This window comes from Sphaerodactylus townsendi, linkage group LG13, assembly GCF_021028975.2.
Source record: "Sphaerodactylus townsendi isolate TG3544 linkage group LG13, MPM_Stown_v2.3, whole genome shotgun sequence".
In the NCBI taxonomy this organism is placed as follows: domain Eukaryota; kingdom Metazoa; phylum Chordata; class Lepidosauria; order Squamata; family Sphaerodactylidae; genus Sphaerodactylus; species Sphaerodactylus townsendi.
This window is the reverse complement of record NC_059437.1, coordinates 56,977,345-57,095,524: the sequence shown is the minus strand read 5'-3', so window position 1 is coordinate 57,095,524 and position 118,180 is coordinate 56,977,345. Positions and strand designations below refer to the sequence as shown.

At 53.0% G+C, this 118,180-nt stretch overlaps 6 protein-coding genes across 27 annotated transcripts; 3 read left to right on the top strand and 3 right to left on the bottom strand.

The window, feature by feature from the left end:
* Nucleotides 1-6,864: 6,864 nt before the first annotated feature.
* LOC125442517 (sodium-dependent serotonin transporter-like) lies at nucleotides 6,865-23,775 on the top strand. Its single transcript, XM_048513885.1, has 13 exons — nucleotides 6,865-7,057; nucleotides 11,000-11,134; nucleotides 12,159-12,378; nucleotides 12,893-13,031; nucleotides 13,455-13,589; nucleotides 15,675-15,778; nucleotides 16,156-16,217; nucleotides 17,430-17,497; nucleotides 20,635-20,766; nucleotides 21,524-21,568; nucleotides 22,292-22,393; nucleotides 23,126-23,293; nucleotides 23,661-23,775. The coding sequence occupies exons 1-13, from the start codon at nucleotides 6,865-6,867 to the stop codon at nucleotides 23,760-23,762; spliced, it is 1,605 nt and encodes a 534-aa protein (XP_048369842.1). The 3' UTR covers nucleotides 23,763-23,775.
* Nucleotides 23,776-25,796: 2,021 nt separating this feature from the next.
* On the top strand, nucleotides 25,797-30,454 carry LG13H12orf76 (linkage group 13 C12orf76 homolog). The gene is made up of 2 exons (XM_048513884.1): nucleotides 25,797-26,439; nucleotides 28,408-30,454. The coding sequence occupies exons 1-2, from the start codon at nucleotides 25,797-25,799 to the stop codon at nucleotides 28,491-28,493; spliced, it is 729 nt and encodes a 242-aa protein (XP_048369841.1). The 3' UTR covers nucleotides 28,494-30,454.
* A 2,092-nt stretch (nucleotides 30,455-32,546) lies between these two features.
* Nucleotides 32,547-48,697, bottom strand: LOC125443018. Of its 4 annotated transcripts, none has more exons than XM_048514870.1 (4): nucleotides 47,263-48,697; nucleotides 38,159-38,668; nucleotides 36,650-37,042; nucleotides 32,547-33,625 (listed from the first exon to the last, which is right to left on the bottom strand). In XM_048514870.1, the coding sequence occupies exons 1-4, from the start codon at nucleotides 47,294-47,296 to the stop codon at nucleotides 33,390-33,392; spliced, it is 1,173 nt and encodes a 390-aa protein (XP_048370827.1). In that variant the 5' UTR covers nucleotides 47,297-48,697; the 3' UTR covers nucleotides 32,547-33,389. The 4 variants fall into 4 exon arrangements, with proteins under 4 accessions (XP_048370827.1, XP_048370825.1, XP_048370828.1 ...); XM_048514869.1 differs by lacking the exon at nucleotides 47,263-48,697 and adding an exon at nucleotides 34,802-34,890 and having other exon boundaries at nucleotides 33,440-33,625; nucleotides 38,159-39,072; XM_048514868.1 differs by lacking the exon at nucleotides 47,263-48,697 and having other exon boundaries at nucleotides 38,159-39,072.
* Nucleotides 48,698-50,169: 1,472 nt separating this feature from the next.
* ANKRD13A (ankyrin repeat domain 13A) lies at nucleotides 50,170-69,500 on the bottom strand. The gene is given in 15 exon segments (XM_048514866.1): nucleotides 50,170-51,670; nucleotides 52,642-52,709; nucleotides 53,813-53,964; nucleotides 54,634-54,747; nucleotides 55,003-55,160; nucleotides 56,384-56,514; nucleotides 57,184-57,245; nucleotides 57,917-57,998; nucleotides 59,027-59,093; nucleotides 59,293-59,488; nucleotides 59,973-60,116; nucleotides 61,945-61,990; nucleotides 63,428-63,552; nucleotides 64,722-64,854; nucleotides 69,041-69,500. Coding segments are annotated over 15 exon segments (1,902 nt in total). The 5' UTR covers nucleotides 69,266-69,500; the 3' UTR covers nucleotides 50,170-51,471.
* GIT2 (GIT ArfGAP 2) lies at nucleotides 69,482-103,766 on the top strand. Of its 19 annotated transcripts, none has more exons than XR_007246062.1 (23): nucleotides 69,482-69,692; nucleotides 72,407-72,540; nucleotides 75,516-75,628; nucleotides 76,621-76,726; nucleotides 76,913-76,999; nucleotides 77,126-77,256; nucleotides 77,608-77,702; nucleotides 79,903-79,948; nucleotides 80,249-80,254; nucleotides 81,851-81,899; nucleotides 83,087-83,159; nucleotides 84,147-84,244; nucleotides 85,823-85,934; nucleotides 86,806-86,948; nucleotides 87,083-87,232; nucleotides 88,927-89,178; nucleotides 91,973-92,065; nucleotides 93,779-93,861; nucleotides 94,476-94,658; nucleotides 99,876-99,939; nucleotides 100,639-100,728; nucleotides 101,171-102,481; nucleotides 102,626-103,766. XR_007246062.1 is itself a non-coding variant. In XM_048514851.1 (22 exons), exons 1-22 carry the CDS (start codon nucleotides 69,497-69,499, stop codon nucleotides 101,381-101,383), a joined length of 2,472 nt encoding a protein of 823 aa, XP_048370808.1. In that variant the 5' UTR covers nucleotides 69,482-69,496; the 3' UTR covers nucleotides 101,384-103,766. The 19 variants fall into 19 exon arrangements, 17 of the variants coding, with proteins under 17 accessions (XP_048370808.1, XP_048370805.1, XP_048370807.1 ...); XR_007246061.1 differs by having other exon boundaries at nucleotides 101,171-102,509; XM_048514851.1 differs by having other exon boundaries at nucleotides 87,083-87,187; nucleotides 101,171-103,766.
* Nucleotides 103,767-104,721: 955 nt separating this feature from the next.
* Nucleotides 104,722-112,912, bottom strand: LOC125442365 (trichoplein keratin filament binding). Its single transcript, XM_048513660.1, has 13 exons — nucleotides 112,851-112,912; nucleotides 111,829-112,067; nucleotides 111,126-111,336; nucleotides 110,212-110,268; nucleotides 109,922-109,990; nucleotides 109,526-109,699; nucleotides 108,505-108,617; nucleotides 108,046-108,112; nucleotides 107,198-107,370; nucleotides 106,522-106,603; nucleotides 106,209-106,394; nucleotides 105,358-105,501; nucleotides 104,722-105,243 (listed from the first exon to the last, which is right to left on the bottom strand). Exons 2-13 carry the CDS (start codon nucleotides 112,017-112,019, stop codon nucleotides 105,211-105,213), a joined length of 1,500 nt encoding a protein of 499 aa, XP_048369617.1. The 5' UTR covers nucleotides 112,020-112,067; nucleotides 112,851-112,912; the 3' UTR covers nucleotides 104,722-105,210.
* Nucleotides 112,913-118,180: the final 5,268 nt, after the last annotated feature.

Genomic DNA, 118,180 nt, shown 5'->3' with positions numbered 1-118,180 from the left:
AGGTCTCAGGACCCAGGCAGGAGCCTTTCCTTGCTCTGAAGAACTATTTATTTCCCATGGATTTTAATAGCTATTTATGGTCCGCTTTTCTCACTGGGACTGAGGTGGATGGGGGGCGGGGGAGGAAACACCAACAATAGGGCAGGACCTCCGGTCAGCAGTGGGGCAGAGCGAAGAGGGTTGCAGAAATCAGAAACACAAGCATGAACAAGGCAGGTTGGACGATGCAGAAATGGCAAAGCAAGATCATGCAACAGATCACATGTACTGTGTGGTATAGCCCACGGTAGTATAGTCTTGCCCTGGATTAAAGCATCTTCCTGAACCACCCCATTGTAAGAGCGCCCCCAGAACTTCCTGACTGTCAGGGCTGTTGGACAGTGGCATTCACTGCCTCGCGGAGTGCGGGAGTCTCCTTTGGAGGTCTTTAAACAGAGGCTGGATGGCCATCTGTCAGGAGTGCTTGGATTGGGGTGCTGTGGGGTTTCCGGGCTGTATGGCCGTGTTCTAGCAGCATTCTCTCCTGACGTTTCGCCTGCATCTGTGGCTGGCATCTTCAGAGGATCTTCAGAGGATCTGAAGATGCCTCAGCCACAGATGCAGGCGAAACGTCAGGAGAGAATGCTGCTAGAACACGGCCATACAGCCCGGAAACCCCACAGCACCCCAGTGATTCCGGCTGTGAAAGCCTTTGACAATACAGTGCTTTGATTGTGTGTTCCTGCATGGGAAGGGGTTGGACTGGATGACCCTTCTGGCCTCTTCCAACTCTGTGATTCTATGACTCCCTGATTACAGAGCCCCCAGGAATGAGCCAAGTCCCACTCGGTGAGGGAAGAGCCAAGCACTGGTTGGCATCCGGCAGTTTCATTAGTAAGTAATGGACAAGATCTTGTCCATCTGTTGCAATACTGATCATGGGCCAGAGTCTCGATGCTTCAGTGACGTGAAGACCCTCGAAAAAATGTTATCAAACCCCCACTTTGTAATGCCTGCTTCCCATCACCACCACCACCACCACCACCACCCCGCAAGTCGATCCCCTCCAGCCAGGTTGCAAAGCCTGACACTGAAAATAAGTTTCCGGTGTGTACTGCTTCTGCTTTTATGCAATCATGAGAGCGAGGGTGGCATAGCAGTAGTTAAGAGTGTTGGACTAATATTTGGAAGACCTGAGTTCGAATTGCCACTCATACCGTGGAAGCTGGCTGGCTGGCCTTGGACCGGTCATTCTCTGAGCCTGATCTACTTTATGGGGTTGTGGTGGCAATAAAACGGAGGACTGGAGAATGATGTAAATTGGTTTGGGTCCCCACTGGGGAGAAAGGTGGGTAAAAATGAATTAAACCATTCAATAAATAAGTGTCTGTTCATCATTGCACTAGACCGGCATCTGGTAATCGCCTGGCGTTTGTTCAGAACTACCTGGCTGGTTGGCAAGCTCATGTATACCCCAAAGCCAGGAGAAGGGAAGTGGGCTTAAAGGCTTGGGGCAGGATGGGGGGGGGGGCGAAGCTGGTATAGTGGGTGAAGAGTGGTGAACTCTAATCTGGAGAGCCGGGTTTAATGGACCCAGTTCACCAAATAAGAATCCACTGCTCATGTGGAGCAGTGGATTCTTATTTGGTGAACTGGGTTCGTTCCTTCTTATTTGGTGAACTGGGTTCGTTCCCCACTCCTTCGCATGAAGCCAGCTGGGTGACCTTGGCCTACTCCCATTTTTCTCAGCCCCACCTACTTCACAAGGGGTCTGCCGTGGGGAGAGGAAGGGAAAAGGACTTTGTAAGCCACCTTGACACTCCTTACAGGAGAGAAAGGTGGGATAATATACATCCAAACTCTTCTTCTTGAAAAGAACCCAAACCACATCCACGCACCACTGAAAAGGCTGCCAGATGTCCACAGAGAGTTTTGCAATCATTACAATATGAGCAGAGACTCAATCTAACACGGCTGAATTATTAGCACACACAGGAGCAGCCTCGCCATGCTCAAGGGACACAGTACTTCTGTTTCCCTTACAACTGTCCTGTAAAGTAGGCCAGCCCTATGATCCCTCAGAGCTGCAGACGGACTGTGAAGTGCTGGGTACGTCACGCTGAGGTGTGACTTTGTGCAGGAAACTTCCGGGTTTGAGGGCTGTCTGCGTCCTTCTGAAGGCCAGCATGCCCACCAGAGGGAGCTGTGCATTTGGTCACTCTGCACTCCGGTAGCGCACCTGGGTCAGGAGAAGCCCTGCAGGAACGACAGGGAGGGGCGGCTTTCGTGCCGTTGCTGGCTGAAGCTTGGGGGGGTCTTCTGAAATCTCCACTCCTGTCAATCTTCCTGCACCCCTCCAGGCCAATGAACATTGGATCAGCCAAGGCCTGTCGCTTCCCATCACTCTGCAGTTCAGGGCTGACTTCACAGGGCAACTTCTGGACTTTGGAGCAGGAACCAAAAATGGGACCATGCTGCTGCCTCCCTGGGCCTGCTCCCCAGACTGCCAGCCTGCAGCCCAAGAGCGTGACCACCTCCCCACCCCGCCCCGCCCCCACAGTTTCTCCTCTCTCGTTCTCTCAGGCCTGGAGTGAAATGTGGCTGGTGGGCATGGCATTTCCCCATGAAGCTTGGCAAGGGCACAATGTCTGCTTTACACTAGGCTGCAGTGCCAGCTGCAAAAACATCTGTGTGTGCTGGGCAGGGTTAGGGTCCAGAGGGCTGCACAACTCCTGTGCATCAGACAGAGCGCGGTTTAAACAAGGTGGTGCTGCACACAAGGGCAATCGCTGCTGCCACCGAACCACAAGTTGCACTGAAATGGCTCCTTTTCTGAGGGAAGGAGGAGCGTTGGCGTGCTTTGAAAGGTTATACTTAGCCAAACACTAAACTGTTGTGGGGCTGCCAGTCTTTTCACTGACTCTGGCTCCTGCAGCCGTGGCAGCACCTCAGTCCGTACCTGCAAGTGGAAGAACTTATATTTATGCTGGGAAACGCTTCACCTGCTGCTGTTGTGCCAGGCCCAGGAGCAGGTGCCTTTTAATTGTTCAGGTCGGTTGGCAAGCTGTCCATTCTTTCTCTAGTCCCTGCTTTTAGGGCTCCTAGGCTTGACTACTAGACTCTCATCACATGGGACTGCCCTTGAAGACTGCTTCTTCTGTTGCAGAATGCAGATTTCCATTTGATATCTGGTTTAGGGTGGCAGACATGCATCCTGCCTGTTCTGTGGCAGCTGCTCTGGCGCCGCCCACCCCCCGGCCTCAATCCAGGCTCTGGTTCTAGCCGGGGAGGTCCTTTGTGTGCAGGGATCCCTTGTCCTGCAAACAATCCTCAGGCTGTCCCTGCTGGTCTGAGGTTTTTCTCTTTTGCCCGTCCCCACTAGGGTTTTATTCCCATGTTGAAGTTTTCTAGAGGTTGCAACTGAGCCAGATGGAAATCTCCAAGCCTCACAAGGGACTGTCCCCTCTGATACACCGCTGGGTTGCGTGAAGGACAGGCCAAGTGCTAGCTTGGATGGCTTTTCTTTAAAAGTGAGAATTTTTTTTAAAAAAAGATTCCGGGTTCCAGGTTCCGTGTTCCGTGACTGTGTTCCAGTAGCATTTTCTCCTGATGTTTCAATCCTCTGAAGATGCCAGCCACAGACACAGGTGAAATGTCAGGAGAAAATGCTACTGGAACACAGACGTACAACCCAGAAAACCCACAACACCCTAGTGATTCTGGCTGTGGAAGTTTTTGACAATGCAAAGAAAGATCTGTCAGCCCGTGTACCAAGGAAATAACATTTTGGTACCAGATACTCAGGACAGGCAGCAGAGGAAGGCTGTTGTGTGATTGTGTTGTGCTGTGACCAGCAGGAGCTTGCGCAGGAGATTCCTCCTCTCCCTGTCCTGTCATGCCCATCACACACATCTGGAGTCTCTGCATGGGCTGCCAGTTGGTTGCAGAGTTCGGTTCCAGGAGTTTCTTATCACATTTCCAGCCCTTCTGGACCTGACAGCCCCCCAGCTGAAGGGCTCTCTCGCCTGGGAGGAGCCTCCCCCAACTGTCCGAGCAATTTTGCTTCTTCGAAACAAACAAACAATGTCACAAACCCCACCCTTTCTGTTTAGCCCTTTCCAGTGCAGTTGCTCCCCTGAACCTGAAAGGAATGCACCCCACCCTCCTGACTGTTAGGAAGCTCAGTTTCAGGGTGGATGGGACGTACATGGTCCGGTGACCCATTTCAGGTTTTGTTTATTTATTTATTTTTGAGGCTTTTATACTGCCCCATCCCCAAAGAGCTCTGGGCAGTGTACAACAAATAAAAGCAACAATACAGGGTAAGTAAAAACATTAAAAGGCAGCAACAATTAAGCAATAATCATCGGGGGAATGAAAATATAAATGGGGTCCAGCATCTTAATTTTAAGATTCCCTCCCCACCCCCCAAAGGGAGGCATGGTGGCCCCGTGAGATGACAAATGACCCAGATGTCAGGGTCAGACAAGGGCCAAACAGGGAGGGGGGCACCACATCAGCGGCCAGTTCCTCCAAAGACCCGGCGGAACAGCTCCCACACGTCCTTTACAGGCCCCTCGCGGAACTTCGGCCAAAGGTCCCGCAGGGCCCGGACAGCTGGAGGAAGAGCGTTCCACCAGGCTGGGGCCAGAGCCGTAAAGGCCCTGGTCCGCGTGGAGGCCAGCCGCATCATTGAGGGGCCAGGAACCACCAGCAAATTGACCTCAGCTGAACGGAGAGGCCGTGCAGGGACATATGGGGTGATGCGGTCTCCAGCTTTTATGCAGCTTGAGTTAGTGGTTCTGTTGTGCCCTGCATGCCACTTTGGGTCTGTTCAGGAGACAAATGTGCCAGATATCACAGCATTTCTGTTCACCTCCCCTGGTTTGCGTTCCTTTGTTCGTTCCCATCATGCCCTTCTTGGTGATTTCCAGGTCTCTAAGCTCACCTTCCCCTGACTGTTCAACAGCAGGATGCTCGGCCCAGAGTGCCAGGAGGCAACCAGCCAGGCAGCAGGAGAGCCTGACCAAGCACAGCAGACCTGTCCACCATGCATGATGGATCTGGTGCTCACAAGGTCAGAGGTTCTAGCCTGGAGTGCATCTCCTCAAATGTCTGCCCTCCGCTGCTCCCTTGACTGACAACCTCGAGAGCCTGGTCTGCTGAGAAGGACAAGAGCTCTGAACATCAACCTGACGGGGCACAGAAGGGGAGCAAAGAGGCTGATGAAAAGACCTGCAATTCAAGGGGGGGGCAGCAGGAGGGGGGAGGCTTTCTTCCCAAGGATTTGAGTTGCCACATCATGTGCGTGCAGTATGGCCATGCAGATGATGAGAATCACACAGCCAGGCAGCAAAGCAGAGCATCCTAGCGCCAGATCTCAGTGTCACTGGCCAGGGCGTGGTGAGGTTTGGACTCTACTGGGACCCCACTCTGTGGGTCAGAGTCCTGGCTGGCACCACGTCCCCTTTCAGGCCCAACAGAGGCACCGGCCGTCCCCACTCCTGGGGGCAGCAAATTTCTCAAGCCAATGACATGCTGGGACAAGAAGTAGCTTCTTTGGTGACCTGAATGTCTAATATTATGGGAAGAGGGGACAGGTTCCTCTCTGTTCACTTTCTCCACCCCATGAATAATTTTCTAAACTTTTATGTATGCCCCCCTCCCTTATTCTTAACTTAAAGCCCCCAAAGACTGCCAGCCTTCCCGCGCACAGAAGGTGCTCCGACCTGTTCAGCTTCCGGCTCCTGAATTCCCTAATCTTCCCAACAGTGACTCCACAACAAATGCAGCCACTCTGCAGCCCCCCCCCCACCTCCCAACTTCTTCTCAGCCAGCCAGACGCTCCACATAATATGGCTTGTCTGTTGCCCCTCCCTTGCGCTTGAGCCCCACCTCAAGCAACTTCCCTGTTGAATGTGACCCCCAGAACTTCTCTGGCCTGACTCCTTTGCCTGCCCTGCCCAACCTCCCATCCTGGACCCCTCTTCCCCACCCACAGCAGAAAAGGCATCCTTGCCCCCAGGCCCTGAGTGAGAATCTTCCCATCCAAGCTCCTATTGCCCAGGGCCCTTGATCTGCAAACCTGGCACTCCTCAAACCACCCCGCTGCTGCCCCACTGAAGAAGGTCAAGAGGCCAGAGGAGGACGCTTAAAGGTCCACGGGGCCCCCCTCCCGGTGAAGTAAGGGAGGGGCCCACTTGTCCTGGGCAACCATCACAGAAACACACAGCAGTTTCACCAGAGCAGGGAACACTCAGGAAGCCTGAAGCAGCAGCACGCGGGGCCATGTGCTGGCAAGGGGGGCTGCTGGGCTGTCTATTGGCAAGGGGGGCAAACTGCTCCCCCCCCCGCCCTCCTGCAAAATGAACTGGGCTCAGAGCAGAAAGCAGGTCCCTCAGCAGCAACCGAGAGACCCTCCTCTGGCTTAGAGGCTCCTCCGATGGGAACAGGTGACCTTCTCTCTGTAAAGCTCTGCCCCCCCTCCCCCCTCCAGGAAGAAGCCAGAACAGCCCAGCGAATACAGTCTGCCTCCTCTGGGGTCTCCTCTGCCTGCCGAGCTGCCTGCCGCCCCCTTTGGGCAGCCTCCTGAGCAGCAATAAGCTGGGGAGGCCTTTGTGGTCTCTGGAGCCCCAGGCCCACCTCACAACAGCCCTGCAAAGTGTGTGCTGGAGAGGAAAGATCTGCACGCTCACGCACTGAGCCCCCCTCCCCTTCTCTGCCCTCCTCTCGGATCCCAAGGCCAGTCTGCTGGGGGGAGGGCAGTGGCGAGGCTAGTCTTCCTCCCTCCCACCTCCTCCTGGCAGGCCCTCCCCTTCTGGGGTCTACCTCTTTCCCCCCAGCACCTTCCGCTGAAATCCTGCAGGGACTTCCAGGCGAGGGGTGATGGCAGCTCCAGGGGGGCCCCTGCCTGAGTCCGCGGGGACCCCTGCCCCCACCTCGGCGCCCCTGGTGGCTCAGTCACCTGCCCGGGACAGGTGGAGGAGGAAGGTGGATTTCCTTCTGTCGGTGATCGGATTTGCCGTCGATCTGGGCAACGTCTGGCGGTTCCCCTACATCTGCTACCAAAACGGAGGCGGTAAGGACCCCCCCCCCCGAGGCATTTCTGACCCCCTCCCCTCCACCAGCAAATAGATAAAGTTCCCCACGGTTCTCTCTGCAAGATCTTGTCTCTCTCGTCGTGGCTTTGGAGCGCGTGTTCTTAGCAAGCCTCCCGGGTAGGGTGGGGGGGTACCTTCCAAACAGGAATCGGAAAGGAGGTGTGGCACCCCCTCCTTTCCGACCAGGTTTTGCCGCTGACCCCACACCCGCGGGGGCTCCTGGCCAGCTGGGCGTCGCTGGACGGAGGGGCTGCCTCTCCCGAGAGCTGTCCGTGGTGCTGAACTCCTGCCGGTTGGCTGCGGCGCCTGGCAGATGAATCGGGTCTTCTTGTAGCAAGAAAGCCTTTGGGGTCGAGCAACCTGAACCTAGGAAGTCTATGCTGGGATTTATATTTTTTTTTAAATCATGACCCCAAACTGGTTAGTGTTCACAAGGCCACAAGAAGAGACGGTCAGAGAAAGAAAAAGCTGCAGAAAAGTCAGAGAATTCACCTGGGCAACTAAGCCCACACCGGAGTCTGGGGGCACCTTCAAAGTTAACAGCGTCCTTGGAAGCAACTCAGATATTCTCAGCCAAATCCGAGGAAGTGGAAGCGAGAACTTTCCTGCATTTAGTGAGCCAACAGCGATTCTGCAAAGTTGGCTTTGCCCAACAGAGAGGGAGTTAGTGCAGATGTGTCTGGGGTGTCTCCCTGTTGCAAGATGTTCACCTTGCTACCAAAGGGGGCAGGCAATAGTTAACCCCCCCCCACACACACACACTACTTAAAATTTGTAATTATGGGCCAGACCATTGATTCATTTTGCTCCCATAATAATGTCTCACTTCACAGAATTTACCATCAGAACTGTCCCTCGTCTTGCATCAGCCACTACTTTTTGTGTAAGGTTGTCTCAGACTGGGGCACAGAGCGGGTGAGGGGAAGGCACCTTCTGCGGTAGAACTCCCCACCTACCTGGTCTGATTTCAGGATGCAGCTGTGTGCCTTTTGGGTCTAACCACACTTTTTGATTTCGTGGGGGCACTGAATCCTTTGCAGAGAAATGCAGGAGTCTCCCAGTTCAATCCTTCTTTGGAGGTTTTTAAACAGAGGCTGGGTGAACATGTGTTGGGAGTGCTTTGATTGTGTATTCTGGCATGGCAGGGGGGTGGACTTGATGGCCCTGGTGGGTCTCTTCCAACTCTATGATTCTATGATTCTATGATCCCAGCCACACAGTAGACTTGTGCTTGATAGCTGCAGCTAACAGTGCTTCCCCAAACAGGGAAGTGTGTGCACGTGCACACATACACAAATCCCCCATACGTAAAGCAGTTAGTACAACAGACCCATGTGCCCTCAGCACAACACAGAATGTGCCCTCAAACCTCTGAAACAGAAGGGGATTTGCAGAAGACAAATGGTTCTTCCTCATTTCCTGCATTCCCCAAAGTCATCCTGCTTTCCACATTCATCTAAAAGCAACAAGACTGAGCCGTGTGTGTGTGGGGGGGGGGGAGGCAGCCTGACCCTATGCAGGTTTACTCTCCCCCCAATAGGACTTGCTTCTGAGTAAGTGTGCATTGGGTTACAGTCTTATCCCCCCCCCCCTCCTGCTGAGGTCTGAGATGCTGCTGGGGTCTGAACCTGTGGCTTTCCTAACCGCCCAGCCCAACCTTAACTCTATGAAGATGCTTTGATAAATTTGGGGAGAGTGAGGGAATTGGGATGAGGTGCAATGGCCCCCTCGTTGTATGTCATGCTAATTAGATTGTTAATTATGCACATAATTGCACTGGCTGGATGCAAATTCATGCCACTTTCCCTGAGCCAGAAGTCAGGACTGCCAATGGAAGCACACGCCCCACCCCCATCCCCCGCCAAACCCCCTCTGGCCTGCAGTGGAGAGGGCCTTCTCCACATGATCAGGGGTCTTCTGGTTTTCTTGGTAGTCATTTCACAAGTAGGGGCATCGGGGTGCGCCTGCTCCTTCCATAGGTTTGCCTTCTCTCTGCATTTCACAGTTGTGAGGTCAGTTTATTTTCTTCTGCACATGTCTTAAATAATGAGGGTTTTCTAGAGATGGTTCAGTTGTCATCAGTGGCACCCCAGCAACACCCACCTTTTCATTTCTGATGTATATGTATATGTATATACACCGCCCGGAGCCCCTTGGGGATGGGGCGGTATACTAAAACCGAACAAATAAATAAATCTTGCTATCTGGATATCACAGCCACATTTTTTAAAAAGGGCATGAAAATATCAATATATTGACGTAGTGTTTCAGTGATAGTTTAAACTATTCAGTTCCCAGTTTTCATTAAAAAGTCTCTACACCCCCCTCCCTTGTGGAGAGGTACCTTTTTTCCTTTTATCTCTGTAAGGGAAGGCCTACTTTTCTTTTTAAAAATGAAAACTGGGAATGTAGGAAACTTGCTGAAACAATAATTGCAAAATGATATCACTGTATCAATATTTTAGTGCCTTTTAAAAGGAAAAATAAAAAACAACACACACACCCCAGTGGTGACCCCCAACGGACGGTTAACAATGGATAAAATGACAAGGTTGGCGGCGGAGTTATCCGAGGAGGGGCTGGCCCTCCTGTGCTGAACTTTTACATCCCCATTTTGTTGTCCCTCCTTAAGTGTAGCTACTATTAGGAGTACAGGCTATTAGGTGTTGTTAGTGAATTAGTTAGTGTTCTTAGTTAGGGATTGTAGTCTCCTCCTTATGTTAGTAAATGTAGTGTAGGCACTAAGTAATTCAGTAAGGTCATTCCTTGCAGCAGCTATAGGGTAGTCTAGTTTAGGGTAGTTAGTTTGGAAATGTTCATACAGTCTATTCCTGGCTATTTGTTGATTTTGATTATGTATTATCATGAAGTTTGTACTGTTTAGTGTATATTGGTGCATCGTTAACAATGTTGAGAAGTATCCATTAAATTCTATTAGTTTTGCATTGCCACTCTGATACTGTTAAATTATTGATCCATTATATGTATTGATTTATTGTATGTATTGATGTATTTTAAGCTTTAGGTATTGCATGGATTAGTTGTATTTATTGTTAGTACTGCTGTTTATGGTGTTAGAAGTTGTATCACTTGTAATTTAAGTCGCCATCTGAAATGAGGCTATTTAGCAGTATGTATTTATTATTGTTACCATGTGTTTTGCTGTATTGCTAGTATGTATTTTTGCTGGGTTGTGAGCCGCCCCAAGCCCTTCGGGGATAGGGCGGGGTACAAACATAATTGAAATGAAAATATTTTGGGGGAGGGGAGGAAAAGCCATAGTTTGATGATGATGACAATCCAATAATTGAAAAAGGGGGGTTGGGGTGGGGAGTTGACCAAGACATTTTGCACAAGGAAAAAGACAACCAAAACTGGTTGCCAGAAAAGGGCCAGTAGTCTGCAGAGCACAGGTGTCAAACTTGCGGCCCTCCAGATGTTATGGACTACTGTTCCCATCATCCCCTGCCAGCATGATGCTGGTGGGGGATGATGGGAACTGTAGTCCATAACATCTGGAGGGCCACGAGTTTGACGCCTATGCTGTAGAGGGAGCCACGGCCTTCAGTTTGCTCTGAAGAAGGCAGTTAATGCTTGAATGTTTGGGGTGGGGGGCGCTGATTCATAGGACTGCTATAAGTTGGAGGTGACTTAACAGCATTTAAGTGGTCTCAAAGGAAACAGGAGGGGAGGGAATGAGGCAAAAACTGGAGGCACATAAATGTATAAGGGAAGGAGGGGGTGAACTGGAGCGATTTGGAACCAGAATCCACAACAGACACATCTGCAGAAAAGGCCAGACTTCCCCTTCCTGGGCACCAAGATGCTGCCAGAGATATCAGGAGAGACCAGCTGCCAGTTGGGAGGGTCCCGTGGAAGTCGTGCCTTAACGCTTGGGTTTTGCCTTCCTCTCTCTGCAGGAGCCTTCCTCATCCCATATGCCCTGATGGCCATTTTTGGAGGAGTGCCCCTCTTTTACATGGAGCTGGCTCTGGGGCAATTCCACAGGGTTGGGGCCATTCCCATCTGGAAGAACATCTGCCCCATCTTTAAAGGTAAAAAGGCAAGGAAGAGCTCTGGGGCCAGTTTTGGGTACCAGCTGCACAAGCTGAGAGCTTTGGATTAAGAGAGGCCTCCAAATACACCCCCTTGGAATATCTATTCTTTTGGTAACACTACTGGTCTTCCTAAACCTAACAGGGCCGCAGCACTGAGCTTAGTCTTGCCCTGAGGCAGAGAGTCAGAAGACGAGTTAAATAAGGAACAAGGCATATGCCCAGGGAACCAAGCAAGTGCCGGGGAGGGGAGGGGGCTGCAGGCTTCTAAGATGCAGGACACACTGAGTCAAGTTGGGTCTCATCATTCAGAGACATATTTCACTCCACCCGTTCCAAAATTAATTTCTTTAAGCAGTTGAACTGAAGTGGCAGAGACAGTTCCCAGATGCCAGATCAAATGGCCCCCAATTCCTGCTCTCCTCTGCTGCCCCCCCCTCTGCTTGCAGGGGTACCGACTCACAGAAGTACCACCCACTTCAGGACTTCATCCGGCCTCTGAGACAAAAGCACAGTAGCACAGGGTGGCCTGTGGGCCCCCAGCAACACCCAGGAACAGGCTGGCATTAGCCAAACTGGCAGGCAAAGCAACGCATGAAGCATGTGCCCGGCTTCACACGAGACTTTGCCATTCCTCCACTTTGCCTGTAGCTGCAGAAAATGGCCCTGTCTGGGCATGGAGACACACCAGCATCTTCTTGAGGGAGGCAGCCCCTGAGCCGTTTGGCTCCAGGCTATACAAGGCGTCACCCTCAGGTTTCTACAGACCTGCTGCTACTACCTGTGGAACAGGCTGGGCAGCAGCAGTCCTTGCTGGTCCTGGAGGGACTGGCCCCTTTCTTGCCCCCTGCAGGTGAACTTCATCCTCCCAGGTGAACTCTCACTCCTCGCCCAGTAGTCCTAATCTGGAGGCCATCTGATTGAAAAAGCTCCAGGGTTTTTGGGTCCCAGGGTAGCTGGGAGGGGGAGTGAGGGGCGGCGACCCACGGCCCGGCCTTTCAGTGCCCGGTTGTTCTCCCTGCAGGCATCGGCTTTGCCATCTGCATCATCAACCTCTATGTCTCCTTCTACTACAACACCATCATTGCCTGGGCCCTCTACTATTTCTACTCCTCCTTCACTGCCACTCTGCCCTGGACCACGTGTGGCAACCCCTGGAACACCCCCAACTGCACCAGCTACTTTGGGGGGAGCAACGTCACCTGGACGAAGGACTCCAGCTCCCCAGCTGAGGAGTTTTACATGTAAGGGGGGGGCTGGCGGGGGCCCTGGGGGGGGCAGAGGCAGCTGTGCCCTGGCAAAGAGGGGGCCAACATCTCTAGAAATGGCAAAACCTCTGGAAATCTTAACCTTCATTCCGTTGTCTTGAAGGGCTCTCTGATGTGCACCAAGGGAACCAGTTGTGAATTGATCTATTTCTAAATGTTTAGAAGTCAGACCAAGGCACAATAATCCATCCTGCCCCTTCCTGGCCTTTCTCCCACAGGGAGATTCCTGCCCCACACCTCCACCCCCAGCGGGTCCAGCTGACGTCCCCCTGGGAACACCATGCGGAGTCCTCACTTGGAGGTCGAATGCTGGCGCATCTCCTGTTTCCTCTTGCTGGGCCTCAGGCACGGCAAAGGCCTTCCTTAGCCCCTGACCCAGGGGCCAAAGCGTGGCCTTTCCCACCAGAGCAGCTGGCCCCCAGGGCTCCAGGAAACGCCTTGTTGGCCCAGTCTGGGTGTGGTGCCTCATTTCCATTTCTCTGTGCTGCAGGAGGAGAGTTCTGGCGCTCCAGAACTCGCACGGCCTGGACAAGGTGGGCGAGATCCGCTGGCACCTGCTCCTCTGCCTCTTCGCCATCTTTGCCATTGTCTACTTCAGCCTCTGGAAGGGGGTCAAGACCTCTGGAAAGGTACATTCCAGGGCACATTTAAATGGTTTGGGGCTTTGGCCAGAAACAAACCCGGTGGGAAGAGGGGAGAAGTTCCCAGGACAGCCCGTGCATTTGAAAGATTGCAGACGGCTGCCATGTCTGTTAATTTACTTCATTTATGCCCCCCCCCTTTCTCTGCAATGGGGGTCCAAAGCAGCTGACATAATTCTGCTCTCCTCCATTTCATCCTCACAACTACCCTGTGAGGTAGGATAGGCTGAGAGAGTATGAGTGGCCCCAGGTCACCTCGAGAGCTTCCACGGCAGAGTGAGGAATTGGAACCTGGGGCTCCCAGGCCCACGTCTGACTCTTTAGCCACCACTACTGGGATGGGGGTGCAGAATGCATCTAGAATGTGGGTGTCGGGCGTGGACATTGCCACTGGGTTTTTCTCCCTTGCAGGTGGTGTGGGTGACGGCCACCCTCCCCTACGTTGTTCTGCTCATCCTACTGATCCGTGGGTCCACTTTGCCCGGAGCCTGGAGAGGAATCGTCTTCTACCTGCAGCCCAACTGGGAGAAGCTCAAGAGCACAGCTGTAAGCCAGCTGGGTGCATGCAGATGTGGCCAGTTGCTCCCTCACACTGCACAGCGAGGTCTGCCAGCTTCTCCCCCCCCCCCCCGCCCCAGCTGCCTCGGCATTTATCAGCTGTAGGGCAGGCAGAGCTTCCAGACAGTGTAGCCAGTAGGAGGAAGCCAAAGAGGGCTGCCAGTCCTGCCAAGGGTGATTTCAGCCCCCCAGACAGTCTTTGTAAGGGTGGGGGTTAGTTTCTGCTCTTTCTGCCTGGCCTTGGCGCATTCCTCGTTCTGGGCTTCGTGCCCGGGGTGGTTGTCTTCCACCTTACAGTCTTCCACTTGGACCAGAGACTGGAGCATGTGTGGAGCAGACCCACTACTCCATAGGTGTCAAACTCGCAGTCCTCCAGATGTTATGGACTACAGTTCCCATCATCCCCTGCCAGCATCCTGGCAGGGGATGATGGGAACTGTAGTCCATAACATCTAGAGGGCCGCGAGTTTGACACCTGTGCACTACTTGATTGGCCTGATCTTGTGACGAGTTCTGGGCACCTCAGCCTATTGGTGTGCTGTTGGAAATCCCAGGGCTCGCAGCTCAGATAGACTACTCTTGCTTGCAGCTCTTGCACAGGAAACCTGTTGAATGTTGCTGTCCTGTGCCTTTCATTTGCCCTCCCCCCCGCCCCGTTTTAGCAGCATTCAGCGTTTGAATGTGCTTAGCATCAGGGCTCCTGAGTGTGTGTCATGGTGCCTGGCCTGCCGTCTTCACACAATTTTCCATCCATCGTCTTTGGTTTTATTTATGGTATTGAATTTCTCTACTGCCCCTCCCCCTTCTGTCTTGGGCAGTTCAAACCAAGATCAAGAGCCAAAGCCCCCTCCCCCAGAATCCTGTAGGTCTCTCTGTGAAAAGAAAATAGGCTGCCAGGTGACCTCACTTCAGGCCGCCAGGTGACACCATCAGTGTATTCCAGGACTTTTGATGCCCAGTCCTGGTTCTGAAGGGCAGAATCTTCCTGGTGAAAAAGCTGAGCAGCCAGTGGGACCAGCAGCTCACGGCAAAGCATCATTTATTGCACCTGTTGAATCCAAGACCCCCCCCCCCCACCATCTTTGTTTATATACACATGAGAGCCCCCCCCCCTTCCATCTGCCAGGGCCCCCACAGAAGATCAGAGGGTCCAAGGAGGTTCATTATTCCCTTGGAAAACAGAGGCCCTTAGAAATGCAAATCTCTAATTGAATCACCCATCTGATTTGTTGTCTGTGTCTATGTGTGATGGTGGGGGGGGGGGCGTTTCCTCTCCCGGAGGCTGCTCCTTTTCAGCCTCCGTTTTGTAAAGCCAGCCCAACAATGGCTCTCCTGCCTGCCAGGACCTCTGAGCCAAACACACACATGAATTTTCATTAATGGTAATTCCATGGGGGGGGGGGGGATGCTATGCAGCAGAAGAACCCAACCCTTCTGCAAGGATGGGGCCACGTACAATTGAGCAGGGGGTGGGGGGGGTGTTCTTCTGTGCACGCACGCACACACACACACACACACACCCCCTTATCCTGCTCATGCCACTCAGAGAGGTAGGCTGGAAGGGTAGGGGAGGTGTCCAGACTTTTCTTGCTTTTCCCTAGACTCTGAAGACGGCACAACCTCTTGCTTGGGGTGTGAGAGTCGAGTCCAGGAGCATCCTTAGGGGACCCCAAGATCTTCAGGGGATGAGTTTCAGAACTCAGCTGTCCTGGTGTAGGCTGACAGGACTGCCCTCCCAGACTTTGCCTGATGTCTGTGTTTGTGCAGGGACTGCTAAGTCAGGGCAAGGAGTGTGAGAGGCTTCAGGGTGCAGGGGGGGGTACCTCAGGATCATTGGCAATATGGCAGAAGATGCTGCGACTGAATTCCCAGAAAGGATTCTGTGGGACTGTGGGACTGTGAGGTCAGGGCCTTCTGATGTGGCATGAGAAGGAAGGGGCCCTCCAATGACCCCGGAGACTGCTGGGCCCCTTGGGGTCCTGAGTGCAGCTGCTCTCAGCATCTGAGGACGGGTCTGGGCCCCTCAACCAGGCTGCTCTTAGCGGGAGCTTCTCTGTCTCTGGGTCTGTCCAGGTGTGGGTCGACGCAGCTGCCCAGATCTTCTTCTCGCTGGGGCCAGGCTTTGGGGTGCTTCTCGCTCTGGCCAGCTACAACCCATTCCACAACAACTGCTACAGGTAGGCACCCAGGATCCTATGACACCCCCCCCATTCAAAAATACCTGGAGGGTGGGGCCTGGAAGAGGGGGCTCTAGGGAGGGACCTGGGTAAGGTCTAGTGTCAGGCAGCCATTTGCTTCAGAAGACATGAAAGAAATGTTTTGAACAAAGTGATTCATATAATCTGGAGATCAGATGTAATTCCAGATCTCCACCTCTCACCTGGAGGTTGGCAACCCTAGATCAAGCCTCCTCAGCCTGTTTCCTCTCTTTTCTTCTCTACCCCACCCCTCCCACCTCTGCCGCCACACACATACGAGGGCAGCCCGTCGTCCACCACCAACCATCATCCAGCTTCTGCCAGCTTCCTTCCCGGGGTTGTCATTTTTTTCACAGTCTTGGGCTACATGGCCTGAAATGGAGGCATGGAAGTGGAAGGGACGTGGCAAGAGACAAGAGTGAGTGCAGCGCCCACCCCCCCTCCATCTGGCGCAAAAGAGAGTCTGCAACCTGCAGGCTCTCCAGAGGTAATCATGGACTACAAATCCCATCCTTCACTGCCAGCCAGTTGGCCATGCTGGCGGGGATGATGGAAGACTTGCAGTCCATGAGCCTCTGAGAGCTGGGGTAGGTCAGGTGACCAAACTGAATTCTGGCATGTTAACGCCATCATCAAGGGCTGATATCAATGCAGGGGGGAGGGGCTCCCGCTTCTAAGTCCTGAGCCCCGGGAATATTCTGGGGAGCTCCAAGGAGCCTGGATAGTCCACTTCGAGGCATCCCATCCCCAGAGCAGCAGAAAATCCATTAACAAGTTTCCCAGGAGAAAATCACAATGAAAGGAAAGTCCACTTTCTGCCTAAACAGCCGCCCCAGACCAGAAAATAGTCCATCCAGCCCTCCCCAATCCTGTTTCCCACAGCGACCAACCCGAGGCCTATGAGAAGCCAACAAGCAGAGCACAGAAGAGTCCTACCCTGTCGCTGCCCCCAGCCCTGGCATTCAGATAGACTGTCTCCAAACATGGAGGCCCTTTCTCCCCTCAGAGTCAGCTAAGCTAGTCTATCTCGGGCCTTTTCTCCTTTTTACCTTCACAACGGCCCTGTGAGGAAGGGGATGCAAAAGGAGAGTGACTGGTCCAACTCTCCCAATAAGCTTCATGACCAATTTGGAGGCGTTTGAATCAGGGGCTCCCAGAAGCTGGTCTGACACTCTAGCCACTGCGCCACACCACCTCTTTAAGCTATTGCCACGATGACATCCTGCAGCAAAGAAGTACTTCCTTTTGCCAGTCACCTTCACTGGGTGCCCCACCACCCACCAAGACCTAGTACAGTGGTGGCGAACCTTTGGCACTCCAGATGTTATGGACTACAATTCCAATCAGCCCCTGCCAGCATGGCAATTGGCCATGCTGGCAGGGGGGCTGAAACCCAGCAGTCCATAACATCTGGAGTGCCAAAGGTTCACCACCACGGACCTAGTATGATGGGAGAGGGAGAGGAAGTCCTCCGCCTCCATGTAGAGGAGGGTCTCTCTTGGCCCACCTGGGCTCCGTTTCCTCCGTGCCTCTGCCTGATGGAAGGTGGCACAATGCAGTTCCTCCATGAGACCCAGCCTCCCTCTTCATCCCCTCACACCTATCCCTGGGAGCCATCGGGCAACATGAGGTCGAAGCTCCACCTTCTTCGCCATCCTCTTCTTCCTCATGATGGTAACGCTGGGGCTGGACAGCACGGTAAGGCTGCGTGGATCCCTTGCCCCGACCCTCTGCTTATTCATTCGCTTGGCCTCTCTCTTTGCCACCTTCCTTCCGAGGGCGCTCCAGGCAGCTGGCAAAATGAATCAACTATAATAAGGAAGCATAAAACCAGTGGACAGGTTGTTCTGCAATTGTGGAACTTCCACCAAAACAAACCCACCAGACAAGCATCTTTGATTGACGGGCCTCTCCCTGTGATGCTGATTCTGGGCAGGAACATCTGGGAGGAGGTGGTCCTTCGGATACTCTGGTCCCAAGTCATGCAGGGCTTTAGAACGGGAAAACAAGGCCTTGAATTGGGCAGGGAACGAATTGGTGGAAGCCACCGTGAAAATGAAAGCAGTAAAATGTTAGGGTCACCACGCAAGGGCAAGAGCTGACCCCAGCCAGCTGTTCCGGCAACGCATTGTTCTGCAGTACTGGTGCAGCCTCTGAACACTCTTCACCAGAATTGTAGCTCCAACAGAGGAGATTTTAAGCAGTCAGGCTAGATGCAGCCAAGGCATGGATCACTGTGGCCAGATCTGACTGTCCCTGGAACGAACGCAGCTGATGCACCAGTCGAAGCTGGGCAAAAACACGCTGGACTGCAGCAGCCAACTGGTTTTCCATGGTGCCCGCTGGGTCCAGCAGCACTCCCAAGCTGCAAAGCTGGTTTCCCAAAAGGAGCATCATAACCCCATCCAAGGACAGTCTGAAGGTCCCACAGTTTTGCTCTTCCTGCTCACGAACTCCGGGGAACCTTCGACTACAGTCAGAGTCTCGAGTTTCAAGCTTTGTTCTACCTCTAATCCAGCTTCCATGACTGGCTGCAGGTGTAACCTCTCTATCTGGCCAATGGAGTTCTGTGGGGCCGGTACTTGAGATAGAGTTTGCAACAACAAATTTTTAAAACAACAAAATGGTTTACTTTATTAACATATAACAGTGATGGCGAACCTTTTTGAGTCCGAGTGCCCAAATTGCAACCCATAACCCACTTATTTCATCGGGCAAAGAAGTGCCAACACGACAATTTTAACCCACAGATACTTGAGGTTCTTTTAGTTTAGAAAGCGGTTGGGTCTGAGCAGTGGTGGGATCCAAAATTTTAGTAACAGGTTCCCATGGTGATGAAGTTCAAACTGGGGTAGCGCCAATGGGGCTGGAGCTGGGCTTGACGAGGGACATGGCCACAGGCATTCGAGCGAGCGGCATTCCTGGGAGGGGCTGTGGCAAAGGATGCAGCATTTCGCGATCATTAGGCGAAACAAATGCATGCAGGTGCAGGCTGCCACGCGATAGCATGAACACCTCCTGCTAAAGAACTGCTTCAAGTTCTGCGCACTACTGCTGGCGAAGGAGAGCGCGCCCAGCTTCAAAGGCAAAATCCGCGTGGCAAAATCCTCGCGAGGTGAAGTAGCCTCTGCGGCACACAAAGTCAATTAGTAACCTACTCTCGGGGAACCATAGCGAGAACTCTGCTGGATCCCCACCTCTGGAGTCCGAGGTGGCGCTTACGCAGGAGTAGTTTGGTGGCAGTCGGTGGCTTTTGCTTTTGAAGCAACCGTACAACTTCTTCCAGCGGGTGAATCCGCGACCTAGGAGGTTTTACTCTAGAAGCAAGCCCCATTGCAGCAACTGCAGGCTTACTCTGGTGCTAAAGTTGCGCTTTAGTTCTTCTCACAGAAAAAATCAGTGGGGTTTAACAGGCACTTTAACAGGGTTACTCTTACACAGCTTCCTGTGTTCAAAACTAGGTCTTAGGTTTAATCGCTTCAATAATTTAAGCTTCCAGAGGCCCAGAGCCAGCCTAGATGTATGTATGTGTGGGAGGCTGACTCTGTTTACAGCGTGCCCACAGTGAGGAGCTCTGAGTGCCACCTGGCTAGCACCCGTGCCATAAGGTTCGCCACCACTGACATATAACATCAACATTTAACATCACACTTCAAGGTCCTGTTCAGGTTGCATTTTCAAGTCCTTATATTTACAGTCTACTGATACTGCCAAGTCCAATTCTTCTTGCAAGTGGGTTGGGTCCTGAAGACTCCAAGGGCTTGGTGAACAGGATTCAATATGATGAAGGTTTCCAGGAGAACTCTCACCCATTACAATCAAGCAAAAGAAACCTTTGTTAAGGGCTTATTCAAATCAAGGTCGAAGTCTGGCGGTACCTTGCTTCTCTCCAAACTTCGCGGGCTCTGCAGCCTTCTGCTGCTTTGAGTCTCCACCCCTTACTGGGTCAACCCATTCTGAGCATGGGGTTTACATAGGCACTGGCTTAGGCTGTCAACAACATCCTTGGAATTAGGTGGAAAGAAAGAACTGACTATTATTCCACCTCTTGGTGACCTCGCAGCCCTCATCTCCTGTCAGTCTCTCCCAGCAGCTTTGTATGCACATTAAGTAGCATGGAGGAATAAAGTGGAACCCTGCAGTACCCCACAAGTCAACCGTCATGGGGCAGAGTAGGAATCCCTCCAACAGCACCTTCTGAGACCGTCCCCTCCCACATAACATGGGAGGGTAGGCGAGGGGACTCGTGGGAGAGGCAAGACATAGAGCCCGTAACCCTCCAAAGTTTCTTCGCCATTTCTCCAGTCGAATCCTCTGACAGCTGTAGTCTGGAAACCCCTCCAGCAGCCACCTGGAGGTTAGCAACCCTGGGTATCTTCCTCAGTTGCTTTGGCTACCAATCTTGATCCTCTTTGATCTGAGATTGCATATGTCTTAGCAGTCCAGGTGATCGAATTACAAAAGCCTGCAGAGGCCATTGCTTTCACATCACCCACGTGAGCTCCCAAAGGCACCTGGTGGGCCACTGCGAGTAGCAGAGAGCTGGACTAGATGGACTCTGGTCTGATCCAGCTGGCTTGTTCTTATGTTCTTATGTTCTTATGAACTTTTCTGTCCAAAAGACGGAGGATGGGCCTAAAGCCTCCAGTGGTGGGGAAAGCTCCGTGCCTGGTGTTTGTGGAACAGAGTTATGGGGTCCGGCTGTAAACCAGGTGGCAAACTTGGGCAACACCAGAGGGCGGCTACACTGACCAGCGTCCACCAGAGATCTCCAGCAGGCTGGCTCTGGGGATTCAGGCTGAAAAGTGTTTCTTTTGTGTGTGGGGGATTTGCAGTTTGGGGGCCTGGAAGCTGTGATCACGGCCATCATGGACGAATATCCACATCTCCTGGCTAAGCGAAGAGAGCGGTTTGTCTTGGGGCTGATCACCGTGTGCTTTCTCGGTTCTCTGGCCACCCTGACCAATGTGAGTGGCTGAGGGGAGAGTTTTGATTCTCTCTCTCTCTCTCTCTCTCTCTCTCTCTCTCTCTCACTGCTACCTGAATTATTATTATTGGAGGGCAGGGGAAGGACTTCCCAAGCTTCCCAACACACCACCTTCAAGGGCCCTGGCCGCAGATCTGTGCTGAATTTCACAGAGTATGTGTTGCCCACAGGAGCAGCAGTGGTGTAGTAGGTTAAGAGCAGGTGCATTCTAATCTGGAAGAACCGGGTTTGATTCCCCGCTCTGCCACTTTGAGACTCCTTAGACTTAGAGTCAAAGTAAAGCAAGGTGTAAAAACCAACTTCTATTTTTCTTTCTAGCCTCCTTTCTATCCAAATAGGGTCCCCAAGGCAGCAACCCTAATTCCACTCCAAACTACAGGCTTTTGCACTGAGACCCACTCAGCAGGTCTCTTTGATTCCCCCCATCCCATCCCAGCCACTGCCGCCCATCTTGTAATGAGAGGACATCATCCCCAAACCCCACCAGGATTCTTTATTTCAAGGACAGCCTAGAGACCGTCCGCAGCCTGTGGCCAGATTCTAGGGGTTGGGGGAACCTTTGGCGACTGCTCAGAAAATTAGCTGAGGAATTTACAGCCAGCAGAGTTGCCGCCCCGCCAAATTTTGCAGTCAGCCTGAAATCTCAGTTCTTCACGTTACAGGGGGGGATCCTATACCATTGTGAAAACTCTTTTGGAAGAGGCTCTTTGGTGCTTTCGGCTTGCTCCATTTTCCAGCCAAGTGGGTGCTCCTGTAGAAGCGTTGCTGTCTCCTGGTTTTATGAGTGCAGGAGGCCTGACCTTCGGGGGGAGGGAGAATGCTCTGCCCTACCATCAAAATCAGGCCCCCCCCTCCCTTAAGGGCCAGACTAGACAGGGAAGGCATCCAATCTGTGGAGAGGTGCCATCAATATTTGGGGGCCAAATCCTTGCTTTGCTTGTACAAAGTCCCGGGTTTGGCCTTTGGCCTCTCTGCTCAGGGAGCCGGTGTGGAGGAAGGCTCTCTTCTGCTGCTGCCAATCACAGCAGGCCATTCTGGGAGCTGTGGAGGCTAGCAGAGGTAGTTCAGCATCGCCTTCCTCTCAAGAGGGATCCAGGCATTCCTCTGTGGTCCTCACTCCCGGTACTATCAGGGATGACCCTGCTTGGTTTCTAAGAGCTGATGAGTTCAGGCTGGCCTGGGCCATCCACGTTAGAGTGGGAGGGACATTAGTGTGTGTGTGTGGGAGGGGCATAATGCCACAGACTCCACCCTCCAAAGCAGATACTTTCTCCTGAGGAGTGGATTGCAGCAGTTTGGAGATCAGCTGTAATGCCAGGACCTTGCTGGGAATTCTGTAGGTCCTGTCTGGAGGTTGCCTTGCCCTCCTTGGAGGGCTCCCCCCTCAGGTTGGGGATGGGGCTCCACTTCACAGGTCTTGGGGACCCAAGATTCATCTAAGGCCCGGTCCCCAGGAACAGCAAGGGTACGACGAGGAGCTGGGTTCACCTTTTCTCTGCTTCTTAGGAATCCAGCAGTTCTGCAGTGACGTGAAGGCCATGCTGGGGTTTACGCCGGGGATCTACTGGCAGGTGTGCTGGGTGGCCATCAGCCCAACCTTCCTGGCAGTGAGTAGCAAGTGATGACGATGACGCCCTTGGTTGAGCTGTACCTTGCAGAGAAGGCAAAGCAGGCAGGCCCTAGTAGCCCCCAAGGAGGTTTCAGTTCAGGGGATGGGTGGGCAGGGACCAAGAGTCCGGGCAAGGAACAATGCAAGCAAACAGACTTGTCCTCAGGACATTTACAGGGCAGTTTGAATTCCCAGAAGCCTCCACTGGGACCCTTCCATAGGTCACACTACAAGTCAACAGAGCAAGTTTCCAGCTCTCAGCATTACAGGGGGGAAATTCTAATGCTTTGGAATCGGGGATTCTGGTTGTTATTCCAGGATAGCTGATCAGGTAGAAAAACTCTGAGTTTCACACTGTGGACACCTCTGCCTCAGCTCTTCTCCTTGGCACCCTCCACTGATTTTTGCACACTAATTATGCATTCCTTGTGTTGCTTGCAGCACCAAAAAGGAAGAAAAAATAGAAAAGAAAATGAGGAAATAATCAATTAGAAACTCCTGAATGGGGTGTCTGTCAGATCAAAGGCTGGGCCACATACCCATGTCCTCTTAGTCTGAATGCTTCTTCCAGACATCTCGGTGGGTGCTGGCAACTGTACAGGGTGCCCCAGCTCCCGCCCTGGGTGGTGCCAACCTTACTTAGCCCATCAAGAAGACAGGAAAAGACTGGGGGGGAGGGTTGGCTCCTGACTCCTTCCTCCCTCACCCCGCTGTTTCCCCCCCTGTCTAGTTCATCATCATCAGCTCTCTGATGGAGCAGCCGCCGCTCACGCTGTTTGACTACCAATACCCAGCCTGGAGCATCTCGGTGGGATACCTCATTGGCGCCTCCTCCTTCCTCTGCATCCCTGTCTACATGGCCTACAAGCTTGTCTGGACCCCAGGACCTCTCAAGCAGGTCAGGGCAGCGGGAGGCCAGGAGCAGGGCAGGGGAAACGCTCTCCTTGTGGGCGTGAGAGCTTCCTTGCTAGAGAGGAAGAGCACGTTAAACTCAGTGGTATTTACACAGAGAAGGTGTGGGGCACTTGCGAGTATTCCATTGATTTTATTGTGTTTATATTGAATGTTGTACAATGCCCTGAGCCCTTTGGGGGGGGGGTGACTTAGAAACCCAATTAATTAATTAATAATAAATGGTGCAAGATGAATCTGGCAGGGGCTACAGCCCCCCCCCCGCCATCCCCCGTTTCTTTCATAGGCTCCTGAGTGAAGCGTGAGAAACCGCATCACTCCGATCTCCTTTCTTTTATTGATTGACCGTCAAGCGCCTCGCGAGTGTGCTGCCTTGGGCACTTAGAAGACCAAAGGGAGCAGCAAAGCAGATCCAGGGTGGGCATGGTGCCAGCCCCTTAAAGGCTCTGCATTGACCTGCCACCTTCAAGGGAAAAACAGACAGTTTTTTGCCACTACAAAAAACAACTCAGGAGCGACAAGGACTGTGGAACCCCACCAACGACCAGCTATCTCTGTGGTTCTCTCCCGATGGACCGGACACAATTTAGGGCCAGAGTCCATGCCTACAAACCAGGCCCAAAGAGCTCTCCGTGCCTGCTGAATGCCAAGCCCCACCTGGGCAACCCTCATGCCCGGCTGCAGCGATGCCAAGTGAAGTTTCCCAGCTAGAGTTGCTGAGGCCTGGGCTGCTGCTGCCGCTGCCTGGGCTCTCCTCTAACCCCCCTCCCTCCAGCTCCTGCACATTTTCTGTTTGTCCCGTTTGTCACATGGTGGTTAACGTCAAGATTTGTCCTCAGGACGCCTGACTGCGACATGCATGTTGGTGTGAGAATTGCTCTAGTATCCTTTGGGGAAGTGGGGGGGGGGCTCGGGGGCAGCCTGGTCTCCCAGGGAGGACAGGAAGAGCACCTATTTAAAGCTGAGCGGGGCGGGAGGAGAGAACCCTGGGCAGAGGCAGGGAGGAAGACCGATGCCCTCTTCTGCTTGCCTCACTGCACTGCCACAGGGAAGGCCAAGCAAAGGAGGGTCGTGGCTGTTTCCCCACTCCTGAGTACACACACCTCCATAGAGACAAGTTTATTTATTTATTTATTTAATTTATATATTAGATTTATAAACCGCCCACCCCCGAAGGGCTCTGAGTACACTAGGCCGAACATACAATGGCCAGAACAACAATACATCAAATAAATAAATTAGAACAGGTTAAAACAAATTACAAAATTCATAAAACTAGCATCAGTACAGTGCATTTATAACAATAAAGATTATAAAATGTGTGGCGCCGAACCCAAGGAGCCAGGCGGGGGCATGGTGTAGATTAGGATATTATATTGGGTGTGCCGATGATGAAATGGCACGCAACATAGGGGCATTCCGGGCCTCCTGTCACCCTCGGCAAGGGGCTCCGGTCCTTTCCCTCCCAGACATGTGTGGCCCAGCAGCCAGGCTGAGTCCACCACCAGAGCCAGCGTAGGGGCCTGGCTGCCCTCGGGAACCTTACAAAGCATCTGTGTGCAGCTGCTGGAGGCAGCCAGGAGACTCCAGCTCTGCCTGGCTGCCAGAGGCCGGCTCTTCCTTAGCTCTGACCACGTGCCTGAAAGTTCTGACTGCATCACGTTGAAGAGGGCTCTCTTCATCAATGTTCACAAGCCCGGCCCCTCACATTAGGAACAATGGAGAAGGCCCACTTGAGGGAGTCTTGACCCAAAGCTGCGCTCATTCCTCAGCCAGCCAGCCAGTTCCAAAATGTCCACTCTTTTTAAATCTGTACTTCATTTATAGCCTTGCTTTCCTGTCCAATGGGGACCCCGAAGGGCCTCCTCCTGTCCTCCCTCATCCACTTGCTCTCAAGAACCATCCTGGGGGGGGGGCTGACCTAAGACCCCCCAGTCAGCTTCAGACAAGCGCACTTCTGAGAGATGTGTGGTTCCTTCACGCCCTGTTCACACGACATGGACGGTCCTGTCTTCTCAAACCTTTTGGTAGTGACAAGCTAGGGAGGGTTGGCCGACCTTCTGGCCGGCTGGGGAGGGGGGTGCAAATATCCCAGCATTACAACAGTCCTCCAGACAACAGAGGTCCGTTCCCTGGGAGCGAAGGAGGGTCCAGTGGGAGGGGCATTGTCCCTGCTGCCCTTCCCAACCCCCACCCTCTCCAGGAGGCACTCCCAAATCTGCAGGAGTCCCCCAAGCAGAGCTGGTGTGGCCCATGAAAAGGCCTGGGGGTCTTCAGCCCCTGCTGCACGCCCAACCTCTGGCGGCCTCTGAGGAATCTTCTGACTCCTGGATGAAGAAGGCGCCCCTCGTCCACCCCGCCCCTCCGTGAGGCCCTTTTCCACTTCGGGGCAGGGAGGCAAGGGGACAGCACAGGCCTGTAATTCTGTGCCGGGATCGACTGGCTGGCAGGAGAGGGGGGTGAGGCTGCGAGGGCACCGGACTGGGCACATGACCTCTCCTCTGCCCGTCACGTCACCCCAGAGCCAAGGGCCAAGAGGCGCAGGGCTTGGAGGGGCCCTTTTGGCCCAGGCCGGGCTGGGGAGCCCCGCATTCTTCCACCTGTTCCAAATGCAAGGAAAGCTGTGCCCCCCGCCCCCGCCCCCGCCCCCCGGCTGCAGCCATGATGCCCTCCGCCGGTGCCCGCTGCTCGGGCGGAGCTTCAGAAGGAGAATCCCGGGCGGCTGCCTCTGCCGAACTGCCAGTCCCAGAATGCACCGCTCAGGAGAGGATCGCCAGGGGTCCCTGAAACCTCCCTCCCCAAGAGAGGGTGGCGGGGGCTTGCTGGGCAGCCTCGCGGCAGAGCCAGCGGCCGGGAGGGGACATGCCAGGTTGCCAACTCCCGAAGCCCCGCCCCGCCGGCCCTCGCGGTGTCCCCTCCGGGAGGAGCGGCGCACTCTGCACATGCTCGGGGGCGGAGGCGGGGGAGCGGAGGGGCGGTGCTGGGCTCGGCTGCGGCTCCGCCTGGCCCGGGAAAGGATGCTGCTGCTGCTGCTGCTGCTGCCGGGGCTGGCGCTGGCCCAGGGCGCCGGCGGCGGGGAGGAGGACGACGAGCGGGGGCGGCCCTACGCCGTACTGCGGGCGCAGAACCTGGGTGAGGCTGGGGCGGGCGGGGGGGGGTCCTGGTGGGGGCCCCCGCGGAGCAGGAGCACGAGCGGCCGGGGCTGGGGAGGGAGGGAGGGAGGGAGGGACCCGCTGCTCCGGCTTAAGCGCCGCGCGCCCCCAAATGTCAATCGGCGGCGCCCGCATTGCAGCCCCTGAGCCAGGGACGGGCCGGCTGCCGGGGGTGGGGGGTGGGACCGCAGGGCATCCTCCTGGGCTCCCCTCCCCCCCCGAATCTCTGCATTGGGTGACAGATGGGGGTGGGGGCAACATAGGGAGACCAGCCTCCCGGTAGGCACCCCCTGACTGACAGGCGCTGTCCAGACGACAGAGAGTCCCCCAGGAGAAAAGGGATGATTCTTGGGGGCGGGGTCCCTGTCTCTGGGCCCCACCGAGGTCGCTCTCCCCCCTCCATCCCCCCCATTATCTCCAGAGGCTTCCTAAATAGGGCCAGGCAGCCCTGTGTCAAAGGTCAGCAGAATGAATCCCCGGGAAGGGTTTCATGGGCCAACTTTGCAGAGGACGCGGCACCCCCACCCCCTAAGCCACTGGGCAGCTTGTCTTCCAGCCCCTAGAAAGGCTGCTCTATGCTCTCGGCCTAACCTTCAGCAACCCTACCGGAGTAGGCCTCTTCGTTAGCCTTGGCCCGGCCACATTCTCTCCAGGCCGGGGAGCCTGGATGGGAGCCAAGAGACTTCACCCGAGGGAGCTCGTGGCTGTCTGGGAAGCAGCTGAGCCTCCCCCCCCCCTGATGTGAAGGGCAGAGGAGATGCCCATCCCTTCCTGTGCCCTTTGTATGCGGCAGGGAGGCTGGCAAGATGGTTTGGAGAGAGTTGGCGAGGGCAAGCAGGCGGCCTGCAGGAGAAGAGCAGGATTCAGGGCCAGTGGGACTCTCAGAACCTCATATCCTGACTCTTTTGTGGCTCTCAAAGATACTCCTGGACTTGAATCCAGCTCTCTGCTAGATTTTTTTTACCTTCTTTCCCTGCCCCCCCCCCCACCTCTGACCTTGTTTGTGCGTAGATTGTGCAGCCTCCTGGAACTGAAATATAAAAGGTGGCCTTCCCTCATGCTGGTCCGTGTTTCATTTATTGTAACGGCGCCTTGCAGATCGGAACAGGGGCACCGACTCCTGAGTTCTGTTTGTCCGGCGGCCACATCCCATTGGTCACAAGGCTGGCTGGGCAGCAGAAATCACATTTCTTACAGGACAGCAGTAAAAACTGAAGAGCCGCTGCAATGAATTCCTCCGTCCGTTAGTGTTCAAAGGGGCCTTTCAGGAATGGAACCCAAGAGCGAGCAGCTCGCCCCTCACGCTAATGGAGCCGCGGCCCGAATTCGCCACAGAATTGGAAATGTGGAGGAATGGGCTAAATTTGATGTATTTCTATGTATCTAAAATCACTGTTATCCCGCCCTTCCACACAATTAGTGTCTGTAAGGCAACGAGCATAAACAAATTTAAAACATTTTAACCATTAAAAGCAACATTTAATTATAAAATAATGCAATCACAACGTATAAGCAAGTAATACTGAGGAAGGGAGGTGCCTGGTAACCAAATTCACCGGGGGGAGCCTGCCAGTTAAAATTCAAAACACCAGAGTCCTCCTCACCTACTGAGGTGGTGAAGACATAAACAGAGAGCGCCTTGAAGCTGAGAAGGGGAGATCGGGGCCTGCCTCCAAAGAACAACTCCATGGGAGGGTGCCAAAGTAGTTTTAAGGACTAGTGAGGAGTTCTTGGGCCAGGGGTGGGTGAAATTGATCTCTGTGCTTTTTTACAGGCGCCCAAGCAGTTTGGCCAGTTCTTTGTCTGCCGGGTCTTAAGATGCCCCTTTAGCTTGGCTACCAGCATCTGACTTTGGCAATTGGTGTACTACAGCCCCATCCCACCCACCCACGGCACCTGGTGCTTTCCTGTGCCCCTCGCCAGCTCATGCTCTTCCTTCCTCTTGCAGCTCTGATGGGGAGCGTCTTTGGCATCTTGCTGATCGTCATGATCTTGATGGCCGTGTGTGTCTACAAGCCCCTTCGCCGACGGTAGCCCAAGGAGCAGGCCTCAGCTGGCTCGTGAGCTGGACTGGACTGGAACACCCACACTGACCCCCATCTTCCTTGACCCTCATGCCTCACTGGACGCACTTGAAGAACTGGCTGATGATAGGATTGAGGGGGCTGGGGTGGAGCTGCTGGTTTTGATTTTAGCTGTTTTGCTCCTGGCCGGATCGCTGCTGTTGTGGTAGCGGCTGTGCTGTAGTTTTGTTGACATAGAAGGATCCTCAGGAACTTGTGGGTCAGCAAAGAGGAGCGACATCCTTAATGCTGAGTGTTTCAGGTCAGGCGCTGCTAAACTAACAGGCTTTCAAGGATGCAGAGAATCCCTTGCCTTCCCTAGCGCTGAGGGTGGAGATTTTCTGCATTCATGAAACCTTTATCTGGCTGTCTTGGGTCAGGGACTGCTTTGTTGGCTGTAATCTTGTGATGCTAGAGGAGTTGTTCCCGGTCCACTGTGCTTCCAGCAGTGTGTGTGTATTTGTCAGGACTGTTTGTACTTCTGAGCTGTTTGGGCAAAGGCACACCTTCCAGTTCTCTTGAAAGATGCCCAGACCATTTTGCCCAGGGCACCCAAGAAGCTTCTGTTCATAATGTTGTCATCCTTGAGAAGTCGTCAGTACACTGAAAAGTCAGTGAAATCGTCAAATCAGGAGTTAATCAATAGCCGGCCCATTGGCTCCAGTGGACAGAACAGTGGTGCAACTGTTAAGAACTCCTTCTGAGTTTGTTGTGGGCGACTTTTTCCAGGCTCGTATTGGCCGTGGTCGCAATTAGATCTTTGTTCCTAATGTTTCACCTGCATCTTGCCAGCCACAGATGCAGGCGAAATGTTAGGAACAAGATCTACCAGACCATGGCCACACAGCCTGGAACTTCCAGTAACAACTCGGATGAGAGTCCAGCCTTGAAAGCCTTCGACAAGGATTGCTTTGTTAGGTGTGATGAACTTGGAAATGTGTCTCCAAGTCTTGGCGAAGGCTTTTGTGGTTGGAATCAACGGGCTGTTGTGATTTTTCTAAGCTGCATGGTCCTGGTTTGGTGGTTTTAGCTCTTAACGTTCCGCCTGCATTTATGGTTGCCATCTTCAGAAGCATGTCACGGTGAGATGAGTTCCTCTCCGTGGCACCGTGCGGAGTGACTGCATGGTGGGATGCACGCTTACAGGGCAGTGAGGCGTATTTTCATGCGTCTGGGTGACATCTTACCATGGGTGACATCTTACATCGAACCTATAGTCTCTGAACATGGCAGCCATATATGCAGGTGAAGCATTAGGAGCAACAATTGCCAGCCCCTGGTCACACAGCCCGGAAAACCCTCAACAGCCTGTCCCCAAGTTGTGAAGGGATCAGTAGATCTTCAGTGCTGGACCTCTGGAAAAGGCCCTGAAGCGTGATGTTGATCCACCGGCTTCCATCTGCTGGGCCCACCCACCACTGGCCAGGGACAGTTCGGCCTGCTTGCAGGAAAGCTGTCCCTGCCCAGCCTGGCTGGCTCCATCAGGGTGCAAAGTGAGCTTGGGAAAAGGCTTGTGTGTTCCGGCAACTCCGGTGCGCTGTTTCCTTGTGCTGTGCAGAGAGAGCTTGAAATGACCCATGATTACAGTGGGCACCCCCAAATACCTGCTGTGGAATTCAGGGGTGTTTCTTCCCCAGGTTCCCTGAAGCAGTTAGGTGGTCCCATATTGAGCTGGCTTCAGTCTGTTTCTGTTCCCTCTTCAGTGGATTCAGTGGGGCTTCTCCTTCTACTCGTGGAGCTTTCGTTCTTGTGTAGCCAAAATGTAGGTGCCCTCTCAGAAAGCCAGGAGTGCTTCCAGATGTATTACAAGGCTCAAAGCTATAGATAAGTGGTGGCGAACCTAGGTGGCGAACCTATAGCACTCCAGATGTTCATGAACTACAATTACAAGGTGGCGAACCTATAGCACTCCAGATGTTCATGAACTACAATTACAAGGTGGCGAACCTATAGCACTCCAGATGTTCATGAACTACAATTCCCATCAACCAATGTGGCCATTGCCTGGCAGGGGCTGATGGGGTGTGTATCAACCAATTGGCCATGCTGGCAAGGGCTGATGGGAATTGTAGTCCATGAACATCTGGAGTGCCATAGATTCGCCACCACGGCTATAGATCAATTCCCATGCTTTCATGGGGGGGGGGGCCCTCAAAGGAGTGTGTTTGCATGTGAGGCTCCACCCTCCCTTTAAAACAGGTGCCCTCGACCAAACTCAAGCCTCGGACTGGGTTGCTCCGGTGCCCACCGGTTCCTCTTGGAATCAGCACTGGGAAGACCGCTCTCCTGCAAGGACTTCTAACTCCTCCACCTGCACTAGAGGACACCACAAGCTCACAGTGTGTTTGTCACTTGTACCCATGTATGGGGTTCTTTCAGATGCTCAGCTGCAAGACATAGCCTGCAGGCTGGCTGAAGGTGTTCGTGGTGAAAGCTGCTATTGTGTGTATATGTGGGGAGGGGGGTTGTTTTGTTTTTTGGGCATTTGTGTCTCCAAACTAGCTGTATAGTTCTGAAACCTTTGAAATGTAACAAAGGATGGACTTTGCCACTGTCTTCGCTTATTATTATTTAGTAGGCTTCAGCCTGTGTCCTCTGCCCCACCCATCCTGCTGACATCTTTGGGGCATCGGGGGCTGAGTGCTCTTGGAGGGGGTGAGGTTGTGTCACTCTGTCAAAAAAGTGTTAAAAAGTGGTGGCTTCACAGAACGGATTCCTGGTGGTGACGAGTCATTTCTTTTCCATCCTAGTTATGGGGGCAGCTGCAACCGTACATGACTTTATGCTTGCTGGGACCCCTGAAAGCAGACCCCCCCCGCCCCGGGCTTCTGCTCTTCCTCAGGGAGGGGGTTGGGCTGAGGACTCCCCAACCAGTATGTGGCTGAAAGGGAGGGTTGGGTTCTGAGTTCTCCATCCACACTTGCCCACATCATCACAAACATGCTCAAAATGTCATTCCTGCACCCAGAAACTTTGCTACTGCTGTTATTCTGATAAGTACCTTATTTGTTTATATGGGTTTGCATTAATCCCATTTTGCAGCCCAAAGGGAATCATAGAGTTGGGAGGGGCCAGACAGGCCATCTAGGACAACCCCCTTGGCCATGCCGGATCAGCCTAGAGCATCCCTGACAAGTGTTTGTTCAGCTGCTGCTTGAAGATTGTCAGTGACGGGGAGCTCCCCATCTCCCTTTGATACCCAAGCGAGCTAGAGTCAGATGGGGGTGGCAGCATTTCTGGGACCCCTTCCAGTCATAATCTTGATATCAGAGACAGCCCAGACTCATGGCATAGAGCCGTGGTGGCGAACCTTTGGCGCTCCAGATGTTATGGACTACAATTCCCATCAGCCCCTTCCAGCATGGCCAATTGGCCATGCTGGAAGGGGCTGATGGGAATTGTAGTCCATAACATCTGGAGCGCCAAAGGTTCACCACCACTGGCATAGAGCAAGGGTAAGATGGCGCCCCAACCTTAACTCAAGGACTTTGATATCAAGAGGGTCTGACTGACACGTGGTGTCTGTCTTTTCTCTCCCAAATTAAGTATGCATGGCTTCAGACAGTGTCATGAGGGCTCAGCTGCGCTTGAATGTGGTAAGATGGTACACCTGGTTCCAACTTCACAACGAGCTTGCAAATGGCCACACCTTGATTTCATCTGCACACCAGCTAGATCACACTGCGCAGTTTTCTCCCAAATGTTAACTCAATCTTAAACCTCCTATCCAGCTATGAAGGGTCATCAATCTTCCAGAGTTTCTTTGTTTTAGCAGGTCAAAACTCATCAAGAGTTGGGCGCTTCCAGGTCTTAATCCAATCAAACCATTTCTCACAGCATTCCCTTTCCCTGGGAATGGAACTTTGTTCCAGGAAGACCGCCAGAGGGTCAGTTTTTCCTGTAATTGGGCTCAAAAAATCCATGGCAAATTGCACTTTGATGTCTTCACATCTGTGAGAACCACTTTGCAGATATCCCCCCCAAAACAGCAAAAAAAATGGGGGGAAATGACACATGCATGGGATCGCTAGGCAAAACAAACTTTATTTGTCTACTTTTTACAATGAAATAGCAAATGGATGGGCTGCAAGCAGTGGAAACTTCCATGGGGAATCTCCACGGAGAATCTCCTGCAAACCACAAACTGGCAGGCAGGAGCAGCGAAAATGAAAGTAAGAAGTTTGGGCGGGAGAAATAAAACGTTTCCGGCCTGCTGGCATTTGCTCAGCAACAGGGCCAGAGCGAGGAGGAATTATGCCTGGGGCACGTGCCCTCGCCTGCCCTGCCACACCCCTGCACTGGTGCGTGCCCGGTAAATCGTGCACCTGCCACCCCTTGGTGCTATGCCACTGTTCACCAGGCAGGAATCATCCTCAACCCAGGTTGAGGGGAAAAGGTTACTTGGTTGGCGATCTTTGAAAAACCCAGGTTGAGAGAAATATAACGTGCTGAATTCATTTTGGGGAAGAGAGCTGTGCAAAGTTCTCCCCCAAAACTCTGTGCAGAATCCACCGTAGTCCAACCCCTGCTCAACACAGGAGATTCACTGCGATCTCCCCCCACTCTCCCAGCGCCCGCTGCTGTATGTCCAGGGTCTTGCCAGCCATGGCTGAGTGATTCCTCTCGAGAGAAGGCTGCAGTTGGCACAGCCAGCTGAGAGTTGGTAGAAGGTGCTGCCGTGCATTACAGAGATCTGAAACTGTCAATTTGCATGTAATACTACTGGCCATATGCACCCTCAACATGGTTTGGGGCATAGAAAGCCAAATGCCATGGAATAATTTTGCCTCCGTGCGCATAAGTATGCGCCATGTGCTTGCCCCTGGGTGTTCCTTCCATCAGGGTTCTGGAATATCCAGATCAAGTTTCACATCACTGTGTGAGAGAGAGCTGCAGGTGACACAACAGTCTTGCAAAATATCAAGCAGTGATGGCGGGGCATTGAGGCAAATGCATGATGGGAATTTCCCAGCCTTCCAAAGAAGGTTGATCCATGAAAGGGGTCGATGGGTCCATCCTTCTTGTCAAGCCCAGTCATAGCAGAGCTCCGTCCCCTTTCCTGGCCTGGCTTGGAGGTCCAGGGCAGATGGTTGTCCAGACATGCTGGGGAAAGTAAAGGAAACTCATCAGTCCTCAGAGCTTTAGCAGACTCCCCATACATTTGTTTCACACCAGCAGTGTTCCAGTTCTATGCAACAAGGAAGCAAAGCTCTCTGTCCACCACGCTCACAACCCACAGAAGACCGAGGTCTTCCACCTTCCCAGATCCAAGACTCACTGAGCTAGAAACAGAAACTCACACAGCACCAGAGCCAGGAAGAGCCAGAGTTATGACCTCACCAATGTCCAGGTCCGGACTGTGGCTGTCAGACCACAAGAGCTGGGGACAGGAAGCACCAGCACCACGGACAGCGCCACAGTGAAAAGAAAGCTCTAAGGGCCAGAGTCATGGAGGCATCTTCTCCAGTGGCACCAAAGGCAAGACAGTAGAAGAAGAAGAGTTTGGATTTATATCCCCCCTTTCTCTCCTGCAGGAGACTCAAAGGGGCTGACAATCTCCTTGCCCCTCCCCCTCACACAAACACCCTGTGAGGTAGGTGGGGCTGAGAGAGCTCCGAGAAGCTGTGACTAGCCCAAGGTCACCCAGCTGGCGTGTGTGGGAGTGCACAGGCTAATCTGAATTCCCCAGATAAGCCTCCACAGCTCAGGCGGCAGAGCGGGGAATCAAACCCGGTTCCTCCAGATTAGATACACAGAAGAAGCCACTATATCAAAGGGGAGGCAACACACCCTGAAGGAAGGTATGGAGGAACACAAGGAGATGCTCCTCTTGACCCCAAACAAAGATGAAGCTGCAGCAAAGGCAGGCATGCCCCCCCACTTTCTCCAAGCCCCTCCCCCTTCCCAAGGCCACTGTCTCCAACCCCTTCCTTGTGGTAGGGCACAGCTTGTGCTATGGACAGCCCCATTCTCCAAACATGCACACTAGTCATACACAAAGAGGTTCAGGCCTTAAGAGCCGTCCAATGTCAAAGCAGCTTTGTGTGGATGTGGCTGCTGTGAGCTGCACACTTAAGAGCTAGGAAGGTGTCTGAGAACTGTTCAAACAAGGCTGAGAAGACAGGGTCTGTCTGAGAGGAGTGGTCTGGCATAGCCAGAGCATCTGACCAAGGGAAGGGAGAAAGAAAACAGAGTCCACACACACACACACAAACACACACACACAAACACTCACATCAAATTCCCTCCCTTTTGCTTTTCTCCAAAGAACTCACTCACCTCCCCTACCAACAGCCCCAGGAAGCAGAGGAGAATGCCAGCCAAAATAATTCGGGCAACATTTTCAAGGTGGAGGCTTCTTGAAGTCCCTGCAATGGGAGGGGAGGATTTCCAAAGAGAAAAAGCAAAATGCATCACTTTCTGGTTTTTGAACAAAGGTATCTCTCTGAAGTGCCGCCAAGAGCTGGCGTGGAGCAGTGATCAAGAGCAGCGGGTTCTGATCTGGTGAATGGGGTTTGTTTCCCTGTTCCTTTATAGACATGAAAGTTTCCTCTACTGGGTGACTTCTAGGCCAGTCACAGTTCTCTGAGAATTTTCGCTCTCACTCTAATTCTCGCTACACATGATGTCTGTTGTGGGGAGAGAAGAAGAAGAAGAAGAGTTTGGATTTATATCCCCCCCTTTCTCTCCTGTAGGAGACTCAAAGGGGCTTACAATCTCCTTGCCCTTCCCCCTTCACAACAAACACCCTGTGAGATAGGTGGGGCTGAGAGAGCTCCGAGAAGCTGTGACTAGCCCAAGGTCACCCAGCTGGCATGTGTGGGAGTGCACAGGCTAATCTGAATTCCTCAGATAAGCCTCCACAGCTCAGGCGGCAGAGCGGGGAATCAAACCCGGTTCCTCCAGATTAGATACACGAGCTCTTAACCTCCTACGCCACTGCTGCTCCCTTTTTAGCCCTCTCAGGAGGTTTTAGCCCTCTCAGAGAGGAAGGAGAGTGAATTTGTAAGCTGAGACTCCTTACAGGAGAGAAAGGTGGGGCATCAATGCAAACTCCTCTTCTTTCTCTGCTTGTGGGACTGATGAGCCTCGCCCCTTCTCACAGAATCTCTGGAGGGTTCCCGGCAAAAGGGACACCCTGGATTGTAGCCAGCTCCCTCGCAGTAATCCTGACTTGGACGGCCCAGGCTGGCCTGAGCCGATCCGATCTCAGAAGCTAAGCAAGGCCACCCCTGATCAGCGCTTTGACAGGAGACCCCCAAGGGAGTCCAGGGCTGCTACGCAGAGGCCGGCCATGGGAAACCACCTCTGTCTGCCTCTTATCTTGAAAACCTGATGGGGTCACTGTGAGTTGGTGATGCCTTGACGGTACTTTCCACCACCACCACCCCTTGTAGTCGCGAGTGACTGATAGAGACAGAGGTGGTGTTGACAGCCATGGGCCACCACAGTATGTTCCAGCCATTTTCTCTGCTCTTAAGATCTACCCGCCCTGAGGATATTTCCCGTGCCTTCCAAGGGGCAGAGCTTTCTTAAAAGTGGGGCTTCCGCATTTTTCACTCTGGTCTTTTACCTGAATGTGCCACAGAGCTTACCCGGGACCCTGCGCATGGAAAGGCAAGGCAATCCACCCTAACCCTCTAGGCCTCGTCTTCTTATCTTTAGGCAATGTCTTCATCAGGCTTGCATTCTATGTTTCATTCATTGCACCTATTAGTGGACTGCATAGTGTGCAGGGCGGGGTGGAACTCTTTCCTTGGATCCTCCCCCACCCCCTTGGATCAACCCTGAAGGGCTCTCCCAAAGGAAAAGAGGCAGAGAACTTCCACAGTTTGTGCAACACCAGCAGCCACAGACAGAGAAGACGTGGCTCTGTGGGGGATGGGAGGACACAGATATCCCCTCTAAGCCAGAGAAGCATTTGGGTTGCCTGCTCACCAGTACGTTGAAGCTGAGCATGACAAGGTCTGTACTTCCAGGAGGCATCTCTGAATCTTGGCCCTGAAGATCACACCAGAGCCACAGAGGGAATAAATCCCTCCAGCAGGTACAGCTCAAGTCAGTGGTTTATGTTCCTCTCTGCCTGTTGTTGTTGATTACTACATCTAGAACCTGCAGGCCACCCACCTTTCTGCCCAGGAATCACTGTGAGATTCACTGCTGCCTGGACTTTGCCACTCGAGGTCCATATGGTGGCCTGGTACACTCCAGCATCCTTGAAGTCCACGCTGTGAATCACCAAAGTACCATTCCTGAGGATGTTCACCCGCTGCTGGTACTCGACAGCCACTGTTTTGTGAATGGTGCATTCCCTCTCCCACCATTCACCTATGGTCCCGTTGCAACTGTCCACGAAGTAGACCAGGATAGGTCTGCTCCTGTTGGTGGTGACAAACTCCCATTTGATGATAAGGAACGTCCAGGCGTGGTCCAGAGGCTGGATGGGCAGCCAAGCTGTGTGGTGGACAGCGGCAGAGATGGCACGCAGCGGCCAGGAAACCAAATCAGACGAGGGCAGACCTGGGGGCGAAAGAAGAGGGCAGTTGGAGTCTTTACATAGGAGATGTCCTGTACAGTCAAGACACCAAGATGTCCAAAGTCAAAATCTCACACAGCTTCCAACTGGTCCCAGTAAATGGAGAAGGCCAGTGTGCTTCAGTCCCACCAGTGCAACTCTTTCAAAAGTCGCCGGTGTGCCAAGGATCTAGTCCCATTCACTGGCAGCTGCAACGTCCACCCCCCTTCTTGCCACAAATGCCCACACAGAGACCCAGTGAAGTGACAGGAGAGGGCTTGGATCCACCGCATTGCTTCCAACAAGTTCCATCCAGGGTGATTACTTTTTCACCTTATATAGTACAGTTTGCCCAATGGAGAAATAGGAGATCCCAGAGCATGTGGTCTTTAGGAGTTGAATGCACATTAATTATTATCACCATTATTTTCTTAATTTATATCTGGCCTTTCTCCCGAAAGGGAATGCAGTTTACACCATTCTCTTCTCCGTCCCTGGAGCAGGGACCTCCAGGAAGCCAGCAGCAAGAAGGAACATTAGAGAAATGGCAGGAGAACCCGAGCAGCAAGAGCAAGCCTCAGCAGTTCCAGGTAACAGGGTGGAGGCAGCACAACCCTAGCCAAGCTGCAATCAGCAGCCCACTGCAGCCTTAGAGAATGAGGTGGGGTCAGCACAGCCCCAGCCAGGCTGCAATCAAGGAGGAGGGCCAGAAAGGTTGAAGAGCCAGCTTCAGGTCAGCAGGGCAAGCTCGACAATCTCTAGGAGGTTGGAGCAAGGGGCTCCCAGGAGGGAGGGAACCTCCTGAGAATGCTAAACAGGAACCAGGTTGGGATGGAAGAGGTTGGTGTAGTGCTGTGGTGTGTGGGCTCAAGCTTGCAGGAGTGTTGTTAACGGCCTGACAGAAGTAAAGAGCTTATGAACAGAAGCCAGAGCCGCATCTTGTTTGGTCCAGAAAGGTAGCCGTGACCCTTTGGCCCAAGATGGCTTTCCTTGCAGGGATGGCCGGCAGAGGGATGCTCACCCCATCTCTTTTCCCAGAACATCCAATATCTTAAGACTTTTCTGTTCTTCATGCACCTTTCAAGCATGGCCTATTTTGCCCGCCCCCCCCCCCCCGTTACCTTCTTTTGTAGACAATGTGGGCTCCACTGTAATTGGAAACCCTGAACGGCCCCGTGCTCCTTTTCTTGACACAGGGTTGGCTGATCCCTGGGGCTGCCGTGGCCCTGGGGAGCTCAGATCTCTTCCATTACCTTCCAGGACATCCACCTCCAAGGATGCGCTGCCCGACTCGTCCAGGGCAAGGACGCGCACCTCATATTTCCCGGCATCCTCTGGCCACACATCCATCAGCACCAGTGAACAGCCTTCCTGAACGTCCACCCGTGCCTCGTACGCCCCGTCCTTCTCCACAGTGTACTCGCAGGTGTGGTTTGCTGAGCTGGAGCCAGCCTTGCACTCCGCAGCACAGTAAAGGACGGGCACATTCTTTGTGAGGAATCTCCATTTGGCATGGAAATATTTCCACTCTGGTTGCCGGAACTGGAGAGAGAGACGGAGAAAAGCTGTCTGGCCAGGGTAGACCCTGAACAGCTTTTGTGGGGTAATCACAGAAAGCGATGAGGAGGCACCTGCGGGGAACCAGATCCCAGTGAGTTGGGGACAGAGAAGAATTGGAACATCAAACAGCTGGGGCAAATCACACCCAATCCAAAGGCCTACACTGCATTCGCCTCTTGGAGATTTAAAAGCCTCATGACCTGAATACAGCAGCATAAAACACGCCGATTAGGCCTACTCAGTTCAAACATCTCTCTGGCAGCACAAGGAAATATTATCGGTTGTATGTCAGGCCTCTTTCCAGAAAAACTGACAGAGACCTTCTTTGACCTAATGAGTTTAAAATAAACACAACTCCTTTTATCAGGCAAGAAAACAATAAATGACAAGAGACACAAATTAAGGCAACTACTCAGGAGAAAACACTTGCAATGAAAACAAAATCATTCTAAACTGATCCACATTACATTACATAGTTCTCAGGGAGTCTATATGGTAGCCGAAGGACCTTTATAATTTTAGGGGATAAGTTATGGACTACAATTCCCATCAGTCCCATGCTGGCAGGGACTGATGGGAATTGTAGTCCATAACATCTGGAGTGCCAAAGGTTTGCCACCATGGTCCTAAGCTGATAGGCAGAATGCCCTGTGAATGGGAAGGCCGGCACGCAGATGCTCTTAAAAAATATGAGATGCCTTTTGACTGGAAGTCACCAGCAGAAAGCCTTATTGGACCCTTTGATGGCCCTTTTTACAGAGGAGGTGACAGGAACAATAAACACATTATTCTGTTGACTGCAACCCAAAAATCTGAAGGAGATTGAGGCTGGGAAAGTGTAAGGAAGGTGGCTGATCTGTGTTTCTTCCCCATCATTCTGACCTTGGCGCATTCCTCCGTCTGGGCTGTGCGCCCCGGAGGGTTACTGCCTTTAACATTGCTACGCTTATCTTGTATGATTTCAGCTTGTGTGTTTGAAGCTTGCTTTTGCTCTATTGTGGGAAATGTGCCTGGGAGTTTGGGGAGGGGGGCCACCGTGTCCATAAAAGCGACATGTTTGGTCTGGGAAGGTCAGAGTCCGCATTGCGTGTATTGAGATCATCGAAGTTTATGAAATAAATGAACTGAACACAGTTGCTTTGTTTCTAGTCCTTTTGAGGTTCCTTACAGAAAGGCAGCCATGAAGAGAAGAAGAGAAGAGTTTTGGATTTATATCCCCCCTTTCTCTCCTGTAAGGAGACTCAAAGGGGCTGACAATCTCCTTGCCCTTCCCCCCTCACAACAAACACCCTGTGAGGTGGGTGGGGCTGAGAGAGCTCTGAGAAGCTGTGACTAGCCCAAGGTCAGCCAGCTGGCGTGTGTGGGAGTGTACAGGCTAATCTGAATTCCCCAGATAAGCCTCCACAGCTCAGGCGGCAGAGCAGGGAATCAAACCCGGTTCCTCCAGATTAGATATATGAGCTCTTAACCTCCTACGCCACTGCTGCTCCTGAAGGAGCTAGAAAATATTTGGAAGTATGAGGATAGGTCACTGGCAACCAAGACCAAACGAATTCATGCCATCGTATTCCCTGTTACTAGGTATGTGTGTGTGTGTACTAGACAATGAAGAAAACAGGCAGGAAGAAAGTTAATTCCTTTGAAATGGGGTGTCAGAAGAAAGTGTCACGGATACTGTGGACTGCCCAAAAAGAATCAGTGAGTTCTAGATCAAATCAAACCTGAACTGTCCCTGGAAGCTAAAATGGCTAAACTGAGGCTACTGTTCTTTAGCCTCATTGAACTGAGAAGACCAGAGTCCCTCGGAAAGACTATCAAGCAGGAAAAGTGGGCGGCGGCAGGAAAAGGGGAGGGCCCAGCAGGGGAGGGCTCAGGCCAGTCAAGGAGCATCCGTTCCGGACAGCACAAAAAAGACATCTGTGGGACATCTCAAAAAGAGGCGACTGCTTCTTTTCACTCCAGACACCCAAAACCAGATGTCCAGGGGATGTCTTTAAAAGAGGCGGCTGCTGGTTTGGTTCTAGACAGCAAAGGCATCAGAGGGGAACAGAGGCCTTTTCTAGCTCAACCGTTTCACTTTCTGGCCAGTTTCGCCCTCCGCTTGTGCTGGTGAAGGGACTCTCCCTGCCTCCATTTTGTGTGCTGGTGAGGGGATTTTCCCCTGCCTCCATTTACTGAAGATTGCCCCAGGACGTCTGCTCTGCAGGCTCCGGTCAGAGGTGGGATCCAGCAGGCTCTCACCAGTTCCCGAGAGGGGGTTACTAATTATTTGTGTGTGCCAAGAGGGGGTGACTCATTGGGTCCGCTTTTCTGTCTCCACGCCCTCGCCTCCCCAAGAGGCATCCTGCCTTTGAACGTGAAGGTTCCATATAGCAATTGCGACTAATAATGTCACTCCCTGAACTGGGTGAATCCCTTTCAGGTACTGCAACCATTGATTCCTCAGCCTTTCATTACCTTTTATCTCACCTGTCTCCTATCAAAGGGAACCATGTGTGTTTCACCATTAAGGTAAGTTCAGATTTCTGAATTAAAGTAATGGCTATAATGCAGATGATGATTTAGAAATGACCTGGGTGCAAAAAAAAAATTTTTTTTTGGGGGTCGCATTATTGAGTGGGGTGGCTGCCCATGGGGGGGCATCCAACTCAGGTTTTGCCCAGGGCTCAGGTTTGCCTAGGTACGCCTCTGCCCCCTTTGCTGAGGGGGGGCTGGCGAGGGAACCTGTTACTAAAATTTTTGGATCCCACCACTGGCTCCGGTCCTGGGCACCATTTCAGCCTGAAAAGTACCCAGCTTGTCCTGCCGATTCAGGCAATATACAGTTTTCATTTTTTAAAAAATTCAAGGACCTATCTTTGAAGATACACAGACACTTAAGAGAATCTTACCCACTCAGAGAGCTGCTTTACCTCCCATTGAGACACACTGAGTAGACCTGCCCTCCATGGACATCTTAGAGTTTTTTTTAACTGCACAGAAAAATAAGACTGTCAGAGGACAGGTCTACCCAAGACAGCTCCTCAAAAATAAAAAAAAAATAGGAAACCTATATATTGCCAGATTGGCAGGACAAGCAGAGTACAGCTATGTGGGTCAAAAAAGTGCCCAGAGCATGCAGAGCAAACATCCTGGAGGAACCTTCAGCAAATGGAGACAGGGAGAAAATGTCAGACATAAGCAGATAGGATAGCTTTAAAAGGGGCTTGGACAGATTTATGGAGAGAAGTCGATGTATGGCTACCAATCTTGATCCTCTTTGATCTCAGATTGCAAATGCCTGAGCAGACCAGGTGCTCAGGAGCAGCAGCTGCCGAAGGCCATTGCTTTCACACCCTGCCTGTGAGCTCCCAAAGGCACCTGGTGGGCCACTGCGAGTAGCAGAGAGCTGGACTAGATGGACTCTGGTCTGATCCAGCAGGCTCTCTCTTATGTTCTTATGATGATGGAACTGATCAGAGAGCAAAATGGTAAGGTGGATAAAATAAGCTACCTCCTGAGCTTGGCATTTCGCACAGCCAGGCAGGGGACGTCTTTGCAGCTGCCTTAAGGGGAAAAGGTGCACCTTGAAGCATTTTCAGGAAAACACACCTTGAACTGAAACAAGGTGTCCTGAGGCTGTCTTGGGAAAAAAGCAGTGTGGGTATTCCTTCCCAAGACACAATTTTTTAGGTTCTCGGGTTTTAGGTCTTATTTGTGCTGCGCGGAATGGACGAAGTATAAAACGTACTGGCTGCTGCTTGGGCCCTGTCTCCAATGGCAACACAATCTGAAACTGCACTTCTTCCAAATCGGCAACCTCCCCGCTGTCCCTTTCTGTTTTCTCCCTTCTTTGTGGGTGGGAAGGAAAAGCGACATTTAATTCCGCTGATCTCACATATACCGCACGGCAGTGATAAAAAGGGTGCCGCCGCCTCCACTGCTGCAAAGCCCACAGCCTGGGATGGAAGTGGGCACAGTGAAATCCTCTGCCAACAATATGCCTTATGTGTTCCTCTGCCCAGCTGTCATACCCACTTCTTTCCTCTCTGTTTTCTGCTTGCCTGAAGGAGATCAATGCTTTTATTCTTGTTTCAGCCCAGTGGGAACACTAAGTGTGGGCCATTCAGAGCAGGAACAGCAGCCTAAATTGCTTGGTATCCATTCCATACTCTTAGATAAGGGGAGGAATTTGTACCCTCCATACACATACACCTTACAAGGGCAAGCAAATACATGAATTCAGCCTCAGTACAACCAGTGCAAATGAGCCTGGCTTAAGTTCAAGCAAGACATCATACAGGGAGGCAACAGTGATCCAGCGCAAGAGCACCTGCTTGGCAGGTAGAAAGGCCCAGGTGCACTTCCTGGTGTGGAAATCATGCCCCAAAGTCCCACCTCTCCTCCAAACCAATCCTTGAGATTTTAGCGTCATGCAGATCCACCTGACAGTCAGCCAATCAGGGCCCATGGAATCCCACTGGTTGGGAGGGGCCAAGCCAGTCTCAGCATAAACGGGGAGGGAAATCTCTCCACCCCCCCCCGGATTTTGGTGGCTCGGGAGGAGAGCGTCCCCCTTAGCCAGGTTGGTTTGTTTTTGTTTTTTAGTTACGGTGTTGGGGTTGGCTCAGGGAGACAAGTGAGCACCCTGTAAAGGTCTGACATTTCTATGTTATGTGCATGGGCTCTGTGGACAGGAACTCTCTGTGTTAAAAGAGCAACCTGGAACCTGCAGAAGAATCCTGTCAGTTGTGAGAGTAGATTCAGGTGAAATCCAGTCAGCTGAGGTAACCTCACAGGAGAAAGGGAGATCAAATCTTCCCTCGGGGTTATTTATATTAACTGTGGCTAAGCTACAAAGTTTGTGCATGTATGGATACACACACACTCTCTCTCTAACAATAACATAACAATAAAACCTGGCGCCTTAAATATAGTATCCGACGAGAGGGAGGGAGCAATTAAAATGTCAATATTTTCCCATACTCCACACAATAGAAATCAGTAGATGGGAAGCCGGCCAAGTGGGAACGGCCATTGCTGCCCCCCAGGGGTGTAGCTAGGGTAAATGGAGCCCGGGGCAAAATCTGAGTTTTGCGCCCCCCCCCCATTTGGGCAGCCTCCCTCCCCCACCACGACCAAACAACATTTTTTGCACCAGGTCATCTCAAAGTCACCATTGCATTATAGAACATGGCCCAACACACAAATCTGAACACACCCAGGGCTCCCTAGTTTAAACAACATTGAAAGTGATGCTATTTTTTTATGGAATCCACCTTGAAACAGCATCATTTTTAATGTTGTTTAAAACTACAGAGCCCTAGATTCTCCTTTAAATCCAATCTTGCTGATACTCTGGCTCCTAGAGTTTAAAACAATTATTGAAAGTGATGCTGTTTCAGGTAGATTCCCCACCCCAAACAGCATCATTTTCAATGTTGGTTATTGTGGGTTTTCTGGCTGTGTGGTCGGTCTGGTGTATCTCGTTCCTAATGTTTCACCTGCATCTGTGCATTGGTATCAGACAGTGTATCACAGAGAGAAGCTCCACATACACTGTGTCCAGCCTTCTCTTATAACAGACTTCTTCAGATACACTTCTGGAAGCGATGCCAGCCACAGATGCAGCTAAAATGTTAGAACAAGATCTATCAGACCACGGCTACACAGCCTGTAAACTCACAACTACCAGTTGAATCTGGTTTTTGGAAAGCCTTCAACAATACTTTAATGTTTTTTTATCTAGGAGTTCAGATTTTCCTTTAAATCCACTCCAAAGGAGGTGGATTTTAAAGGAGAGAACCTGAGGGAAATGTGTAGTGGGTGCCTGTCAGGGGAGCAATGTTTACTAACAGTAACAAACTTTTAGCTATCTTCAGAAGACTCTCCTGATTAAAAACCACCCAGGTTTAGTGAAGTTTGGTTCAGGAAGCCCAAAGCTATGGACCTCAAAGGCCTCACCACCAGCCCCATTGGAAACAATGGAGGATGGAGTTACCTTAGTTCATAATCTTTGGGATCTCTGACCAACCGTAATTGAACCTGGTGTCAGCAGGAGACCATCCTCATGATACCACCTAGGTTTAGTGAAGCTTGATCCAGGGGATCCAAAGTTATGGACCCTCAAATGGTAGCCATACTATTAGCCCTGAAATAATGGAGTATGGGGTCACTCCATTTTGTGGGTCCATACCGTTGGACCCCTGAACCAAACTAAAATTCAAATCCTATTGGTATCATCAGGAGAGTCACCTGGCAATAGTCTGAAAGTTTGCGCCAAGCACTAAAACAGCGCCCCCCCCTGCAGGCCAGAAATGGAAAACCCTGAAAATAGAAAAAGCCACTAATCTAATTCCTGCAATTTTATACCACCACAGGTGGTGCCCGCACTTGTCCCCGGATGTCTCCCATGGCTACGCCTCCACTTGTTGCCCCAACCACGACCAAACAGCATTTTTTGCACCCAGGTCATCTCAAAGTCCCCACCCATTTGCATTTATAGAACGCTGGCCCAACACACAAGTCTATAGACACACAGGGCTCCCTAGTTTAAACAACATTTAGAGAGAGTGAGTGCCTCCTTTTTTTTTGGGAGGGAATCCCACCTGAAACAGCATCACTTTTTAATGTGTTTAAACCTAAGAGCCAAGATTCTCAAATCCACCCCTTAAGGGGATGCTCACAGGCTCCTAGTTTAAAAGCCAACATTTGAAGTGAGTGCTGTTTTCCAGGGGTGATTCCCTTTAGGCAGCATCTAAACTTTCAATGTTGGCGGATGATAATGGGTTTTCTGGGCTTATTGTGGCCGTGGTCTGGGTGTATCTTGTTCCTAATGGTACCGCAAATGCGAAACGGTATTTTTTTCCGAAGGAGGTGTATCACGGGAGAGTCTAGTACACTGTGTCAGCCAACTTCTCTTATAACAGACTTCTCTCTATGCTTGATACACTTCACGAATGCCAACCACAGGTCTGGTAATATTAGGAACAAGATCCTATCGAATACGGCTACACGGCTCTAATAAAAGCTCCCACAATACCAATTGAATCTGGTTTTGAAGCCTTCAACAATGCTTTTTAATGTTTTTTTTAATCTAGGGGCCCAGATTCTCCTTTAAATCCCTCCAAAGGGAGGTGGATTTAAGAGAACCTGGGGAAAATGAGGTGCCTGTCAGGGCAAGTAGCTACGCTAACAGTACAGAGCTTTTGGGCTATCTTGAGAGACTCTCCTGAGTTGACCACCCAGGTTTAGCAGGTAGAGTTTGGTTCCAGGAAGCCCAAAGTTATGGACCCTCAAAGGGTGGCCCCATCTACCCATTAGCTCCCCGTTACAGAGCAATGGAGGATGGAGCCTTTGGGGGGTCCATAACTGGACCCCTGAACAAACTGCACCAGAGCCTAAGATTAGCTATCAACAGAGGAGACTATCCTTATATGATACCACCTAGGTTTGAGAGTGAAGTTTGGTTCAGAGGATCCAAAGTTATGGACCCTCAAAGATGGTAGCGCCCGTTTACTATTGAAGCTCCCATTGGAAATAATGGGTATAGGGTCCTACACCCATTTTGTGGAGTCCATGGCATTGGACCCTAAGACCAAACTGCACCAAACTTGGCTGGTATCATCAGGAGTCCTGCTTAATGAATCTGAGAAGTTTGGTGCTGCTAGCCTAAAACAGCGCCTGGGTGAGAGAAATGGGAAAAAACCACAGAAAATAGAAAAAGAGCCACTACTTGAGACCTGCAGTTTTTGCCCACCACAAGGTGGCGCCGAGACCTGTCCCGGATGTCCCCATGAAGTAGCCTCGCCTCTGCCTGGCTTAAGGCCAGGTGGATCAGCTCCACCTGATAGGCCTTGCGGGACTGAAGCAATTCCCATATATACTGAAACCATCAACACAAAGCATTTACCCTACATTTTCCTGTTAAATAAACTTTTGTTGGTCATCCCCAGTTGTGTCTTGTCTGTCTAGTCAAATGTCTCTGAAAAAGCAATTTCTTTGTGCCTCACAAATTATTCCAGCCTGACACCCCACCCGACCTTTACATGAATCCCCCCTTTGCCTGTTAGTGGGCAGCTAGAATTTAAAGAATCCCACAGGGAAGGCTGGAGCTGAGGACAATACTCAATCCAGTGGGCAGTTTGCCTCAGAGTCCTTATCCCACCCCCTCAAGCCACCAGGCCTGGCAGCACCGCCGGTTTTAAAATCAAGATGCTGGCAAAGGGTCAGAAATCCAGCTGAGATCCTGGAAATGGCAGCTAGTCAGAGGCAAGTGGCCTGGAGAGCCCACGGACAGCCTGCCCCAAGATAAGCAGCTCCACGCGTGTCCCTGTGTCCAGCATCTGGAACTCCACCCCACCCCCAAACTCCAGATGTTTGCAAACTGAGCGCCAAAGCTTCATTTCTACTGACATCTCTCTCCTCTTTGCTTCCGTCAGGCGATGTAAGATTCCCAGCAGGCCTCCGCTCTTGGAACTGACCGGAGCAATATCTGCTCCCCAGCAGCAAAGGCCTACCTGCAGCTAGACCCAGATCCCATCTCTGTGCAAGTTAAGCGGAGATCTAGGAGGAAGCGACTTCCTCGGTGCCGCCGACCACCTGGTAGACACTGCTTCTCCTCTGCCCCCCCCCCTCAACCTGGTCCCTGAAGGAGGAAAAAAACCCTTCCCTTGCTTCTACTCACCCACGAGAGCCCACAGAAAGGCCTCCACAATCATTGTGATGTTGGGTGGATGGAGCTCAATTCTACTGGTCCTGAACTTCAGCAGAGAGGAGGGGAGAAATGCCCACAGACTCCTTGGCCAAGGGGAACAACGAGTTGCGTGGGACCTGCTCCTTCTGATCGGGGCTGGGAGGTGGTGCTAGAAGCCTTCAAGGTCACTCCCGCAGGCTTAGCAACCTTGGCACCGGATGTAGCCTGAAACAGGTGGAGTACAGCTGGGATGTCACAGGCCGGGCAATCGAAGGTGGAACAGAAAGTGGCACCGACGGGGTTTCAGAAAACTCCTGTGCTGGTGAGGGGAAATGGGGATGGAAGAGAAGGGGAAGTCCAAGGAGGTTGTGATTCCTACATTTTCATTTCCCTTGTGAGGGCCAGCCTTGGAGGGGGGGGGGGATCTCTCCTGCTTGACGGACAAGTTGAATCTCTCCTTATTAAAAAAAAATGTACCTGTGGCTTCTCCAGAGAACTGCTCGATGTGGTTTACAAAGTAATCATGAGAACAATAATTAAAGCAAGCAAGGGAACCATGGAAACCCTAACCAAGAGGGTCTCTGTATTAAGTGTACCACACCCTCCCCTCTTGCCCACAACCTGGGGCTTTTCCCAAAAGGAACCATCCGCATTGCAGGATCATGACCGCCGAAGGTTGTTCTCTTCCCCCTGCTCTAAATGCTCCTTGCTCCACCCCTCCCAGCCTGAAGAGGAGTGTTACTCTCAAAGAAGTTAAACCATCACTGCATTCTCGTGCAGACCATTCTAGCAGTCTGGATGAAAGGCCCACAGCCAGAGGCCTCCGGTTCTGTTTCTTCAGAGATGCCTCCAGCAACCCCTACAGAGCAGCATAACTTTACTCTCTAGGTGACATGGAGTTTAAGGTTGGGGCTTTTGTCACAACTTATGGCTTAAAAAAACAAACCAGGATTTGCACCTGCATTGTTAGATATGCGAAAGGGATCTGGGAGTCTTAACTGAACATGAGTCAGCAGTGTGATGCAGCAGCCAAGAAAGCCAATGCAATTCAGGGATGCATCAATGGGAGTATAGTGTCTAGATCAAGGGATGTAAAAGTACCACTTTATACTGCAGACCTCACCTGGAATACTAAGTCCAAGTTCTGCTCATTAGAATTCAGGAAGGATATTTACAAGCTGGAACTGGCCCAGAGGAGGGCAACCGAAATGGTCAAAGGTCTGGATTCCATGCCCCATGAGAAAAGACGCAGGGAGCTCGGTAAGTTTTGTCTGGAGAAAATAAGGTTAAGGGGTGACACGGTAGCCAAGTTTCTATATTTGAAGGGATGTCGTGTTGGTGAGGGATCAAGCTCGTTTTCTGCTGCCTCAGAGACTAGGACACGGAGTAATGGATTCAATGTGCAGGGAAAGAGATTCCACCTAAACATCAGGAAGAACTTCCTGACGGTAAAAGCTGTTGGGACTATGGAATACTCTGCTACCATGAAAACGGGATTTTGCAGAAGTTAGATTACTGGGCTGCATAAAGGAGCGCAAAAGCGTGGGCAGGCATCCAACCATGGCTTTATTGACTCTAGTACAATTTATAAATACGTAAAATCGAAGCACAGCCATAGACAGTGGCTTTTAATGGCTTTTGGGCAGCGCTTGATCCAATTACCCATCCAGGACTCTAATGTAAATGGCACAGCCCTTCCATGATAGGAGACGGTGGGTGTTCCTCAAGAGCGTCATTGGGCCACTAAACACCAAACCATCGTTAGACCTCCTGGGGTCAGGTTAAGATCAGTTCCTTCTCCCCGTATTATGCTGGAAGGCTATTTTGTCGGTGCCACCACCGTCCCGTGACTGCCAACGGGTTCCTGTTCGTCACAGAGTGCATTTAGGGAGCCCAGCGGCAGCAGAGCAAATGCCACCCGTCACATTCTCAGCTGACGTGACGAACGAGCAACAACTCCCAGAGCTGCAGCCCTCCAGAGACAGATTCTGCAGGCAAGAAGGGGGCTCCCGGCTGGTCCCTTGCGGGGGAAGAGTCCAACTGAGAGGGGGGGGGGCTAAGACGTAACACTGCCAAAGAACTGTCGCTGCCCCTCCTGCGCAATCTGGGGTGGAACTGAGGTGTGGAAGAGAAGCCACAAAGCATCCCAACGCTCCTTGGGCCAGTTCTGTGCTGTTTTGAGACAGTTCTTGTTGCTGTGATAAGTTTTGATCCACAAATTGCTACAAGCAACGTGAGGAAACTCTGCCCCTGGAACTGCAGACTGGGGGGGGGGGGAGGCAGCTGCTCTCTCACTCTAACCTACTTCCTCTGTTGTTGGAAGTGAAGGACTCTGTGCTGTCTCTTCACCTCAGACCAGAGAGTCAGAGGGGTCGAGGCACTGGGCATCCAGGGGACTGCTGCTGTGAGTGACAGACTCCTCCATTCCAGGACAGACATGTCACTCTTGACAGAGGTGGTTTGACCTGTGATACTTCAGGCCCTGTCAGGGGACCCACACGCAACACACGAAGGCAGCAACCGCTACCTGCTTGCTTGGTCCTGCCATCCACTCTAGTAGATCCTCTCCACTTGCACATTTATGACTCTCCACTTCCTTTGCGCACTAGATGCCACCAGCTTTCGAGAGTTAAAAAAAAAAGCAGGATGGAGTTCCCAGAGTACTTATATCCAAGTCTGAAGTGCGGGGTGGGGGGAGGGGTGTTCAGAGCAAGGAAACAGGATGCGCAGGTGCAAGGCAGATTGTCATCAGCTTAGGGACCCAAAATTAGCATCTGTAGTGAGACAAGAGTCCCACATCCCTATTCAGGTGAGGGGGCGGGGTGAGGGGGCGGAAGCCTCCTCTGGAGACCCCACCTGCCATGTACGGAGGAGGATCCACAGTACCAAACAAAGTGCTTTTTTGCAAAGTGCTTTTTGCTCTTTATTTGAAAGAGAAAGGAAGCTCCCAGGCCAGGCACAAACGCAGCCCAGGAACTTGGCCCACTTGCTGGGGCTTCTGGATGCTGCCGGGATCCGCCCCAGAAGGAGGGGGGACAGGTCCCTGTGAGGCAACATCTGGCCAGCCACGGGTGCTGGCCACAACAGAAGGCGGCTTCATAAGGCCTGGCAAACCCCCAGCAGGTTTATTGCAGAAGGACGGGACTTGGTGGAGGGAGTTTGCACCCTGAGGTGGGACTCAAGCACTAGAGAAGCCCCCCCTGTTCAGAAGGGCCAGGCTGCCTTTGGCGTTTGCAGTGCGCAGCAGACACAGGAAGAGCTTTATGGCAGCAGGGCACAAGGAGAGAGGGAAAACCCTTCAGCCTCAAGCACAGGATCCACACCAAAGGGGTACGGTCTGGTTCCGCCCCTGGCGCCACCATCCCTCTGCTCACTTCCTGGAACTGGGGGGAGCAATGAGGAAGGGGGGCTCTTGGTCCCCACCCGTGGCTGGTGGACTTTGCCAAGAGACTGCAGGAGAGGAGGGGAGGAACAGGCATGCACAGACACAGGCCCAGCCTCTGCGCTGCCAATCAGGGCAGCAGGACCCAGAAAGCAAGGCCCTGGGAACACCCCAAGAGGCTAGTCCTCAAGGCAGTCAGCTGTTTATCGACCCCTTTTAAAAGGAAGCCAGAGGCGGTTTGCCGTGGGAATTCATCACAGAGGACGGTTCCTGTAAGTGGCTTTAAAAACAACCCGAGAGGAAGCTGTACAAAGCACCAGTTAGAGCCAGAGGTTCTTGCAGGGAGAGAGGAGGCAAGGGAATGGAGTCTGGAATGGCTACACGAGGGAGGCGGAGCAGGGAGGAAGAAGCGGGGAGTCAGAGAAATTGCTCTCCCACAGCCCCAACAAAGAAGCGCCACGCTTTACGGGAGCCTTCAAAACTCAACAAAACCTGGGGCGCTGCCCCTCTCTTTGGCACAGGGTGAGGCAATCCTCTCCCCCGCCCCCCCCTTAGTCAAGCTCTCCAGGGGAATCACGCCCGGCAAAGGTCCCACCCGTCTTTCCAGGAAGGCAACTGGGCAATGGATGTGAAGGCAGTGCAAGGAAAGAGAACGGGGGGTGGTGCACGGTGCGCCAAGGGATGGTTCTGGCAGCTCCCCTGAACCACAGACGGCCACTCCAGGGCTCTGGGCTGCTGAGTCACTGCAGTTCTCAGAGCTGCTGCCACGAGCGGCTTCCCCGTCGCTTTCTGGTGCACGCTGCAGCTGCCCCCAGTGCCTAATTCTCCAGGAGGGAGAGCTGGAGGGCTTGCTGCAGCTCGGCTTCCTCTTCCTCCTGCCGCCGCTTCAGCTCCTGCTGCTCACGGACAGAAAGCTCCATGGCCAGCTGCAAGTCCCGGTCAAAGCTGGAGGAGTCTCTCAGCGGGGCCGCCGGGGCAGCGGGGCTGGCGTCCACGAGGAGGCTCTCCTGCAAGGCCCTGAGCAAAACAGAGGAACACCGTCGAGCAGCTGTCAAAAGACAGAGAGCCCCGCTGGACCCGCTCTGCAGGGGGAGAAGAGCCCGGCATTTCCAAGCTGGCCTTCTCAGAGGCTGCTGGGCCAGAGGCGCCAACTCTGCAGCTCAACCCACAGCCTCCCTAACACAAGGACCTCCGCTAGCAGGCCGGGAGAAAGAGGATCTCCCTGAGCAGCTGTCAGTCAGAGAAGACAGGCTGAGCTCAAGAGATGGACGCAGCAGCTTGCCATCTTCACAAGCAGCCTGGCCACACTAAAAGCCACGCATCGCCCCCTTCCGCACAGGTGCCTCATCCAATCTGCACCCTGTAAGTGATTAGGGTGGATCACATTTGCATTGCCTGGAGGTTGAGAAGGGGGATCCCTGGCCACGGCCCCTCTCGCCCTCTGGCTTCCAACACAGCCCGTTTCCACTGGATAAAAAGACCGGAACAGACCAAAGGACCCTCGAATTACCCACCACTACCTGCTGGAGAACACAAACAGGTCCCTGTAGTGCACTCAGCAACATCTGAGCTATGCAGACAGAAGCGGTGGTTGCTGCACACCCAATATGCTAAGTGGTACAAATTTCTGGCCAGCTGGGATTGCAGGAAAGAGCAGCCTCCCTATGGAACCCCAGCTCAAGGACGCCAAGCATTGTCCAGAGGCAGTTTGCTTGGTACCCCAGGAGCCATCCCAGGCTGCTCTGACCACAGACAGCAATGCTCCCAGGTGCAGGGAAAGGGCCTTCCCAGTCACCCCTCCCAAGAGCCTCTAGAGATGCCCAGGACCAAAGGGCACCATGGGGAGAGGGGGATAACTTCCACAAGGTCACCAAGGCTGCAAGTGGCCAGCAACCGCCACCGGGTACCCTAAACTTTGCAGGGCTCTGAGACCCGGCCAGTGGCGGTGGAGGAGCTCTTCATGTTAAGGCACACAGGAGGCCTTTTACCTTTGGTACTGAAGGTTGAGGTCCTCAGAGTAGGAAACTGCCCCGTTGGAGGTGGCACTCAAGGCCTCCTGGAAAAGAGACCAAAACAGCCCTGGAGTTTTGAACACACACTACAGGTTGCCTGTGATTTGCATGCGACAGAGGCCAGATGGGGAGGGGAGGGGAGGGGAGGCTGGCCTGGCACTCCCAGAATGCAGGTAGAAAGGGCAGCATCGGAGACACGGACAGAGCAGCAAATTCACATGCAGGCGCTGCAGAAGAATGAGTAATTTCAGCTTTGGGGCATGTGCAGAGCCTCATTCCGGAGGCTTCCAAGTAGATTGTGGGGCTGGCTCGCTATTTTGATGGTGGAAGTAGCCAGGCTCCCCCAACTCTCAGCAAAGCTCTTTGAGGGGCTCTTTCAGACAACCCCCCCCAAAAAAAACTTTGACTAAGGTGTTTTTCACAGGTATGCACCATTTCCTTCTTGCTGCAGAGGCTACTAACGCAGCACAACGGCTTCCACAGCACACAAGACTTCCACAAGGAAGGTTTCCACACAGAATCCTTGTCTTGGTCCTATGGCAATGATATTCTCCCCTTCCCCCCATGCCACCGGTCATTTTCTTCATTAAAAACAACAACGAAGTACTTGAATATTGTAATAATAATTTATGTAACTATTTCTCTAAATGCCAGCTTTCACTTATAAACGTTTATCCTTTTTCATTATGGAGATGTAAGGGGAAAGGCATATCTCTGTAATGAAAATGGCAAGAGACTTTTTAAATGAAAAGTCTGGAAATTCAGAGAACCCGGTACACAGCTCATTATAATGTTATACTGCTATAATGATACTCAGTTGCTGATTTAAAATAAAACCTCCGCCTTGGCTGAAAAGGGGAAATGGCTGCCATGTAGAAGGAACTGGAAAAATGCAAACTTTCTCGCCTACAAGGCAGCTCTGCAGGCTTTGCTGTGATCTTTCCCAAAATTTCAGAGCACAGCAGGTTTGGGAAACCCCAGAAGGTGCAGGAATGTGCCACAATGCTGCGGGAGGTCAGGAAAAAACTCGGCTTCCTGGGTCCGGGGCAAGTAATTCACGTGGAAATGGACATGGGGAGGGAGAAAAGCAGCACACCCGCTCCCTCCACGCGTAGGTGAAGCATTCCCGGTTGCGCCGCAGACTCACTGTGTTCTGGCTGGACTCCATCAGGCTCTGCTGAATGGCGAACTGCATGATCTCGTTGTCTTCGTCCTGAACACGCGCATTCCTGAAGTCATCCTGAACGCGGTAGGATTTCGGGATCTCAAAGACGGACTGGTCCACTGCAAAGGCAGAGGCTGGAGCAGCACATGGAAGAGAGGGATGGCGAGCAGACAGGGTTTGGGCGGCATGTGTGATTTTCGGAGGGGTGGCCCACATTTCCCTTTGCACCTCAGAGGCCCCACCTCTTTCCCCCCCACACAGCAAAGAGGAGAGCTGCCAGTCTCCTGGACAGACTCTGCATCCCTTGGAAACCGACTTCTGCATCCCTCCTTTTCCCCTTGGGGTGACGCCTTCACAGGCCCACAGAAGATGCCTGCCTGAAACACCCCCACCCCCGAGCATCCCCTCAAGCCCTGCTCCCCCAGCCCCTTAACTTCCTCTCTGTTTCCAGTAAAACAAAATGAGGGAGACACTCCACACAAACCCAGCAGAGAAACCTGAGTACATCTTAGGGCAAAGGCAGAAATGATGGCAGGCTGGTCAAGGGGGGAGGGGAGTGAGAGAAAAGGCCATCCACAGCTGCATCCTAAAGCACAGAACCACAGAAAATTTGCCTGCTCTGCTATGATACATGAAGTTCCTCCGGCCCAAGTTCAACTTACACAATCCAGGTTGGAGGGAGCCCCAAGCAGAGAACCTGGACTCTTGCAGGGGTCCCGTTCAAAAACAAAGGCAGCGATTTTCAAGCGCCAAGGGGAAGGCAAACCCACAGGGGTGCTCCACCAACCGCCTGGCTTTCTTACCTGGCTGCCACTGGGCCCCTTCCAGGGTCTCGGGCGATGCCTCTTCCATGGTGCTGCAGCTGTTCACGTTCCCAAAGGTAATGCGAGCATTCAGTATGTGGAACAAGGGGATTTCTGGTGGGGGGGTAGAGGAGGTGAAATGACAAGCAGGGCTGTGATCCCAGCCCAGCACTGGCTCCTCTGACGGCCAGTGGCTCTCCAGAGTTCCAAGCAGGGAACAGTCTTTTCCTGGTTAACTAAGCAGAGACCTCACCCCATTCAGCTTCCTCTATGTGGAAGAGGGCTCGAACCAAGCACTACCCAGGAGCACATGATGCCGCACTCAGGAGTCGGGGGGGAACCCACAAAGCAACTGAAGAGAGTCAGTACCTATTTTGACTGGAAATCCAGGCGGGAATTCTAAGGTGATGAAGTCCTTGAGCCGAGCGAAGTGGGCGCTGGTCCTGGCCATCAGGTCAATGATGGGAGTCACGTGTTCCACAAGCGAGAGCGGGAACGCTTCCGACATCCACAAGGTAGCTTTGAACCTGAAAGAGGCCAGGAGGGGGTTCAGCGGAGGATGGGGAGGCGGGCACGACAAAGGGGCGCCCCTCTGCAAGCCCCCCGAGCCTGAAAGCATCTCCAGGTCTAGAACTGAAAAGCAGCAGAGCAGATCAGGGGCCGCCTGTGTCGGTCGGCAGGATAAGAGCTGCAGCAAAGCCCAGCGGCGCCTTAGAAGCCAGCAAGATTTGGGGGGATTTCGAGAGTCCAAGCTCCCCATGTCAGATATCTTTCACCAGATGACGGAAGTTCTGACTTTTGAAAACTCACACCCCCCAAAGTCTTGTTGGGCTCCAGCTGGCGCCTGAACTCTGCAACTTCCGACTGGGCAGGGAGCGGAAGGCATCAATTGGAGCCATTCCTGCAAGACAGAAAACGAGAGGTCGGAAAGAAAGTTCTGTCACAGCCTCCTCCTTGCTTGTTTTCTACATGCAGGGGGTTGGAGTCTCCCATCACATGAACCCCCTGCCTGCAGCCCTGACAAGGGCTCACCAGCTTCTCTGCTATTTGGGACAGCAAGGACAGGTCCCCCAGGGAAGACCTCTTGCTTACTCTGCCCTGAGGACCCCACCATCCACACCCAACGGTGGCAGGCGCTGGAATCAGGGGGAAATTACCAAGGTTCGGGAAGAGCAGGGCTCAGGCTTATGTTCATCAAGCCTCACTCGAGACTTGGAAGCCAGTCTCCCCACAGCCCAGACCGTGGCCTGGAGGCTGAGCTCCAGCGGACTTCACTGGGCAAGAGCCACCCGCCTTTCCCCCAGCAGTGAAGAAGAGTGAAGAAGAGTTTTGGATTTATATCCCCCCTTTCTCTCCTGCAGGAGACTCAAAGGGGCTGACAATCTCCTTGCCCTTCCCCCCCTCACAACAAATACCCTGTGAGGTGGGTGGGGCTGAGAGAGCTCCGAGAAGCTGTGACTAGCCCAAGGTCACCCAGCTGGCGTGTGTGGGAGCGCACAGGCTAATCTGAATTCCCCAGCTCAGGCGGCAGAGCTGGGAATCAAACCCGGTTCCTCCAGATTAGATACACAAGCTCTTAACCTCCTACGCCACTGCTGCTCCCTCCTACTCCCACTGCTGAGAGACTCTGGCTCCCAGCAGAAGTGCTGCTGGCTCCAGAGGGGGATCCAGTGGGGGTCTGTGGGGGGGTCTGCAAAGAGCTGCGAGGACAGATCATCCAAAGGTGGGCCTGGCAAGGCAGTGGCTTTACTTCTGAGTCCGAAGGGTCACTTCTTTGGGCCTCCCGATGTCCCTGTCCTTCAGGTCAAAGTCTGGGCTGAAGTATTCCTCCGGAGAGATGGCCGTCGGGTTGTTCGTTGTGGCATATTCTGTTGTGAGGTCCTGGGGAAGGGAGGAGCAGAAGATGGCGAGTAAACTGTAGCGGCCTCGACTTATAATTTCTGAATCAATATATTTATACCCTGCCGTTCCCACTGTCCACAGTGGCTGGACAGAGGTCTTTTCCTCTAAATTGTGGTGTTACTGCAGATAGGAAATGTCACGCAGCTTTGCAACAGAAGAGACCATCTTTGAATAAATCAAGGTTTCTTTCTTTTTCTGCAAACACCAAGACCAAGCGGAACACCTGGAAGCCTCCTTTCAGGGTATGCCAAAACCGTAGAGCAAGTAAAGATTTCTCCCCTTTCCAGACCCACAACCACCCAGGGGGTGTGAGATGAAGCAACTCTTAGTTCAACAACCCTCTGAAAAGCCAAGTCTTGGTCAAGCTAAGTAGGACTGCCTCTGAACATGGAGGTTCTCTTCTGTAACCTCTCCACCACGGATGTATCTGGGCGCCTTTGGGAGCCATCTACAGACTGCCAAAATTGTAGTTCTCCAACATGCTACAGGCTCTTGGGAAAAAAAACAATTGTTGACGGTTCCTCCTTGGTACCAACACAGCTCTCCGCCTCCGCTTCCTGCTATTCTGAAGACCCTGGTGCCCCCAAAGGCATCAGTGAGCCTCATTTCCGATGCGCAACACATCTGGGCCAAGGCAGTTTTACTCACCTGCTGCGCGCCGTACTCGTGTTCAATGGTGCCCAAAAAGGACTCAAAGAGATTTCTGTCGGCTGGAGGAAAAGAGCCCATTAGCAGAGCTGCCACACTCACCCACCTCCCCTGGACCCACCCCAAAACCTGGCTAGAGAAACCCCACTCCCAAGCCTGTCTTATCCATGTCACCCACTTTGGGCCCGCAGAAGTCCACCTCCCCACCATGTCGATTTTCTGCATCGACTCATTTAGAGGGAGGGCAGAGATTGCCAGGTTCCCTCCTCCCCCTTTCTGCCATACAGCTGTGAAGGACCCTCCTGCCAGGGGAAAGTGGTTTTATCCCACGGGGGCTGTTCCACAGCACCACTACTGCGGGGAGGTAGAGCACAGAGCACAGGCTGCCACATCTGCCCCTCAAGAACAGGTCTGCAACCCTGTCAGTGCTGTCGCTTGGACTGTTTGTCCTGGGGAATTTCCCACAATGCTTCATCTCCCTTCCAGGCTCCTTCAAAATAAATGCTGAGTGGCAGGGGCAAACTGGGACAGGGCAGGGCCCAAAAGCAGCCAGCTGCCACCCCCACCCCCCTTTGCTCCATGCATGCATTGCAGCCAGAGAATCAAGTCTCAGTTCCCAGAAAATATACCAAGCAGGAAGTGAATGTGTTTTGTCCCTGGGTTGGCACATGACAGGAAGTCCAACCCCAGTTCCCAGACCCCAGCATTTTCAGCAGCAGCAGTGGGGAATTACCTTTGTATCTTCTCTTCTCCTCCTCGGTCAAGTGCTCTGTTCGGATCTTGGTTACTACGTTCACATTGTTTGCTGTGTAGACCTTGGGGGAAATGGGAGAAGGAGCTGCCGTGGAAGGCTTCAGCCAAACGGGGGCCTCCACAGAAGCCCCCGCAGGCCCACTGGCAGCTCCTCCCCTCTGCCAGCTGCCAACGGGCTGAGGCTCAAGGAGCAGGCGGCACCTTCGGAAGATGCCAAGTGCCACCTGCCGGCAAGTGGGAGCAATTCAATGCCTGTCTCGCTGCAGAACTGTCGGGAATCCTTCAGCTGAGAAGTCAGCTTGTTCTCCGTGGGCCTGTGGATTCTGTAGAGCAGGGGTCTTCAAACTACGGCCCTCCAGAAGTTCACGGACTACAATTCCCATCAGCCCCTGCCAGCATGGCCCAATGACAGGGCTGATGGGAATTGTAGTCCGTGAACATCTGGAGGGCCATAGTTTGAAGACCCCTGCTGTAGAACAAGAGAAGACCCAAAGGTCTCTCTAGCTCAGCTGACAGTGGCCAGCAGGACTCCCTGGGCAGAAGCTGCCATCTGTTTGCCCCTCACACCAGGCATCCCGCCTCTCACTCCAGCCATGACTAGTAGCACTCAAAAGGCCGATCCCTGCCGAACGACTGCAGTCCCTTTTGAGGACCACTGAAACTAGCTGCCATCAAAACATTCTGGCAAAGAGAGCTCCAGAGGCTCATTGAACAGGCATGAAGCTTTAAGCAGGGACCTTCTGCGTGCCACGTGGATGCTCTACCACTGAGCCACAGCCACTGTGCCATTTCCTGAGGCTTGCCAAACAATCCACACACTACATATTAGTCACTACTGGCCATTTTGGTATTTTGAACGGGGGCCAACCTGTTCACTAGCCTACGGGCCTCAATCACCTCCCCCGGCAGGGACCAGCGAGTGAGGATTCTCCACAGCCTTGCATGCGTAAGCTATTTCCCCCTCTTTAGGCCTACTGGAAACAGAGGAGAGCCTGCAGGAAGTTTTCTGCGCTGGACCGTAGATGATAAATGCCACGCAGCAATCAGGAGAGGGGGGGCTTGATCTGAGGAACACAGAACCGCTTCCTACCTTGGCGTCGTAAGTGTTGACCACTTCAGACTTCTCTGTTCTCCAGACCCAGAAGCCAGAAGTGTTTCTATGGGGGAAAGCAGACTATGAAAACATCTGCATTCAGAAAGCCATCTGACGGTCAAGAAGGGCACTTACAGCAGAAGGAGCAGCAACTGCTCTTTGTGGTCCTGTGTCATGGGGGTCGACCCCTTCCCTGACCCCCTCCCTGCCACCCCTTGTGTTGTATCCCTACTCAGCTGCCAGCACCCTTGGCCCCCGCGTACCGTTCGAAGGCAATGTTCCTGGTGTCCAGCGAGGTGCTGATGATGGGGGAGGTCAGACGCCGCTCCACCTCCTTGCTCTTGGGGACCATGGAGTCCAAGGTCAAAGCTTGTAATCTGTTGGGTGACCAAAGTTACTCACGCCACCAGCCTTCCTTGGTCAAGGACACTTCAATCAGCTCTGCCCAGTTTCCAGTATCTGGGGGGAGGAGGGCGGGGGTGGGGGGGGAGGCAAAGGCCACAAAAGTCTTGTTGCCAGGATCCGGAAGATTGCCCTTGAAGATGCTGGTATGGGATTCCGGGAGCAAAACAGGGGCCAGAGGCCAAACTGAACAAGGGCCTTAAAACGGCCACATTTCATTTCTTTAACTATTTAGTTTATTTGTACACTGCCTTTCTCCCCTGAGGGAACGCAAAGCGGCCTCCCTCCTCCTCCTCTCCTCCATTTCACCCATGGAACAACCTTGTGAGGTCAGGGCAGGGCAGGGATGTGTTTCTGGCCCAACGTCACCAGCAAATGTCCCATGGCAGGGTAAGGATTCGCACCTGGGCCTCCCATGGCTCTCTCTCCCAGCAATGCTGCCCTCTGCACCAAACAGGCCACGGAATGCCAAACTCCAACAGCCAGAGCAGCCCTCCCCCACCCCCTCCTCCCGGATTCTCAGATCCTAGGCTGTACCCACCTTCCCCCCGGAAGATCAGGCTTCGCCTTCCTCGCTCCCAGCTCATGTTTTCAAACCCAAGCAAGGTGATATCAACGCGCAACTTTGCTCCACTCTTCCAGATACGGCAGACGTCGCTGGGGCAGACGCGGGAAACCAGCGGAACTGTCAGGAGGCACACAGAGAACACATAAAGGACGTGATGTCCCTCTTAAAAGAAGGTGTGTGTGTGTGTGTGTGTGTGTGTGTGTGTGAGAGAGAGAGAGAGAGAGAGAGAGAGAGAGAGAGAGAGAGAGAGAGGGCAGATCCACCTAGCCCAAGAGCCCATTTCTTGAAATGGCCTGCCAGAGGAACCAGAAGGGAGCCTGCAAGCTGAGCATCAAGACTACACCATCCCCTGCTGTCAGCGGTAGACTTCTTGAAAGGATGGAGGATCCATCATAAACAGACACCCCACTCCACTATGAATTTGTCCAGTCCCCCTTTAAAAGCCATCTGCTCAACATTTTCTGGTAGCAGATTCCATCAGTTAATTGTGTGATGAATGTACATATTTTCTGTGTTTTCCACCCACCCTTTCTCAAATGAGCTCAGGGGAATCTAAATGGGCCTTCCCTCCTCCAGTTTACCTCACAACAGCTCTGCAAGGTAGGCTAGGCTGAGACCGAACGTTTGGCCTGAGGTCACACAGCACATTTCATGGCCAGTGAGGATTTCGGCCAGGGTCTCCTGGGTCCTCTCCCAACAAACACAGAGGCCTGTGGCCTGGCCCACTCCCCCCGGCAGTGGCTCTCCAGGGTCTCAGGCTGAGAAGGGGCTTTCCCATCAGATCCTGTTTTAAAAACTGCAGATGCCAGGAACTGAACCAGGGACCTCCTGCGTGCCAAGCAGAGGTTGTACCACTAAGCCACGGGCCCTCGCACTCCAACCACTAGCCCACACTGTTCTCGCAGAACACAGATCTTCCTATAATCCAGTGATGGCGAACCTATGGCACGGGTGCCAGAGGTGGCACTCAGAGCCCTCTCTGTGGGCACGCGCAGAGTGCCCCCCCCCCCCACACATCTAGGCTGGCCTGGGCCGCTGGGCTCGATTATTAGCATTAAACCTAAGACCTAGTTTTGGAGAAGCAGTGTAGGTAACCCTGTTAAGCGCTGTTAAACCGCACTGATTTTCATGTGAAGAACTAAAGCACGATCCTTTACCTGGGAGTAAGCTGGGTTGGTGGCAATGGGGCTTGCTTCTGAGTAAACCCTCCTAGGGTCGTGATTCATCCGTTGGAAGAGTTGCACGGTTGCTTCAAAGCAAAGCCACCGACTACTACCAAGCTTACTCCTGAGTAACGCACGCCTCAGAGCCAACCATTTTTTCTAAACCAAAACCTCAGTATTCAGGTTAAATTGCCGTCTTGGCACTTTGCGATAAATAAGTGGGTTTTGGGTTGCAATTTGGGCACTTGGTCTCGAAAAGGTTCGCCATCACTGCTATAATCTGTCCTGCCTGAGTCTTCTCTTTTCCATCAGCCTCACACTGTCCACTTTCTGCCCCCCAAAGGCGGTTTTATGGAAACCCCCCCCCCCCCAACCCTTGCCTTGCACCCAGCTGCCTTTGAAAACCAGCAACCAGGCAGCTGGGGCCTGTCCTCAGAGGGAAGGGAGGGGCTCCAGCCCCTCAAATCTGTCAGCATATCCTTCCTGGGGACAAGAATTAAACCCCACAAGGAAATCCAAAGTTAGTAAATCCATATCGAGTCACACAACTGAAAATGCCTTCAGCCCTTTCAAAGGTTGGAGCTTTTGCAACACAAGGCCCTTCATTGTTCTGACAAAGAGAAACTGAACGGCAGGCAGGCAGGCAGGGCCTAGAGCGGGCAGTTCTCACTGGCACGCGAGCCAGTTCCTTGCGCCAGCAAGCACCCAGGGAAGAATCAGCCAAACCCACATGGGCATAAACTGCCTCGAAGGTTGTGGCGGGCAGCTTGATTCAGACTTACCCCAACTGGTGAATTCCCACTTCATTTCCACGTAAAAATCTGGAGTCTGGCGCAGAAAAATAAAAAGAGAAGCAAAGCTGAGTCCAGCTCAAGACAGGGCCTTTGGAAGTCAACAATATACACTAGTCATGGTTTCCAATGCACTGTGGAACTGCCCAAGGCCTGCTAGGAGTGGCCTGAAAAGAGGATGGACCCATCACGAGCTGCTAGCCACGGCTGCCAAACGAGAGGAAGGGACTACGAGGTGCTGGGGACAAACAGACTTTGCAGTGTCTTTGAATGCTGAGTCTGGATCTTAGGAACCCAGCAGTTTCGCAGGGAGGCTCGTGAAGGGTTTCTCAGAAAGAATAAAGCCAAGGAAACAGCCTTCATGTAAAAAAACACACAACCCTCTCTTAAAATAAGGCAAAGGTCCCACAGTCTTAAGGAAGCATTGCTCTGTTTTTATCTGCCTTTTGCAGGCAAGGAGGGTGTGGCTCGGGGGGACCAGGGAAGGGGGAGTTCAAGGTTGCCGTTTCTGAAGCCTGCAGGCTGGAACTGCAGGAGAATGGTTTCGTCGTTCTTTTCCCCTCAGCGCATGAGCCTGACAGTCCATCTGGCCTCATCTTGTCCACTCTGACTGAAGCTCTGCTGGGAGCTTGGGTAGAGATCCTCCTAGGCCAGTGGTGGCGAACCTTTGGCACTCCAGATGTTATGGACTACAATTCCCATCAGCCCCTGCCAGCATGGCCATGCTGGCAGGGGCTGATGGAAATTGTAGTCCATAACATCTGGAGTGCCAAAGGTTCACCACCCCTGGCCTAGGCCTTGCCTCCAGCAGCCCTCTTCAGCAACAGGTGCCAGGAACCCGCTGAAGGCCAGGCACCTGCCCTCTCTCCAAGCTAAGGCTGCCACTGCAAATACGCCATGCGAGGGCTGGACTAGGGTCAGGAGAATCCTGGGTAAAAGCCCCACTGGCCAGGAGACTTAGGGCTGCCCACTGTCTCACTGCCTAATCTACCTAATCTTTACTCTTGTTGTAAGAATAAAGAGGACAAGAAATCCATCAGCTCCTTGGAGGAAGCAGAGGAAGAAAGCGCACTAAAAAAACCCCCTTTGTTTTCACACAGGACTGCCTTCGTGTCCCGCCCGACAGAATACAAATGCAGCTTATAAAGCTCTTTCATGTCACATTCTGCATCTTGTGAACAACCTTTTTTATAAAATGGGAGGGGCAGCTCTGCCACATGACTGGCTGAGCAGGAAGTCAATACAAGTGGAAAGTGGGAGACCCGTCTACTCAGGACTCCGTCTTCAGGAGTCGAGCGACAGTGTCCAGAGGTGCATCACTGTGTGGCAACATGTCAGGCTGGATGATCAGCAGAGACTATTCTGGTGTTCTTTGGGGGGAAACAAAACTAAAAGAGGAGATTGTTTTTCGTAAGAGTTTGGCTTTAAAGCAATCACAGACAGGTGCATCTTTCATGCCCCCCCAACTCTTTACCTCATTAATTTTTTGGAGTAGTTCTGGAACCCCGCCAAGGGTGGTGGAGGTCTGATGATAATCCCGATGTTGCAGGATCATATGAACCATCTCGGGATCCCCAGTGCTCACCGCCTCATGCAAGACTGCAGGATAGACAAACTGAGATAAATGATCAGGAGATGACTGCAAATCAAAGATCTGCCTGCCAGAACTTTTCCCGGAGCCTGCCAAGTACTTTTGAAATACAGGTGAAGCCCGGGGGTGGGGGGGGTGGGGGGGGGGGGGGATTTTTAGAAACTTGGTGGCCACCACAGCGCAAGGAACTGCATAGCGTGACTAAAGGTAAGTGGCAGTATTTGTCTTGTGGATCGTAGGGATCCTAACACTTCAGTCCTGGGCCATCTACACTGGTTGCCAATTTGTTCCTGGGCACAATTCAAGGTGCTGGTCTTCAAAGCCCTGTACAATTTGGGACAAACATGCCTGAAGGACCACCAATCCCTTATGAGCCCACCCAATCATTACAGTCATCTTTAGAGGCCCTTTTTTTGGTTGCCTTCTGAAGTTAGGTGGGTATCAGGTCTCAGAACCTTAAGCCAATAAACGGACTCTGAAGCATTGATCTGCAGTGTTTATTGATGAGGCATCCAAGCACCAAAGCTTGGCAAAGCCAGTCCTAACAAAATGAAGCGCTTGGAACTGAGGCACCCCAAGGTTGGCGGCAGATAGCAGAAGAGAGCCACCTGACTTCCTGCCCCATGAGATAACGGATGTAACTCTTTTTCTCATGGGACCAAGGTGTCAGGGGAAGCCTAACTATCTACAAAGTGTGTAAAGCCATAAAGTAAAGATCAAGGAAAGAATGCCCCAGATGGCAGTAGTTACATACATCTTTTAGCAGCATTGATTTGTTGTTTTAAGCAGTTACACTGAATTAGGAATGCATCTCAATCACATAGATACTGTCCCCCTGACTGGAGGTTACAACCCAGGAAAGGGCCTTCTCTGTCATGGCACCAAAATTATGGAACTCACTCTCCAAAGAGATTTTTCTTTCCCTTTCTGTCGCTTACTTCCACCAGTGGGTGAAAACTTTTTTGCTCTGTTTGGCATTCCCTCAGTGGTCCATCCTTCCTAACCAGTACTTTTATATTTGGCATGTGTTTTAACTGCATTTAATGTGTTTTAACTCTTTTTTTTACTTTTAAAAATTTTGTTTTAATAATGTATGTTTAGAAGGGGAGTTGACTTTAATGGTTCTTCCTGACTCTCAAGTTTGTTGCTTGTTTCAGGCAAAGAAGCAATCGCTTACCCGTCCATCCAGAAGAGTTCTCTTTGGTGACATCCGCCTTGTGCCCCAGCAGGACTTTGGCGGACTCGATGTATCCCAGAGAAACGGCAAGATGCAGCGGGGTCCGGCCACGAGGATCCCGCTGCTCCACATCCTGCTAAAGAACCGAGAGTCAGACCTTCTCCTCCTGGGATGGCCAGGACGCACGGGGCCAAGCACAAATGTTCATCACAATGAGGCTTCATGGAGGCCAGCCGAATGTGACACGGACTCTGCACAGGATGCTGCAGGGCTATGGTTGGGCGGCTTCTCAGGACACAGACAGGCAAGCTTAAAACCGGACAGCAATCCCAAGACAACCAATGGACCTCGTTTTTTTAAATCCTACACAAGGAGGTTTGGGAAAAGATAGCTTTCCAAACCAGTTTTCTTCTGAACACCCAGCAGCCATTTTTCACTATTAAATAGAACTGGGTATGTGGGGCTGGCTTCTGTCATGACAGACCATTGGACCATCTTGCCCAGTGCTGGCTACTCTGAGTGGATCTCAGCTGGACCATCTCGCCTAGTGCTGGCTACTCTGAGTGGATCTCAGCTGGACCATCTCGCCTAGTGCTGGCTACTCTGAGTGGATCTCAGCTGGACCATCTCGCCCAGTGCTGGCTACTCTGAGTGGATCTCAGCTGCAGGCCCTTCCAGCCACCCTCAGATCCTCTTAACTAAAGAGGCCAGCCAGGGACTGACTGCCATATCTGAAAGTGCATGCGGGAAGAAGACTCGCCTGCCATATTCTGGTTTGCTGTCATATTCAAATCAGAGAAACCAGGAGGAAAGTGTAAGCAAGCTCTTCCACAGCTCCTACATTCAGTTTCCTAGCTGTCGTCTGTGCCTAAAGGGGAAGAGCTTGGGATTAAGCAAGCAGACCCCAAAGAACCAGGCTTCCTGGGAACATGGCCACTACCCCACTTTCTTTCTCCCAGCCCCATCTTCCCTACAGGGTCTTCTCCCATGGGGTACCCAAGCACGGCAAAGCCTCTTCCTGCAGGCTGGGGACTCTTGCTGAGGACTCCTGCTCCTCCAGAGGCAACGCTCCCCAAAGGAGGACTTCACGGGGTTCTCTCGTTTCCTGCAGGGGCAAAGTAACCACACGTCACCAATTTTGTTAAAAGCCAGAACTGGAGTTCCAGCCTCTGCCTTTCTGTGCCAGGAATTGCTGTCACCCTGCATAGGGCCAGAAGCTATGAAACGAGTGCCGGAGCACACACAGAGTGGGTGACAACCTTTACAAAGGAAACTTTGTAAAAAGTCTGGTGACGTTATGGAAACAGATGGCCTCTGGAACTGCACCCTCGTGTGGGTGACACACACACATAAACACACACACACAGAGGACAATGAGCTCTTGACAGACTACGAAATGCAAGACACACAAGGCAGCAAGAGCCGCAGGCATGCAAACAGCAACACACGCCCACCTTCGGCAGGTCCTTCACTACTAGCCTTAGAAATCTGAAACAGAAGAGCTTCTATCACTAAAGAAAGACAGCAAGAATCCACAGAGTGCCAAGAAAGTCAGGTCAGTCACAGGTTCGCTGCTGCAGCGCACTTGTTAAGGGTCGGAGGAAGTAGAAGGAATTGTTCTGCGGTCATAACTGTATTAACAAATTCATCAACTAGAGGCAGACAATTAATCAAATGAAAATGTGTTGATCGGTTGAACTCAAATGCAGCCATAACATACTGAAGTTCTTGTTGAGATACCAGAAGTCCATTACTGAGGTTTGGTAACATGAAGATATAGTTAACATTATTTGAAAAATCCATCTACCAAAATGTATTGTCAAAGGCTTCAACACCTGGAATCAACTGAGTGTTGTGGGTTTTCCAGGCTGTGTGGCCATGGTCTGGTAGTTTCTGCTCCTAATGTTTCACCTGCATCTAAAACTGACGTCTTCACAGGCATATCATGATAAGATGTGTTTCTCTTCTTGCCATATTAGAGGAAATGTTAGGAGCAAAAACTACCAGATCATGGCCACACAGCCTGAAAACCCACAACACCAGATCTACTAAAAATTATTTTATCAGGACTGGCAGGCTACCATCCGGGATTTGGCGAGGCCGTCTTCTAAGTAAACATGCCTAGAAGTGGAATGTTCAATAACTTTTAATGAGCAGCAGTTACAAAGGCCCCATTTAATAGCTCTGTTAATGTTTGGGTTGAAGCTGCCTGCCAGAACCTGACTCATTGTGCCAGATGGCCTCCCGCTTGGAAAGTGTAAACTCCTTGGGGCAGGGAGCTGTGCTTTTTGGCTTACGCCATATAAAACCAGGAAGAACCACAGTCTCCCAGATATTACACGTTTGTTTAAAACCACCTCCTCAAAGCTACCAGGCAGAATGAGCTGGCAAATTTGTTCTCAGCAGGAGTGGAATTCCAGCCGGCCACGAAGTGAAGTCTCTTACAGCCCCGGCCTGCCTTCAGAGCTTGCCGGACGTTGCTGAAAAATCATTCTCTGTGCTCTGCCAAGGGAAGGAAGTGAACATATTGGCCAACTTCTCCAAACAGAAATCACTTCTCACAATTTGGCAGTGTCTGGTTTTGCTTGGGGAAGAGAGAGGGGGGGCAGGCTGAGCAGACAGAAGGAAAGGTGGCCATGACCGGGGTGGGGGGGTGGGGGGTAAGGGATGGGTTATCTGCCCTGACAAGAATCTAAAGTGGCATGATTTTGGGCAGAGGTCTCTTGAAATGCCAGGATTCTGCCCCGGCTGACTGGTTGCTTTTAGATGTCAAAGGCAAACCCATCCATCACACCTGCCTGTCTTCTTGGCCTCCTTTCAAGTGGCTAAAATATTTGCTTGACGTCCCTGGTGCTGTTCTCAAATTACCTTTCCACTGTATTGTTAGAATAAGTCTTCAAAATCAGGCAGAAGACACTGACGCTTTTGAGAAAAGCTGGAGTGTTAGGAGAGAGAGTGATACAGGGAAAGCAGGCATGGCGCAGTTGCGACTAGCCTTGAAATGGATTAAAGTCCTGGATTCAGACCCGGTGTCACCTACCCTGCTCTGAACACCTTTGGGGAATGGTAGGGCAAAAACGCAAACGGACAAGACAACACTCTTTGCTCAGCTGCCCAAATACTAGGAGAAGGCTTAGGTGGCAACGGTCGCTTTCAAAGATCTCCCAATATTTCTGCATTAGTCTAGATCAGTAACACTGGTCATGGAAACTCAGCACACGCAGAAGAGTCTGGGTTATGCTCCATCTTATGCATGCAAGATATGTCAGGCGTTAGATGACTCTGCTGGGTCACACCATGGTCCATGTGAACAAACCACATGGGCCCCAGCAGCACCGGCAGGCTTGCAAGTGCTTGGAAAGGGGTTCTGCAGGAAAATCTGGAGGGGGGGGGATCATAAAAAACCTCCAAGGAACCTCAAGGCACCTGACAAGACAGTTGGGAAAACAGTTACTTGGAGCCACAGTTCTCAGAATGGGAACTAACAGGAGCTGTCCTTTCCTGATCACTGGGTAGACCCACATCACACCCAACCTGGTGCTTTGCGCTGGATTGCCACCACAGCATTTTGTGTTGACATACGCTGCTTGGAGTTCACGAAGGGACACCTGAGGAATCTCTTCCCTTTCCCTGCAGCTTCAGGGTCCGGTTGAGCTGGAAAAAATATTCTTGGATTCTCCACCCTTACTTTGAACTTTACATGCAGACTCGGATCCATTTGCCCTTTATTCACGGGCACTCAATAATAACAGCCAGAGTATCAAATCTCTCTTTCTATTTCTCTCTCTCTCGTTTCTTTTTTTAAAATGCTGATTCTGAACTGGCCCCTTGATACATAACTGAGCCTGGACAGGAAGCACCGAGTCTCCTTCTCAAAGCGAAGAGGTTACCAGCCCAAAGGTTGCTACGATGCACAGGGCTCCTGCCCACATCAGCCACCCCCAGTGGCGCAGCCCTTGTCCCTCGGGATTGCTCCCCACTCCAGGCCTCAGCCCCAGGGGTCCCAGGCACCACTCGGGGAAGTAAGCCAAGGAGCAAAGCGGAGCCGCCAGACCTGTCCCCCTTTTGCTCCTTGGCCACAGCACGGCGGAGGCAGGGCTCATCTGGACGGACCCCGAGAGAGCCTGCGGTTCACGACCCTGCTCAGCCACGATGCTGCCTGGGAACCTTGAGCAGGCCACCCTGTCTCGACTTAGCCTACCTCTCAGGGCTGTTGTAGGGAGAAAGCAGGTTAAGGCAGGATGCACATGTGCCAGGAGGCAGCCCAAACCCCACTGAGGCCCCCTGGGGTGCCCCTCTCCCCCCCCCCACACCCTTACCTGCTTCTGCAGCACCTTTGCCAGCTGCCTGTGGTCGTTGTGCCAGACCAGGGCGTGCAACGGGAACCCCCCGCTGATGCTGCTGTTGCCGCCGCCGCCAGGCTCGCCCGAGGAGATCCCGCCGGGCCCCTCCCTCTCGCCTGCGGGGGGCGCAGCTGGGCCGGGGGGGCTGCCGTCCAGGCTGGGCGCCCCCGGCCCCTCGGCGCCCCCTCCTCCGCCCTCCATCGCCACCCGCACGGCCCCGCCCCCCCCCCCGCTCGGCCTTGCCCACCCTGCAGCCCGCGAGCAGCCTTGGGCGGCCAGGAAGGGAGCCCGGGCCGCCCCCTCCTGCCCCGGGGAGGCTCACTCGCCGGCCGGCCGGCCCAACAGGCGTTGACGCGGCCGCAGGGAGGGAGGGAATCGCTCGGAGCAACCGCCACCTTCCCCTAGAGGGGCTCCCGTGAAGCCGCAGGCGCCATGCTGAGTGCGGGCACGGGCGGGCGGCTGGCTGGCGCCACGGGGCCATGTCGAGTAAGGGCAGCCTCGGGGCGTAGTAGATGCAGGGCCCTCCCGGCCGCCATAGGGAACGACTCAGGACCGCTCCAAGCCAGGCGGGGGCGCCTCGTCGCTTCTGACAGAAACAGAGGCTTCATCGGGGCCTGGAGGACTCTGGGTAATCCCCGCAGCCCTGAGTGAGGCGCCTCAACGATTTTTTTAAAAATATGTCTAATAATATGTAATGATCCCAACGAGCGCTTTAATACTGAATGCCCGGGAATAAATCTCTGCTTATTTAAGTTTATGGTTTGTCAAAGAAACTCTGGGAGATTGCCAGCAGCAAATATGGCCGCCCCTCCCTTGCCAGGCCTTTCTGGGCCTCCGTCCCTCACTGAGTGGCGACGAGGCGCCCGTTAGTGGCGTAACGAGAGACTTGGCGAATGGCGCTTCTGGGGCGGGCACGCGCCGCTGGCGTACGCATGCGCAAGGCGGCTGGTCCGGGGCTGGTGGCGCGGAGAGGGACCCGTTAGCAGCGGCGGCGGCGGCGGCAGGGGGGCCATGTCCAAGCGGCTGCGGAGCAGCGAGGTCTGCGCGGACTGCAGCGCTGCGGGTACGAGCTTCTTGAGGGGAGAGAGAGGAGGAGGAAGGCCCGCCTCTCGCTGTCTCTGAGCGCGTGCAGAGCGCCTCCCTTTCATGGGGAGGCCTCTGCTTGTCCCCCTCCTTCTCACCTTCGGGTGTACAGGAGGAATCTCCCTCCCGCGGGTTAAAGTTTTTTTTTTGGGGGGGGGGGCTCAAGACAGCCCTCCCCCCTCCGCCTGGAAGGGAAGAAGAGCTGAAATTGAGAAAAGCAGAGTCTCAGTCCAGACCCCCCCCCCCCTTCTGCTACTGCTGCTTCGAGAAGGGCAGCCTTTTGACTTCGGCAGCAGTAGCAAAAGAAAGGGGGGGGGTCTGGATTCAGACCCCGCTTTTCTCAACCTCAGGAAGTCTCCAAGCAGCTCCCAACCCCCTCCCTACAGCAGGCACCTTGTAGGAGTGGGGGAACAAATCTGGTCCCCCAGATCAGAGTCTCATGGGGAGGAGTGGAGAATCGAACACGGCTCTCCAGATTGGAGTCCACCTGCTCTTAAGCCAACTGCACCACTTTGGCTGATCCCCCTCCCCCCCTCACAACTACTCCTGCCCCACCAGGCCTCCCTGCCGCCCCCCCAGCTGCCTGCCAGATCTAAGTGCGCTTTAAGAACCAGACTTGGTTGTCTGGAGGCTGCTGTCCCCTGGCCAGTCTGGCCCTGAGACTGGCCTCTTGACAGGGCCCTCCATGGGCCAAGGCTAACCAGCAGATGCATGGCCAGAGGAGTGTGTGGGCCAGGCTGCCCTGTCACCCCAGGGTCCCTCCTTGCGACTGGGAGGGCTTTCCTCCATAGTCAGGCTGGCAGAGCCACTCTAGCAGTTGGGCTCCAGGATCATGTCAAAGGTGTCTGCGTTTGTACACCAAATCCACACCCTTGCCTGTGACTTTACAACTCGGAAGCAGATTTTTCAAGAGCTGTCAGAGGCCAACCCAGATTGCTGGGGGGGGGGGGAGGCTGCACCTGACCCATGTGCCAGGATGTGTTTGTTATTTATTTAGAAAATCGCCACGCTCCTTCTCCTGAAACCTCCTGAAAGTGCCTTGCAAGCAAGACTTTCTTTTTTAAGCAAAGCCATTTTTAACATCCATTTTTAACGTTTCTGGGGGGTAGCTGTGCTGGTCTGCAGTCGAGCAGCTAAATTCAAGTCCAGGAGCACCGTAGAGATGAACAGCATTTTGGGGTTCCGATCTTTCGAAAGCCAAATCTCCCTTGGCAGAGTCATTGGTAGCTGACTAAGGGAGCTTTGACCCACAAAAACTTATACTCCCAACGTCTTGTTGGTCTCTAAGAAGTTACCAGATTTTTTTAGCAAAGCTGATGCCATTAAAACCAACCAGCGCATTGCAGCGGTGCGGAATATACACTGATCAGCGTTGCAGGTGGTGCCTTTTGCAGTCAGGAGTTGCTCGTGAGAAAGCCTGACCTGCCACACCCTTGATTTTGATGGGCTCTTCCTAGTTCTTCTCTTTCCATGGGAATGGTGACTTTTGGCTGTTGCTGCAAAACTGCCCTATAAGACAAGCAACGGATGAGTTTTCTGGCTACGCAAGGACACTCCTTAGAGGACCCCGGCAGACCATTTTTCTCAGCGGCTGCAGACTTTCCAAGTGATGAGGCACCTGTTGTTTTAAAGATCTGAAGTTCTTAACAGCAAATAACAGCCCCTTCCAGCTTCCCAGAAAGAGCTCTTGTGTCGTGGCAGCAGACTTCCTATATTGCCCCATTTCACCAAGGCCTCAGCCTGTGACTAAAGATGAAGTTTGACTCAATACTTTTCACACTTCCTGTTTTGGGTGACCCTCATGTGTTCCTGTAGTGCTCGCCCCTCCTTGCAGGCAATATGGATCCGCCTTTTTTTTTCTGGGTTACTGATGCATGAACTGGTTTTTGAATTTTAAAAGTTAGGTTAAAAAAACGAACTTGGGCAATGACTGAATTAGTGTGTTTGTTGCTTCCGTTTGCCCAGCAGCACACTGGGTTAAGTGAAAGGAATAACCTCTGTCAGCAGCTCTGCTGGATTCCCGCAACTTCTGCTTGCTCCACGTGCTGAACACTGCTGCCATTTTGTTGTCAAAGGCTTTCACGGCCGGATTCAACTGGTTGTGGTGGGTTTTCCGGGCTGTGTGGCCGTGGTCTGGTGGATCTTGTTCCTAACGTTTCGCCTGCATCTGTGGCTGGCATCTTCAGAGGTGTATCATAGAGGGGAGTCTGGGACACAGCGTGTAACCCACCACAACCAACTGCTGCCATTCTTTTTCAGACCCGTGCTGGGCATCCATCAACCGGGGGGTCTTGATCTGCGATGAGTGCTGCAGCGTCCACCGGAGCCTGGGTCGCCACATCTCCCAAGTCAAGCACCTCAAGCACACGCCGTGGCCCTCGACATTGCTGCAGGTAATCAGCAGTCTGGCTATCCATCCTTGCATTTGCCTGCAGCAGTCACCTGGCCACCTGGCAAAGAGGTGCCTCCGGTGGCCATTTCTGGTTCTGTGGGATAAGATAGGGGAAGAGTGTGCTTTTGGACAGCTTCCTTGCCTGGCCTCTGAGAAGCAACACTTCCTTGGCACAAGCACCCAGGCCAGTGACCGGGCTGGGTGCCATGACTCTGTGAAGCGAGTCACTGCTGATAGTTCTGGCCTTCAGCCCTGAGTGTTAAGACCCACTGAAGGAAGTAGAACTGAAGCTTCTGAGGACAGTTGTTGCTGGTCAGTCTCATGTTTTGTTCCAGGTGCACCCCTGTGACTTTCAGGTTTAGTAACTTCCAAGCACTCCCCTCTTTATGAATGCTTTTAAAAAGCTGCCTGCTCTTCTCTTGTATGCATTGATTCTGTTCCTGTGCCTCTGTAGCAGGGGTCTTCAAACTATGGCCCTCCAGATGTTCATGGACTACAAATCCCATCCTCTGCCAGAATGGCCAAGTGGCAGGGCTGATGGAAATTGTAGTTCATGAACATCTGGGGGGCCATAGTTTGAAGACCCCTGCTCTGTAGTATAGACAAAGCCACATTGGCAAATGGCTGCAGTGAAGGCGTCATTTTTACTTTTGTTTATTTATATCCTGCCCTCCCCAACAGGGCTCAGGGCGGCAACAACACAGAATCCAAGTACAATAATAAAATAACCAACAGTACAGTATTTAAAACATTAAAAAATCATACACAGCTAAAAACCCCCCCCCCCCCCCAGTACCCTTTATTGCACCCATGGGAAGCCAGCGATAGCACTGGTGAGGCCAGCTGGCTAAATGGAAATGCCTGGTGGAAAAGCTCCGTTTTACAGGCCCCGTGGAACTCATGCAAGTCCCGCAGGGCCCCGATTTCTCTAGGGAGCTTCTTCCACCAGGTAGTTAGCCGTGAAGGTATCCCTGGCCCCTGGGTTTTTTACCCAGAAAGTAAATGCAGCTACTTGGCTGCCACTCCTTTTGCTGTGGTCTCCAGAATGGGTTCAGTAGAGCCACTGGGATTCTTGGAAGTTTATCTGGTGTTTCTGACTGAGAATAAATGTAGCACCAGTTTTCATTTTCCTCCTCTTCCAAATTGTTCCATGTATGGAGCTGCTGGAGGGCTTCACGGGCACATCCCAGGTAGGCTAACTAGTTCATAGCAGTGGCGCAAGAGCAGTGGCACGGCGCAGAGGCGTAGTGGCTAAGTACAGTGACATAGTGGCTAAGAACAGTGGCTAAGAGCAGGTGCACTCTGATCTGGAGGAACCGGGTTTGATTCCCCGCTCTGCCACTTGAGTTGTGGAGGCTTCTCTGGGGAATTCAGATTAGCCTGTACACTCCCACACACGCCAGCTGGGTGACCTTGGGCTAGTCACAGCTTTTCAGAGCTCTCTCAGCCCCACCCACCTCACAGGGTGTTTGTTGTGAGGGGGGAAGGGCAAGGAGATTGTAAGCCCCTTTGAGTCTCCTGCAGGAGAGAAAGGGGGGATATAAATCCAAACTCTTCTTCTTCATATGTAGCATTGGTGAGTCCCACCAGTTCAAGCCAGTGGTCAGCGTGAACCATGTGCATATCCTTGAGCGTGTCCCAGAATTGGTGGTGACCCAGAAGAAAGTAGTGAAGGAGGAAAGTGGTCTAAAAACTGGTGTTTGGTGGAATTGTGCAGAAAAGTGCCGTGGTTCTCATAGAGTCTGATTATGCACTGTTTGTCATCATTCTGTGCCTTGTCCTCTTCAGTTCCTACCAAGTTCATGAACGTTCTGTGATTGGAAGCATCTCTTTGGTGGGGCAGGAAGCAAACATAATAGCATTCTGAATCACATGCAGGACCAAGCTACGCGGGTCTTTGCTGCCTTGATAAGCCCCTTAACGCTGTGAGGCAAGATACCCTCCCCATCCATTGAGAGCAATATAATCTGCCTGGGGCTGTTTGTTTACAGAGAAACATGAATATGTGGCCTGTCAAGGGATTTTTTTTTATGCACCATAAAGCAGTCAGCTACTTGGACCTTGATACTCTACTAAAAGCTTGGTAACCAGGACAGGCTATGCGACCTTTGGGAGCCTATACAATAAACCACTGATTTTTAATCACCATAGTAATAGGTAGAGGGATGTGTGTTTGCTTGGGGGGTGTGTGTGTGTGTGTGTGTGTTAAACTGTTTTGTCAAGGTTGAGCTTGGAATTTGCGTTGAAAGGCACAAAGTTGCCCAGCTGCCATTGCAGCGACCCAAGTGGGACCTCTTGTATTTGAAGGAGGGCTGGGACAGAGCGAAGGGCTGGTTTTTCACATCTTGGCTTTGTGAGTGAAATTCTGATGAGGGGGGCAATATTTTTATTTATTTATTTAAAACTTTAGTTAGCTACCTTTTTCCCTTGTGAAACCCCAGGTGGCCTTACTGTATTAGTGAAACATTATTAAAATAAATTTAAAAAACAGTAAACATAATAAAACATCAATTCTGAGAAACAGAAAGAAAGTTAACAATTTAAAAACTCCAATTAGGACTGCCCATAAAAAACCTGCATCAGTCCAGGGTGGTCCTAAATAAAACCATCTTCAACTGCCCCCTGAAGATGGGCCGTGAGGCAAATGAGATCCTGGGACTGGAGTCCTCTCCTTAGTAAACCCCAAACCTGAGCTGCCCTCTGAAGGCCACATTGTCTAATGGTTTACATCTTTGGGAATTCGTTGTGCTGTGATGTTTATCCTGACAATTTCAACTTTGTACTTGAATTTACTTTAACAAAAATAAAAAAGAACACCACTCCAGCACTTTTCAGAACCAGCTTTAAAAAAAAACAAAACACAAAACAACCCAGCCAGCCCTGGCCCTGCTGAGAAACTGTCCGCTGCCAACGGCTGCTTCAGCAGGGAGGACCATCCGGGTTCTGTGCTCATGGTTCAGGTTCCGTCTTTCGCAGATGGTGGAGACCTTGTACAATAATGGCGCCAACTCCATCTGGGAGCATTCCTTGCTGGACCCTGCATCCGTCATGAGCGGAAGGCGCAAAGCGAACCCCCAGGACAAAGTGCAGTAAGTGGAGCTGTTGGGGGATCACCTGGAGGGAGGGGGGGTGGGTGGGTGGGTGGGTCTCGTGGCCACCTTGGGCTGATGTGAGCCCCGCAGGGAAATTTCAGGTGTTTGGCCTGGCTCTCCAGAACTCTGTGCTTAGGAAGGGAACCTTGCCCTGAGCAAGAACTGGCTGGTTATCTCCTATCCAGATGTGAATGCGACTCCACTCTTCTGTTGCTGCCTGCACCCCCGCTCTCTCCTGCCCCCCACCGTCCCTTGTTCATGCCTCTGCCACCTTCTCCTCAAAACTTCCCCTCAGGCTGTGAAAAATGTCCCCCCTGCCCCCAAATAGACTGCATCCCTTGGGTTAACAGCAGTGCTTGTCGATATTCCCTTGCCCTTCCTGGTCAGCCCACGGCACAGTTGAGAACTATCCTGTGGATAGTTTCTGTGTGCTTTTGGAAGAGAACTAGAAACACGATGGGTGAATGCGAGACTGCTGAGACTGCTGCCCCATCTGCTCTTGTTTGACAGGACAGCAGTGCCTTATTCTGCATAGGCTGACTCTCTTCCCCCTCCCCCAATCCCAGGTAAACATTGGCTTGCTTGCAGGAACTCACTGCTTACTTATGTAAAAAATGTTTATTCCATCATTTGGGACTCAAGGCCATTTTCATTCCAATAGAAATCCAGTCACAGTAATAAAAACTCTCCGATTCCAGACTGAGCATCTGCAGTGATGAGACATGTAGGTTAAATTCTGCCCACAAAGTTCTGTCTTCCATCACTCCAAAATCCTGACAGGTGGGCTGACCTCCTCCAGGAGACTGTTGTGTATTGTGAGGACGCTTATGCAGAAATCCTGTGCCCAAGCCCCAGTTGTCCCTACAGCCTTATTTGGGGGGGGGGGATGTCCAGGAGGAGTTGTTGAGTGGAGTGTAGCTGCCACAGGGGTTGGCGTGGGAGGATCCACGTCCTCTGCATCTCCTCTCCCTTTCTGACCCTCTTTGCAGCCCTAACAAAGCAGAGTTCATCCGAGCAAAATATCAGATGCTGGCCTTTGTGCACCGCTTGCCGTGTCGGGACGATGATAGCGTCACTGCCAAGGACCTGAGCAAGGTAGGGATCACTCGGGAGGCAGGTGGCCTTTGTGGCTCCAGCTGGGGGAGGGTGTTGTAAGCCCTTTGATCTCTTGGAGTTTAGGCAGGGCTTGGTGTGGGGAGCAGCAAGAAGACTCTCCTGAGCGCAGGGTTTTCGCGTGGTAAGAGAAACAGAGGCCCGATTCTGTCCTTCTCTTGGTTTCAGCAACTTCATTCTAGCGTGAGGACCGGGAACTTGGAGACGTGTTTGCGGCTGCTCTCTCTGGGGGCTCAGGCCAACTTTTTCCACCCAGTAAGAAAAAAGGCCTTTTACTAGCGTGGGGTGGGGGTGGGGGTGGGGACTGTTTAGAGCTGCAGCCATCTTTTCTGAATTTGAGATGACAGCTTGTAAGTGAACACATCTTAAACATCCTTGTAGGAGAAAGGAAATACTCCGCTTCATGTGGCTGCCAAAACCGGTCAGATTTTACAAGCGGAATTGCTGGCCGTGTATGGGGCTGATCCTGGCACCCAGGACTCCAGCGGAAAGTCGCCCGTGGACTATGCAAAGTGAGCATCCAGGGGGCTTTTTTCTCCCTGTTCCAGACTGCGGGGTCAGGGGAAGGGGCTGAACTCTGCAACCATGTGGTGCATGGACTGTTTCCTGTGTATCACCTTTTCCCTTTGCTTGGGGGGAATCCCTAAATGTGTGATATGAGGGTAGTGCTGGAGTCTCACCCTAATAGAGACTTGATGGTCTCTTAGTGGCTTTTGGCCTGGGAGCTGGTTCCTGGGGCTATGAACTGTTCCGCTCTGCTCAGATAGGATCATAACTGGGCGGGGCTGGGGCTGCAACCGCAGTCATCTTGGTTTAGTTCTGCCTGAGTGCTGCCTTCATTTCCCATCCCTCTTGGCCAACAGACAAGGCGGGTATCATGAACTGGCAGAACGTCTGGTGGAGATCCAGTATGAGCTGACTGACCGGCTGGCATTCTACCTTTGTGGGCGAAGACCTGGTAAGGCCACGTCAGTTTTGGGAAGGGGGTGGGGAAGCTTGGGCTCTTGACTCGGGGGACCAGAGGTCCTCTTGTATGCCCCCGCCTCAGGTCTGCTTTTCAGCTCTTGAGTGATTTGGGTTGTCACATTCATTCATTGCCCATCAATCAAGAGAGACCGACCACTGCCCTGTAGCTTGTAAGGCAAGGGGGGAGGGGTGGAGATAGGGGGGAGTTAGAAGGGAGAGTTCCTTCTGAGGATGAAATCAGCATTTATATCCACTTGGGATAAAGTGAAACTTCCCTAGCTGGTGTTCTTCCAGGGGTAGGACATAGTAACCTGCCAGAGACCATGGGCAGAGGCATGGGGGGGGGGGGGGGGGAGGCAACACCTGCTCCGGGCACACCCCCCCGCCTGTCCCTGCGTTGTCCCCCACACACACCCCATTTACCTTAGCTGGCGGGAGCCTGCCATGGGCCACTACTCGGCCCTGCCCCACCAGGCTTCTCCTTCAGCCAGCAGAGGCTCCGCCCACTGAAGGAGCAGCCAGGCAGGGCTGAGGAGAGGGGTGGGGGTGGGGCAATTCTCCACCCCCACCCCCACGTGCCCAGCTGGTGTGTGCCCAGGGACATGGGACCCCATGTCCCTGTGAGCGCTCCGCCTCTGACCATGGGTCCCCTGGCTGATTGCAGGGTGCCCTTCCTCTTATTTCTGCATTCCCCGGCCAGCTTAGTAGGGCTGAATCTTGCCCCAGACAAATCACCCGCTTGACCTGGGCTCAGTGTTCGAAGTGGGTGGGTGTTGGCAGAGGCAACAGAGTACACTCTGTAGCCAGATCTGGTTGGCACTGTGCTTCAGGCCTCAAATTACTCTGTAAACTTCATGGTTAAATGGGGATGTTGTTGCCGCCCTAAATAGCTGTCTCCTCATTTAGTTGGGGGGAAGACGGAGCAAGAGGAGGGTAACTGTGCACACAGGGATTGTCCCGGCAGGGAAACTCTTGAATAAACAGTCTATTTCAAAGTTAAGAGTTTTATTAATAAAGTAATGGAAAACCTAAGCTGTATTTAATCTGGCGTACGTGCACACAGAAGTCATGCCAGATCTAACTGAAAGAGATGGGTGGAAGGTGGGTCAGGCTTTGGGATGGGCGATATTTACCAGTCCAGCAGAGGAGGAGTCCAGTGAAGAAAGAAATGGCCAGTGTTTCCTGGAATAAAAGGAAAGGAAACCACACACAAATGGAGGGGTGTGCTGGATCCCCTCCCCCCCCCCTCTCTCTCTCTCTCTCACACACACACACACACACTGTGAATGGCTGGAGGATGACTAGTGATGTCCTTAACTAAGTCCTGAGGTGGGATGAGGTGAGCTGTCAGGTTAGCCAGAGTTGAACAGCTGATTGCTCATCCAGCGTCCCAAGAAGAGAGAGGAAGGTGTGGTGGTGCATGAAGGTGCGAGAGAATGCTTTTAAGTATTTCCTGAAGACAGATGAATGACTGAGACAGATGCAAATCAGAGAAGAGGTGGCTGTAAATTAGAATCAGCAAGGGGTGCCTTGGAGTGCTGATTTCCCCACTGTAGGGTGAACAAATGGAGATCGGTTGACCTCTTTGTTTCGCTGGGCATATCTTAGGCTGCTGGAAAAGTACGAACTGCCAGACACCTTCCCACTCGTGCTTTTGACACACAAAATGGAGTCCCAACGCCTCTGAGAAGCCCCTAATCCATAGGTGTCAAACTCGCGGCCCTCCAGATGTTGTGGACTACAGCTCCCATCATCCCCTGCCAGCATCATGCTGGCAGGGGATGATGGGAACGGTAGTCCATAACATCTGGAGGGCCGCGAGTTTGACACCTGTGCCCTAATCCATATGGAGCAGTCTCTTGGTGTCATTTTAGTACTTGTTCCCCTAGTCACACATGGCATCCTCTAGCGTGGAAGAGGTCCGACCGCCTACAATTTGAATGGGAATCTTTCAGTTCTGTCCCAGTGGTCGGTTATCCATTCTGGGACGGCTTGGGTGTGGTGGCGCATCCCCCTCAGGCTTGCGTGCATCCGGAGTGTGGCTCCAGGTGATGCGTTCTTCCAAGCAGCGCCCGGGTGCCACTCTCCCCTGTGCCGTGTCTCACTGTGGGTGCTGCTTTTGGAAGACCAAGGGCTGAGGTGGGGCATGACCCGCTCCAGCCCCTAATGCTGTTTCAAAACTTCTATTTCAGATCACAAAAGTGGGCAGCATTTCATTATACCTCAGATGGCAGACAGGTAAGGTTACTGATCAGGCACTCAGAGCGAGGAAAAAAATCTGGTTAGTTAATATTTAATGCTGAGGTTGTGTCTGTGAGGCTGAAGGCAGGATATGGATCCAGAAGTTCAGGGATGGCTAAAAGGGGTGCTTCTTTTCGTCACCCTGCTTTGGCACACTGCTTGAAGTGCTTGGTCGGCTGGGAACTTTCATGCTGGGTGGGCAGAGCTACCTGTCTTCTAATAAATAAGGCAGAGGGGTTTGGTAAATGTTAACAGGTGGTGTATTTTTCCTCTTACTGCTGTGCATTGGAAATTCAGGCAGCTGTAAGTATTCTTCTGTGCTTTTGGATCTGAAAATTTTGTTTGCTTGTTTTTAAAAGTATTTATTTATTCAAATTTATATTCCACCCTATCCCCTCAGGGCAGCTTACAACAATGAATTTATAAATAGTTAAAATAGAGCCATACAAAAGTTAAAAACAATTAAGAACATAAGAACAAGCCAGCTGGATCAGACCAGAGTCCATCTAGTCCAGCTCTCTGCTACTCGCAGTGGCCCACCAGGTGCCTTTGGGAGCTCACAGGCAGGAGGTGAAAGCAAGGGCCTGCTGCTGCTGCTGCTCCCGAGCACCTGGTCTGCTAAGGCATTTGCAATCTGAGATCAAGGAGGATCAAGATTGGTAGCCATAAATCGACTTCTCCTCCATAAATCTGTCCAAGCCCTTTTTAAAGCTATCCAGGTTAGTGGCCATCACCACCTCCTGTGGCAGCATATTCCAAACACCAATCACACGTTGCGTGAAGAAGTGTTTCCTTTTCTTAGTCCTAATTCTTTCCCCCAGCATTTTCAATGAATGCCCCCTGGTTCTAGTATTGTGAGAAAGAGAAAAATTTATCTCTGTCAACATTTTCTATCCCATGCATAATTTTGTAGACTTCAATCATATCCCCCCTCAGACGTCTCCTCTCCAAACTAAAGAGTCCCAAACGCTGCAGCCTCTCCTCATAAGGAAGGTGCTCCAGTCCCTACAGTCCCAATTAAAACAATAGTCCTCATCTGGAGACCAGCTGGGCAGGAACAGACCCACAGCCTTGTTTAGGGGTCATCCTGTCTCTCTGGGGCACGCCATGCACAGGGCGGGCTGCGCTCTTGGCTCCCTTAAGGTGTCGACATCCCTGGGCTGATAATGAAGCGCCCTCTCCTCTGGGCAGCTGGAATTCAGGCTGGGGGGTGGGATTGTGTACGTTCAGGTCCCTGTCAAGGGGGTGGGGGTTCATTCTGAATTTTAGAGATGGGAGGCAGGGACGACGCTAGAGGAACTGAAGGAGGGGAGGGCAGTGAGAGGAGGGGGGTGCCTGTGAGCATCGGCATTTCTGGGTTGCTGGCCTGTGGGGTGGAGGTCTTCTTCTTTGTCTTCTGCTGTGGGAGTCCTGGGTGTCTTGGGGACTTCCTGTGTGGCACCTTCAGAGCCGCGTCTCACAAATCCTGTCCTCATTTCTGCCATTGTCTGATACATGAGACGTCCTTTGATTTCTTACCATGGCCTGTGCTTTGGGCCAGGCGGTGCAGAGCAGGAGGCTGGAATTTGGCTTTGTGCTCACGTGTCCGCCTTGTGCTTCCCCCTGGCCTGCCTCTGGCTTGAGGCCTGGGCAGCGTCTGCTTGCCCCTCCCTCTTCCCTTGCTGTGGTGGTCTTCTGCTGTGGAGCCCGTTCCTCTCGTGGGGAGCTTTGCCGCTCATTTCCTGGGAATGGTCTTGTACAAGTGGAAGCGCCCCCCCTCCCCCCGCGGGAATGTGCTCTCGGCAGTGGAGAAAGAAGGGAGGGTGGGCAGAAACGAGGTGTGACCTCCAGAGTCCAGTTCCTCATGAGAGAGCCTATAACTCTCGCAGACACAGTGATCTCTTCTCGTTTTCATAGCAGTTTAGATTTGTCTGAACTCGCCAAAGCAGCAAAAAAGAAGCTTCAGTCGGTAAGTGACGCCGTCACTCAGTGTTCAAATCTGTGGAGCCAGCTGAGGAGGCCCTGGTGAGTGGAAGGGCCAACTTCAGGTCTCTGCGACTTCTAAGTCTGTAAAAGGTTAGGGGTAAAGGAAGGCGCGCAGTAGCCTGCATAGCCCCAGCTAGCCTGGTCTCATCAGAGCTTGCAAGCTAAGCAGGTCAGCACTTGCGTGGGAGAACATAAGAACATAAGAACAAGCCAGCTGGATCAGACCAAAGTCCATCTAGTCCAGCTCTCTGCTACTCGTAGTGGCCCACCAGGTGCCTTTGGGAGTGGCCCACCAGGTGCCTTTGGGAGACCACCAAGAAAGGCCGGGGCTGGCGTGCAGAGGAAGGTGGTGGGGAACCATCTCTGCTGGTCTTTTGCCTCGAAATTCCTGTTGGGTGGAACGAAGGAGGGTCTCTGTGGGGTGCTTGCAATCCAGCAGTATACTTTTTAAAGGAATAAGCCTGAGAAGGGTTTGGTTTTCCTCTTGATTATTAGGTTTGTTTATTTGCTCACGGTCCAGTTTTCTAACACAAACCTGCCCCAAGAATAAAGCAGCAAAGCCACACTGGGGACATGGTTGTGAGTGGCAGCAGCGAAAAACGCTGACCCTTGACAGTGGCTGCATTTGGACTGCCGGGAGGGGCTTCGTATTATAGACCGTTTCATTTTCACGTCTCACATAAGTTTCCTGTTTGCCCATCACTCCAGAGCGCCCTGGCGCTGAAATTGGCTCATTCCCCAACGGTGTTTTTTATGTATTGTCGAAGGCTTTCACGGCTGGAATCACTGGGGTGCTGTGTGGTTTCCGGGCTGTATGGCCTTGTTCTAGCAGCATTCTCTCCTCTGACGTTTCGCCTGCATCTGTGGCTGGCATCTTCAGAGGATCTTCTGAAGATGTCAGCCACAGATGCAGGCGAAACGTCAGGAGAGAATGCTGCTAGAACACGGCCATACAGGCCGGAAACCACACAGCACCCAGGTGTTTATTATTCTTGCAGCTAAATTTGCAGTTGCTGATTGCTGTGCCCACCGTCCCCTTCCTTTCTCTTTGCTGAGACAGAACGGGCCCTGGGGATCTTTGGGCTGTTCAGCTGCTGAGCCCCCCAGGAGCAGGCTTCTTGCCCCTGTCCCAGGGAGAGGCTTCATTGAATGTGTGTCTTTTTACTTCAGCTGAGCAACCACCTGTTTGAGGAGCTAGCCATGGATGTCTACGACGAGGTGGACAGGCGGGAGACAGACGCAGGTGACTTTCCGTTGCCAGGGCATTGTGGCAATATAATAAAGCTCTAAGGAGGGCCGAGGCCATCCTGGAGGCCAGGCCAATGCGGAGCACAATACCTGGTGAAAACCCCCGAGCAGAACTACATGTTGGTACCCTGTTTCCCCTAATATAAGACATCCCCGAAAAATAAGACATAGTAGAGGTTTTGCTGAAGTGCGAAATATAAGGCATCCCCCGAAAGTAAGACATAGCAAAGTTTTTGTTTGGAAGCATGCCCGACGAACAGAACACAGGAAAAATAAGACATCCCCTGAAAATAAGACATAGCACATCTTTGGGAGCAAAAATTAATATAAGACACTGCCTTATATTCGGGGAAACACGGTAGAAGCGCAGAGATGCTGCTGAAAATGTCAGCCTTGTGTGTGGTCTTGCCCTCCCACACACCCCACCCCCAAACACACCAGTGGACAGTCAGTGTGTTTTCGTGTTTGTCATGGTTTCCCACCTTCTGCCCCATGTGATCAGCTGCTACAAGCAGCAGGTGGGGAAACGCGTCAAGGAGCGGTGCTGAGAAGTGGGGAGGTGGTCCTGAGCCTTGAGGTGGAGCCGTCAGGAGACTGCTGCCTTTGGCCCCGGGGGGAGGGGGGGGGGGTTCAGCGCACCTTTGGCTCCTATGTCAGAATTAAAGCAACTTTCTGGCTCTCTTCTCAAGGCAGTTTGCTGGACAAATAAATATGGTTTAGAAATGGAGCAAAGGCCTGATGTACACCAGGTTTCAGCCCTTATGGCTATTCCCAGTGCTCGGGCACTGCCTGCAAAGACGTCGAGTAATAGTCTGGAATAGATGCTTCTGTGCATGTGCCGAGTGCCTTGCTCTCTATCCCCAGTGCCCTGGGCTGGCTGTCCAGGCTGTCAGGTCCCCCAGCAGGTCAGCTTAGTCTTAGCCCCTTTTGCTAGTGAAGTGAAGCAGAGCCAACCTTGGCTGTCTGTTTTTTCCCAAAACAGTTTGGCTTGCTACTCAGAACCACAGCACGCTGGTCACGGAGACAACGGTGGTCCCTTTCCTCCCTGTAAATCCGGAGTATTCCTCAACAAGGAACCAGGTATGTTACCCTGTGATCCTCACCCCTCACCCCCTGGCCCAGTAATCAGGACTGAATGAGTGTGTGTATATGTGTCTTTCCCCCAGTGTCGGAGATGCCAGCATGACTGCGTATAACTGACAAAATCCCTAGAGTGTTTCCTAGAGTGTTTCCAGTCTAAGATTTTGCGCCGCCTTCTCCTCTCTGACGGAAAGTGTAGAGGAGGGAATGGCTAGTAGCTCTTAGAGGTTTAAAATGGACTTGCAGGGAGGGGCACAGGAACATCTAGACCAGTGGTGGCGAACCTTTGGCACTCCAGATGTTATGGACTACAATTCCCATCAGCCCCTGCCAGCATGGCCAATTGGCCATGCTGGCAGGATCTGATGGGAATTGTAGTCCATAACATCTGGAGTGCCAAAAATTTGCCTCCACGGATCTAGACAGATTAGCTTCTACTGTCCCATGTAAATGGTGCTAGGGAGTATTATTAAAGGCATAGTTTTCAGGACGAAGAACTTGTGTCGTGGGAGCAGCCTGGCTCCTGCAAAGGGCTGTCGTGCCTCCCCAGCAGCCCCTGAGCATGGTTGGAGAGCGTCAGTAAGCATGTAGGCAGAGGTGACTCTGTAGACACCAGGAGGTATCTGAACTGCCCAAAAAGGCCCGACAGAGGCTTCTGAGCAGACTTGGCAGTCCAGGGATGAGAGGCCACGTCCTCTTGCATAGTAGCAACTGGCTAAAACAGAGGAAGGGGAGTGAGAATAAATGGATTGGGAATGGTCGAGTGGGGTCCTCTGAGGGTCTTTGGGACCTGGCAGTGGCAGGTTCTCTGCTGCCCCCCTTCCCTTGCTTTGTGAGGGGCATCTTACCAAAAATTCCAGTTCATTGTGTAGTGGCGCATTTTTAAGAAGAAGAAGAAGAGTTTGGATTTATATCCCCCCTTTCTCTCCTGCAGGAGACTCAAAGGGGCTGACAATCTCTTTGCCCGTCCCCCCTCACAACAAACACCCTGTGAGGTAGGTGGGGCTGAGAGAGCTCCGAGAAGCTGTGACTAGCCCAAGGTCACCCAGCTGGCATGTGTGGGAGTGTACAGGCTAATCTGAATTGCCCAGATAAGCCTCCACAGCTCAGGCGGCAGAGCTGGGAATCAAACCCGGTTCCTCCAGATTAGATGCATGAGCTCCTAACCTCCTATGCCACTGCTGCTCTCCAGAGCGATTTGGTCACCACCTGCTGCTCCATGCTGGGGATGATTGGGAAAGGGATGAAGAATCAAACTGCTGAGGCTGCACTTGAGGATGCTTGCTGGATTAATTTCACCATGGAAAAAAAAAGAATTCCTGCCTGTAATTCAAGCCCATTATTGTGAGTCCCGCGCTCTGCTCTCCTCGAAGGAAAAGCCCCTCCCGTATTTAGGCAGTGGTGAGAGTCATGTTTTCTCCTCCAGTCTGAGGGGGAGAGAAGATGATGGCAGGCCTCAATTCATGTGTTGCACAGAGCAGACATATTTCCATGAGCGGAGGAGAGGCTGGGCGCTGCCCTTCTGTCATTCCCTCTGCCCCTGGACCCTGCACAGTCTCGCTGGCTTCTGTCTTTCAGGGGAGGCAGAAGTTGGCCCGCTTCAACGCCCACGAGTTTGCCACCCTCGTCATTGACATCCTGGGGGATGCCAAGCGGAGGCAGCAGGGAAACCCTGTCCCGAGTTCTAAAGGTGAGTCTTGCGCGGGTTTTGCTCCGGGACCCTTCCTGCCGACCCTCGGGGCATTCTGCCTCGTTTGGCCTTTTTTATTTGTTTAGATCCCCTCTTTTTGCTATTTTCCCACCCAGGCAGGGCCCCTGAAGCAGTGAACATCAAGACATTAAAACACATGAAGAATTAAGAGAGCCCTTCATATATTTTAAAAACACCCGAACTGCAGAGGAGGCCAGTGACCACCATTGGGATATGCCAAACTAAACAAAAAGCCTGGCGGGAGATTCCAAGAGAGGGAATCAGGCAGATATTTGGGGGGGTTTCCGAAGTGATGGTGCCACAACCGAGAAAGCCATTTCTCAGCTTGCCACTCGTCCAGTGGGGGCAACCAAAGCAAGCCCTCCAAAAATGATAAGAGGGTGCGGGTAGGTTTGTACGGGAGAAGGCAGTCCCTAAAGTATGTTGCTCCCAGGTCAAATCGCAGCTGACTTATGTTGACCCTGTATGGTTTTCAGTGCAAGGGACCTTTTTTTTTTGGGGGGGGGGGGTTGCCAACTGCCTGCCTGTGCCTTGTGACCCTGGTCTTTCTTGGAGGCCTCCCCTCCAAATACTAGCCAGATTCAGGGCTGATAGTAAGTGACTGGCCCCAGGTCACCCAGGAAGCTCCCCAGCAAAAAGGGCAGCTGGGCCTTCTGGCAAGAAGCACTGGGCCTGCCAGAGGTTGAGCGGGGGGTGGGCACTGGTTTCCAGTTGTGGGTAGGGGAGGGGGACAACTTTTTGGTAGGCCCTTCATCCTGCCCATCTCCTGTTCACTCTCTTCCCAGTTTGGGCTGGATTGTTGAGAGGAAAATCAGACTTCCTTCAACCGCTGGCATTTGGGCTTTTTCAGAAAACGTGGAACTCATCCTGAAGTCCATCAGCAGCCAGCACAGCACAGAGAGCCAGGAGAACGACCAGCCCGACTACGACAGCGTCGCCTCCGACGAGGAGGGGGATCTGGGGACGAGCGTGGCCAAGGCGGCTCGCCAAAAGGTAGAGGCTGCCAGCGGCAGGGAGCTCAGCTGGAGGGAGTCTGCGTTCCCAGCGCTGGTGTTCAGGTGGCCCTTTGGGGGCCAAGAGTGCCCGCTCCCTGGCACTCAGTGGCAGCCGCCCTCTTCCTTCTCCAGAGCCTGGATTCAGACTTGTCTGACGGGCCGGTCACGACACAGGAATACCTGCAGATTAAAAATGCCCTGGTGGTTTCGGAGGCGAAAATCCAGCAGCTCCTGAAGGTGAACGTCCACTTGAGCGATGAGCTGAGGACCACGCAGAAGAAGGTAGCACGGGGGAGGGGAAGGGAGGGGAGAGCAAACGTGCAGTGGGCCCTGATTCAGCCAGCACCATTGAGAAAACCCCTCCCCAAGTCATTGCAGGAAGCGGGCAACCCAACCCACTCCCCCCCCCCAAATTAGCAGCTGGAGCGACTCCACCGTGAGCCCCGTGGAAATAGGCAGAAGCTACATGGCTGCCCTGCCTGTTTCAGCGAGGCACTTTCAGGAGGTTTTCCCAGTGAGTTGCACCCTCTGGATCTGACACTTTGAAGCCTCTGCCCGTTGCTGTGAGACTGGGCGTTCCCTCCGATCTGTTCTCATGGGCCCAGATAGCTGCTTGTTGTCCCTCCGTGGGGTGGGAGATTTTCCCTCTGGAGCCCCTCAGTGGCTCCCCTTGGGAGTCCGTGGCCTTCTGCGCCATGGATTTGATGGAGTAAGTCCCTGTCTCAGTTTATCCTTCGCAGACTGCAGTAAAATTTGCTTCCTTTCCCCCTAAAAAGCAAAAAGCAAGACTGAAGAAGGCCGCCAAGGAGCCGTTTGGACCACGGCTGCAGCCTCCTGAGCTGCTGTCCTCCGAGGGCAGCTGTAAAAAGCCTAGTGAGGGCCAGGTCAAGCCCACAGGGTGTCCCCGTGGCTTCATATGTGTGACTTACGAGGCTTGCTAAGGGCAGGGTGGAGCGGAAGCGCATTTTGGCACTCAGGGATGCTCCACACAGGTGTCTTGCTCGGAAGCCAGTCTGTGCCACCTTTTTGCCTTTCCCAATTTCCTCCCAAGGGTCTGCAGAAATGTAAAGGTGGTACAGGAGACACAGGAAGCTCACCTGGACCCTGTGGATTGGTTCTCACAGATCCGCTCCACTGAAGGTGCTGCTTCCCCCCATTGCAAGAAGCCTTTCCATGGGGCACAAGTTTTTCTACCGGGGAAGACTCCCTGCCCTCAAGGAAATCGCTGCCCTTAGTGGAGCAGATCTGTGGGGCTCCATTCTGGTGGAGCAGGGGGCCCACGGGAGTTCTGACACAGGGCGATGGGCGAAACCACCCCATGGCTGCCCCAGGCGCGGAGCCAGCCTCACAATGGCAGTCAGTGAGGCACTTGTCCGGGTGGGCAGCATCCTCTGCACGTGCTGGGTGGAGGCGGGGGGGGGGGGGTGCAGGAGACTCCCCAGCCTCTTGTGTCCTTTGCCTCTTGGAGGGCGTGGCAGGAAACCCCCTTTGGCTTGGCTTCTTTGAGCTTCCACTTCGGCCTGCTTCTGCTCTCCGGCTTTGCAGAAGATTCCAGCCACACGTCCTCATCTGGCTCCTGCAGCGTTGCTGCTTCCCTCCTGCCTCTGTTGATCAGTCAGTGTAAGGAGCTGTTTTCCCAGCATGCGGTTTCCTGGAGCCGTGCGGCACAGATGGCTGACTTGGAATCGGGCTGTTTTGTAATTATTTCCAGGAGTCAGTTCTCCACTCCTGCTAAATGAAAATCAGAACTGGGCTCTCGAGGATCCAGATCTGACAACGCACCTGGTTCTGAACAAAAGAAAACTCTTTAGAAGTGTGGAGGTTTTTTCCCCAAAAAGAAATCCAGCCAGTTCATGCTTGTTTAAAAAGAAAAATGGCAAATGCCCCAGTTTCACCCCAGTTCTTACTTTGTTGACGACTCTCTGGTGTGAGGATGATCCAAAGCCCCACTCGGGTTTTACCTTTTATTATTCCAGCTTCAGACCCTGCAGAGCGAGAACTCGACCCTCCGGAGGCAGGCCACCCCCAGTGCCCACCAGACTCCAAGTGGCTCTGAATACGCAGACCCCGGTGGCCACTCCTCGCTGAAGCGTCGGCCCTCTGCGCGTAGCAGCAGGCCCATGTCCATGTATGAGACGGGATCAGGTCAGAAGGCCTACCTGCCCCTGGGTGAGGTCTCGTACCCTGAAGAGCACGTGACCGCACGGCTGCAGCCTTTCCCTGCCCATGTAAGTAAAGTGGGTGCCCTGATGCCCCTCCGACCCTCATCTTTTCCCCCACACACCCCTCCCCGCCCCCAGCATCTTCTGTACAAGAACCAGTGTTGAGTATGGATGACTGAAGCATGGGCCGGTCCCTTGGCGTAGTGGGTCTCCAAGCCCCCTTGACCCTCGGAGGCTGAGAGCCAGGGTGTTTCTGTCGTGTGCTTTGCCGTGTTGTTGTTCTTCTTCTGTCTTGTTTTAACCTGAATGTCGTAGGTCAGAGGCACAGGAGTTGGGGGATTCTTGGTGATTTGGTGGGTGGAGATTTTGAAGGCAGGGCTTGGGGGGAGGGGCCTCTGAAGGAGATGATGCCATCCAGAGCAGCCGTTTTCTCCAGGGGGTGGTTCTCTGGGCTGGGGAGAAGTTGCAGGCTGGCAGTTCTGAGCCTCGGTTAACTGGCACGGGCCCACGAGGGAGCGCTTCTTGCCACGGCTGCGGGGCCAACTAGCTGAAGGGCAGAGTTCAGGCACTTGCTTTTTTCTCCCTGCAAGGAATTGTGCTGTCCTCTTGGAAATCAGTCGTTGGGGTCAGCAGCCCAGATAGCAGAGGGGCCGGGTGGCCTTGCGTGCGGGTGGAGATGAGAGGCACGGTTGCCAGGAGGTCTGGCCTTTTACACCCGTGTGGTGCGTGCAGTTTCGTACGTGAACCTGCTCGCTTGCCAGCCCTTCTTTCTTGATTGCGCGCCTTCCTCTCACAAGGTCCTGTGGGTCGTGGTTTGGAAGAAGGAAAGCTCACCTTCTTGCGGCTTATCAGGAGCTTCCCTGCCCGTTCAGCCGGAGGCTGTTTGGCCTTTCCCCAGTGAAGGCTGGTTTTGCATATGCCTCGTGCTAATTGTGGTCAGAGCTGTTCGACAGAGGAATACGCCGCCTTGGAGGGTGGTGGAGTCTCCTTCCTTTGGGATTTTTAACAAGAGGCTGTTTGGCCACCTATCACAGGTGCTTTGATTGTGTGTTCCTGCTTGGCAGGTGGCTGGGCTGGATGGCCCTCGAAGTCTGTTCCATGATTCTGTATGGGGTCATGTGTCTCAGCCCTCTGGGGGCACACTAGTTCGTTTCCAGGCAGGTCTGGCGTGGCCTCGTCTTGCCACCGCCAAGATGAAGAAACAAGCCCAGATTTGCCTTGGCGTTCTTGGCATCATTGCATCTCCCGAGGGCAGAACCACTTGGCATTCTCGTGCAATGTCTTTCCTTGAGACAGTTTTCTCTTTCCTAATTTCTGTGATCCTGGTCTTGTTAAATTGTTTCCGGATGTCTTGTGCTGTCTGGTTGGATGGCTTTCTGTGATTTGTAATCCTCCTTGAGTCTCACTGACATTCGTGGTGTGCGAATGACGTAAATAAATAAAATGAAAATTTGGCATAGCTTTTTCCACAAAAGGATGACCGGGAGATGTGTGAATTCTTCCCGGACCTATTTTGTGGGGAAATGCTCCGCCGGGGTCCTAATGCTTGGCTCCCCACCCCCCCCACCCCCCCCAATCCTTTCAGTTCTCTTTTAAGGCGAAAGCGCCAACTCTGTCAAAACCATTATCCTTTTGCAGTGTTACATATAGCACTTTGATCAAAGAGCCTTTATAGTGCTCTGGACGGTTATCAGCAACACTTCCTATGCTTTTCTACAGTTGCGCCAGCCATGTTGTGGGCTCCCTGCTGCCATGGGAAACAAAATGGCAGGTGCAGCTGTAGAATAGCAAAAGTGTTGCTGATATAGTCCGGAGCACTATAAATGTGCTTTGATCAAAGTTTAACATTGCGAAGGGTCATGTTTAGATGAAAGTGGTGCTTAAATACGAGTCTTTCGCCTTAAAAGAGAGTTGGGACTTCTGACGTGTGGAGGCAGGCGCATTCAGCTTCCGCCAAAGGACACACGACCGCACCGTCTCCTTTTTGTGGGAAAAGGTCTCGTTGGCTGAAGGCTCACTTGCTGTGGATGGTTTCAAAGGTTAGCAGCCACATCAGTCTGCAGCAGAAGAGCTCGATTTGCATCCAGGAGCACCTGAAAGGCCAACACAATTTTCAGGGCAGGAGGCCCACGGCTGCCTGTGCAGGAGCTCCTCCTCAGAAGACCTCAGGCCTGGAGCTGTTTGGAGTTCCTGAGATCCCTGTAGAGGCCACCGCACAGAGACGGCCGGGCCTGTTTGGAGCCCTGGGCTTAAAAACAGAGACCTGCCCTGAGTGGCTCAGAGTAGAAGAAAAGCCTAGCCGGGGCTTGGGAAGACCACAAGCAGTCCCCACTGAAAGGGCGGGGGGAGGTTATAACCACGTGGGCAGTGCTTAAATTTCTGAGCAAGTGGCGCAGGAGCAGCAACCCTACCCCTTCAGGGCGTGGAGGCAGGTTGGTCAGTGGCAAGGGACAGGCCAAGCCCAGAGCATTCTTTGTGTGTGAGCGAGAGACACACGTATGTGCCAGAGAAGGGTCAGGCCAAAGGTGGGAGAGAGGAGAGCAGCCCAGCTGGCTGTGGCCAGATGGTCATGCCTCGAGCTGCCTGCAGGTTGGGTCCTCCGGGCCCCTTCGGCTAGAGGCAGCTCCTTGCAAGGCACCTGGCCCTGTTGCTGGAGAAAGTGCCCCTTGTCAGTGGGCCGGGTCTGCGGGATCCAGGCCCTGTTTTCCCCTGAGGCTATGTCGGAAGGTGCTGTGGTTTGGCTCACTGTCTCTTGCTTACATAACGGGGTTCTGTGTCTTGCCTTTGGCACTGGGAGCCTTGAAAGGGGAGTGGCGTGTGCTTTCCCCCCCGAGTATCTTTCTCTCTCCCTTGTTTCCAGATTGGGAGGAGTGGGTTGGTGACCACCACCTCTTCATCCATGCCCTCCTTCCCCTCCATGCTTTCCTGGTCCAGAGATGAAAGCGCACAAAGGGTTAAGTACATCTTCCCCAGAGTGGCCGGCCAGCCGCCCGCCCGCCCTCTGAGAGGCCTCCCTCCCTTTCTCCCCACCTGCTAGCAGAGCTCCCCCACCCCACGCAAAAAGCCTTCTTGCATGGGGCTGCCCCCCTCTGCTCATTCTCTCTTTTGGCACCCCAAGAGTTGCTTCACCTCTCACCCCTCCAGCTCCCCCTCCCCCTCTGAGCCACCTGGAGCCCCCGCCCACTGCGCACACCCCCTTCGCGTGCTCTCTTGGCCACTTGATCCGCAGAGCACTTTCGGGACTGACCCACGGCTGCCGGCTGAAATTTGGCAGGGGTGCGGGGGGGCACTGCTGTCTTGCAGCTAATGGTTACTTTGGAAAAGGCTTGAATGCTGCTGTGCTGGGTGGCGGGGGGTGGGGGTGGAGAAGCGGCTTCCTTCGACCGTGCCTAGTTAGATGGTGGGGCTTTCTGCCACAGGGGGCAGAAGCAGCCACTGGCATAGACGGTTTTAAAAGGGGGCACGACCAACAGATGGCGGAGAGGCCTGTGAACGTCTGTTAGTCATGATATCTAAATGGAACCTCCATGGTCAGGGCCAGTGGACCCCACTTGCTGCAGTGCAGTCACGAGGGAGCTTTGAGGTGTCTGGCTGGCCTCTGTGGGCAATGAGACGCCTGAGCCAGAAGGGCTGGTCCTTTGCAGACAGCCCAGGTGCTTGGCTGTGAAAAGCACCCCAGGGGATTGGCAGATGCCCTTGTGGGAGGCCGTCCTGGTGAGCCTCCAAGGGCACACTTCGTTGGCTGGCAGCTTAGAATAGTCCCAGAAATAACTTAATGGGCCTGTGTGGAGGAGTCAGTGCAGCTGTTCAGGGGCTCTCTGAAGTGGACCGAGACTTAAAAGACCGAGACTTGAAAGCTCAGCCGATGAAGGCGGAGTCTCTTCCAGGTGCCCAGAACATCACAGCAGTGGAGAAGGACAGGGGTGGGAGGAAGTGCAGAACTAAGAGGCCTCAACGGTGGCTTTTATCACCATTGGGTCACCTTCTGTTGTGACACAGAAGCTTTCGAGACAGTGGCTGCCAGTGGTTGCCGGAGCTGTGACCCCCCCCCCCCCCCGCCAGCAGCCTCGAGGCAGATGCAACCAGCAAAGGGGGAGAGGCTGCCTGGGAGGAGAATGCAGAGGGGAGGAGGAAGTAGGCTGGGAGCCCATTTGCAGTGCATCGTGGGGCCATCAAGAAGGTGGCTGTTCTCTGCCCTCTCAGTAGATTTTCACCAGCAAGATGTTTGTCTGAGGGAGGCAGGTGTTTATCTGCCGTTCTGCCGGGAGCTGGCTAGGAAGAGCAAGGCAGTGACTCCGCGTGACCAGGTTATTGGTGGGGTATTGGATTTCATTTGATCTCCACTCTGGCCAAATCACTCTGTACTTGTTTAGTGGAGCTTCAGATGGTGACATACTTAGTTGGGCTGACACCCACTCACAGAAACTGCTTTGGTGGAGAAGTTGGGGAGCCTGCCTTTTAATGGCCGCCCCCCCCTCCAGAGGGAGGGTCTGAATTCTTTTAAATCCCTCCCAAGTGATGCAGCAAAAGGTCATCCCTGGCCGATGGGCGGAGGGCCCTTTGGGGAATGCTGGCTGCAGCTCCCCTCCCCTGACAGAGTCGAGGGCGGCTGTTGAGCTCTGGCCAGCCTGTGACTCTGCCTCCCCTTCCTCCCTTTCCCTTCCAGGCCTCCAAGCTGGAGAAGCAGAGCAGTGCGCCCGAAGGCGACTATGACAACGCTTTCCCTGGGCTAGAGCTGGACGAGACGGGGTATGTATCTGGGCCAGCCCTTTGCGTGTCCGCCCCATCCAGTGCCTTTCTGGGCTAGTGGCATTGAAGGGGAAATGGGCAGCAGTGCCAGCCAAGGGGATGGAGGCACACTTGTTTCTCCAGTCGCAGGATGGTTCTGGAAGATGCCAAGATGGCAGACCTCGGCCTGCACAGTCTGCAGAATCCACTCCTGATTAGAAAGCAGAGATAGCGGGGCAGGGCCAGGGGGTGGGACAGATCCCCACTGTGAGTGGCTGAGAGTTCCCCCCGCCCTCTTGTGGGTGTCTGGTGCTGTAGATTCTGACACAAACGGCTTCATACTGTACCTCTGGAGTGAGCAGAACCTGGTCTTCAAGTAATTTTGCCAATTCCAGCCGAGGAAAATGTCATGAAAGGGTTTTTTTCCCCCAATGATCCTCAAAATCTCCCAATTTTTGTACTGGAGAAACTGGAGGGGATTGGGGGGGGGGAGCTTTGGGCTGCAAAGAGGCTTGTTTCTCAACCTTTCCAGTTGTTTTTTAGGCCTCTGTATCACTAGCAGGATCTAGTCCATAGTCTTCACATTCACAAAGCTGGATCTGAATCCAGTCGGACAGAGTGGTGTGTTTTGGCAGATCCTCCAGGAAAGCAAAGCAGCGGAGTGCCCTCTGGCAGGGGGAGGGGCTCATCCCCGAGGGCAAGGACCCCGACGCCAGGGCCAGCCTGCCGAGCACAGAGGATGTCATCCGGAAGACGGAGCAGATCACCAAGAACATCCAGGAGCTGCTCCGTGCAGCGCAAGAGAACAAGCACGACAGGTGAGGAGGGGTGGAAACGCTGCAGAACCTGGCCTTCTCCTGGCCTGCCTCTTGCCGGTGTGCCTCATAGGCATCGGTCAGTTTCTCCTCAAAAAAGAAAAGCCAGTCCTGAGTCGTGGCCATAACTCCCAGGCAGCCCTCTGCTTCTTTCCTTCCTCTGGGCTGGGTGTGATGCTCAACATGGTCCCCACGCATCAGATGCCGAGCAGATGCACGCCCCTCCGGCCCCAGCTGTGGTCTTCTGGAATGTGTACGTTCAGCCTCTTCCTCTGCTGTCTCTCCTGCACTGCTGGTGTCCTCTGCCATCTTTCTTCCCCCAGTTTCAAGGGGAGAGGCAGCCCTGGGCTTCGGAGGGGAAGTTTTCAGACAGCACGTCATCGTGGACACAAGTGCGGGTTGTGCGTCCCTCACACTACCGCCTGGCTCTGCCAAAGCCCTCCCTCCCTTAGCCACGACAGGCCGATTCGCTGTAGTGAATGCCAAAAAACGCCTCTCTTGTTTTTCCCTTTCTCTCTCCTTTGGGTGACCAGGCTGTTAGGCCGCACCAGTGTGCCCAAGCTCAGGCACAGCCTGGGCTGCTTCGGTGCCCTGGTTCCGTGGGCCGAGCGAGCTTCCCTGCAGCCTCTGACCCTCCGGCAGCCTGACCCCACTTCCTGGTACTCTGGCCTCTGTCCCTGCCTTTCAGGCACAGTTCCTTCTTTCTCTTTCTCTCTGGTTGTGCCACCCTCCCCCACCCCCCAAGCTCCGGGCAATTAGTGGTTATGCAAGAAAGGATGCAAGGCCTCGCTGGGCTTTCTGCTGCCAGTCTGTGCTCCGGTGACACTTTGCCGTGTCTGTGGGCAGGTTCCGGGGCTCTCCTCCGCCTTCCCATGATCTCTTCCTTTCCACTGACTTGACTGTTCAAACTGTTCATTCCCGCATCAGCAAGACAGACACCATCTGCCCTTTGCCTCCTCCCAGCCCAGCCGTTATCTCAAATCCAGGATGCTTCTTCTGGGCTTGCCTTTGCTCACGCCAAGACCCCAGTTCAAATCCTGCTCAGTTGTTCTGATCTTGGGCTGGTCGCTCTCTTCCATCCCAGCCTACCTCACAGGCCCCTTTCGCACATGCAGAATAATGCACTTTGAATCCATTTTTATTTATTATTTGTTTATTACTTAGATTTATACCCCACCCTACCCCCGAAGGGCTCAGGGCGGCGACAACAATAAAAACTATTACAATAAAACAGAAACAATCCTAATGAATAATTTAAAACAGTATAAAAATTTAAAACAGTGTAAGAGCTCAAAAACGGATGGCGACTTTCACTTACTTTGTCCCTTCCCCCCGCCCCCCCAGAAGCCATAACAGATGACAGGCAGATGAAACCGATGGTAAAAAAAAACCCAGCTGGCCTACGAAAAAGCCTGGCGGAACAGCTCCACCTTGCAGGCCCTGCGGGAGCCACGTGGGTCCTGCAGGGCCCTAACCTCAGATAGGAGCATGTTTTGCCAGGTGGGGGCCAGGACTGAAAAGGTCCTGGCCCTCATCGAGGCCAGCCGGATGGTTTTTGGGCCAGGGACTACCAGAAGATTCCCCTCCGAGGAGTGGAGGGGCCTGCTTGGGCAATATGCACTCTGCAGCTGGATTTTACTGTGCGGAAAATCCACATGCAAACCGTTGTGAAAGTGGATTGGAAGTGCATTATTCTGCATGTCCGGAAGGGGCCATAGTGTTCCTGGGATGGTTAAGAGCTGGAGGGAGAGTGTATACTTGCCTACAGGATAAAAATGTGATGGACAGATAGAGGCCGCTGCGTAGTAAAGCCCTAAATCCAGCTCAAGAATCGCTTGTGTGGATGAAACCCACAGGCACCAGTCAGAAGTATTTAGGAAGGGGAGGGGCAAATTTACTCCACACAGGCCCCCTCTTCATCCTCCTCTCCTCTGCCAAGAGCCCTGCAGGCTCCCCCACCCTCCGCCCCCTTTGGTTGGCAGTGCTCTCTTTGCTGCAGGAGCTCCCGTCCCCTGTTGTGTAGGTCTACTGTATGTGAGTCAAGCGTCCAGGCAACTTTCCTGCATAATCGTCCCTGCCTTCCTCTCCCCGAGTGTCTCTGCCTTCGTGCCTTGTGTCCAGCACCGTCTGAATAGCTGACTTGCCTGAGGTTGATGCATGAAAAAAGTAGTGGAGGAGGGGCCCGTCCCTTGTTTGTAGACTAACCCACAACGGTTGCTTTGATGTCACCCTTGCCTAAACTCTCACAAGCTGCAGCAAGGCCTGATGGGTAGCGCCAGGCTTGGATCTTGGCTTCATGACGGGGGGCAAGGGGGCTGCTTTTTTAAAATTGTCATCATAGCAACAGACACATCCTTTATCCCATCCAACTGGCCATGCTGCCTTTTCCAGCATTATAGTTATTAAAACATCCACATTCAGATTTTGAAGACTTCTCCCTCCTGAATCAGAGGCCCCTTCCGCACACGCAAAATAATGCGTTTTCAAACCACTTTCACAACTGTGTGCAAGTGGATTTTGCTATTCCGCACAGCTTCAAAGAGCACTGAAAGCAGTTTGAAAGTGCATTATTCTGCATGTGCGGAATGAGCCAGAGACTGATTTGCTTGCAGAGGATCCACGTTCAATCCCCAGCAGCTCCGCCCTCCCCCCCCCCCAGTGCCATTGTTGTCAAGTGTTGGGGGAGACCTTTTTCTATGGCCTGAGGCCCCGCAGAGCAGCGCCCAGCAAGAGGGATCCATCTGGAGCTGGAGGGACCAACAGTTGGGCTTGGCGTGAGGCCGCTTTGTAATGTCGAATTCAGTTCATGTGACAACACCTTTAGTAAGGCCGAGCGGCCAGCACAAAACAGAGCGCAAACATTTGAGCTGACCAGAGCCTCTTCACTGGACTGGTTGTGACAGGCTTTGCCGTGGGCATAATGGGGCACCTTTATTGGCATCAAAAAACATAAACAACTGTAAATAATGAAAAGGAGACAGAGTTGATTAACATCAACATTAAGAAATATAAAATAGAGTGGAAAACAACATTAGATAAATGCATATATTATATATTTTACAATACCTAGATTAATGCTTATTCCCAACAAAGCGAACATTTATAGCGCCTTTGTAGGAAACCAGCTATCCTCTTACACAGATCTGTGGAAGGGCTGTTTAATAAAAAGGATGTCAGAGCTGCAGGAGTCAGCTGTCAGTGCAAGAATAGGGGTTAGGAACTTAGCCTGAATCTCAGTCAATAGAGTCTGAATCAGACGGGCAGAGTCTTTCGGCAGATGGCAGATGGCATAGCATTAAAGCAAGTGAGAGCGTAAGCTCTACACTGTCTTGGATTTTGTAAGAGGGAAAGATATTCAGCTATATGGCCTGGTATGCATGCGATTCCCAGACGCAGTGGGCAGCGTGGGATTCCCAGACGCAGAGGCAGTACAAATGAGTTTTTGAGCCTCATTTTCCAAAATTCTGTGTTTTATGCTTTTGTAAGCATCAGAAACAGAACAGGAATGGAATAGGTATATGATTAAAAAGTGGGCAGCTTGCAGTGAAATCAGCTCATAAACATGCCAGATTGAAATGCCATCAGGATGAAGAAGAGTTTGGATTTATTCCCCACCTTTCTCATTAGAAGACTCAAGGCAGCTTATAAACTCCTTTTCCTTCCTCTCCCCACACCTTGTGAAGTATGTGGGACTGAGAGAGTTCCAAGGTGGGGTATAAATCCAAACTCCTCTTCTTCGTGAGGCAGGTGGGGCTGAGAGAGTTCTGAAGAACTGTGACTGGCCCAAGGTCACCCAGCAGGAATGTAGGAGTGTGGAAACCCATCTGGTTCACCAGATAAGGCTCCGCCACTCAAGTAGAGGAGTAGGGAATCAAACCCGGTTCTCCAGATTAGAGTCCCCCTGCTCTTAACCACTGCACCATACTGATTCCCTGAACGAGTCACTGAGCAGTTTGAAAAGAGGCCAGGGCTTGTGTGCTGAGTGGGCCACTCTGTGTTTTGTCTGCAAAAGCCAGGTCCTGCGCTGCCCCCCCTCCCTCCCCCAGCGTCTCTTGCCCTGGCATGTGTGTTCAGGCTCTTCCCCAGAGGCATGCTGGAGCTGCACGGGAGCTTGTGGGTGGAGCTGCTCCTCTCCTGCTGGCCTTCAGCCTGGCAAGTGTCCATCTGGCTAGCTGAGCTGAGGCTGCCCTCAGGGGGCCGGAAGGTCCGGCTCAGAACCCCCTCTCAGCACCAGCCCTTTGACTTCTGAGAGTCTTTTGCAACATGCTAGTCTTGTGTCAGCAGCTGCCCCGGGGGGCTCTGCGCCCTGGATTGCCTCACGCCTCTTAAAACTGCTAATCTTTTTTTATGCAACGATGGGCGAGAGAAACGAAAGCTCCGCCCGCTCGCAGTGGCACAATCTGGGAAGAGACTCTTCAGGGAGTGTCATCCGGTCTCTGCGTCCTCCTCTGCTAATCCCCCACTCCTCAGTAGCTGGGAGGTCTGATGGGGGAAGTGGCACTGTGGTCTGAACAGCTGTGCTGCCCCGTTTGTCTTCCATCCTTTGCCCAACAAGGAGCACCGCATTTCAGGTGTTAGAATCTGGCTTGGCCAATAAGGGCATCTGACACAGGTCTCCTCCGGCGGGACTTGTGCAAGAGAAGCTCCCGCTGGGCCGGAGTCATGATGTGCTTGGTGCAATGCATCTGCCTCAGGCTGTTGATTCAGCTGGAGGCACAGCCCCAGGGATGCCGATGGGCACAGAAGGTCCCTCCGTTCATTGCGAAACAAGTCAAAATAAATCAGACTTGAATAAGCATCTGTCCTCAGTGAACTGGATCACACAAGGACTCACAGCAGGGTCTCTTCCAAACTTGAAGATTCAGTGTAGCACAATTCACCCATTCCTCTGTTGTCCCATATTAATACCAAGAAGCCTCCTTCATTTGCATTTTGCATCTTCTGTGGCTGCAGCTCTTGTGTGAGGAGGGGAGGTCTGGGGACAGTGGCCTGGTCAGGAAGCTTGTCTGCTCCCCACCCCCCTCATCAACCCCAGAAGCCGTCCCTCTGGAGCCTGGCCCCTGCTGCTTTGCAAGCACAGTTGTCTCCCCCTTGTGTTGCCCCTCAGAGCGTGTGGTGGGCCTGGCTTGTTTCAAGATGCGACTAACGAAACCTTTTGCGGCATTTGGGGGCGGACATTTTGCCAGGGTTGAATCAGCCGCTTCCTACTTCTCCTTGCAGTTACATACCCTGCTCGGAAAGAATCCACGTGGCAGTGACGGAGATGGCCGACCTCTTTTCAAAAGTGAGTACCCCTTGCCCTCTAAAGTGGGGGGGGGGGGGAGCGGCGTTCTCCCAGTTCTGCCAGGCGGGGGGCATTCGGGAGAGGACTGTTGGTGACCTGGAGACGGCACATTGGGCAGCAGAGGTGCTCTGAACATGGGGACGGCAGCCTTGGAAAACTTCTCTTATAACTCATCTCCTCTCAACATTCTCATCTTCTGGAAGCATGCTCAGTCCTGTTCTGGCTGGTTACGGAGATTTGTGAACCTTGAGGTTAATTGGCAAAGTCCAACATACGTGAAGTATGTAAAAGCCCAGCCTGGGCCGTGCCATTTTTCTGGTTGGCTCAGGCCACCCACATGGGGATAGAGACAAGGGACTCTCCTGGCTTCTCGGAGCTCCCTCCTCCTGTCCTCGGGCTCTCACTGTGAGCCACGAGATCCCAATCTGGCTTGGAGCAAAAGGGTGCTGAAGAGTTAATCTCTTTCACCACCCCCTCTTCCCTCTTTGCTTTGTGGGACGGACAGAATAGATGTCTTGCATCATTCAGGGTATTATAAGCCGAATCAAGGACGAGAAGAAAAAAAGGGTGTGGTGGGGAGGCGGCATAAAAATGTTTTAAACAAATGATGAACACATTTCGTGTGAGGATCTTTAAGTGAAACAAAACTTTCCCCGGCGATGTCCTTTTCCCCCCTCTCTTCTTTCTGCACTGCTGCAGCCCTCTGATCAGGCCAACCTCCCCATCTCACCCCCCACAGAAGCAGATCCTCCTCCTTTGCCCTGGCCAAGCTGTGCACCCTGGAGAGAAGTAAGCCCGCTCTACTTCCATCAGGCCATGGGAAAGGGCCAATCCCTCCTTTTAATCCTGCCAACCTGGGGAGTGTCCCGTTTAATCCTTCTGAACCTGCAGCCTAATCCTTGTTTTAATCCTGCCGACCCCCCCAAGTTTGCACCAATCCATCCTGGCGGCTGTTTTCATTTTGTATTGAACTGTATTGAGGTGTGCTCCCGAGATATCCTTGCATCAAGGAACCGAAACTTGTCTGGACTTCCGGAAACTGTCTGGATGTTCCCAGACAAGTCTTGGCCATGCTTTTATAAGGCTTGAACCTAATGCCAAGATCGGCCTTCTTGAAACTCCTGGGGGAGGCTGTTGGGCTTTTGACACTTCCGTGTGCTGCTGCCGCCGCCCCTCCAACCTTGCAGGAAATGCCGCCTGCTGCCTTCAAGGTGTCTCCTGTCTTCCCCAGAAACCCAAATCGGAGCTGGTCCGGCCCTCCCTGCGCCTGCTGACCGCCAGTGCCTACCGCCTGCATTCCGAGTGCAAGAAGACGCTGCCTCCAGAGTCCTGCCCGACGGCCGACATCCAGCTGGTCACCCAGCAGGTGATCCAGTGTGCCTACGACATCGCCAAGGCCGCCAAGCAGCTGGTCACCATCACCACCAAAGAGAACAACAACTGAGGCCGGATGCGGCCAGGCTGGGCAGCCGCCCGTGTCTTCGTGGGAAGGCAGAAGATGGTGCACCGCCATTTTTAAAGGAACTTCAGTATTATTTTTTGCATGTTTTTCTAAACCGTTCTTTCCCAGGATTCATGTAACCCACTGCCTTATTTTGTGCCTGTATCGCCAGTGTAGAGAGAGCGGGGCGGGGGTTTGAGCCCTGTCTTCACATCACCAGCTCTTGCAGGATTCATTGAGGGAGCGGGGGAAGAGTCAGGCCTTGTAACCTGGGCCCCAGTTCTGAACGCCAGGACAAGTGTCGGAGGCTGCCCCCCCCCCCCCGAAGACTGCCATGCAACCACTGGATACCCCCTCACCACTCAGTGGCTCATACCACTACCTTCTGCCCCGCCCCTCTAGTCAGCCCGCTTGGCCCTCCAGGGCCAGCCCTTATGCAGGGGGAACCTTTGTTGGTCCTCGTCAAACGGGCTGCCGCCAATCTGGGCCAGCTGTTACTTTCTGTTACTGGGAGTTGAATGGAGTGTCAGTGGGATTCCTTCACTTGGACATGGATTGTGATGTTAGTTCATTGCAAGGAGTTGCTTTTGTCCTCCCCCCCCTGCGCCGCCCCCCGAACCTTGTTCCCTCTGGAGAAGGTGGATGGTGGGAGGAACAGTAGACATGGGGCAGCGCGAATGTCTGAGAGATCTTTGGTGGAAAACAGGGCCGGCTGTGCACGTGTGTGCGGGACTCAGGGCTGGGAGAGAGACTCGGTCAGGGCACGGGGCGGTCCTGGGTTGAGAGGCAAGTGTGCTCTCTTCACTGGAAACAAACTTCCTTCTCAGGCAGTCCCGCTCTGTGTTCTCCACAGCCCTTCCGCATAGTGGCTGCCGGAGCCCCTGTTCCGGCTGCCACATTTCCGTCCAACCTTGGTGGTCTTTCTGCACTTGAGGCTTCCTAGAAAAGGACCATTGCCAGGACTTGGGTCCCCGCAAGCTCCCTAGCCAGTGGAAAATGGGGTAGAAGTGGGAAGGGTGGGGGCTTCTTGGAAAGTTTGAGGGGGCCTGTTGGTAGCAGGGGTTGCTGGAGATGCTTGGAAAGCAACTCCAAGATCATTGGGTTGGCTGCTTCCATCACCTGTCCAGGGGTCTGCAACCTGTGGCTCTCCAGATGTTCATGGACTACAATTCCCATCAGCCCCTCTTGGCCATGCTGGCAGGGGCTGATGGGAATTGTAGTCCAAGGACATCTGGAGAGCCACAGGTTGCAGACCCCTGGTTTAGACAATCGGTATTCAAGTGAAGAAGAACCCTCTAAAATTCCAAAAAGAGTCCCACAGAAATCAATAAGGCTCAACTTTGTTGTGAGAAATCTGCCTCCTTGGCGTTGCTGGTGGGACTTCAGGGTGGCTGCGGATGGAGGCGAAAGTCTGCTCGGCCTACGCCCCGCTCTGCTGTGAAGCTCCTGACACAAGAACTGCTGAATGCGTCCCTGACGCTTTCCGTGGCATGGCTTGACTTTTTGCACAGGATCTGGCTACAGTTGGTTCTCCCAGGAAAAAAATGCTTCCCCCCCCCCCCTTCATCACAGCAGCTGTGCGGTGCTAAGTGGTGGGAATCCTGCATTCCCAGGCAGAAACTCAGCTGTGTGACTGAATCACTGGGCAAAGAAGCAGCCCAGGACAAGCCCCAGACCCTGGAGATGGTAAATCCAGGCAGTGGGCAAACCCACGGCTGTAAAATATCCTCCCCCAGTGAAGCCCCCGGGCATGGAAGGTAGCACGAGGGGGAACTCTGCTGCTGCTGCTGCTTCTCTCAGAGAAACGTCTTGCATGGGTTATGCAGCCCCGCCCCCTCTTGCTCCCTTTCTTGGTGGGCAGGGCTTGAAGGGCTCTTAAGGAATGCCTGGCTGGGACATGAGGAGGAGATGGAGGATGTGGTGTTTGGGTCCAGGTGCCGGCAGCAACTGGACAGCAACAGAGTGGGAGGGTGAGGGATGCCTCAGCCAAGGCTTGGCTGCCTCCTCCCACAAGCTGGGCTTCATACCAGGCTGGCTGTGGCTCACTGCAGAGCCCACTGGACCCAGGGAAGGACCAGTCCAGGTGGCTGGGGGGAAGGCAGTGCTTGGGGGGCGGGGGGGGCTTCCTCTGCAGCCACACTTGGTGAGGGGGCTGACTGGCCCTCACATGCCTCATAGGAAGCAGGCAGGGGTGGGGGATCCCCACAATGATCAGTCCTGCTACAGGTTGTTGAGGGGTGTTTGTGTGTTTTTAACCTGTTGGTATTTATATTTTTTAAAAAGTGCCATAATATTGTCGTTTGCTGATGTTACCTTGTAATTAACTACTTTTCTGAAAAGTATTGTACTATTTTTGGGTTTAAAGAAAAACAAATAGGTACAACCATCCTTGTCTGCGTTCCTTTTCCCGCGACTCGGCTGCTGTTGCCCTGGCAAGTGTTGTTAATTCAGAGCCAGGCCTGGCCTGCAAGGAACTGCTGAGGAAAGTCAAGTGTCAGAACTGGTGCCCTCCAAATGCAAAGCAAGGTTTGCTCAGCGGCAGAGCTCACCTCAGCCCCCCCCCCCCCCCAATTGCCAGGAGACTCCAGTCAGAACCGCTGGATCCCTCGGCCCTCTTGCTTTGTGGCGGGCTTCCTGCTCCTGTGCTGCGTGTCAAAGCATCAGAAAGAGCACAAGGGGATGAAGGGGGTACAGGCGTGCACCTGCCCTTCAGTGTTGTCACTCCAACTCTCAGTTAATGTGCAGCACAAGGCCCAGATCCCTGCCTCGCCCCTCGCCTCATTCCATCGAAAGAGCTCATCGTTCTTTCCCAAGAGGCTGACATGCTCCGGAGGGTTGCTTGCGAAAGGCAATGCCACCTGGCAGCTCTAGTCACGTCACCTACCACAGCCAGCAGCACCGGCGCTGCAGCCTTGCTCAACCGTGCTGGAGTCCTTCCCCGCCCTCCTAGAAGAGGGCAGCTGGATACAGCGGTGTCCTGGCCAGAGCAAGGAGGTGGAAGGCTTGGGCAGGGCAGCCTGCCTTCTCCTGGGGCGGACCGGGTGGGGATGCTGCCGGATGTTAAGAGCAGCAGTGACTCTCCAAGGAGTCAAACGGAGCCCCTTGACGGGAGATGGCTGGGACAGAAGGTACAGTAGGCAAAGCAGGCGGCCGGCCTGAGGGTGGTGAGAGGCGGCGTATCATGTTCTTATTTTATGGCAGATGTTCGGGAGGGCTGCCCTTTCAGGAAATACCCCTCCGCCCACAGTTCACAGTACAACCATCCCAATTCTGTTTGTGAGGTTTCAGAGGGGCTGTCCTGCCTCCCACTCAGACACAACGGCCAGGAGCCTCAGACTTGCCACAGTTAGCAAAAAAACCTTTAATGCCTTTTCATCTCTGAGCCCGAGCCCGGCCCGGCGAAGCTTGGGCCCCTCTGCCACACCTTGCTCAGGAAGGCCTGGGCCACAGCAAGCAAGCAGCGGGCTCCCACACAGAAGGAACGAGGGGCCAAAACCTGGTGTTGGGAAGCTCCTCCTAGCAAGCGGCTGAGGGTGCTCCTGACAGCCTTTCCAAGAGCCTTGAGGGAAACGTTCCATTGCTCGAAACACTGCAGCCAGCAGAGCCTCTTGCTGCCTGGCCAAGGAGCTGGAGGCGGGGAGTGAGCAGCAATTGAGCCAGTGCTTCAAGCAATGGCGACCTACCCTTCCAGCTGCTAAACCTACAATGCGAACAGTACTCTCAATGCCTTTTAGCAGGACTTCGTTATGAACACGTCAGCAGAAATTCTCCCGCAAGGGCAGCTGCCCCTGGCAAACAGCACCCACGACGCTGACTCCTGCAGGCCTTCCTTAGGTCCAGGCTGCCTTGGGGTGACTGTAAATCTGAAAGAGAAGAGGCATCCAGGTGTCTTTGGGGGGTGCCCTCTGCGCCCCAGGGACAGCCAAGGCTAGAGGCCAGGGGCTGCGGCAGAAGGAAGAAGAAGAGTTTGGATTCACCTTCTTGCGATAGCCCTCCTCCATCATGCGCCGGGCCGCCAGCCGCTCCTGCTCTTCCTGCCGCTGCTCCTCTAGCTGCGCCGCTGCCTCTTCCTCTCGCTGGCGCTGCAGCCGCTCCTGTTCCTGCTGCTGGCGCTCTGTGAGCTGCAAAGGGGCAGAGAGAAGCTCTGGCAGAGGCCTCCCCTCCGCAGCTGCTCCCTGTCTCACCCCACGACAGCTCTCTCCATTCTTCAAGCTCTCGCCCACTCTTCTGCCGTCCCCCTCTCCCAAAGCACTGTCCCCACAACAGCCACTGCCTCGGGCCACAGAGGTGTCCCAACACTGAAGCTCTGCACACACCACTGTGGCCATTATTAGTGCTTCCCCCACCCCCTGCCCCGACCAACGCACAGCAGGCCTCAGAGATTCCTTGCCATTCCTCCAGAAAGCAAAGTGGCAAGCCCAGTCCTGCTGACTGAGCACTCAAAGGGACGGAAGGAGACAGCAACGGCCCTGCAGGGCAGAAAAATGGCCACCCCTGGCTCTGAGAGGGAAGCCTTTTGTGGAAGTGGAAGCAACGGAGGCTTCCGTTAAGGTGCACCAGAGGCATACAGCCTATAGGGACGTGGGGTCACCCATGTCCCGGGGCGCACGCCATCAAGCCAGCCTGCAGAGAGACGGGGCAGGGCCCTGACCTGCATGGGGCCCTGCCCCCCGAGTCCAGGGGGGAGGTGGGGGCACCAGGAGGAGGAGTTGTCTCGGGGGACCATTCCGTACCGCCCCCCCCCAATACGCCTCTGGGATGCACCCTCCCTGCTGGCCAGCTGGTTGGTGCCCAGCAGGGGCCCTTGCTAGTCTGCTTCCTGTCCCACCTGGGCCTCCAGTTCTCGCTTGCGGGCAGTTTTCAGCTCAGCCTCTCCTTCTTTCTCCCGCTGCGTCAGCTGCTTTGCCTCTTCCAGCTCGTGAATCAGTTGCTCCCGGTACTGAACCGATTCCTCCTGGGCCTGCCTATTTTGCTCCATTTTCTCCAGGATCTGTTGCTGCCTCTCTGCCAGGACCTGTTCTCAGGGGCAGCAAGACAGAGATTGGCAAAAGGAGGAGCAGCTGCAATTCTCATTGGCCACCTCGTGCCCTGCACAAGAGTCCATCCCCCCTTCCCCACCCCATCTTGCACAGAGCACTCACCTCAGCCATGAGCCTGCCTCGGGCTGTCCGCTCCCTCTCCCACTCTTCTTCTCGTTTTTCCCAGACTTGCTTTGCTTCCTGCCTGGGAAACGAGAGAGGGAACGTCCAAGGAACGGACAGCAGCCAACCCCAGCCCGTCAGCCCCTGGGGCCTTTGTGGGAAGGGTGCCAGAACAGCACCCAGAAACGAGCAGCTTCCGGTGCTGCCACGATGGGGGACCCAGCCAGACACGGGGGATTTTTCACTGGCCCAAGATTACTAAGGTCATACGGGACTTTTGCAGCACTTGCCCGATGGGCCAGAGGGCCGGCTACCCACCAGAGAAAACCAAGGCTTTGCTGCATCCTTTCCCAGGGGTCACCCAGAATCAGGCAGGAGCCCACATTCCGGGTACTTTGCCAACTTCCAGAATGGGAACGCAACCTCTATTCTGCGGCTGGGGGACTCTTCAACTTGCTTCCCAGTGGAGCGGAGCTAGAGGAGTTCTCAATCCCAGCTCCTCCCTCCCTCCCTCCCTCCTCTCAGGACTGGGATGGCTGGATCTGTAATCTTTCAAGAGCAGCCGTGCTGCCTCGTTCGCAGGCCAAGTGTTCCTCCTGACAGCAGGCTTGGCAGCCCCTGCCACCACCCCCCTCCCGGTTCCCCAAGAAGGGCTTTGCTCAGCTGCATGCCAGACCTGAAGAGGGTCTCCAGCTCCGCCTCCCGCTCTCTTTCCAGCTCCAGCTGCTCCTCAATCACCTTCTTCATCCAGGCAACAGCGGCAACAGCTTGCTCCCGGCGGGCAGTTTGCAGGCTCTGGTCCTTCTCCTCCTCTGCTGCCAGAGCCAGGAGAATCTGCCTGTCCTTTTCCTGGAGAAGAGACGTGGCCCGGAATGAGCTGACCCAGCCCGCTTCCCTTGCCTGGCAGCGGGGGGGGGGGGGCTCTCTCCCTCAGCAGGGCCACTCCCACAGCAGACACAGCGAGCTCTGGCTCTCAGAAGCTCACGCCCTGAACATCGCGTGGGTATCTCCGGTGCTCCTGGGCTCGAATCTGACTGTCCCACTGCAGACCAACATGACCACCCTCTGAAACTATCTTCAGCGGCAGAGCGCCTCTTGAGCACCCAGGCCAGCCTAACAGACTCTGTTCTGCGGGATCAGGGGGCAACAGGTGCCCCAGGGGAGAAGGCTGCTCTGCTCTCTGGCCTTGTGGAGCTTCCTGCGCTGCAAGGAACAGAGACCAGCCAGGAAAGGAAGATCTGACGAAGAGCATCCAGCCTGGAGGGCTGCAGGGCGGAAGAGGCAGCAGAGGAGTGGCAAGTTTACCGCAAGGCACAGAGGCCGCCTGGGCCCAGGGCAGACCGCAGGGTGCGGGCCTTCAAGGCAGCGCCTGGGCAGACGGAGGGTCAGGCTGCTTCCAGACAGTGCCAGCCCTGGACCGTGTGCTGCTGTTAAGAGGAGAGTGCTTTGGGCCTGGGGCAGAGGATGGCTCCTCCTTCAGCCCCCAGCACCTTTCTTGTCTTGTCTTAGAGAACTTGTGCCTACCAGCTCTTCCTGGATCTGCTGGGCACGTCTCTTCAGCTGGGTCCGATACTGGTGTTTCAGGAAACGACTGGAGGAGAAGAGAAAGCCCAGAGTTAGCCATTCCTCCAAGGAGCCAGAGGAAGCAGCAGTGGGGCCAGGCTTTGTCTGGAACCCATCTTTCAAGCTCAGCCTTGTGCAAAGCGTCTTCCACCACTGGGAGGAGGAGGAAGAAGAAGCAGAAGCAGAAGAAGCAGCAGCGGCAGCAGCGGCAGCAGCAGCAGCAGGAGGGTAATAGGCCCGGCAGAAGCTTCAGGTTTGGGAGGCCTCCTCTTTCAGAAACCAAGGGCAGCACTGAGCTCTTTCTTTTGACAGGTAAACAGTAAAGTGTCACATTTTCCAGTTAATGACCACCCCCTCCCTCCGAGTCACCGCCCGGTGCCCTGCTCCCTGGCCAAGACAAGCGTCCTCTACAATCTCTACCCCAGCTCCGTCTTCTTTCTACTCTGCTCCGCCTGCTTCCTCTCCTCTTCCAGGGCCTCCAGCTCCCAGCGCTGCCTCATCAGGCTCTCTTCCTCCTCCTTCAGCTGCACAGCCTAACAAAACAAGAGGAACCAGAATCAGGCACAGATGCTTCTCCCCTTTCCAAAAACACAGCGGGGCAGGGGCAGACCTACAGAAAAAGGCCTCACACCCCCACCCACCCACCCACCCTCCCTCTCGCAATCTGTATATTGTGCCTCAAGATCACATTAGCCTCAAGATACACAAAGATCGCCTTAGCCTTTTTTGTCACTGCATCACACTGACTGCTCATATTTAACTTGCTGTCCATTCGTATCCCAAGATCTGGAAACCCCATCCAGAGAGAAAGAAGGGGGAAGAGACAGCTTTGGCAGCAGGAAACATAGCCCACATCCCCTCCCCCGCTGCAAAGAAACCAAGCCTGTGGTTGCTTTAAAATTAAGCTTTATTCCCAGGTGAGCTGTGCTACACCAGGAAGAGGCCAGGGAAAGAGCATACACTAAGAGCAAATGAAGCTTAATTTTAAGGCAGTCACAGGCCTTTTGTTGTTGTTTTTGCAGCGGCGGAGGGGGTGGCGGGCAGGGCGCACCAGGCAACTGGCACCCGGGGCAAGGGTCCTTCCTCGCCCCACCCTTGTTACGCCTCTGCAGCAGGGGCAGGGGGGCAATTCTTTCACCTGCAAGCTGAGGCTTCTGGGCCACTTTGCCTCTGCTCTGCTCAAGCGGATGGCCCTCGGGGACAGCCCGGCAGCAGAAACTGGAGCAGGCTTATCAAATCCAAAAGCACAGAATCCTTGCTAGTTGTTGGGTAACAAGTCAACCCGGGTCCTGTTTATATGCCATGCCAGCTGGAGCTGCCCAAAGAGAAGTGGGTGCCCTGGTCCCATGCCCTGGTCTGAAGCTGGCACCAGGCCTCCTTTCTTCCCATTCATCCTGGCCCAAAATGTCAGCTGCCCTCCTCAAAACCCACAGCCTCTGACCTCTGCTTCCCGTAGCGTGAGCTCCTCCATCTGCTGCCGCAGACATTCAGCCTGCGCCTTCCCTTCCTGCTTCCTCCTCTCCTCTTCTTGCTTCATCCTTTCCAGGGCTTCCCTCCGAGCAGCCTCATATTTATTTTCCAGGTGGATCTTCTCTTCCCGTTCAGTTGCTTCTTGCTAGATTGGGGCCAAGCAGAAGCATGAGCCCCGTGACCCCCCGGTCCTCCGTCTCTTGCCTCTCTGGTGTGAGACAGTGGAGAAGGGGCAGGGGGGAATGGCAATCCTGCCACAGGGAACTCTCTTCTGGCTGGCAGCCACAGGAAGCAGCACCGGGGCCGGACTCAGCCTCTGCTCCGAGGGTCTTTGCACGAGGCTTCTGGGATTGTCTGGCCAGCCTACCTGCTGCTTCTGTGCCAGCTGGTCTCCCCAGGCCTCCACCAGGTGCTGCTTGTGCAGCTCAGACTCAACCTGAAGGGAAGAGGACAGTGGAGGTGGGTGGGTGGGCTGGTTGCTGTTGGGCAGCTGCTTCCTTCTGGGGACTGGAGGAAGCTCAAGGGAGAAGCAGCTGGGAGTGGCCACCAGGAACAGGCCAGAACAGGCTTCACCGATCAAAAGAAGCCTCCCCAGAAACCAAATCATCTTGGTGCTGCTCTGAAAGGGAGTCGGGGCCACGACAGGCCGGCTCTCACCTCTCTGAGCTTAGCGCTGTTCTTCTTCCAGCGTTCGTGCAAAAGATCTGCTGCAATCTGTTAAAAAAAGTGGGAACATGAACTTCCCTGAAACCACCAGGGCTCTGTTGGATGCAAGGCAGCACAGGGGTATCAGGCAGCTTGCAATCACGACCACAAGTTTCCCAAAGGAGGCTCCAAGCCATGTAGGGAGGCAGGGTGTGTAGTGCAGGACTAGGACGAAGTTTAAATTCCCACTCAGCCAAGCCACAGAAGCTTGCTGGGTAAAGTTGGGCCACTTGCTCTCAGCCTGACCTACTTCACAGGGGTACCGTGAGGATAAAACGCACCACCCTGAGCTCCAAGGAAGAAAAGCGGAATAAAAACGTACTAAGTTAATCTCTAATGAAGTGCAGGAGGGGAGAACAGCGGGACACTTGAAATATTATGGAGCACTTGAGCAGCTGCCTCTGCCGGTGCTTCCTCTTGCTGCCCCTGCCCCCACCCCCCCGGCCAGAGATCTGCCCTCCCCCGCTGCCCCTCCCCTCCTCCACAGAAATGAGGCACTCTTGAAATAAGCAGGGGGAGCAGCAGAAGGAGACTGGCTAAAAGAGCTCTTTGCAAGTCAGGATGAAAACATTCAAGGCCAAGCTTCTCACTAATGGAGACAGAGAATAGGGATGGCCAACCTATGGTGTTCATGGACTACAATTCCCATCAGCCCCTGATGGGTATTGTAGTCCATAGGTTGGCCACTCCTGCTCTAGAAAAATGGCTGCCATTCCCGAGACAACAAGACAGCTCTAGGAGTCTCAGCTACACCACGAGGGGCATTTTCAGCAGAGCCCCCTCGGGGAGAAGGCGCCTGCAACAAGGTCCTCTTCCAGGGTGATCCTCAAGCTTTCTTGCTGGACAGGAATTAAGTCCAGACCAACCTGCTTTCTTTGCTCCTCCCTGGCAGATTTCAGCACTTCGTGCTTCTGCCTCATCTCGCTCATCTGTGTGTCCTTGTTTAGGCGCAGCTCCCGTAACTCTGCTGCCAGCATCTCGCGCTCCTCATAGAGCAATCTCTGGAGCCGTGTGCGCCTCTGCTGCAGGCTGACCTGCTTTTCTTCCTTCAGCTTTTCCCGATGGTAAGCAGCCATGCTGTCAAAGACACACAGACCAAGAAAGGAATCAGTAGCCCCTGCTGCAGCCAAGGCGGAAGACTGCTTTTCTAAGTCGAGATTTTGAAACATTCCAATCTTTCAGGTGCTCCACTCTTAATGAGAACTTAGTGAAGCAACTTGCAAGAATAAAACTACCCATCCGCAGTGTGTCACTGAACGCTGTGCTCCTACAAGTGATCTGGAATGCCCTGACATGGGGGTTTGGCTACTCTAGATCTTTAGTGAGGCAACTGTAAATGTGGGTCTGCCTTCACTGAAGGTGTGCCGGAGTCCCTTTCAGGGAGCTGGAGATTTTAGGTTCTATCGTGTTGTTTCTGAGGCAGTTCAGCATCATCTTCCAGCCTCTGCAGCTGAAGGAAGATTTGTGCCCCCCTCCCCCGACACACGAACAGAAGCAGAAACCGTGGCAAAGCATGCATGTGAATCAGGCCTAGGGAGACGTGCTGTGTCCCCGTTCACCCTCCCTTACCTCTGCTGATAGGACTGCCTCGAACTCCACTGTTCCTGCTTCCTGCTGCAGACCCCTGACTGCTTGAAATAGCGGCTGTTGAGCTCCCACTGCTGACGAAAGTGGGCCTCTTGCTCACGCTGGCGCACGATCTGCTTCTCCAGGGCCCTGTTGCGGCTGACCCAGAGCGAAGAGAGGCTGGGCAGCGCCATCTGGTTGAGGGGCACTGGTTGAAGATTCTGGAGTTTCAAATCTGGTTCCTGAGGGTGCAAGAAAGCCCATAAATGTGTGAGTCCCGGCCATGCAAACCAGTGCCCCACATATGCCCCTCTAGTTCACTGCCCACTCTGAAGCAAAGGAAGGCGTTCCCTGAAGATCATGGCGGCAGATGGCAGAGACTCAGCCTGTCCCCTTTCCACATGCAAAGCCCAGGAGCTTGGGTTGCCAGCTCCAGGTAGGGAAATTCCTGGAGATTGGGGGGGTGGAGCCTGGGAATGTGGGGGGGGGGCTCCGTGGGGCATAATGCCAGAGCCCACCTTCCAAAGCAGTAATTTTCTCCAGGGGAACTGATCTCTGTGGTTTGTATGTCGGCTATAATTCGGGGGATCGCCAGGTGGTCCCATCTGGAGGTTGGCAGCCGTGCAACAGGGAAGACACAACTGATTCACTAGGAGTGCAAACCAGCGCGGTTTTCTTATTCTCAAGGCTGGCCGAGCCTCCAGCTGCAGGGGCAGTGCATCTAACTGCCGGCTCTAGAAAAGCCAGGGGAGGGGGGGGGGCTTTGAGTGCAAACCTCGGCCCGGCCAGGAATGCTGTGACGTCTCACACAAGCGCGTCAACGACGCTGCGACGTCAAACCTTAGAACTCGTTTTTGCACCTTTAGTGCTGCGATCAGGTGAATCACCGATTGCCATAGGACAAGCCCCCCCCCCCAAATACCCGGCGTCCCCTGCGGCGGTTGGCGGGGGAAGGGTCCTAATCTCTCTGTGCCTTTTGCTGTCCCGCCTCCCTCCGAACCCGCGTGTCCCGCATTCCCACGCACCCGGCCTTCGCGCCCTGAGAACAAACTCGCCCTCCGCAACGGCTCCACGACTTCCGGGTCCGCCGGGGAAGCTCCATGGCAACACTTCCGGTGTTTCTGGCGGGTGCCGCGGATGGACAAAAGCCCTCTGAACGCGCGGCGTCCGAGCTTGCCCAAAGACTGGGGCTGGGGGGAGGCTGTTGACGTCTCCTGGAGGCGCTGACAGAGGGCGAGTCGGGGGGGGGGGGCGTTATCTATGCCCCCCACCCCTCTAAGCTGCCTTTCAGGAAAAGGTTTTGGAGGCTGTTTATTATTATCATCATCATTATTATTCGTATTTGATTTTGTTTAATATCACAGATGGATTTGAAAATCCCACAAGATAATGACCTTCTCATTTTCCATGACTTGCTCTGGACGATGTTCCCACCAGTTTTTAGCTGTCCCTATGTTGCAATTCTTGCATAAATTTCAGTGAATCATCTTGGGCTCAGTCTGGGCGATCTTTTTGCAGCAGCTGAGGACATGAGCTACGGTGTTGTGGCTTCCTTGCACAATCTACATTTTGCATAATTTGTTCGTTTGTTTGTTGAACTTAATATACCGCCCACCCCCGAAGGGAACTGAGTGGTATAGATAGGTATTAAGAGACATATAATTACAGGCAACAATTAAAACTAATATATAAACATAACATCATAGCAACAACAAAAAAATAACAGCAGGTGGCAATTCAGAAAAAAGAGACCACCTACCCCCCTGGGAGGGGGCTGGTACGCTAGATGGCAGCCAGTTATGATGGTATACAGAGGATGGCAAATCAGCGACCAGCCTCCCCAAAAGCTTGGTGGAACAACTCTGTTTTACAGGCCCTGCGGAACTGTCCAAGGTCCCTCAGGGCCCTGATCAGTGGTGGGATTCAAATCATTTAACAACTGGTTGTTTTCAAGCACCATTTTAACAACCGGTTCTGTCGAAGTCGTGCAAACCTGCTGAATCCCACCACTGGCCATGATGGCTGGAGGAAGAGCGTTCCACCAGGCAGGGGCCAAGACAATAATAGCCCTGGCCCAGGTGGAGGCTCGTTGAATCATTGAGGGGCTGGGGACCACCAGTACGTTTGCCTCTGCCAAGCACAGAGGTCAAGCAGAGACATAGGAGGAGAGACGGTCCCTGACGTATGAGAGTCCCAGGCCAGGAAGACTAAATAAATAAAATGGAATTAGCCTCCTCAGTAAAACTGGCCGATTTGGTGCTATTTTCACTCCTGTTGCCAAATAGAGCTTCCTCCTGGGGGTCCCCTGGAATAACAGCTCATCTCCAGAGATCCCGTTCCCCTGGAGAAAATGGCTGCTTTGGAAGGTGGGCTGTACGGCATTGTGCTCCCACTGAGCTCCCTCTCCAAGCCCCATCCCCAAACCCCCAGGAATTTCCTAATCCAGAGTTGGCAACCGTGTGGCTGCCTCTCAGGTTTGCACGCAGAGGCCAAGGGCAACTCAGGACCCCCAAGCCAAGGCTGACTGCCCCACAGCCCCACCAGGCTGGAGCCCTTGGCAATGCATGGGGGGCTGACAGCAGGGAGCCATGGCCTCCAGTCTCCTCACATCCAAACTCACTGGATGACCTTGGGCCAGCCTCTCTGTCCACCTGAATGGCCTGGCAGGATTGTTGCAAGGATGGAGGGAGAAATGCATGAGCTCCTCAGAGGGAGGCAGGCAGTACGGTCAGTGGAGGAGGGGTGTCTTAGCACCCACCTGCCCACCCTCAGGCCCCACCATAACATGGACAACCACGCTGAGAGCTGGTGGGAGGCAGAGGCAAGTTCGTCCCCTCGTCTTAGAAACACTAAAGAACATCTCACAAGACTCATTGCCTGGCGAGTCATGAGCGTAATGGAGGGATAAGGTTGCAACCAGGATGCATTTTTAAAAGTTGCTATTCTCATAACTGGCAACGTGGTGCCTGAAATTTAAGTCAGCCCCTTGGCATGAATTATTAAGAGTCCTGCAGCAAGAGGCCCAGGCCTGAACAACACTGAGACACCACTCAAAAGCTTCGCCAGGGAGGCCTTACTTTTGTATCTGGGAAAACAGCAGCGCTAAAGTGATGCTAATTTCTGGGGTATAATCAGAACAGAGAGAATAGTGAGAAATGTATTATTTACAATGATGAATATATTTCCATTCTACCGACTGTGTTCAAAGTGCTTCACACGCATATTTCAACCCTTACAACAGCCAGCCCTGTAAGGTACACCAATATTATTATCCCCACCCCCACCCCTATTGTAGATCATGGGAAGTCTGAGAGGGTTGCCTAGTGCCTCTGAATGAGTTTCTAGCAGAAGCAAGATTTGAATGGGGACCTTGTAGATCACACCCCGTTCTAATCAACTGAGATTCACTAACTGGCTGTCTAGAAATGAGGAGACTTGGGTTCACATCATAAGAACATAAGAACATAAGAACTAGCCTGCTGGATCAGACCAGAGTCCATCTAGTCCAGCACTCTGCTACTCGCAGTGGCCCACCAGGTGCCCTTGGGAGCTCACATGCAGGATGTGAAAGCAATGGCCTTCTGCTGCTGCTGCTCCCGAGCACCTGGTCTGCTAAGGCATTAGCAATCTGAGATCAAGGAGGATCAAGATTGGTAGCCATAGATTGACTTCTCCTCCATAAATCTGTCCAAGCCCTTTTTAAAGCTATCCAGGTTAGTGGCCATCACCACCTCCTGTGGCGGCGTAGCATACTCAAAACGTTCGCAATCACACGCTATGGTGAAGAGAGTGTTTCCCTTTTATTAGTCCTAATTCTTCCCCCCCAGCATTTTCAATGAATGCCCCCTGGTTCTAGTGCGTATTGTGGAGAAAGAGAGAAAAATGTCTCTCTGTCAACGCATTTTCTACCCACCCCATGCTTAATGAATTTTATAGACTTCCAATCATATCCCCTCAAGGCGTCTCCTCTCCATTAAAAAAAAGGAGTCCCCAAGCGCTGCAGTACCTCTCCTCGCTTAAGGAAGGTGCTCCAATCCTTCAATCATCCTCGTTGCCCTTCTCACGCTTTTTTCCTATCTCGCCCGATTATCCTTTTTTTTTGAGATGGCTGTGGCGACTCAGAACTGAACACAGTACTCAGAATGCCGCGTCACTGCGTATTTTATATAAGGGCATGACAATCTTTGCAGTTTTTTTATTATCCAATTCCTTTCCCTAGTATTATCCCCAGCATAGAGTTTGCCTTTTCACAGCTGCCAAGCATTATGCATTGAGTTGACATTCCCATGGAACTATCAACTAAGACGCCCAAATCCCTTCTTCCTGGTGCATTTAAAGCGACTGGGATAGCACTGACCCCTGTAGCTGCGTGTATGTGAAGTATTGAGTTTGGATTTTTTTGCCCCTCACGATTGCACTCACTTTTACATTTCGCTACATTGAACTGCATTTTGCCATTTCTGAGCCCACTCACCCTAATTTATCAAGGGTCAGGGCTTGGAGCTCTTATGTAATCGCTTTGTTGGTTCTTACCAATTCCTACATGGTGGTACATCATCTTGCAAACTTGGCACTACACTACCCACCTACTTCCCAGGTCATTTATGAATAAGTTAAAGAGCACTGGTCCCAAAGGCACGGATCGCTTGGGGACACCACTCCCCTACATCTCTCCATTGTGAGAACTTCCCCATTTTATACCCACCCTTTGTTTTCCTGTTCCTCAACCACAGTTTTAATCCATAGGAGAGGACTTCCCTCTTATTCCTTCATTGCTGAGTTTTTTCTCCAACAGTCTCTGGTGAGGGAACTTTGTCAAAAGCCTTTTGGAAATCCAAGTGAGACAATGTCCACTGGTTCCCCCTTTTATCCCACATGTCTGTTTACACCCTCAAAGAACTCTGAAGTAAGGTTTTGTAAGACAGGTTTGCCTCTACAAAAAGCCATGCTAGACTCTTTCTCCTCAGCAGGTCTTGCTTTTCTACATGTTTAATAATTTTTTTATCTTTAATGATAGATTCACCACTAATTTACCAGGAACAGATGTCAAACTGACTGGCCTGTAATTCTCGAGGGTCCCCCCCTAGACCCTTTCTTAAAGATTGGTGTGACATTGGCCATCTTCCAGTCTTCTTCAGGGATGGAGCCTGATTTCCAGGGGATAAGTTGCATATTAATGTGAGAACATCAGCTTAATTTCAGTAGCTTGAGCTCTTTTAAGAACTCTTGGATCAGATGCAATCTGAATAGCCAGGGGATTTGAGTAGCATTTAGTTTATCAAGTGGCTGCCAAGAGACTTCTTTCCCTTGTCTACCACTAACCCAGCTAGTTCACTGCGGAGTCACCTCCTAAGAAGCTTGGTTCAGAGTGCGGGAATTTTCCTGCACTTCTCCTTCTTGGGTGAAGACAGATGCAAAGAATTCGATTCAGCTTCTCTGGGCAATCCTCCTGTCACCTTTTAGCACACCTGCTTTTGTTCCTTCATGCGTCCTAACGGACTCTACCGGCTTCCCTAGCTGGCTTCCTGCGCGATGTACTTGAAGAACTTGTTTGCTTGCTAGTCTTGGCGTGTTTACGTGAGCCATGCTGCTGCCTCATAACTTTCCTTTTTTGCCTCCTCTTTACGCAGCTAACTTGCTTCTCTTTTGCACACCATTTGTTGTTCTCTCTGGTATTCTTCATCAGTTAAGTTGGACTTCCATTTTCTAAAAGACATCTTTTTTTTCCTAATAGCATGTTGCACCTCCAACCTCCCCACTTATTGTTAACCATGAATTTGGCTTTCTTTTTTTTGGACTGGGCTGCCTTCCTAACCTCAAGCGGAACACATTCCAGCTGAGCTTTTAAGACTGTGTTTTAAATAACTTCTCAAGCACCTTGGACATTTTGACTCTTCTTGTTTTTTCCACTTTCAGGCTTCCTGCGCACTATCCCCCCTCATCTTTGAGAAATTTCCCTTTCTGAGAGGCAAGTGTGAACGCTACATTAGTGAGTTTGTCACTTGTTAGCGATGCAGAGATACACTTGAATCTGTGACTTGGCATTGTGGTCGCTGTTCCTATCGGCTCAACAACACTGACTTCCCCAAGCACCGGTGGCCAGTCCTGGGTCCCACATAGAATTGAGATCTAGGATCACATCTCCCCTGGTTGGTTCTTACAACCATCTGCTCTACAAGCCACAGTCATTTTAGCTTATATCCAGGAATGTTCTCTCCTTACTATGACCTGTTGGGCATTACATTTTTTCCAGTTTATGTGGGGATGGTTAAAATCAGCCCATTCACCACGATACATTTTTTGCTTTTGTTGGCCTCTCTAATCTTTTTTTTCCATCTCAGGAATCCTCTCTTGT

Bases quoted from the DNA above. Each gene is read 5' to 3' on its own strand.
- LOC125442517 (XM_048513885.1), top strand. From the start codon at position 6,865: ATGGCAGCTCCAGGGGGGCCCCTGCCTGAGTCCGCGGGGACCCCTGCC. The intron at 11,135-12,158 runs GTAAAAAGGCAA...TTCTCCCTGCAG, and splicing joins CATCTGCCCCATCTTTAAAG to GCATCGGCTTTGCCATCTGC. The intron at 20,767-21,523 runs GTGAGTGGCTGA...TCCATTTTCCAG, and splicing joins CTCTGGCCACCCTGACCAAT to CCAAGTGGGTGCTCCTGTAG.
- LG13H12orf76 (XM_048513884.1), top strand. From the start codon at position 25,797: ATGACCTCTCCTCTGCCCGTCACGTCACCCCAGAGCCAAGGGCCAAGA. The intron at 26,440-28,407 runs GTGAGGCTGGGG...TTCCTCTTGCAG, and splicing joins ACTGCGGGCGCAGAACCTGG to CTCTGATGGGGAGCGTCTTT.
- LOC125443018 (XM_048514868.1), bottom strand. From the start codon at position 38,813: ATGCTGCTGTATTCAGGTCATGAGGCTTTTAAATCTCCAAGAGGCGAA. The intron at 37,043-38,158 runs GTAACGGGGGGG...TTTCGCCCCCAG, and splicing joins CACATTGTCTACAAAAGAAG to GTCTGCCCTCGTCTGATTTG. The intron at 33,626-36,649 runs GTGGGTGGCCTG...TACTTTCCCCAG, and splicing joins AGTGATTCCTGGGCAGAAAG to CATGTCTGGACAACCATCTG.
- GIT2 (XM_048514848.1), top strand. From the start codon at position 69,497: ATGCTGAGTGCGGGCACGGGCGGGCGGCTGGCTGGCGCCACGGGGCCA. The intron at 72,541-75,515 runs GTAATCAGCAGT...CGTCTTTCGCAG, and splicing joins GGCCCTCGACATTGCTGCAG to ATGGTGGAGACCTTGTACAA. The intron at 75,629-76,620 runs GTAAGTGGAGCT...CCCTCTTTGCAG, and splicing joins AACCCCCAGGACAAAGTGCA to CCCTAACAAAGCAGAGTTCA.
- LOC125442365 (XM_048513660.1), bottom strand. From the start codon at position 112,019: ATGGCGCTGCCCAGCCTCTCTTCGCTCTGGGTCAGCCGCAACAGGGCC. The intron at 106,395-106,521 runs GTGAGTGCTCTG...CCCTGAGAACAG, and splicing joins GAGGCAGGCTCATGGCTGAG to GTCCTGGCAGAGAGGCAGCA. The intron at 105,502-106,208 runs GTGGGACAGGAA...GCCCCTTTGCAG, and splicing joins AGCGAGAACTGGAGGCCCAG to CTCACAGAGCGCCAGCAGCA.